The 144,179-nt window shown below is 29.5% G+C and overlaps 2 protein-coding genes across 2 annotated transcripts in view; both read left to right on the top strand.

Annotated features, from left to right (window-relative positions):
• The first annotated feature begins 19,372 nt into the window (after positions 1 to 19,372).
• On the top strand, positions 19,373 to 111,669 carry LOC123290870 (protein still life, isoforms C/SIF type 2). The gene is made up of 18 exons (XM_044871219.1): positions 19,373 to 19,413; positions 24,588 to 24,867; positions 38,520 to 38,651; positions 90,506 to 90,688; positions 93,128 to 93,328; positions 93,414 to 93,650; positions 94,277 to 94,463; positions 96,960 to 97,115; positions 97,337 to 97,465; positions 97,547 to 97,839; positions 99,011 to 99,205; positions 99,270 to 99,378; positions 100,511 to 100,690; positions 101,727 to 102,022; positions 104,415 to 104,730; positions 106,374 to 106,743; positions 106,813 to 106,916; positions 111,407 to 111,669. The coding sequence occupies exons 1-18, from the start codon at positions 19,373 to 19,375 to the stop codon at positions 111,646 to 111,648; spliced, it is 3,651 nt and encodes a 1,216-aa protein (XP_044727154.1). The 3' UTR covers positions 111,649 to 111,669.
• A 28,322-nt stretch (positions 111,670 to 139,991) lies between these two features.
• The window catches only part of LOC123290871, a 7,618-nt gene continuing 3,430 nt past the window's right edge, over positions 139,992 to 144,179 (top strand). The window contains exons 1-2 of the mRNA XM_044871220.1: positions 139,992 to 140,192; positions 143,325 to 143,861. Coding sequence (XP_044727155.1) covers positions 139,992 to 140,192; positions 143,325 to 143,861 — 738 coding nt within the window. The remainder of the gene's footprint in view (positions 140,193 to 143,324; positions 143,862 to 144,179) is intronic.

Consider the following 144,179-nt stretch of genomic DNA (forward strand, 5'->3'; position numbering starts at 1 on the left):
AACAAGCAGTGTTGGGTATGACGTTTTGGGGGATTGTTGACCCATAAAACTCATGCATTTTATAAACTATTACCGATAACCGATTCCACCTACATCATAAATTGAAATCGGATATGGGCACAAAATAAATTAATGTGCGCTAAAAAGTAAAAAAATAACGATAATATAATGTATATATTGTTATTTTTGTAATCGGTGTTAGTCAAGGAAACAACTCTCACATAACAGTTTACTACATTAGCTTGGCTGACACCGACTCCAAAAATAACAATAATTTTATTTACATTATATTAACTTTTTTTTTTAGTTTTTAGTGTACATATATTTATTTATAAAAATTTTTCTATTAAAGTCGGTTAAAAGTTTTTTTTTTTTACTTTGTGATTTTTAGTGAATCTGAAGTACACTCACTAGTTTGTCATTAAAAAAAGAATCATTGAATTCGGTTAGCGTGATATTGAGTTATTCGTCCTCTTGTCGTGCATACTTAATGCAAATTTAAGACTATTATGATTTTCTCATGAATGCCTTAGCCAGAACTGGATCAAAATGGACCACACAGGAAGCACCAGCAAACAAAGACTATATATAGTATGGAAGTATCATCAAAATCGGTTCTCCCAGTCGAAAGTTTTCAGGTAACACACATAAAAAAATACAGTCGAATTGATAACCTCATCCTTTGATAAGTCTTTTAAAAATTAGAAATGTGTGCTGTATTGTATTTTAGTCTTCCCGGCCGTTTTACATCACCGTGAAGACTTTGCAACTCATAAAAGCCGGGCAATCATTTGACAGTAATTCAAATTTTCAACAAAGAGACATAAGAGAAATTTCGATACTTGGATTCGATTAATCTATTTGAATCCAAGCCTTAGTGTCAGTCGGAATATTGATTTTATCACTTGAATATTTATCATTGTAGTTCGAACATTGCCCATTTTCCAAGTCAGCTACATTTTCGTTGGAATTTATTATCAAAGTGGTGTATATAATATAGATGTATATTTATTTATTTATTTTATAGTCATATAAGAATAATATATTATTTTTGTGGTGAAAATGTTGAATTCATCATTTATATTATCCAACCCGTATATTTTTTTTTTACACTTCGAAGAATGTGTAATATGTAAGGTTTTTTTACCGTATTTAAAAAAAAAAATTTGTTCAAATGTTTTTAATTAAAAAATACATATATTTTTTATACACTTACTTAATTAAAATTGAAATATTTTCGATAGATAAGAGAAGCGTGTAGGTATGATTTTTTTTATAATCTCATAAAATATATTTAATACTAGAGTGATACTCACCCGCTTCGCTGGGTTTAAAAGTAAAGATTGCTCTCGCTTATCCCCTTTCTATAACAATCGAAATAATGGTTGGATTGGTAAGGATTGTTTTACACAGGTAAAATATATGTATGGTGTTCTATTTTTTTTAAATGTTTAATAGTAATTATTCATTGAATATATCAGAGAAGATGGCCGTGAAATATTTTATATTGACTATTTTACAGAAATCTGTAATTTATGGTAATGTCAAATTAAATTAATTTTTAAATTTTTTATTAATATATCTTTATAAATTATATCTCATGAGTTATTCTGATATATCAGCTATATTGCTGTACTGTTTCATTAAAAACGATTTGTTAGTTTTAGCGTGAAAGCGTAACAAACGAACAAACAAACAAACAAACATTCTTACTTTCGCATTTATAATATATAGAGATTCAATTTTCGAAAAAAAAATTTTATTGTTTATTACAATGGAAATATCTTTCTAAAATTACAATACAAGGCTCCATTAAGATTTATTGTCAAAAATCTCAGTGTGTCAATTTTTCATTTGAGCATATTAAACATCATTTTTACCAACTCTAAAATGCAGAATATACAGTTTAAAACGCCACTTGAAATATTTTATATGTATTCGGCCTTTGGATTTGAACGCTCACAATATTGTTGCTGATATTTAGGTTTACATTCATACTTTTGCAAAAAAGAACATTAAAATTCGAATATAATCTAAAAATTCAAAAAATTTACTGAGCCCTCTGTTGAAAGTTATTCAGATTATCTGTTTTCAAGATGCAAGCGCTTCAATTATATTCATATTTATATATATTTTTGTTGGTGGATCTGCAAATAATCGTACAATTGATAACTGGGAGTTTCAACTTTTCAACTGGCGATAATAATTCGTACAAATTAAAATCAGAAGAAGACCTGAATTCAGTAGCTAAAATTTCGACTACCAGATGGCAATACTTGTACTTACCATTTTTTAAGGCCAATAAAATATTCAAATCAAAATCAGATAAATACTGGCAACTGGCGGTACGAATTTGTACTATAAAACAGGAACTGAACCGCATTTTTAGTAGTTCCAATTTAGACCACATTATTACTTACCATTTATCAATACTACTAAAAGTTGTAAGCAATTTATGTGAATTTCCACAGTTCGTATATTTTGTCAAGACAATCCTTCGTCTTTGATTTCTCCTCCCAAAGATTTACGAGCGAGAGAAGATTCCGTTCAGACAGAATTTCAAAATCTCACCGGATTTTTTCTTGATCCACCCACTCTTCTCTCTTGATTAGATACCAATACCAAGTATTTTAAGGGGCGTATCAAACCTTATGTCGAGCTCTAAAGCTGAAAACCGAAAGCTAGTTCAAAGCCTGTCTTAATGACAAGGTGAAGAAGGCACTTAACTTATCATCCAAAGACAATAAAAGCTATGACGGATATTTGACGGGCAAATAATACTAAATGCAGCTCAAATATAACAGAGGCTCATAAACCATTAAAAATGCTGAACCAGGGAATAAATGTAGTTCCTTATTATTTTAATTACCACAAATTTCGTTAATTTGATTTTCAGCTCAGAATCTATCCTACTAAGTTTTATTCAATGACAACATTGAATTTACAAGATTCGTTCTTGAAAGGACATTCAACACTGTGGACACTCAAACATACATAGGGGTTTATAAAAACGTGCATACACGGTTCGAGCATATAAATTTTTTTAAAGCTTTTTAGTTAGTATTTATTAATTTTACACAGTGGCGGTCGCAGGCTAACTAGGCTGGATGCCATGGCGGTAAATTTGGTTGACAAAATATTTCATTATTATATATTACTATATACCGAATATGAATTTTAAAAATATTCCAGTAGAGTACCAAGATTACAATTTAAATTTAGTATTAATTTTGACGTATTTTTTTAATTAATTAATAATATAATTTTTTGTTTGTTTACCAAAATGCTATTTGGTCGAAAAAAAAGGAATGCACTTTTAGCCTCTAAAAATCAAGATCTCGGTATTTCGTTACATTATATCGTATCGAAACGGATTTATTCTAATGATTTAGAAAGTGACTATAATGATTTCTATAATGATAATCTAGAATTAAGTCAAAATATACCTATTATTTATCTCTAGCCAATTCTACGGCGTCTTCTTACACGTATTGTAGTATCAAAATCCCATTTTTCACAAAGAAACTTCGCTTTTTCTTTTTCCTCTTTACGGAATTTCGGCTGTTTTAGTCGCTAATGATTCAAGATCATATCTAACATATTATTTTATCAAACAAATCAAGAAAAGAGATAATTTATGTTAGCACATAGCGTAGATGCCATAGGAAAGTGCTGACAGACACAAGTCAAGTCAGCCCTGCTAGTAGAAAAAACGTGCCATTTCTATTATGAAAATATAATTACAGTTTGACTTAGACTATTAGTGTTCCTTTTTTTATTTACGAATTAACATTTATTATATTACACTGGTGCTTTTAACTTTTTTTATTAACTTGCCTGGCAGTAATTGCAGAATTAACATTTTGTGCATTTTTCTTTAAATAATTTTTATACTTTTATTCAAAAAGTTCACAAAAATTAATTATTGACTAAAAAAGAAATTATTGCCAGGCAAGTTAATAAAAACATTTGATTTTCTGATATTTTGTTGATATTTAGTCATACTTTGACCTGAAGGGATTAATTTTGGTCGCTAGCCCCCTCCTTTGTCATCAGCAGTACATCAATTTTCAAGAAGGAACACATATAGACCCGTTTCTATTATTAATACAAATTCGAAAAAAATATGATAAATAGTACATAAAAAAATTTGCCTATAACTGGAGAACGGGTAAAGATACAGAGTCGAGGTTAAGCTTAAAACACGTATTTTCAAATTATCTTCAACTTTCTTACTTTTTGTTATCAGTGAAAATCAATAGTTTTACCAAAAAATCCAAACCCCCCCCCCCTTTTCAAAACTTTTCAAAAAACCTGCCAAAAAAAAATCGTTCCGGGGTAAATTGTTGTGCAACTTTTTGAATTTTTATTTTGGATAATATTAAGAACCCATCCTCCAATGTAATATAGAAACTGACACAACGAAATCTGAGTTCACAATCACACTAATATCGGAAAAAAGCTGATGTAACCATGACAGTAGAGCATCATAAAATTGAAATTTAATTGACAAAAAAAATGTAATTATTATGATTGTAAACTAGAATATGGAATTACAGAGGTTAGTACAGGCGGCAAAAATTGAATAGCCTATTGGCTGCGAATATATAAATCCGCCACTGATTTTACAACATAGATTTATTATTCGTAGTTCCTAACGAATACTTTAAATAAATTTTTAAATCCACAAACAAATATAATCCTTTGCTAATGTAAAAAATTTCACATCACTATAATAAACGGTAACTATGTTGCTTTTTTATTATATATAGGTTTATATTCTTTTATCTATCAAATAATATAGGTAAACAGGAAATCAATCATTTTTAAATTCAATTTGTTTGAAATTTTTTGGCATATTAAAAAAAAACAAATATGCTCTTCTCTCACTAACAAATTGATATAAATGAAAAGAACCCTATGGAACATTTGCCATGTTTATTATAAGTAAAGTATAAATATTTTCAAAGATAATAAACGAGAACTCTAATATATTTCGAACTATATTTCGATTTTGCCCCCATTTCCCAGATTAAATTTTGTATTATATAAATACGTATTTCGACTACCAAGTAGTTATCGTTAGTATGAATTAGTAAATCGTAAATCCTCTTATTGTGAATGTTACTTTTTTGAACTAAATCGAAATACAGTGACCAATAAGTTTGCTTTTTTTAAAATTTCGTTAAAAATGATAAATCGGAGGTCCTCTAACTTAATACAAGCAGCCACTTCAGAGGTAACTGACATGCTTATGCGTGGAAATTTTTTCTGAAGAATAACAGCAATATTTAACCTTGGCTTATAAAACAGTCAGCAAATTCAATGTTTACTTTATTATTTCTAATACAATATATTGATCCGTAAGGAGACTATCCAATTTTCAAAAAATAGTAAACCTCTCTATTCAACTTCCAAAAAAGGGAAACCAAATTACATTGACCCTAACTTACTCAAACTAGTATAACACACCATAAACCATAATATTTAGTGCCTAAGACAGTTTCATTTTCTCACATATGTTTCGTAGTTTTGAATATAATTTAACTTATTTTAGCTTCTATTGAATATTTGTCCGTGAATATTTTAACATGGAACTTTTTGTATGGCATGTTTGTGTAATTTGCTACAACAGGAGAGACTTAAAGTTCAATTCCAATTTAGGAAATTGTTTAAGAACATTAGTGAGTCAAATAAAAAATAAGGCAATGTTCTTATCTTGATACACATAATGCGTTCAGAAAAATATAGTGCACAACAGCTTATCCTAATGGGTTAATTCCAACAGAGAAGAAGGAGAGGAAGGAAAAACACATCATGGCTGGATAACATCATCAAATGGACCAATACTAAATTCAACCACCTCATCCGTACTGTTCATGACAATTGAATGGAACGAAGTGGCCTCCAACGTCCGCTAGGGTCCTCTAGGCGATTCGGAACTCTTGATTGATTCATAAGAACACTGATGCTTTGATTCTCGGTGATTTTTTGTTAAAAAATATGTTTGCAGAATCATATTTAATACGCGAAAAAAGATTTGGGGGACAATTCTCCATAGAGTTTCTATTATCTAAAATATCAAATGATCTGACTTTTTTCAATGCTGTGTTATCTTTACGAGAAACTTGGCTTTTGACTATCCAAGAAAATGTATTCCTTATCATTTCCCCGAATACTTTAAGATATATTTGATAGTATTTTCTTTATTCATGCAGGACCAGTGCTTGCAATGGATGTGTAATAATGCTTATTGCACAAAAAATTTTTGTTGCACTAGTGTGACAATGGACCCGATTTGTTTCCCAGAAAAACATGCAAAAACAACGAGATAATCTGATCCGAGATGCAACATATTGTGTCTCATATACAGTAGAGAGTGGGTAGATTTGCAAAAGTTTAATTTTATAGTTTTTTTTTTTTTTTTTTAATCCAATTATTAATTCTTTATAATCATTTCGTTTATTATTTTTAATATTTTTGTTACTAATGATGGACAGAAAACCTAAATATTCTTAATGGAAAAAAATAGATCACTATAAAAGGAGGGGATGAGACTTTTCTTATCAATAGATTGCCATCATAGTGGATGCTAGAATAATGCATATCCCATTATGTTAATGTGTTTTTTAGATCCTAAGTGTTAATTAAGAGATAGAATAACACTTTAAATTAGAACGTTGATCCTCGCATTAAAACTTATGTTGACTAAAAACGTTAGCTTCCGAAAGAAATGCGACTTAAAAATATGTCATTATTGCATATAATCGAAAGAAAATACGCTTAAAGTTGATCGATAATTGAAGGTCAAAGTCATGGACATTCAAATACATTAACGAAAGTCCATCCAAGAATACAATTCCTTTTCATCAGGCCCCTAACGAGAAAGCCGCATAATGGACTGTTCAGGTTACAATGTAGGAACTTTTCATTGTTATCATGATTCCTATACACGAACAGCTATTGTAAAGTTATATAAAACAAATGAAAATCATAAATACTAATATCGATTTAACACCTCTATTATGGTACTTCTATTTTGTGCATTTGTGTATTTTATACCATAGCACATAGCTGAGCAGGCTTTGACTTTGTTATACTCTTTATTGCTTTTAACAAGAACGGTATGTTCCCAAGTGTTAAAAATCGTTTGAATTTAAGAGTGTTTACCTGTATATATAAGATAAAAATAATTACAACCCTAAATCTATCCTGCTCTTATATCCCTTCTTTGGACGGAGACACTTGGTTTTTTCTTTTCTATGCCATTGCTCATATATTTACTTTCTATTTAAAAGTTTTTTTAAAATTTGTTTTCATTCGTTCCAAGTGAAAATTATCAAAAACTTAAAAATATGGCGTTTTTTGAAATTCGTCCATAAGAGCCAATGTATTTTATATCGATTTTCGATGACTTTTTTCTTAAAAATTTGCACGGACACCTATGTTGAAATTTTAATTTCTTTGAGTAAAAGAAATTTCTTTTGAGTAAAAGAAAAAAAATTCTTTGAGTCTTTTTTTTTAATTTTTAGGAAAAGTCTGCCTATAAAAAAATTTTGAGCCGTTAAATCAAACATTGTTGTCATGCTCAAACATCCTTTGAAACTCCGTTTTTATCAGTTTAAGGTACAGCATGATCAGGGCATCAAGTTGAACCTCCAGTATGAAAATCTGACGCTCTTGAATTACTTTTTTTTCTTCCATTTTGAACCCTTCCGCAGTTTCAATATCTGTTTCGCTCTTTTTTTTTTACATTTTCTAAGGCTTGTAAGTCCTCTCCCCATCGCTTAATTTAAAAATAATTACAGAAGCTTTTTTTCTTAAAATCATCTAAGCAACAAAATCCAATAAACTCCACGCAGCTCAAGTTACTACACATTTAGCATCCTTAGCTCCCCTATTATTACTCTCATTGGAAGATACGTAAACTACCTGCAAAGCAAAATGAGTAAATAGAGTAACCGGGGCCCATCGATACCATAGCAGTAATAAAACATGAAATATGTAAACCACACGATGACTAGGTAGGCATTCATTACAAAATTATTGGTGTACGTTTAGTTATGTTTTATGAGTACTAGGAATTATTTGACCACATGAAATCATAAAATATTATTTTATAATTAATAATAAACAAAATTATCATGAATGCATTTTAAAACTTTATTTATTTATTTGTTTATAAATAATTAAATCTATTGCAGTTATACCTATAGAGTGTTAAAATATGAATTATTTTGAAGCCGATTGTGAAATCTGAAAAGAAAATTAAAAACTTTAGCTAAACTAAAAAGCTAAACCAATACTCATATCTCAAATTCAAATTGTATTTGAATCATTGAGTAAACCTCAAAAGACGTAAACCTGAACATCGTCCTTCGAAATTAAGAAATAAAATTAAAAATCAAATCAAATCGTGCTGACCAAATTACGTGAATATTTAAAAATTATTATTGATTCGAATATCATTAGAAATATCTTCTAAACAAACGAATGGGGCACTTTTTGTTTTGTTTAGAATACACAATATGTTCAGGTGTGTAACTTTGTTATGCTGATCCTTTTGATCTCCACCAGGGCTCATTTTAAACGTGATGAAGTCAACTTGAAGATACACTTCTTCATCTTCCAAGACTCGAGATATAATATACTCCAATAATATGCTCGAAGTGTTATCATGTCAATTGCATATTCCCCATAAGGCTATTTGTAAAAAATTCAATGCCTATCTTGACGCACTGTACGTGCTGTGCTCACCTTTTATAAAAACTGCTATGCTCTTTAAAAGCTATTTATGTGCTAAGTGGGGAAGGTAGAGGGTGTTGGTTGAATCCCAAGAGATAAGATTTAATGAGATAAAATTTACTATTAGAAATATTGTATGTACATCGCGAACTATAGTTTCAGCAGAAGAATTAGCAGGGGGAGGGGGTTCGAGAAACCTAAAGTATGCTTATGTAGGGGAGGGGGTGAAAAATTATAAAAATCACGCTTACGTAATAAACGAATGGCCCCTTACTATATATAAATTATACTACATAGTACGTATAACAAAAAAAGCATCTATTCTCGAAATAGATAATAACCTGACGGACACAATACACTATACAATACTTTTTATAGAGTAATTTTCAGTCGTGCGCCGGAGCTGACACATACTATTTTTTCTCCTCCAATTTGATGTTTTCCTTCCTAAAAGATGAATAAATATGCTCATATACGCATGAAATTATGGACGCTTAATTAAAATTACTTTAAATTTTCAAGAAAAATGATATATACAAATTACGTCAAATTTTGACAGAAATCGATTAAAATGAAAGAGTATATGTTTTTGAATGTATAAGGTTTGTTTCTAAGCTTTAAGAAAAATTGTTTCCGCTTACAAACATTCTCATATATCTTTAGCTTTGTAAAACACAAAGCTAAAGCTATTTGTACTCTAGGCAAACTTTAGCAAACATTTTTCACTACCTTATAGATTTTGCTCTACTTTGCTCTTTCTAGAGCAGTATACAGATTTCCTGGTATATAACCAAGAGCAATTTTTCTATTTAGTGTACTAGAGCAGAATAATCTAGCTAGACCTTCGTATTACTATGTATATACATTGGGACTAGTTTTTACTTTACCACTTCCATGTGAACCAAATCTCGAACCAATTAGATCGAATTTAGCTATAGTTCGTTGCTAGCCTTAAAGATAAATTCATATAACATATAAATTAAACCTAGACTTAGTCAATCTACATTTTCACAATTAATTTTAACATTTTTGTCAATAATGATTTTGTATCACTTTATATTTTAAATGATTTTACATCATCATTATTACTAAACAAAATAAAATTGTTAATATTTACACAACAAGTAAATTATTTAAATTATATTTAATTCATATTTAAATGTAACAAATAAATGACGATGATGATTATTATTATTATTATTAATGTTAATTATTTTACAATTATGTAACCTAGTTTAAATAAATATTTTTTGTTTGCGAGTTTTTTAGATTCTATACAAATCACAAAATTGTTATTATAATTAGAGACAGATTGTTCAAAAAGTTCGAAATTCTCATGAATTTTAAAAATAATATCTGAAAAAAAATTTTCAGGATAAATGTTGAATTGGTACAATCTAATTTTGGCCTTGGATTTGTCTTTAGCTTTGACCATGAAGGTCACTTGAAGGTCAAGTCGAATTTTTAAAATGATTAAGTATTTTGTTCTTGAATAAATTAGTTCTTAGTGAATTTTCCGTGAAATTCCGGAAATATCTTATTGTTAAAAGTATTTTGTTCTTTTGTTAAATGTATTTCAACGCAAAGCTATGAAAACCTTTCAGCAATTTACGCGTTTAATGTTTAATGAATTCATTTCATATTAAATCATGTAAGAATCTCATATTTAAAAATCCACTTGCCCTTGAAATGACTTTCATCGATCAGTACAGTCATTATTTTCTGAAACTGAACTTTTTGAATACTCGGTTGTGAATAAAAATATTATTTTGATTTGTTGATAATGAATTAATTATTTGAATAGGTATTTGCGACAATTTTTTTATTTTGATATAATTAAATATGCATTTTTTTTATATTTCATGTGAAAAAAAAATATAAACCTATGCTGATTTTCCGTAATTAACAGACTCAAATTATTAACTCAAATAAATCAAGTGGTCAATAAGTTTTTTTAGTGCTGCAACGAGCAAACCTTTCACAACTTTTTTTTTTGATGTGAAGCTAAAATTTCTTCTGTGATACAAGGCCAAGGCCGCCTGATCGGAAGTCGAAGTGGTAGAGCCCCCCTTGCACAGGAGTGCTCATCCATTTTAATGTGCTAATGCCTATTCTAAAAGTGCTAATGCCTATTTTAAATTCCGATGACAGCGAGCTGCGTGACCAGATTGAACCCCGCGTCATTGTTCCAGGGATGGTAGTAAAGTTGGTGTTTAGGAAGCGAGCTAAGCGAGGACAAGTAGGTTGAACGATAGCACATGGTGAATTTTTCTTTAAGTGGTTCGTTTCGCCTCCCATGTTAATTATAAAAATATTGATAAGAAGAAAAAATAATCCTTTATTAATAGTTTAAGTCAGTTCGAAAATGTTAACAGTCTTACGAGAAGGTAACACTCTACCAACTTTTCTTAAATTGTACTAAAGGTTATCGATTAGTTTGAGTGAAAAAAAACTGAAAATTAGTTTTTCGAAATATTCAGATCTCTTTTTGCACTTAAATATAGTAAATAAATATAACTTATCGTGAAATTTATTGAGAAATAAGTAAATAATAAACTGAAAAAAAATTACTAGCAGGAAAATTTGTTATTAAGGCAGCAAAATATTTTCTTGCAATACCTAAATTTTTAAGCCATTAATAAGTCAAATACTTATTTTATTGTATAAAGAAGCATTTTTAAATGGATAAGTGATTCAATCAATAAATCATTTAGTGAATTCATTAAACTGATCCTATTATCCTGCTAAACGCTGCGGCCAAAGTTAGGATGTGTTTCGTAAGTAATTCAATTATCAACGTAAGTTATAGACACTAGTAAACAGGCATATGCAGGATATGAAAACAGTTAACATACAGTCAAACCTGGATAAGCGAGAGTTCAAGGGAGCGCAATCTCATTCTCGCTTATAGAGCTTTCTCACTAACCTGAGTTTCTCGCTAATGCAGGTACATGGGTAGCGTTTCTCTCTTATAGAGGTACGCAGCAATAACAAGTCACAGCAAGTACGAATATAGTACAAATGTAATATGATAATATTATGTGCATAATATGCACTACATATATTATGTACACATATATACTGTTGCTTATAGAGGTATATATAAGTAGCAGTCTCACTTACGAAGACCCATGAGAGAAAAACGATTCTCCCTTACAGAGGTTTCTGTTTCTTGCTAATAGAGGTTTTGCGAGCTTAAAATGATGGGTCCTGGCTCTTACTTTCACATATAGAGTTTTCTCACTTATCCAGTTCTCACTTACCCAGGTTTGATTTTACTTCACAATTTTAAGAATTATAATTAATTTATTATTTGTCACTCTTTGAACAAACTACATACCTAATTAAAACCACGAATAACTATAAGTTTATTGTGGTTAAAATAACACCCGTAAGGTGGGTAGATATTTTTCTTTAAGCAAAATCCTTCTAAGTAAGTAAGTTTTCTTAATATACAACAGTATATTTCCAGTTTTGGTAAGAAAATGAAAAAGGCTTCTTTTATAAAAAAAAAAAAAAAAGAAATGAAATGTTTTCTAGATATTAAATAAATATTTAATCACTGAGAATAACAAAGCAAACATTTAATCTATTGAAAATAATTTATTATTAACTTTATTATTGTCTGTCATCTGTATTCATTCAGAACTGTTGTCATCTGCATGTACAGTTTGTAATATATATTATAATAAACAAAATTAATATTTCAACAAAATATTATTTTTTTATTATTTTCTGAATGATGTCAATGCCATTGCTGTTATCTTTTTTCATTTTTAACTGTTAAAAAATTAATCATATTATAGACTAGGAAAAAGTGCTGTACGATCGATACAATTTTTTATACCCAGTATATTTGTAATGTATATCAAGGTATATTAAGTTTAGTCCCAAGTGTGTAACGGTTTAAAATATTAATGCTACGAAAAAAATTTGTTGGTCGCTATTTTGTTACTTGCGAAATTAACAATGTTTTACATACAATGCTTTTGGTTTACCTAGTTTGACATACACTTGCTATTCGGATTTGCGTAACGTAAGTTCTTTAATTTTCTTGGCGTGTACAAGGAAACTAGAATAATCTAAGGTAAAACGTACCCAGGATACTACACCCCGCCCTAAAGTGATATCCTTTTACTCGAAACACTCTCATGTAATTTTGATTGACAACAAAAAGAAAGAAGTTATCAATTGAAAGAAAAAATCTTAATTTTATTAATTCAATGAATAAAATAAAAATATGCAAAAAAAAACCTTTACCTGTATAAATTATCACACGATGTAGCATTTAATATGTATTTTAATGGACTCAATCTAGGTTTAACCCTAGAACTGCTGGATTAATTCAATGTTTTATATATTAATGTTATTTCATGAAGGAAAATGTCGTTTTGTAATTGGGATTTTGAACCAAATGCAAAAATAATTGTGTTATAACCTTCACTTCATATGTCGTCACTTACCCTTCTTTTGTTCACAATTGGGATTTTGAGCCATTTGTTTTTATTTTACAAAAATGTAATAAGTTTTATATCAAAACTGTTTTTATTTTGTATTTTTTCAAGATAATTTTAAAGTTACACGCAGTTTTAAAAAAACTTTTCAAAAGGGAAACGAAAACGCCCGACAAAAAAAATGCTGTGACGTAAGACATCGTTGTGACGCAATAATGTTAATTGAATAATATACACTGTATACAATACAAAAATTGACGAATGCTTATATTATCAATGGTTAATCTAAAACCAAAATTTCTGTTTTACCCCGACGACGCCGAGGGTTATGTGTTTGATCAGTATGAATGTTCCCACCAAACTTCTAAACAACTTAGCATACTTTGACAAATGAGACATCGTTGAAAGCGTCTTGATCGTCCGCTGGTTATAGGCTATGTGCGTTACATTAAATTGACTTGAATATGGTGCCCTCTGGAGGACATAAAGTAATCAACTAAAAACCAATTTTAAGTTAATGATACCGTGATAGGTATCCAATGAAAGGGTATAATGAGTACTTTTCAAATATATACATAAGTTTTTATACTTTATCACAAAATTATAACCTCAAAATAGTGAAATAAAATACAACTCAAAAAACTAAAACCCCGCTTACTACAAAATCACGCACTTAAAAGTATGTAAACAAGAAAATATTTTCATCTGAAATGGTTATCATAAGTAAAATCATTATTACAGTCGGGGGACCTCTTTTTCGTTCCCCCTAATATAATGATTATTTAACTTATCATAACCATTTCAGATGAATATATTTTTTTGTTTTCATACTTTTAAGTACTTGATTTTGTGGACAGTGAGATTTTAGTTTTTGAACTATACTTTATTCTACATAGCATTTAAAGCTTTTTCTTAGGTTAGGTTAGGTTATATTGGCTATCCACGAAGGACATACTTAGGCTATAGAGCCCATTGTGATACCATATATGTATTTTACCACCTCTCTGCTGATAATTTCATTTATCAGCTCTTCAATTTGAAAGGCTTAGTGCTGGTTTGAATGTTGGTTTGAGTACCCTTCAAAAACTCAAAAAGTTCTGCATCGATTCAGCTTAAATTTTTACACGATATACAACCCGGTTAGAGGATGGTTTTTATCTATTTTTACCCTCGACGCAAGTGGGTTATGGAGAGGGAAGTGGGGATGAACAATCAATTATTTTCAAATATACCCAAGTAAGTACAATAAACAATAATTGGCAACTAATCACAAACTACTCCAAACTATGTGCATGAATATATATTTTGAAGAACGATCGTGATTTTTTCGTTGATATTTCTATGACTTAAAGCTTATTAAATGGTTATATAATTTTGATATTCAAAATCAAGTATTAAAATCTGGAACTGTAATCATCAATTAACCATTTTATATGGTAATTTTATATTACTCACCAGCCCTCACATACTAAATAAAATGTGTCAAAATTTTTTACAAATTATTGTTATACGCAAAATTTCATCAACCATGAGGTTTTTTTTTTTAATAAACGATGGATGAATATTCATTGATGAATATGCATAGTATTTTTAAAATAGATGCCAATAACTGTCGAGCTGTCAATGATGTACACTGGAGAATTAATTTTTCATTTTTTTATATTAATTCGTGAAAACAACATGTCATTGAAAATTTGCATTGGAATCGTATTGAAAATGTAAATTCAATCGATTCTTTTCTTTTACTTTTTTTTTCATACTTGATAGATGTGTATCTTACTTGAAGAAATGACTACTATTTAACTTAATAAAATATTTTCAGAATTTATTAGTAAGTAATTTTCTTTAATTGAAACTGAAACCAACATCTATGTACTCTTATTAACCGACTTCAAACAAAAAAGAGGAGGTTATCAATTCGACTGTATTTTTTTATGTGTGTAACTTTCGACTGGGGGAACTGATTGTGATGATTCTTTATCCATCGGAAAGCTGGTGCTTTCCGTGTGGTCCCATTTCATTTTGATCCAGTTTTGACAAAGGCATCCATGAGAAAACCAAAAAAGTCTTAAATTTGCATTAAGTATGCACGACAAGAGGTCGAATGACTCAATATAGTGCCAACCGATTTCGATTAATCTTTTTTTAGTGACAAACTAGTTAGTGTATTGCAGATTCACTAAAAATTACAAAATAAAAAAACTTTTTACAAAAATAAAACCGACTTCATAAAAAAAACTTTTCCAAAACAATTTAATATACACTAAAAAGTAAAAAAATAACGATAATATATAGTAGTTAAAATTATTGTTATTTTTGGAGTCAGCCAAGAAAGCAACTCTGACAGAACAGTTCGCAACATTAGCTTGGCTGACACCGACTCCAAAAAAAAAACAATACTTTTAACTATTATTATATTATCAATATTTCTTTACTTTTTAGTGCATATTAATTTGTTTAGGAAAATTTTTTCTTTTGTATCGGTTTTCTTTATGTTAAGAATTTTTTTTATTTTTTTTTTTTATATTTGAAATTATTTATTGATAATATGCCATGATCCTTATATATTATTTATGTCCATACATTCCTTTTTTTCTCTACCATCCTTATATATTAGTTCCCCAGAATATTTATAAAATATGTTATTCTTATACTAACTTAAGAACTTCAAATTTTTTCCACAACTTTTCTTCGAAATTTGTAGTTGTTTTTAGCCACTGGTAAGGGTCTGCACGGGTTACTGGAGATGAGTCGAGCTAGCTTTTTATTAAATCAGACATGTTACTGTGTCATATCATCAGGTTTTGAATTCAATGTATGAACATTTTTTTTTTGAAGTGAAAACTTCTTTTGACGATTTTAACACTTTTTGGGTGAATAAAAATCATGTAACTCACGTCATCATGGTGTAGATTCACAATTCGGTCCACTACAAAATGTTTTTGAGGATTCGTTATCAAAAAATTATAACCCAAAAAATAAATGGTGGAAACGCGTTTAAATATTAAATAACAATACATATTACTACTCAAATGTATTTATTTGTGCTTCCACCATATATATAACTGTTGCAAACTATTTGAAGAGTATTGAGGTATATTTATTTTATTCAGGCATTGTGAATATTTATTTATTAGACCTATATGCAGCGCAGCGAGTTTCATTGCCAAAAGCTCCAGCCAGGCCAAAGGTCGAAAACCAAGCCAGGCCAGGCCAGTTATTCCAAAGTTTTAAGCTTTCACTTCATCGACAGTCCACATGACAGTTTTTTTTTTTTAAATTTATGTATCTGTTCGTTTTATTTCATCGATTTAAAATTTGAGAAATATTTCAAAAGATTTTCAAGAATAAATTATTATTCAGTTTACACACTGAATTCGTCTGCTCACCGATGATTTAAATCTTCGGCGAGTATAAATACACGCTTAAGGTGTTTGTTTCCCTATTGTAAAACAGTTTTAGTTTATTGCACGGTACATACATATAAACCCAATACATGCTTTGTAGTCAAATAATGTGTTATTTTTAGCTTTACAATACCACGCAACTACAAAAATATATAATATATCGTGTGCAAGTGCTGCTTATAAATTTGATAATATAGATATCTCCCTTCAATCATCATTACTCTACCTATAGTCGTCTCTGTTCATCAAATAATGGATCTTCGATGAAGTCATAATTATGGTATTTAAAAACTACAAGATTATCTAAATATTTTAGATAGTTTTTTATCACACTATCTAGATTTTTTGATATAAAAATATCCAATTGAAAAGGATAATCTATATGATTCAGGATGTATGATTCATCATTTTTTCAGCCAACTTTGAACGATAGAATAATAATAAAAAGCCCGATGATCTAGAGTTTTTTTGTGATTTTTGGAAACTTTGTTAATCAAAAGTATATTTATAAAGTTTTATTAAAATCCCTAGTATTATTCAATCCTTGCATATCTCCTTAAAACAACTAATTACAGAAACTATTTATAGTGTAAATTGGTGCGGTATCATATTACGTATAAACAAGTGAAAACAAACAATTGACTGAGTTAATTGTTGAAATACCATGTATAGACAGTGTTGATGCGCAGTCGTTTGTTTTTTTGACGTCACGTAAATAACAAAAGAGATTCACTTTTAAATAGACACACACACAACTGATATTCCTATATTAAAACATACTATAAAATTTGCACCTAATTAACGCCCTCGTGGGTAAACAGTGATGTTTACAAAAAAATGTTTCACTCAAAAGTTTTTTATTTTTTTATAAGGAACATTTTTTACATTTAAACTTTTGTTCTATCTCTAACGGTTTACAAGATGGGTCCTACGGACCCAAGACCCAATTGACCTATGATGCTCATTTACGAACTTGACCTCACTTTTTACGTCCTGAGTACGCTGTAAAAATTTCAACTCGATATCTTTTTTCGTTTTTGAGTTATCGTGTTCACAGACGGACGGACGGACGGACAACCGGAAATGGATTAATTAGGTGATTCTATGAACACTTATACCAAATTTTTTTTCGTAGCATCAATATTTTTAAGCGTTACAAACTTGGGACGAAACTTAATATACTATGTATATTTCATATATACATGGTATAAAAAGAAGCACATAGGATTATTATAATATGATATAACAAGAAACAAGAATAAAGAATTTGATACTAAACAAACTACGGATGATTTCACATTTGATTAATGATCATCTGATTCATTGTTCGATGATCTGAACATCAACCCATTATATATTATAATATATATAGATAGATAGATATGCTAGATTACAATAATATATTAATATATTGAATGAATATAGTAGTATAGTACATGTATGTACCACCTTGTATGTGTTAATTTGATTGGTTGGCTGGTATATGTAAACACTAAACAGCTTCTTAATATAATTGTGTTAACTTATGCTCTAATTAGTAATTGTTATTAACTAATTATTACAATCAGTATTAAATGTTCAATATTAGAGATAGGTTGATATATGATTACATTTAATTTGTTTAGTACACAAACTGTACATTTATTTAGGATCGTTTTAATCATATTTATGACTACTACACAAAATTTGGAAAACGGTTGACCCTGCAGGTCATCCCTGTAACTTCCCGCTAAGTATTGACTCATAACGTGTAAAAAAATTTATCTATTCTGTCGATGTTCCATGCTTTTGAGCTTCTAGCTCAAAAATTTCATAGACGTTTGATAAAACACTATTTTTTAAATTTTCAAATCGCGATAACTTTAGATTGAATAAACCGATTTTCACGCGGTTGGTGACATTCGACGCAGTTTTTGAAGCTTCATGAAGAATTTTTAAGTTTCAATTGATAGAACAAAAAATTTTGAGGTTATTCCGAAAAAACGCTTTTTTGGGTTTTCTTTCGTCAACGATAAGTCACGAACAAATCAACCGATTTTGACCAGACTGGTGGCGATCGACGTGGTTTTTTGATGTTGAGAGCTGATTAGTTTTTGAAATTAATTGATTCAGCCGTTTAAAAGTTATTCAAAAAAAACCACTTAAAAAAAATTTTTTTTTGCAGTTTTTTTAAGATTTCTCGAAATCTATCGGTTCGATAAATAGGCCTCAAAATCTAAGTTTGGTCAAGCCCTTTCGAATGGCACCAACCGCGATCAAATCGGACAAGCCGTTCAAAAGTTATGAGAGGTTTACATACATAGACCCCCTCGCGGAAGTAGTCAGGGAAGCTTCCTGACACCTTAAAACGTCGAGATCTGATGAAAACTCGATTTTGGCAAAACGGGGTGAAAACAATAACTTCCCTATTTTCTTAGCGGGAAGTTAAAAATTTCCCAAGGCTACCGTAAACCCTGTACCTGTTGTGTACATGAAATTTCGAAGCTGGTGAAAAAAATGGGAAGTATAAACTTAGTATTCGGAGAATATATATTTTAAAAATAGTTTTACTGGAAATAACTTGAGAGTTCTTCCTAATAATTCCTTTAGTGTTAAGAGAACATCTATAAAAGCTGTTATATTCGAATCATGTTTACATGATACACTTATTATTCAAACTAATTTTTTAATGATATTTTTTCGTTAAAATTATTTGTCTAGCCTGTTCTTGCCCTAAGCGGACTGCGAGTTTATTTTTCGCCAGAAACCAACATGATAAGCTTGAAAATGAGGGGTGAATCATGGAATTTGATACAAGAACAAGGAAGGTTTGGATAGAGAAAAACATGCTGGAGAAATGATATATATTATGATCATTTCAAAAGTATCTACCTTTAATAACTTGTTACCTGATTTGATTATTGTTTTAAGTCAAAACGGGAAGATTAAGATATCGAGAAGGAAATTCAAAAACGGTGCCTAGTGAATAAGTTTCACCTCTTTGAAATTTCAAATGTCACTTCCTACTTTGTGATACCTCATTTGAAAGAGCATAAAATTATCTTTTTAAGATAGACTACACAGACGATGGAGTGTATGGATCTTCTGGGTAGTCTATTTTAATTATTGATTTCATTTTTGTCATCATGGTTAAGGAGAGAATTTTATGCGCTTTCAAATTAGGTATCGCAAAGTAGGAGTTGCCATTTGAAAATTCAAAGTTGAGGTGGATGGGGGTGAAAGAAAGAAACCTTAAATTTTCTAGGTACAACTACATCAGGACAAGAGTTATTAAGGATGGATCACTTCCATCTTCTGTGTAGCGTACCTTGAGAACCAATCGATCGATTTCATTTTTTTTATCATGATTAATAGAGATGTTATGCCCTTTCCAATGAGGTATGGGAAAAAAAAAACAAAAAACAGGGGTCCCATTGGAAATTTCTAAGGTGGAGTGGCTAGGTGCGAAGAGGTGAAATTAAAAATTATCTAGGTAATATTTTTAAACTCGGTAACTGAATCTAAATCGACATTTTTTCACTCAAAACAATAATCACATCTTATCAAGAGTTATTGAGGGTGGATACTTTTGAGATGATCACACTGTATAATTATAGATTATTCGACCATTTTCGTAGCTTATAAGATTGGAATTACTAAAAGTTATCTGTATCACAGTAACACTTCCCATAAAGTGCTTGATTACTTTGTTGAATTAAAACCAAAATTGATGATTCAAACGTTAATTTTTATTTGTATTAGGGATATTTGAAGTCAATGAAATGAAATTCATCATCATTGATTATGTTGTGTAGTACATATACCTATATATTAGAAATTACTTTCTTTTTGTGTTATTACGAAGAGATAAATTCTTATTGTATAATAAAGTACCGAATGACATAAAAGTTTACCCTTAGGCAACGATGCAATACAGTTGTAACGCAATTGTAACCCAACTTGTTCGTTACAGTTGTAAGAAATTTCTGTGTCTTCATCCACAGGCAAAAGTTTCCGAGACTTTTTGATTTATTTTATACATGAATCGTACACGCAACTAAAACGGCAAAGTACGATCTATACGGTATTGTCGAATGGCCCATCCTATAGATGTGACGGTTATGCGGCTTAGTAGAGAGTCACATAAGAGTTAGGCGGGTGTCGCTGTATAATCGGGCACATTTTACTGCGATGTACTTCGAAAACTGATCCGACTACTGTAACGTAATCTTGGCCCATATTACGACTTCGAAACGTAATCAGGTGAAGAACGATTCAGTTTTTCAGTTGCGTATATTACTTGCATCTTAATCACAATCCCCATATCAGTTACATCAGTGGAGGAAGAATGGCCAACACAACTTTCATACAACTATTGTAAACGAGTCGGATTCCTGTTGTTTTGCAATTGCATAGCATTTATGGACAGTTGGTCATAGTTGATACCTATCACTTTATTACCTATAGTGATTTAATTAAATTTTTGCATTAATATATACAAAAATATTGTTTAGAAAAACCATTAATATTACCGTATTAGGACGGCGTAGTATTCTCCATTTTTAACCCACGAACTAAAAACAAGGCTGTTATAAGTTCGATCGCTATGTGGGTGTGTGTCTGTCCGCCTGTGGCATCGTAGCGCCTAAACGGATCAACCGATCTTAATTTTTTTGGTTTCGTTTGAAAGTTAATTTAACGGAGAATGTTCTTAACTATTTCAAGTGCTAGTTAAGGGTTACGTACCCGAAAAATTTGTCGAGAGTTTCTTAAATTTTGTAAGTTTTACTTGTATGATAGATTGGTGAGTGGTATTATCTACTAAAATTTCTCTCTTTTACCCCAATCGATTTATTTCAAATCCTTTCAAAATTTTTGCATTATAACTATATTACTAAATGTGTCTCAATATAAAATCATAATTCGAAAGAAATTAATTAAAACATGCAACTTCTCTATTATTTTTTGTCTTTAGCTTCAAAAGCAACTTTGGATGTGAAAATATCAAAAATTATTATGTCTTTATATTTATTATGTCTCATATTAGATACTATTTTGTTCAGAATTATTTTTTTTTTTTAATCTAAACAACTAAAATTAAATTTTTAACTAAACACGTAATCAGAATATTTGAATAAAACAATGTTTATAAGAAAACCTCGCTTTTCTCCAAGTAGTTGATATTTATTCCCGTATAATTTTTCATTTTCTAAAGTGTGATTTCGTTTTCTAAAACTTGATTTCAGAATTTTAGTGAAAGCTTTCAGGGAGTGTTTTTAAGCACATCTTGTAAGTAGATTGTAAATTTACGTAGATTAAAAATTAATTTCAAAAACAAACCGAATGGATTGAGTTTTGATTGATGATTTTGCATTATATTTAATAAATGTATCTTTAATATGAGTGGAACAATAGTACACAACTTATGAACTATCTTGTATATCATCTATCTATCTGCGTTAGTGATCTACCATTCAATTCGAATTTGTTTTTATACCTATTCAGAATTCACAAAGAATAATAATAAGTAAATTTATTTCATTGGTATGCGTCCTTTGTGAATAACGAAAATAATTTTCTCATTTAGTAATTTCTTTATTTCATTTCATAAATAAATTCGTAATTTGCATATTGTTTACGTAGTAAAAAAAAAACTACCACATAGAGTTTTGTATGTCAGTATTTTTCTTTTAAATAACAATTACTACAATTATTATTTAAACCGAGATATCGAGAAATATAAGTTTCACTTAAAGTCTCCCATTCAGCGTCTGAATTGCCTGACGGATCGTGCATGGTTACTATTCGGGCGACACATTCTGATACTGAATAGTATCAACGAGACAATTTAACGAACCAAATAATACAGAACTAACAAGTGAAAACAAACAATTGACTGAGTTAACAGTGTTAGTTACTCTATCACATTATTCATACATACATGTCACACATACATAACTGATATTCCCATATAATACATACTATACAATTTAAGTAAAATACTCACGGGTAAACGGTGATGTTTACGAAAAAATGTTTCAAACAAAAGTTGGTTATTTTTTTTACATTTTAACTTTTGTTCTATCTCTAACGGTTTAAAAGATGGGTCCTACGGACAAGACCCAATTGAAATATGTTGCTCATTTACGAACTCGGTCTTGCTTTTTTCGGCCTGAGTACGCTGTAAAAATTTTAGTTCGATATTTTTTTTCGTTTTTAAGTTATCGAGTTGACAGACGGACGTACAACTGGAAAAGAATTAATTAGGTGATTTTATGAACATCTTTACCAAAATTTTGTTCGTAGCATCAATATTTTTAAGCGTTACAAACTTGGGACTAAACTTAGTATACCCTGCATATTACATATATGCATGGTATAAAATATACAAATGTCTGTCTACAAATAGCACATTAATAGCAACACAAGTGATGATTTTCAATAAAGGTTGTTTTTGAAAAAAGCTTCAAACAAAGAATTGTTTAATTCAACCTGTTTTGACAAACATACAAAAGCATTTACTAGGAAATTTTTTCAAAAAAGTCATACGTAAAAAAATGTTTCTAACAAATTTATGTTTTAATAACAGCAACTTTATAAGTGTTGCTTTTATGAATCGGAGTAAGCTTGTCATTGAGACAGAAAGAATAGGTCGAATATAATGTTTGTAGAATTTGATCACGATAAAACTTATTTCGAGTATTTACCAACTTAAAAAAGCGCCCTATATACGTACATGATCAGAAATATGAGATCATTTAATAAGAAATAGGTCAATTTTTGGGTGCAGGTGGGGTTCGCAATCTTATCCGAAGCTCGAATTTCAAAATGAATGGAAGTTTAATATTTATTTTACGGCTAATATGTAAAAAATGTAAAATAACCAATACTCAAAAAAATTAAAGTTTTATTTTCTAAGTAGCTGCAATTTTATAAAAGCATGGCTTCTCTATGAAACGCCACACGATACATGCATATTCAGCTTATTTACAAAAATATACCTTATAAATTTGTAAATAAATAGATATATAAGATGGAAACATTAATTTCGTAGAGTCTTTTCTAACATTCGGCCATTCACTTGATTCGAAACAAAATTTATACCGTTGAAAAGTTTTTATCAAGTGAAATTTACAAAATTTAAAAAACCCCCGACAAATTTTTCAAGTACGGAACCCTAAGCTCGCACTTGAAACATATCTATGAAGACTCTGCATTAAATTACCGTTTTTTTGAAAGCCTTTTCCAATTTTAACTGATTTTGAACAGCATCGCCAATTTTTTTGTTTTTTCGGGCATGGAATTCTAAACGCGCATTTAAAACCTAGCTGTAAACACTCTCCATTGAATTACCTTTCAGACGAAACCAAAAAAGATAATCTCATCAAAATCAGGCTCATTCGTTTAGGCACGATTCCACAGACAGACAGGCACACACACAGATAGACACACACATTGCAGTCAAACTTATAAACAGCCTTTGTTTTCAGTTCGGAGATTAAAATTGTTATAATAACAATTGTTAAAATTTTGATTGACTTTTCACTCTATTCTATATCTATTTTCAAGATTTAAGTGTTTAATACTTTCATCAAAAAATTATTTAAAATAAATTAATTGAGGAATGGATGATGGGTGAAAATTACGGACTTGTATGAAATCATTAAATCTAAGTTCGTTTAAAGTTCGGTACCCGTTTTCGGGTTTTAAAGGATAAATCTAAAAATTGAATGGACTATCTAAAGTTTAAAATTGAATATTTAATCGTTCTTAATCGCGTTTTCGAAAATTATAAAATAAATAAGTAATAAAGATACCTGTTTCGTTTACCTTCATTTTGACGTTTTATGTATGATTGGTAAAAATCCCATAATTTATTATCCCCAAAATCAAAAAATAAAATGCATACAAATAATACATAAATCATTTTAAAAACTTTATTTGAAAAGAAATGCATACAATTGAAATGAAAAAATATATAAATGTGTCTGTTTTGTTTCAGATTTTTAAGTGTAAAAAAATGGTTGTTACGTAAAAAGCATCAAATTGAATTAGCACGTAAACGTGGTTGGAAAGGATATTGGGTGTGTTTGAAGGGTACTACACTTTTATTTTATCCATGTGATTCACGTGAAGGACGTTCTGTTGAAGCAGCACCAAAACATCTCATTATTGTGGACGGTGCAATTATGCAACCAATACCTGAACATCCAAAACGAGACTACATATTCTGTTTAAGTACAGCCTTTGGTGACGCATACTTATTTCAAGCACCTTGTCAGGTATGTACTATACTTTATCTATATATGCACATATACTATAGATAATATAAAGTTAAAAATACGTGGAACATATACGGCCATATAATTTTACGTCAGTGAACATTGAGACGTAGATTTGTTTGTTCTATCCACATACATATACAGGTGATTATTTAATTCGCAAAATTTTCACATAATTTCCAAACATAAATTTTGCACACTACGCAACATTATACATCGTCATTACAATTATACAAAATTTTCATAAATTTTCACACGATATTAACTTGAAAATATGAACATTTTATAATACTTCTCCCATTAACGCCATTACTTTTTTAGCACCTAAGTCACGTTTTCCGGTAAAGCATGTTACAGCCGTAAATTAAATATAGAGAGAGATTTTTGTGAGCAAGAGCATTTTTCATAAATGAGAACAAAAAGATTTTTCTTGTATTTTATTTAGTCTTCTCTAAAATAATTTCCTCCATCATATACCGAAGATATTATTGATTTCCGAATGTTGTCCTATTTAAACATCGTAGATGTTGAAATTTTCATTTCGCCTTCAAATTTAAAAAAAAAACGAAAGTTGCACTCTGGGAGTGCCGGCAGAAGTGAAAACTTGAATATTAACGTTGTGCATTTTTGATATTTTGGAATGGTTAGGGAATAATTTTGCACGAATTGCTTTAATTATCAGTATAAAAGTACTCTCATTTATGTGGTAGAATACAATATTTATTTATTGGGCTATCGTACACAAACATGACATTTTATATTACATTAAAAAGTTTATCTATTAGAAAAATAAACTTACATCCATAATTTCGACGACTTTTTCCCCATCATTACTACCAGAACCATCATCGCCAATCTCTAAAACTGATACGATCGGTTTATGATAGCTGAAGTAAGAAACGAACAGTTTTGATTCGAACCTATTTAAATGTCTAATAAAGACCGCATCAATAGCAGTTTTGTATTTCGTTGTGCTAACATTGCGATCATTTGACATAGTTAAACCAAATTCATTATTTAAAAATTCAATTAATAGTTTATTTTTATCGTCTGCAAAGTTTATGTTGAAATCTCCACTCAAAATCATTGGCAATTCATAAAAGCTTTTTCCAATTTTTTTTTTTGAAGCAATGCAGATGCGTCATGAGAATAAATGAATAAATTTTCGTACAAGAAGTCTCGTATAGCACGCAATGACTTATCTGGAGAGATGTAAACAGCAACCATAAAAAAAACAAAAACCAAAAAAAAATATATTTTTAATAAAAAGGCAACCGCACACAGTGTTCCCAAGCGGTCACCCATCCAAGTACTGACTGTACCCAATGTTGCTTAACTTCAGTGATCGGACGAGAGCCGGTTCACTGAATGTGACATAGTCTTACGCTTTTTCGATCAGGTCACGTGTCCTGACGCGAGTTTAACATTTTTTACCCATTACAAAAAAGTGTACAACGCCGCTAAAAAGTTTTCACTTCAAAATAAACAAAAAAAAGTCCGTAAACCAACAATTTTACAAAATTCATATTTTATAAATTTAAAAATATTTGGAGGTTCGTCTATTGAATAATTAGGAGAAATGAAATTAATGGCATTCTGTTTCAGTTTCAATTTCCTTTCATCATTGAAGCAAAAGGGTTTTTGTTTGCCATAGACAACTGACCACTTTGGTCATGATCATTTTAGCAAACAAAATTGGAAATAGTCTGTCAAACTATTCAAAAACAGACTATGTTCCAGACTGCTCAATATATATATTTAGATAAATGTTCTGAGGGACTAAACGTGCTTCTTTAGATCTTTTTTTCATAGTTTCTCCAAGTATAGCGATCGTATTGTGCAAAATTATTACTATAAATTATTAGTTTTGCAAGTTACAAATATATTTTTAAAAAGTTAGATATTAGTTTGCATTTTCATGACAGTTTTAGCATTGCACTTTAATGACAGTGATTATTTCCGTTTAAGTAAAAACCTTCTAACTGTAAAAAATAATAGAGTTGCAGACATCTGGCAATCGATAAAGTTATAATTATATAATTATGAAATAGATAAATAAATTTTTTTTTGTATTATTTTGAGACACACAAATTTTATGATTGCAACAAAAAATTTATCTCTTAAAGTTTAATTATTTTTGGACGTCTTTTTTTATACTATAAATATTATTTTGTAGTTGTTAAACTACTATAAAATAAAAACACGAAAAAAATTTAAAAAAAACACGTTCGTTGCATCGCTTAACTTACAAAATAGTAAAACTGAGACGAAATCAAAAGTAAATGTAGCCCGACATCTAAGAAAAATTAATTGAAGTATCAAAAATTTGTAAAGAATATTATATCTATACATATAAAATGCTTTTTGTTGAACTATTGATTGACTGGCTAACTGGCTGACTGACGGATCAACGAACAGCGTAAATCGCTAATCGTAGAGACCTGAAACTTGGAGGGTGTGTTATCCAATCTTTCTTTCTAATTCCATGCCTACTATGACGTAGGCATGGGAATAGAAAGGATTTTCCGACATTCTATCCCTAAGGGGGATACGTCATTCCTTGGTCTAATCTACTTCAAGTTTTGCATAAACATTCATTAATGGAAAACGTGTTTCGTATTTTATGGAAACTCATCGCCTAGCTGTGTTACAAAGGTAGACAGTTATTTTGGGGGAAAATTCTCACATCAAAATTGATATTCGTGAATTTTGAATTAAATTCGTCACCGTTTTAAAAAATTCTTGCACTTGTAGAAAGTTACATATCAACGATTATCACAGGCTAAATTTTATTTTCAAAAAATTAAATCCATAAAACTGTGAACAAAAGGGAGGATAAGTGAGGGCTATAAAACGGTAGTCTTTATTTTTAAAGCGGAAAGTAATACCTACTTATGGTACCTTCTTTAGAGATATAACACTTTACACAGCTTGTAGAAAAGCCTGTAAATCAAAAACTCTACCAAAATGTCAGCAATAACTGCTTTTTTAATATTCAAATTATTATTTACGATGTTTTCTATTCAACATTTGCAAAATAAGAAATTTGTCACTTAGTCAAAAACCAAATGTTATAAACAGGCTCGCGATTTGTGAGACTCCAATTATTAATTTTAATAGTCCCATTATTAATTTAATAGAATGTAAAATATGCTAATCTTTGCTAAAAATATACTAATCTAACCTAATTGACTATGGAAACTTGGAGATGGTTTCTTTCTGGTATTGAATTTGAATCTAAAAGTTTTTGCATTTATAAGAAAATTTTAGATCCTTTCTTGATTATCCTCGATAATCTCTCCCTGAATTACAAGTATTACAAACTATTCAATGTTAGAATTCACCTATAAGTAAGTTTTACATGTTACATAAAAGACTCTCTTACAACGACTAGGTGGTAAAAGAGGAGTTAAGTGTACACATTTATAATTACACATACCATACAGAAAGACAGCAGCTTTTAGCTTGATACTCTCAGATTTAAGTATGCATATACCATACGTATGTAAACCATAAACCCAGTGTAAAAGTATTTTTATAGTGAGAGCTAGGGACTGGGTACTAAACTGCACCATATCCATTCATTATACTTTATTTTAAAAAATAAAAAAATTACATTTACTTTAATTTACAGTACAGGTTATCCCTTAAAAGATTTTCAATAAATCACATAAGGTATTGATAACGGACCATTTTGTTCACTACATCTGGTGACTTAAAATGAAACTAGTTTTAATGTGCAATTTTAAGGAATAAATGTGAGGAATAAATGGAATAATAGCCTTTCTTGTATTATAACTTATATTATATTAGTAATTATCAATTGTAAGCCACATTTTTTCCACGAATGCACTATCAAAATCAACATTTATGATGTTGTTTTTTTCTTCACATTATTATCACAACCATTCCTAATTGCACTTGCTCATAGTATTATTTATGTCTTTCTAAAAAATATTTTCACCATCTTGACATAAAAATGTTCTTTCAGGTACACTTTGTAGTACGTAGACTGCATGAATATACAGAAAGCTTCGACCGTGTGATTGTTTTAAATGCACACCTTTTTAAAATACATTTAAATTTTATTTTAGCACTAATCCAAAACAAACAGACAAAAAAAAAATCATTTACAAATTACCTAGAATAAATTATTTTATATAGTGTATAACTTTTATATTCAGCATTACATAATCTCAGTACTTAAGATTTTAATTAATTTTTTTATTGTTTTTTTTTTTTTTAAAACAAAAGTTTATCTATAATTTTAGTAACATTATTTATATAAACTACAAGTTTATTTATACCCTTGCTTTGTAGTTTACTTCTAAAGTACGTATCTCTTAGTTTTTGTTGATATCAAAGAAAAGTTGTACTTTTTATAAATGTGAATTTGAAGTAAGTTGGTTGTTTTATTACAAATTTTGCAACTAATTCAGTAGAAATATTATAATACTTTTGTAACTGTACTACTTTCTAGTTACAATTAAAATAAAATTTTATTTAATAGTAGGTAGGTAGCATGGATATACCTACAGAAAAATAATAGGGGAGAGATGAGTCAAGTCGAACAAATAACGATCATATTTACTCGAATAATCTTCTATAGTGTCATTTATTGGACAATTTAAATACTAAGTACGAACAACTATTGGGATCTTATGGTAATGACAAGTATTATATTCGGCAGTTATTAAAAGCATTCTCCTTGAATAAAAAAAAGTGCCAGAAGCAGTTAAATAATCAGAGTATATATCTTTTCTAAAGTAAAAATAGTATAAAGTCACGGCTGTAACAAAATGTGAATTGTCCATTCAGTGGCGGACTTAGGCTTGATGTCGCCCTAGATACGGTTTGATATGCAGCCCTTTTTGCTTTATGAGGAAGTGATAAGATCATGAATATCTTTTTTAGAGTTTATTGAAGAAAATCAAGACTTCGTGAATTATAAATTATTCTATAAAACTTTCATTCAAATAAACTTCATATACACGGAGTAATTTTTCTGGATATGACTATTTTAGATAAATGCTGGATGAAAAAGTGTGCGATTTTGAAAACAGTGTAAAAAACTCTAAACTGCATCTCAAAATTTTTTTCAAAAAACGACATAAAAATCTAATTAGAAATGAAGTAAACTGCATTTTTAAATAAAAATAAAAATGTATTAAGTTTGTAGTTTTCATTGTATTCTTGATTGTAATTTGTATTGGAAATTAATAGTTCGTTAGTACCTTTGTCTATCACGATTTTCCTGCTATCTATTAAGTCACAATGAAGCGGTATATGGAAGCCTTGAAAATTGATTTCTTCAGTACTTAATTTTCAGGACCTTTTTTATATAGTTTAAAACAATGCTGTGAAGGGCCCTGCTATCCACACTGGGCGACCCATGTACGTGAAAATATTTTGTTGACCACGATGAAATGAATCACAATTCCAGCAAAAAATCTGCTTAATTTACAAAAGCACAATTTTCGACTACTAAACGCTTTACGGCATTTTTAATGATACCACATAGAATATATACACAATGTCACTAAAATCGCATCAGTTAAAACATTCTAAGGGCACTCGTCTCATATAATGTCATAGTAATAACTCTTAGAATGTTTTAACTTTTCTGATTTTAATGACAAAGAGAATAACATGTATGATGTCACTCTCCTTGTAAATATTTATTAATTAATAGTCAAAAACAACTTGAAAGTGACTGATAGACACAATGATTAGTCTTCCTCGTCAACTTTAAAAATGATTACACTAACTCAAAGATAAATAAATAAATATAGTTTTCCGTAGAGTTTCTTAAAGCAATTTTTAGTCATACAAAAATTTTCAAAAACGTGTCACGTTAATTAGATGTGATTAGACACGTGTGATGCGTAAGTATCAAGATGGTGCAAGCCAAAACATTTGTCGCCATGGCATGCCATGGCAGTCATAGCCGTTTTGATAGCATATATCTGACTCCTGTACTATTATTTGCTTGCCTGACCGCAGTATGTGTGTGTACAAAACTACTATATTCAATCTTCAAATTATCAGCTTTTGTAAATTCAGAGAATTTTTTTTTTCGGCTAGCTCGTATTCCAGTACTAATGTTCAGTTCATTTGCATAAATTTGCACGTTTCAATTGTTTTGTACAAATTGCATAAGCGTAAAAATCTAGCATTGCGTGAAAGGTTAGTAATTAGTTTTTGTTATAGAGATAGTTACCATTGAAGAATTGATTTTCATACGAAATATAAAACAAATAAGCTCCTTGTACCTAAAATTTTGTATTCTTCCACAAGAGAAATAGAATACATTTATTTATAGTGACCTTTAACTTCAGTAACATCAACAAAATAATTCATAATAGACATATACAACGGAATACAAGCATAACAAACTTTTAAAAAAATAAGAAACTTTAAAATTAAATCAAGCAAGCCCAATTGAAAAAAATATATCAGTATTTCCTCAAGAAAAAGTTTTGTAAAGTTTATTTTAGTTTTATTCGTATCATGATATAAAAAAAACATTTCCCCACTTACTTTACAAACATCAAAGAGTTTTCATATACATTTAAAAGACAAAGTTAAAATATAATGGATTTGTAGTACGAAAAATATATTCTTTAACACATTTGTGTTTTTAAATCACTAATGAAATATTTTCCAGTAGATATATTTTTGTTTCTTTGACAGTTAAAATCCCTTATGAATATAATTTAAAAAGAAAGATGTTGATATTTTTTAAGTATAAAATATAAACATCGTATGTCATATTCTTATTCTAAGTGACGCTCTCTACTATCGGAGATGATTTTATGTAAAACATATGCATGGAAGCTGTGCTCCAATAAGATCGGATTAACGCACAAGTTTTTTAACTATGAAAAATAAAAGTAGGACAAATCGTTGAAAGACCATGAGCTTATTCCTTATGAAAGATATTACTGACTTATAAAAGGTAAGAAAACTTTAAATGCATCTTATCCCACATTTAATTTTGAGATTAGCTTCTATGATTGTATGATAAAAATTCCACTATTATTTATTGGTATAGAAGCTGCAACATATCATACCAGAGATATTTAAAATTTTTATTAATTACTTTTTTTAACTTCCCAGAGGAAGTTAATGCAATGGAGCCGGTTTTGAATATCTCCAGTTTTACATATTTCCGCGGTTTCAAGGCCGCAATATCCGAATCAAACCTTTTCAATGTGATGTCTGTGTGTGTGTGTGTGTACGTGTGTGCAAATGTTCGTAAGTTCGTTCGGATTTTTCGCCTCGATTATCTCGCGAACCAGTTATGACATTAACTCGTGGCTGGGCTTATTCGACGCGTAGTCGCGTATTTAAGAACTAAAAGAGTTTTCAGCTGAATTATTTGAGCCTAAAAAACTGAACAAAACTGAAAAGTGTAGAAACAAAAGATAAAGGCTAACAAGAAGAATCTATGAAGGCTAACAAGACCTTTTTTTTAATGTTTTTCCCCCTCTGGGAAGTAAGTCGTGTGGACTACAGGGGTCGAACTCACACGACTTCAGTACCACACCGACTATGTACTGCCAATTTATTTTCAAAGTTATTTAATAGAAGTGCATCAAGTCATATCTTTTATGTGAGATGAATATTTATTTCAAATGTTATTTATTAAAATTTTGTTATAACTTTTATCCAAAGACAACGCTTCTCTGTCTGTTAAGCCAGCTGTACATTTATAATTCGAGTATCTTCGATTTGATTGGATGATTACTCTATTTTTACCAAAATTAGGTCGAAGAGTTTTGGAAGGATCAATATTAGAGAAAATGGGATGCTACGGAAGTTCAAGTGTGAAAAACTAAGGATAGAGGTATTTGTAAGTTTGGAATTTTCCATGAAAGCGGGCTGGCAACAGCTAAAAATTATTCATATGAAAACATAATCATCATATATAGATACTTACTTATGTTCCCGAGAAATAAGTTACATTCAAAAAAAAAAACATATTAACAAATCAACTTTTTTTTCCTTTACTTCCGACTACAGAGAATATTTTTCTGCATTAAATTACAGGAGTTATTTTTTATTTAAATAGGTTCAGGATCACATACCGAGTGTACAATCACATTCCACAAGTTAAAGCTCACAACAATTAATGACATATAATTAGTTTACATAAAGGTAGGTCACTTAATTATCTAACATAAATGTTTTTACCATTTTGTCTAAAGTGCATGGTTATGGAGATATAGCGTAAAACGGTTTTCTTTAAAATCGAGGCACTTCCCCCGCCTATTTTTAAAGGATTTTGTGCATTTACATTCAGTACGTGTTACTGAACCTATTTAAATAGAAAAAGAACTCTTGTAATTTAATGCAAAAAAATATTTTCTGTAATCTGAAGTATTGCTAGTAAAAATTATAAATAATTGCAATTCGTTGCAAATCTTCCATTAAGCATAATATTATGCTTAATTAATTTAGGTATAAACTCTAGAATGTTACAAAAATTAATAATATATTATTCGTATTTTACACACGAGTAGATATAAATGATATCTAAAATAAATTAAAATATTCCTAGGTAATAAATCAAAATTATAATCAAAACAACAGCCAAAAAAACATTAATAATCATCAAAAAGCAATATATCATTAAAATCCATACAATATTTTACAGAATGTACCAAACAACTATTTTTTTTTTGCATTTATTGTACCTTCATTTCTGATTCTATTGTCTGTTCGATAAAAATTGGTATTTCTTTTATTTTAATAAGGGAAAACAAACAATTGACTGAGTAAATTGTTGAAATTCTTCTAATACTCAGGCTACAAAACCGAATACATTACCTTGGTATATTCAAGGCATTTTAGGCTATGATGTTTTGCTCAAAACCACCTTCATCCATTTTCATTGCACCATTCACTCCGTAATGGTGATATATTTTTGAGCAACTCAGCTAGCTTAACATGCGAACGAGTGAGCGTGACGACTTCTAGTAAGCCGTTATCAATTATAGTAAATTCAAAGATCAATAATATTTCCGAAAAAAAGGAAAAGTCATTATAATCGAGACAGGAATATTTCCTCTTATGGCGTTTTTTTTTTAATGTGCCGTACAATAATTTCATTTGGCAGAGGAAATAAATTTCTGGGATTATAAAATTCCACATCCTTAAAGAACCTTATGCAACACTTCTAAATTAATCAAGTTGTCACCCCTCTAAATAAGTTTGTAGGTGAGTTGAGTGTCAAGGAAAGGCCTGTTGGAACTGTCAACTTCCTAGTTGGATTTAAGGTTAGGGAAGTACGCCTTTTGATAGTGTCAACTCCTCAGCCTTTTTTCTCTAGGTGTTCCAAAATGACGAAAAACCAATTTCAACAAAAAGTCAATAATAAGAAGCGTCTAATGACGGAAAAATATTATCTTTATGTCTAAAGACTAAATATTAAATATACGAACAAACTATCCGGTTTCCTTTCGTAACTTTCTCATCGAATTTAATTATTGCTTTAACAGCCGTACTAGGTGGAAGAATAATAACATTCTAGAAACCAATAAATTAAAATAAAAAATGTGTTCTCGCATATTTTCGAAGTTCATAAAAGTTTGTATAAATTATTATAAACACTGCATGTATAAGTAGTTATCCAAAAATGTAAAAATATTTCAGGCAAGAAACGCATGAACATAAGAAAATTAAAAAAAAAAAAACGATCTCACCACCACTAGCGTCCTACATTTATGACATAAACATAGGCAGGAAAATAATCATTCATTTATTCTTTTTGATACAAAGTGTTTGTTAGCATCCCAAAAAACTAAATCGAATATTTGGTGGTCTGTTAAGGTTTAAATATATATATATATATATATATATATATATATATATATATATATATATATATATACACATATATATCGGATAAACAGAAAGTTAGTGTTCTAGTCTTTAAAGGCCAAATCCACCACGCCTTATTTTATTAATAATCACAAGTTGTAAAAAATATACATAACATTTAAGTTTTATAAAAAAACTTTTTTTTCTTGGTGAATTGTACAATTTTATTATTCCGTAGCTACAGTTGTTAACATTCTGGTCTTTTTAGTGCTCTGCACGCATGCTGAAATTTAGGAAATCTTTCAACGGCTGGAATAAAATAAATCGAACAATTTTAATTCAAATATCTTGTATAATATATTACAAACCAAAGTCAAGCTCATTCACTCATTGATTCCAACACATTCAAAGATATGAAAGAAAGATGCGGTTTTTTGCATTCGACGTGGGGCTTCTTTGAAACTTACGGAAAAATTTCCCCAAAATTACGTTTTTCAGTTCTTTACATGCCAGAAAGTGGCATTTTTTCACTCGACGCGATATATTGTCGAATTAACAGAATAATACAAAAATTATAATATCGACATCGACAACCTTCCAAAAATGGAAAAAATAACTCTACAATACACTTTTTCTTCTATGTGTGCTAGAAAGATGCGATTTTTTGCATTTAAAGTATCTGAAAACATTTTGAAATTATTGACAAATATTGGAAAACGTTAAAATTTTTAAAACCCTCCCTCCTCAAAATTGAAAGATCACTCGCTATATTATATTTGTATTTTGATTCGTTTTTTCACCTCATGTAATTTTTATTCTATGACACGGAGTCAAGGCCGAAAGTGTCCCACAAGTTAAGAGGATGCAACTTTTGCAACTTTTGAAAAAGCTATTTTTTGGTTAGTTAATTACAAATCAAACCATTAGCCATAATAAATTAAAAGGGTCCACCATGTGTATATCACAGAATTAAAATATAATTTAAATAATTTTCAAACGATTTTTCTTAGACAGCCATAACGATCATGAACGGAATTCTTAAATCTTATACGATCACTTTACACTTTTGTAAATTTACTATTACAGATGTAACATTTATACATAATGTTAAATTATTGTAATGAACCACGGAAATGGGGTATACCACACATTCCGCATTTAGTGGTTTTAATGGAGAGAAATTTTATAAAACGAACATTGTAAAACAAAACGAATATATATGATTTTTTTTTCATTATTTTTTTCGAATACTTTCAAAGGAAAAATTTATTAGTATTACCGCCAAAAGGATAGACTATATTTTATGTGTTATAACTATAGATAGATATTTGGTAAAAGTAATTTTCTAAAAAAAATATTAAATTATTCGCTTAAAACGTTCTAAAGTTTCAAATTAACATTAATTCAATGATTTAATCTAGTGCAAACATATTTCATCTTATTATATACAAGTGATCAAAATGGAGGTAATATTTCCAATAGGGTTTTTATTCACTAATGTCAAACTAAATAAATAATATTATTCAGTTTTCATTGACATTTCATCATGGAAAAACTTCGCCTCAACAACGTTTATAAATCGTACTATTATATTACGAAAATGGACGCTCAGTGAAAAGTGTTTATCGAGCGCTCAAGCCAATTTATAGTGTACATAATCGTCCTATCGAACGCACTATTCGGCATACCATCGGCAAACTCAAGAATAATTTTACATTATTGAATAATACTCGACCGATTAGACCACGTGTAGCCCGAACTATATAGAATATTGCGGCTATAAATGAGTTTTGCCATTGACCCGGAAAAATATATTCGGCGCCGTTCTCAACAACTTTGCCTATCTTATGGCACTACTTGGACGATTTTACGCAAAGATCTTGATTTGAAAGCGTATAAAATACAGCTAGTCAAAGATTTGAAGCCGGCTGATCTTCCAAAGCGTCATAATTTCAGTGAAACAATGGATTTACTGCGTAGTCGTTTCGGTGAGCAATTTATCTCTTGTCTCGGACCGGTGGCTTTTAATTGTGGGAGTATGTAAAGTCTAAATGTTTTGTGGATAAACCAGCTACTATTGAATCTCGCAACTGATTCCGCAAAATCATCCTTTGAAAAGCATTTATGGCACTCACTATAGTCTTCTTTTAATATTTCCTCTTATTATTTAACTTCTTGTTTCCCTTTAAAATAGTTTTATTAATTTAGGAAAAACTGCGTACAAGAAAATTATATATAATTTTCTAAAAATATCAAAAAACCTCCATTTCATACTTGTATAAGAAAATTTTTAAATAAAAAGATTTAAGATTAATAAAACAAAACCAATGTATTCAAAATCTTACGAGAAACAACGTTTGCATTGGAAAGTTTTATCATAGACTCAGGGGTGTAGCTACCGACGTATCAGCCGTATCAGTAATACGAGGCCCCCGGGCTCCAGAGGCCCCTAACGTGTGCAAGCAAAAATAAGTAAAATGTTATCCACAATGTCAATCTCGTTAATCTCGTGCTTCCCGAAAAAAAAACATGGTTAAAAAACTGCCAAACGTACCTACAGAATTTTCATTCGCAAATGACAAAAGTCAAAAAGACTTCCGGAAAACTGTTGGTTAAATACAGTAGACATCTCAGTTAATCTTTATGAACAATTAATTTCTCTGAAAACATGCTTAAAATCTGAAATTCAAAAAATGTATTCCATTAAGGACCTCATGGAATTATGGCTGATAAAATTCTATAACTTTTCAAGTTTTCCGGAGATAGCTGCATGCTTTCTATTATTGGCCCTTCCAGTTACAACCGCAACAGCTGAAAAATGTTTTTCAAACTTAAAACTGATAAAAAAATACCTAAGTCTTTCGATGGGACAGGAACGGCTATCAGACTTGTTACTATTGTCTATAGAGGCAGAAATTTTAGAAAAACTGAAATTGTCCTCCGCTATAGATGATTTAATAAATCAATTTTCCGAAAAAATGACAAAAAAAGTGTATATTTAATTTGAATTGAGCTCAATGTTTAAGAGGGAGTGATAACTTATAATCAATATATATTTATTTTAATTTACTGCAAGCATTTTTGTTTTCTTTTTGTTTTGTTTCTTATCCTTAATTTGGGCCCCCTAACTAATTTTGATACAGGGCCCTTTCAAGGCGAGCTACGACACTCTATAGACTAGTAACATGCTAACAAAAATTCAATCAGAATATTTAATAATTCTAACCCTTCGATGCGTACATGTTCCTTACTTCACATGCGTACCTGATATGGTACGCAGTTGAAGATAATAATCGTAGTAAATATAGAATTAGAAGAATAAAGGAATTGATTTGAATCAATTGAACGTTTCGTCATATTTATGACTTCCTTAGCAACTTATTACTATGAAGAAGTCTTAAATAAATTACGATACGTTCAATTTATTCAAATTAATTCTTTTATTGTCCTAATTCTATTTTCTACGAATTAATTAGTAATATGAAGTATGGATACGAATATTGAAATATTTATTTATTTTCAGCTGTTAATTTCAATTTTATATATCCATCCTATCAGTTTATAATTTTATAATCTAACGAAATAATCTCTGTATTTTATAATGTTCAATTTTATTCTTACAATTGGAGAAAAAAAAAGTTTTTGCTCTCTTTAGACTTTCCCACGTTATCCTTACCTATGTACCCTTTTTTTAAATCGTTTGCCTAATTTGTAAAAAAATATCCTAAAATATAATATAATAAATTTTATCTATTGTATTTATATCCAAACTTTTCTTGTTTATTATCTGAAATCCAGCATAATTAACGATTATATTTTATTTAAAGGTTGAATTGGAAAATTGGGTGAATAGTATACATAGTGCTTGTGCAGCAGCATTTGCACGACATCGTGGAAAAACTGGAACTTTACATCTATTACAAGAAGAAATTTTCCGACTGGAGAAAGCTATTGAATCTGTAAGTGAATTAAATTTATATTATTACTACTTTTATTGTTTTTATTTATTTTTTTGCTCCTTGTTAATTTTTAATGTTTAAATAATGAAAAGTCTGCCATTTGCTTAGTTTCGAACAAACACTAAAGCAGTCTAATGGTTCATACTTACTCATCAATATACACAGTAAAACATTATCCTTTTTTAATAATAGCCAATTAGTCTACAGAAATGATAACTATTTTTTATGTATACTTACGTTCATGCCTTATTATTATTATTATTATTATTATTATTAATTATTATTAATAAAAAATTACATAATACCTTAAATTATAATCAGTTTCTTACACAAGTTTCTACCTTCTATATTTTATTGATTCTATCTGTGTTTTTGATTGTTTCCTTTCGCAGTTGATGAAAATAACTTTTAATCTATTTCAATTAATATGCATTGTAATGTAAACAAATCCTTTGTACTTTGGATCAAATTTTTTTTTTAAATTTAGTTATGAAAGTAATTTAGTTGCGTAAAGGCGTACCTGCTGGTATGCTTAGGGTAGAGGATTCGATTCACATCGTTACTACAAAAATAAATTTAAATAACTGTGTTTTGCTGGTGTAGTACATGGTATATGCATGGAGCTGATGCACTTAGATTAATTGGGGAACTCAAATTAAATGGGGAGCTTATATAATCAACAAAAAGTGTGGTGTGAGAATGGGCCTTATGGCCTAAGTGTCCCTTGCAGATAACCATTAGCTTAAAAAATTAATTTAAGTCCTAGAATGGAAAATTTTCTTTCTCATAAAAAACAAATATCAAGAAAAAATGCGGTGATCTATTTAAAAAAAAAAAAGATGTCCTCAATCTCAATTATTTCATCCTCTAGAAACCTTAAAACTCTTGCCCGAAACCTTGTAAAAAAACATTTAATCTTGCAAAGTTATTGAAAAAATGACCCTAAGAAATAAAAATGGTGCAATTTAATAATAACTATTTTCACCTATTTTCACTTTAAAGAAATTCCAGCGTGACAGTAGTTTACAGTAGTAAAACCTACTTTTCGATAGAATTTCACCACCAATTTTTTTTTTACAGACTAAGAATAGGTCTTACTATTAAATCTCAAAGTTACAAAACCTATCATCGTTTAATACGCCAGCTAATTATTGCCAAAGTTCGTCTTTTTAACGTAAATTGTTCATTATTGAGAATTAAGACTGAAACTTTGAGATTTAATTTTAAGCCCTATTCTTAGCCTGTGTGAAAAAAAATTGGATAAATTCTGTCGAAAAGCAGGTTTTACAGTCGTCACCACGTTGTAACCCCATTAATAATAACTGCACTTTTATAATAATTTGCATTACTGTCATTTTGGAATTTACCATTATTTGTTGTTATATAGCGGCAATAATGCAATAATACAATTCATTACATACTCTGTCGAAATTCTGAATGTCGTAACCATTGTAGTTTATGAGATATAGCCAGCTAACATGGATTGGTGGACAGCGGAATCTTAGTAAGGAGGTTCCATTGGCTACCTTTTAGATACGAAACCCTAAAAAAGTGACCGGAAATTTACAAATGTCGAAAGATGATATTGACTATCTATAACCGAACACAAAAAAGTGGTTTTCATTTATCGTACTCTTTATTTTTACTTCATAAAAGGTGTATCATCTACATCATCAAATAGTACAGTTAAAGAAGTTACAAATAAAGGAAAATGAAAGCAACCGCTCGCATTTTTCTTAGGCCTCATGGATTGTGTTTTTTAGGTGTCAAATATCATTAGTCACGCATGAGTTAGTGTCGCAAATGTTTCTATTTTGTGAATTCAATGGAAAGGTAAATGTTAAAGTTGATTTACAAAATTAATAATTAGGCAACTTGAATTACATACACGTTATACATGCATAAAAGTTTTCTATTGTTTGACAAACACTTAACATTTACGTCATACAAGTTGCCTAATTACTAATTTTTTTAAGTGAACTTTTACATGGTTGTTTCATTGAATTAAAAATGAAATTGTTTATTAACAAATAGAAACATTTGCACCACTAATTCATGCGTTACTAATGATATTTAGCACCTAAGAAACACAATCCATTGGGTTTAAGCAAAATGCGAGCGGTTTCTTTCATTTTCCTTCATTAGCCGATTTTTGTAACATCTTTTACTGTACTAAAACTCAATTTACAAAAGTCAGTATGTATCTAATTTTGAAAGAACTTTATCATATTAGTCCATATTGTACCTTTATACATGAAATATTCTAAAAATAGCTACTATAATATTATCCTGTGTTGTTTGTCTTTTTATTTTATTTTTTTTTGAAAACAAGAAGTATTACCTATATTTTTTCTCTGAGCCGGTTAAATCTATTAGATTAAATTTAGAAAAATGTTTGTATGTCAACCGTTCTCAAAATGACAAATTGTTTTCTTCTAAGATTATAATAAATAATGCTTCTGAAGGTGTGTTTGTGTGTATATTTTGTTTTCTTTAGAGGTCGTATTTTACTTTTTAAACTAATATTAGTCAGGTTAAGATTTGACAAGTTATGCTTTAAAAAAAGTTGCAAATAACTTACACAAAAGTTTATTATTATATTTGAGTACCTAACGGATTTCTCGCTTAGTATTGTTTTCAGTGCCTTATGGAAGTATATCATTGGCGAGACGGGAAATAGTTTAGTCAAATCAGAAATTTGTCAATGACAATGAACATCTGGGACATTCTTTGCATGCTCCCGTGGTGTGTAATATACTAATTGTACTATCTTAATTTGTTATAAAATTTTCCGTATCTTTAATTGTAAAAAACAACTCAAAAATGCACTGAAAACAATACTATGCGGTAGTTTTGTTTAGCAAAGCTGGACGAAACTTGAAAACGAAACGGACGGGGAGGGGTTCCAGAAAGGAGTTATACCAAACTTAGGACCTTGTCGATATAAACCCTGATACGAAGTTTCATTGCTATTCCCTCAGCCTCTCCCTAGAAAATTCCGTTTTCCAGTATTTGGAAAGGGGTGTGCGCCTTCTCGAATTTTCCCGGATATGTGGCTTATATCAATCCTAGGAACACCTTAAGGTCAAGCCTTGTGCCAAGTTTAATTGAAATCGTTGGAGCCATTTTGGGGAAAAGCCCAAAAAAAAGTTTTACCAAGGGTGTGGACCGTCTCGAATTTTCCTGAATAAGAAGCCTATACCAATCCTAGGAACACCTTAAGGTCTAGCCTTGTGTCAAGTTTAATCGAAATCGTTAGAGCCATTTTTGAGAAAACACCAAAAATCCTGTTTTGGCCTAGAGGGAAATACCCTTAAAAAAAGGCCTAAAGAAAAAATGGAAAAATCGTCTGGAATTATGACCAAACGGAACCTATGTACCTAGTTTGAGAAAAATCGGTTGAATATTGAAGGCTCCAGCTTAGTAACAGACACACCGACATACCGACGGGCGCAACATTTTTTAAAAACCACTTTTTTGGAATCAGGGACCCTCAAAACGCGTATTTCCGTTGAAACCTCGATATCGATTTTTTTTTTCGATCACAATACTTTATTATATTTATAATATAATAAAGTAAAAAACAGAAAGAAAATAAACTTCCTAGAAGAAATTATTTTCCCGGGCTCCTGTATTACAACAGTCTGTATAGTTTTTAATAATAAACTAAAACTTTATAGTCATGAATGTATTGATTGTAAATGTTTACTGGTGATAAATGGCGGTTAACTGATATCCGAACTTAAATTATATATTTATTTGAAAGATGGTGTCACCATTGGACTATGTTTTCAAATTCCCTCTTTAAATTACCAAGTAAAAAAGAAATGTAAACTTAACCGATGAAAATACGGAAACTACCTTATAAATACCCGATACAAACATCCGTTTAAATATCGAATGGAAAATTTCATCAAAATCCCGAGTGCAAAATAATATGTTTTTATGTGATAGCGAAAAACTACTATATCTACCCCTAAATGTTATGAAATGTTATTCCAAGCCATGAACTTCATCTCTATTCAATTATATCCCAATCCATTACTAATTAAAAAAACAAGCACTTTCATTTATAATGTACAGGCTGTCGAAAAACTCACATTCACCTCTTCAGGAGGCATCCATACAATTCTATAATTAAAGTAGTGTATCGTTACCATGGATACACCTCCAATAAAACTCACGCACGGTGCGAATATAGCATTACAAAATTTTACTTAAATTTATTTAAACATTTACAATAGAACTTGAAACAAAAATGAAATCAACAAGTAAAAATAAATACCTTTTCAATTGTTTTGTAAACAAATTAGTAATGAGCTATTTATACGTATTCCAAGATCGACAAGCACTTGATGGTTAAGTTTATTTCAAGTACTTTCAAAGAGAACACTTGATAATTAAACTACCACAAATATAATAGAAGAGAATGATATACAGCAAAATAATTGACATTGAACCCTGACTGATTGACATAATGGGTATATATTATTACCAACCATTAAATTGCAGTCAGGCTAGAGCATACCTCTATAGCAAAACATACTTTTCTTTTAGTTCAGTCGCTCAATCGACCAAAAAAATGAGATTAGCTTTTTTGAGATACACACTCTGTATGGGTTCTTAATGTTATCAAAAACAAAAATTCAAAAAAAGATGCACAAAAATTTTTACCCGACAATGAATCTTTACCCGTTCTCTAGTTATAAGCAATTGAAGTTTCGAAATTGAGAAATGTTTTTCTCGAAAACGACGGGAAGGGGGGTATAATAATAATATGAAAAGAAATTACTTTTATGTACTATTTACAAAATTTTTTTCGAATTTGTAATAGAAAGGGGTCTATATCTCAATTGAGGAGGTAAGAGACCAAAATGAACCCCCTCAGGTCGAAGTATGACTACATATCTACAAAATATCAAAAAATCAAAAATTTTATTTACTTATCTAGCAGAAATTGCAGAATTAACATTTGGGACATTTTTCAAAAATTTGGGAATTTTGAGCTTTTTTATTGGGCAATTTGGGCAAGGACTCTAGATATACTTATACACGATTAGTTCTGGATTTTTTTTTAATATGAAGCCGCAGAATACTATGTGTTTCACTCATTGTTTATGAGACAATAACGTCAATAAACTATTTAATATCTTCAATTAACTAAAAGGTCACTTTTCTCTCCTATTCTACCATGGCAGTGCCTTAAACCGGACCAAAAAAGCGACTTTAGGTCCCGGGAAATCTTTGGCAACCCACTTTGATACGGTTAAAAATCAAAGTTTGACAACCTGACATTGAACAACTTTTTACTCTACAGACAATTTTTATATGTACATAGGTTTTCCAACAGTCTTCTTACTAAATATTACCCTCGATAAAGTTTCATCATTTTTAAACTCACCGTGCAATGGAAAATTTTTCTGAATAATTTTTCCCGGAAAGCGATGTATAACGAAAGCGACCCATATAGATATAGCCTCTGAAATTTATGTTAGTATTAAAATGATTCGCCGAAATATACTCAACCCGTAGACCTAATCTATCGAAATTTCAGAGGTACATCACTAAATATCAAATGAGATAGATGATTGTTGATTATGTACTTACCTATTCTACGACCTTACCATTATTATATACACATTGTTGTTGTCAAGTGCTTAACAATGATTAACAACTCTACTACAATAAGTGCTTACTAATACCTCTTTAAAACGGAAACTTGTTGTTTATAATAAATAATAATACCTCTTTCTAACATTTAACCTCTTTCTTATAGTAGAATATTCTGAATCTAGATAAACCGAGACACTTTAATTGATCTTGTAAAAGACCTTGTCATTCTTATTTCTTATTGATCGTATGCAAGATCAAAGAAATCCATGTTTATCATCTCGTATATATTATTTTGGTTACACAAATAACCAATTGCCTCAGAAAGTGGATTTGAAGACGTCAATTAGTCGTCAGCATTAAAATAAATGTATGAGCAACTTTTCTTCATAAAAAAAACGAATATTTTTTTAAAACATTTTTTCAAAATTCGTTAGCCTTTCAAATATGTCATTAATTTTGCATTTCGGAAAAAAATTTCATTAATATTGCATTCAATCAAAAGAAAACTTGCTAGCTATTCTGCTTTAGCCAAAAGTTGCCAAAGGCAATAGAGGACATTCATCTGTGTTCATGACTTTGACCTGAAATTCTAGTTTCAAGGTCATTGATTTGATAAAGTTATTAACACAGACGAATGTGTAAATTTGATTTTTTGAAAATTTAAAATGGGAAAGTTCCCTTACAATAAAAAAGATTAAAAATGATCAGGTACGTATTTTTCATTTTTTCAAAATTCCACATTCTAAAATAGAAAATGGGGTAGAGCGTTAAAACTGACCACCGTGTAAAATAATATAGTACGAGTATACTTTTATTATGTCTAACATGTTAATAAAAAACAAGTAAAAACAAACAATTGACTGAGTTAATTATTGAAATACCTTGTACACAAAATGTTGAAAATCAGTGCTTGCATTTTTTTTATAAATTAGTACAGTTTAAACAACCAACACAATTATCATTTAGTTTTCCAAATCCTAATTTCGCCTCACGGATAAACAGTGAAGTTTACGAAAAAATGTTTTAAACAAAAGTTGTTGAATTTTTTATAATGAATATTTTTTAATTTTAAACTTCTGTTCTATCGCTAACGGTTTACAAGATGGGTCCCACGGACCACAGACCCAATTGACCTATGTTCCTCATAGCCTCAATTTTTACGTTATGAGCAGGCTATAAAAATTTAAGCTTGATATCGCATTTCGTTTTTGAGTTATCGTATCCACAGACAGACGGACAGACGAGCAGACGGACAGACAACCGAAAATGGACTAATTAAGTGATTTTATGAACGCCTATACCAAAATTTTGTTCGCAGCATCAATATTTTTAGGCGTTACAAACTTGCGACTTAACTTAGTATACCTTGATATATGTTACATATATACAAGGTATAACAACGATCCATAAAATTTAAGGAAAAATTAAGGAGAATAATTTTTTTGTAAAAAACGAGCAAAAAGTAATTTACGAAGACAATTTATCAAGAAAAACAATACTATAAATCAATAAATTATGTTCTATAATTCATTTAATGTTATGTTCATGTTAGAAAAACAGAAAATTTAATTGTTTATGACGAAAAATTTGACATTAAGCAAATGATAAATTAATGTAAGAAAGATAATCTTGTCTTATACCTTCTTGATACTAAAATATATTTTTTACGAAATGTGAAAGTTAGGTGATATTTTTTTTTATCATTATTTATCCTTCTCTCATACTTTTCTTTCTTTCAACTTTCCAAAAAAGCGTAGTAAAGTAGTAATTCTATTTTTATAACTCTGATGAATTTCATGATTTTTTTTTTGGCAAAGTGCCCAATTGTACAAACACAAAAGGAAACCATGTATATATGTACCGTAAATTATAAAAAAAAATGCTATTTGAAAGTTGGTAATACTACTTTTTAGCTTTTTTTAACTACGTTGGCATGATTGTTATAGTGTCGATTTCGTTTGTTTTCTTTCTTATTAAAACATTTATTCAAGAGAATTTTTTTGAAAAAAGCAAAAATGTCAATTTAAAATAAATACACCTTCTATTTATTTACTTAAAATCGATTTAAAAAGAATTGGCACGAAACGGCTCGCTTTTCTGGTTCAAAATTTTCTTTGGCAATTTTTCATCACTTGCTACTTGCAATAAAAACGAGTAGAAATAGTTTAAAAATTGGATAAAATATAAATTAAAAATTAGACTATATACAAGAGAAGAAGCATTGAAAAATAAAACAAATTATAAGGAAGAGTTGTCTTAATCATACCATCACATAAATCTTCTTGAATTTTCACAAAATAATTTATTGTTTCTAGACTGATTATTTTTAGAACATGTCATTTCAAAACTGTGGATAGTTAAATGTGCCACTGAAGCATTGCTTGATTTTATCAGTTTGGAAATATTTATTATGTAATGCATAATTCTATTATCCCTTTTTTTTTAAGAAATACCATGTAAATGACGATATTATATCGCCAACTTCCCTATGCAGTTAAATACTTAAACTAAAATAAATCCAAGAATTCATATTAGAGTTTCTGCTCAAGAAATTTATTCCGGCCGCTAGATAACTAAAAACAAACACGCATATAACGCGTAGATACTAGGTTATACAATAACTCAAAATCTAGTTCAATCGAAGTTTTCGACATCACAAACCAAAATAATAAAGAGGACTTTAAACTCCACAAACAATTATTTGAACTTAAGCTAAAAGGGTCATTCAGACAGCTGGACTACAGACAAAACCAGTAAGACTCACATAACTAAAAAATTAATAAAAAAATAATTTCGGTCATTTAAATTTACTGGGCGTAGTCTAGAAAACTGTACAAAGCTGTAGTGACTATTAAGCCAACATCGATGGATAATGATCGTGTTTTCTCGTTATCGAAAAACATTGTCACTAAAATAAGAAACCGCCTATTAGATAATGCTATTAATGCTCTTGTATTTCTAGATGCTTATTTTATAAGGAACAGCTTTGAATTAAAATTTGATTTCTTTGTTGATTATTTTTTGAAGTTACCTACTGGTAGAATTTTAATTGACTTATACTAAGCTCAAATTAAGAAAATAGTATTGAAAGTTACTTAACTTTTATAAGTTACTTATTTTTTTAAATTTAATTAAAGATTGTTGTACATTTGGGAACTTGTAGGGACGCACCTGCATCCACAATCTTGGTTTCGAAATCCTCAACAAACTAAACGAATAATATATATTGTATTTTATAAATCTCTGTATAAATAAATTCAAAACAAGGAAGCTTTGTAAGCCCTAATTACTCTTAACAATTAACCCTGTAGCTTACAAGGCCCACACCCTAGGGAACACCTTTCCAAATACAGGAAAATGGGATTTTCTAGGGAGAGGCTGAGGGGACAGCAGTGATACTTTATTGTGTCTGTTGCACTTTCTCTTGGTTTTAACTCTCAACCAGTAAATAAATATCGTGCGATAAGGAACATAGTTCCAATTAACAACGCCTGCAGCTGTGTTGTGGCAGGCTTGTCAAATATTCGACTTGTTGGCCTATACCAGTAGTCCATCAATAAGCATCCACCAGTATAGGTAATCGATAGTAGAATGTAAACAAGGAAAGTCCAGTAAAGGATATAGTTTGATTTTACCTAGAAAGGTTATTTCCTTTATATTTGATTAAAATAAGCATAAGTCTATATTAAAATTAAATTTATCAAAAAAATTTTGCATAGATTTCTTTAAATTTAGTGCAATAATAATTTTACCATAAATAAACAGAATTGGTGTGAAAGTTAAATAAAATATTTATTTTGATTTTAGCATAAAGTTATGTATTATTAATAAATTCATAATTTTTCTTTACATAATATAACTCACTGATACCACAGTAAAGGATGGTATGGTTAAATTTATTCGCATAAATTTACAATTTTTTTAACATATTAAAACAAGTAATAAATTTATTTATGAAAAGTGAATTTTGAACTTATTTTTCTACCTTGCATGTACAAAAAGTTTTCTATATTTTACATTTCTATGATATGTCCGCAAAATATTTCAAAATAAATATAAAATAAATAAATATAAACAGGAACAACCACTAATAAAGGAAGTATTCAGTACGTTAGGTTAGATTTACTGTTCATCGATTATTAAAATTTAAAAAGCTTGAATCCAAAACCTTGTTTCCCGGTTGTCCAAATCTTTTTTATTTTTAAGAATTTTTTTTTAATAATAATAAATCCATACTTTAAAAATAAAAATATCTAAAATATTGATTTATTATAAATTTATTATAATTTATTGTTAAATAAAAAATTCAAAATAACCGACTGAGTTAAATCAAAACTGAAAAGAAAGAAACCAGTCCAGTAGTTACAATAGCAACTTTAACTATCCGAGCTCATTCTTTTGAAGATATGAGCCGGTCTAGATATTAACGGGATCCTACCGTTAAAGTTGCTTTGTAAACTACTAGATTTGTTTCTATCTTTTCAGTTTTGACTTGACGCAGTCGGGTTCTTTATTTTTCTAATTATGAATTTTATTTCAGACTTTATAGTGTCCCGGCACTTAAAAAAACCCTCTTTTATACTATATTTAAACGTTTAAAACCCATTCATTATTAAACTTAAACATAAAACTTATATATTTTTGTAATCCCCTTTTTAATTACTTCTATTTTGATACTCTACTCGATAGTTTTAGTTTTGTTTTTTATATTAACGTATTACTGTTTCGTATCAAAAATTCGCCATTTTAGTTTTTTTTTCCAAAAACTTGTCTAAGAACACTTGGGTATTTAAGACGAATATAACATTATCTAAACTGTCGAAATTCAACGAACCGTTTGGGAGAGACATGGTAATAAAGAAATTAACAAATATACATGCATACCTACATGATACACCGGGAAACATAACCACTCCTTGGCAGTCGAGTAAAAAATTATCTTGTGAACTATTATTTGAACAACAGGTACCTCGATTTAAATAAAGTAGTCGCAATATACCGCAAGCGAGAACATGAACCTTGGAATGTTTTTTAAACTAATTTTATAATTGAACAATCCATTGTAGCATTATTATCACAGCAAATGTGATATTTTCTTAAATTACTTTGTATGGAGTTTACTATACAACTATACAAACTTAAATCGTTATTTATACGATTGTTAGAGTGACCTTTCGGCCAGGAGATAAAGAAAATGTTATACAAACCACGTCCAGAATGTTGGATATTCTGTAGGGTGTTATATAAAGCCACTTTGAAAATTCAATACCCTCAGAAACATTTTCTTGACAGTAATTCAACCGACATACAAATTTTTAATCTTCTTACTCCCTTTGTAGGGGCTGTACTGAAGTGTAAAGCGTTAAAACGGTTTACATACTGAATTTCAACTCATTTGAAAAGGGCGCTCCTAAAAGTCTACTTATGATTGGTAAATTAAATCGATATTTGCAAAGTGATCGTGCACGATAATATTTTTACTTATTTTTCAACGGACTTTCCAAACAATATTATTTTAATATTATCAATATCCATATTTCAAAACGAGGTTACAGTGCCATTTTGATACGAACCTTTAACTACACTTGACCTAAATCCATTACTGGGCTAGTCAAGACTCGAAAGCATTGTTTTTTATATTTTTTTATACATATTTTGTTTAACATTATTTAATAAAATTTGGGTCAAGTATTGTTTATTTTAATATCATTCTGTACGTACAACTCTAAAAAAAAAAACACACGAAAACAATAAAATTTTAGTACTGACAAAGATAATTGTTTTTATAATAGCAATTTTAGTTTTTGTTTTTGTTATAGCAATTTTATTTAAAATTATAATACAGGGTGAGTTGTGAGGAATGCACCAAATTCCAGGAATGGAGCTACGAAACTCGTCACAGATTCGTTGAAAGAAATTAATAACAAGTTGTACTATACAAAATGTCCTTTAATAAAATACAGGTGCAATTGAAAATTGACTACTCCCATCGTGAGACAAAGATTTCCATAATACAAAGAAAAGTTTTGCCATGATTTTCCAAGTTAGATCTGTAGAACCTAGTACAAAGGCCAAAAACCCTTAGAGCAAATTTATAGTTTTATAGTTATATATTAATAGTATAGAATATTCTTAAGAAAGTTTAATATTTTATTTTACAAACTTGCTCTAAGGTTGTTTGGCCAAATTTGTATTAGTTTCTTCAATATCTGACTTGGAAGATCCGTTGGCAAAACTTTTTTTTTGAATTATGGAATATTTGCCCTCATGGTGGGAGGAGTCAAGATTTTTAATTGCACCTCTTGCTTCAACGAATTTCAACGCATGTCCGCTTCACGGGTTCTTTACGTATCGGATTTTTTTATACCATATGTAGATATGAAATATATCAAGGTATACCAAGTTAACGCTTAAAAATATTGACGCTACGAACAAAATTTTTGTATAGCTGTTCATAAAATCACCTTATTAATTAGTCCATTTTCGACTGTCTGTCCGTATGTCTGTCAACATGATAACTCAAAACAAAAAATATCAAGCTGAAGTTTTTACAGCGTGCTCAGTAAATAAAAAGTGAGGTCGAATTCGTAAATGAGCAACATAGGTCAAGTGGGGCCTGGGTCTGTAGAACCCATTTCATAAACCGTTAGAGGTAGAACAAAAGTTTACTTAAAAAATGTTCCTTATAAAAAAAAAAACAAATTTTGTTTGAAACATTTTTTCGTAAACATCACTGTTTGCTCGTGAGAGCAATAACTAGGCGCAAATTATGTAGTATGTATTATATGGGAATATCAGTTAAGTGTGTGACATGTATGTATGTATGTATGTTTGGCTATCTTTCTTTACTTATATGACGTAAAAAAATAAAAAGATTGCATAATCAACTCTGTCTTTACATGGTATTTCAACAGTTAACTCGGTCAATTGTTTGTTTTCACTTGTTTTTATCAATTACGCTCTAACTTGAAATTAAATGAGAATCGGAAAACAACATTTGTGTTTTTTACCTTGTTTTCACGTGTAGAAGACACATCTGGAGTTTGGCGCATTTCTCACGATTCACCCTGTAGATTACTATATCCAAACAATTAAAACTAATGCCTTTTAAACTCAATACATCAAATAAATGAAAGAAAATGTTGTGTACATACAGAGAAACCAAATCAAAGAATTAATGATAGGGGTTTTTCAACAATTTAAACGAATGTGACGTCATCCTGAAGAATACTTTCGCCGCTACACAATGAGCTATGTTAATCAAATAAATAAAATTTAAACCAAAGGCAGTTGTGATACTTTATCTATCTGGAGGTAAAGAAGTGAAGTAAAACAAAGAAAAGTCGAGGAGAAAGGGTGATCAACGGAGAAAGTACATATTAAAAGAATAATTATGCGAAAATTTCGCATTGGTCAATTTAAAAAAAAAAAAAAATGTATGTAAACTCTGTGGTATTAAAAATATAATCTGACTATAAACCAAGTAAAACATCCTTAGTCTTATTTCCTTACATGCGATGATTTCACTAATAAGAATATTACTTATGAAAAACATTAAATTAACTAATAACTTTTACTTCGCAATGCTAATTGTATTTTAAATTGTTTTAAATTATTATGCTGATATATGTTCTTTTAATTTTCGCTTTTCGCCATCTCTTTAAAAGTAAAGACGTGTTACGCTCTTAAAAGAAGAGAATAAATTTTACTTTACCATACAGAAAGTATGTTAAAGTATAGTAATCATGCAAAAAATAATTTTGGAATTTCCTCAACATTTCGTTGTTTAAGGACCCCTGATCAAATTTTTCTCTTTTAGAGATAAGATTCAACTGTCTTGAAAAGGGTATATTTAGAGTTTACAAGGAAACCTCATGTTTTGAGGTGTTTGGAGACCATACCGTCTGACATCTTGTTATATAATTCGATACATACAATACAGGTGGACCATTTTAATATATAATGGCTAATACCTCGTTTTATAATTAACCAATCAAAAAATAGCTTTAAAAAAAGTTGCAGAGTTTGAAGAGTTTATGGTGTTCTGATATCAGATTGAACCTAATTCTCCAAGTTTCTTAGTCAATTTAGAACTTAAGGTGATAGAACACATAAAATTAAAAAATCGTTAGCTTTCGGAGGAAATGTTATTAAAAATTATTGCCTTTAAACGAAAGAAAATACGCTTAAAGTTTATCGATAATTGTAGGTTAAAGTCATGAGCAAAGCATTTTTCTGTTACTAGCGTGTTTTCTTTGAAATAAATGCAATAATAACATATTTTTAAGTCAAATTTCCTCTGAAACCTAACGATTATTGAAAAAATGTTTTCAATAAACAGTGTTTGTTTTTTTATGTGGATCAATTTCTAATTTTAAGTTTTCTGCCCCTTTCCTTTTAGGATCTAAATTTACTATTAAAGCAACCCGAAGAAGTAGGTCCAGTCTGATGTAAAAACATGATGAGTCCTATTTTGGGTAAAAACCTAAGAAGGGTAATTAGTTTTGAAAACCTAACGATGACTTACACAGAAGTTTTGTTTGCAACTTCTTTTCACAATCAATTCGCTAGATTTATTCCAGTGATTGTCTTTTCTCATTCATATGACGTTGCCATCCGGTCACTCAAATGTGTAGATCAACCTTAAATCGTTTATTTATTATATACTCGGGTGACGTTGTAATTGTTAATTAACTAATTACTCCACCCATTCCTATTTCGATTGACATGTACGATTAGCAAACTGGCAACAAGAATGTTCATCTACGTAATTTAATAACGTAAATTTTTTACACAGTTATTATGATTGTGTTAAAGTAATTTATTTCTCATTAAAAAAAAACTATAAAAACGTTAATTACAAATTCAGGATAAAAAAGGAAAAACTCATTTAAAAAAGCGAGTTTCATGTTATACCGGATGTTTTCATTAATTATAATTAATTTTACACCATACTATTGAACCAACACCCTATGTTCAAAGCGGGAAAGGTAATTAAGTATTAGTACCCTCCTAAGAAAAATTTACCACAAAGTTGTTTTATGTTGAAAACGAGTATTTAAGTTTTACAGGAATTACAGATTTATCACTTCATTTATTTCAATGTTCAATATTTCATTCAATATTTAAACAGACTGGTGAAGTTTTTGCTAACCCTGCTACATTTTTGATAAAAATTAAATTCATTCGAATTCAAGTTAATATCCCATTTTCTTTCAATCAAAAAATTATTATCTGTCCACATTTCTGTGAGAAAAAATATTACTTAAATTCATTGATCGGATAATATTTCGACGAGGAATTTAGCTCGAAACTTTGCATTTTCTAGAAAAGTATTTTTATATTTCTGCGCAGAAGTTTTACCTCTAAATGAATAATGTTTAACGATGAAAAAAGAGATTTTATAATATCCCCATCGTAGGCTAAAAATTCTTTCAAATAAGCATCACAATATTGAACTACAGTGAGAAGTACGGTTGGCGACGAAACGTTTAGTTTCTTTCATAGCTTACTTGAAAAATATAATGTGATTTTCTTTATTCCACCATAACTTATATCATACGGGGAATGAAGCTGAATATAGGATACAACCTCCGAAATCCAAGTAACTGAATCGATTTTGTTGAAACTTTGGAAATAAGCTCTACTTACCATCTTATTCAAAATCTATATCATGCCGAAGGGCGGTTTTTATCCTAAGGGGGTGAAAACTACACCTTATTGAAAAAATGCAATAAAAAATAATAAAAAGTGTTTTAAGGGCTTTGTGAGAGTGGGGAATGATAAATCATGTTGGAAATGAGTTGTGCCATGATTTATTATTACAAGTATAATTTTCAGAATGTTTCAACACTTAATAATTACCATAAATTACGATAAAAAAAAACGATTTTTCGACATTTTCACAAGATTCAATGCTTAAAACCCATGGAATTTTTTGAAATTTTGTAATTAAGCTCTACAAACCATCCTCTTCAAAGTCTACCCTATGCCGATGTTTTATTTTTTCAATTAATGGAGAAAACTACCCCTTATTAGAAAAATGCAATAAAAACAATTCAAAAGTGTTTCAAAGTGCTTTGCAGGGGCGAAAAAAATAAGTCTGCCTCTGTGAACAATCCTAAATCTCAAGCTTCCTTAAATACACTCTATAGAATATCAGTATAATATACCCTATACCATATCTGCATTGAACCCTATACGATATTTGCATTTAATTCGTTTACAAAAACATTATGCCTAAATCCTCTCTTGTAAAATTGCAATTTATAGTTAACGATATCACCAACTTCAATCTAAATTAAGTCTTTTATACTTTCCTCAAATTACTACACGACCATGATGTGATGTACCTACCTACCTCTATCTATGTACATTAACAAGAAAGTATACGGAATAAACGACTACCTATGTTTACAAAACTAAAATTATCCATGTAATCTTTGACTTTTGCATCACTCCATAGACACAAAAATGTATGTTTAAAATAGTAGATATTAGATATATTCAAACGTAGCTGAGTTTTTTAAGGTCGTTCATAACACATAAAAGTTCTTTATAAAATTTTTTATATTTTATTTTTTTGTTCATTATCTGCAATATAATTGCAATATAATTCAATAAGTTGATTTGTATTACATGTCAAATAACAATAAATGAATTAGAGTCAAATTTTTCTCTACTTTTTACTATGATTTTTTATACCATGCATATATGTAATATGCAAGGTATACTAAGTTTAGTCCCAAGTTTGCAACGCTTAAAAATATTGATGCTATGAATAAAATTTTGGTATAGGTGTTTATAAAATCACCTAATTAGTCCATTTCCTGTCCGTCTGTCTGTTAAATTTTTACAGCGTACTCAGAACGTAAAAAGTGCGGTCGAGTTCGTAAATAAGCAACATTGTTCAATTGGGTCTTGGGTCCGTAGGACTTATCTTGTAAACCATTAGAGATAGAACAAAAGTTTAAATGTACAAAATATATCTTATGAAAAAATAACCAACTTTTGTTTGAAACATTTTTTCGTAAACATCACTGTTTACCCGTGAGGGCGCAAATTAGGCATAAATTGTATAGTATGTATTATATGGGGATATCAGTTATGTATGTGTGACATGTATGTATGGGTAATGTGATAGAGTAATCAACTCAGTCAATTGTTTGTTTTCACTTATTATTTTTTCAATCGAATAATTAAAGGCTCAACTTCTCTTATAAATAAATTTCTTTTAATTGTGATTTAAAAGAAAGAAGTTATTTTTATCAATTTAAAATTGACTGCTGTTTCGATAGCGATTAGTCCAGGCTATTTTGAAAGCTCATAAACACACACTGACTTCTATTTTGTTTAAGCAGTTTTTTTAGACGCAGCAACTATTTTTCGGACAGTGCAATTTTCCATTCTAATATTATATAAATTATCATGCCAATTATATATATATATATATATATATATATATACTAGATGTACCCTTTCACGCTTGGCTGTGGTAAATTATGATTGTATCAAAATAAATGAGAAGATTAAGATTGTTCATCCCCACTTCCCCCTCCTCTAAGTGGGTTATATTTCGTGTAAAAATTTGTGCTAAATCGATGCAGAACTCTTTGAGTTTTTGAAGCGTACACAAACCAACATAACATTTTTATAAACCATGTGTGTTTGTACCATCTAGGCATATACATATCTGTAGTATGACAGAATACATCCGTTTAGTAATGCATCTAAGCGAGAGGTATTATATACATGTATTGAACATTGGTTGGAAGACGCTTGGAGAGTGGGAGTTCTTTAGTCAATTAATAATATTTATAATATTTGTATGCAACAAAACTCCCACTCTCTGCATGCATACAACAGAAGATCTGTCGTATTTTATCTGTAGTCTTACAACACATGTATATAATACCTCTCGCTTAGATGCATTACTAAACGGATGTATTCTGTCATACTACATATATGTATATGCCTAGATGGTACAAACACACATGGTATATGGAAGATAGAAGACATATATATACATATACATCTTTGCATTCAGAATTTAATGAAACTTGGCATAGTTGTCCATTATTATATCATAATTAACCAGTTAAAGTTTTAGGGGCCTTCAGAGAACTGAAAAAAAGATATTTTAAAAATATTTTAACATTGATCCTTATAGGAAATCACAGCCGTTCATATTTTCAGTTCTCTGAACAATTTAACTGGTTAATTATGATATAATAATGGATACTAAGTTTCATTAAATTCTGAATGCAAAGTCTATTACCGATAATACTACCTTAAATAAAATAAAGTTCGAAAACTAAAACCCAGACAACTACAGAATCACACTCTTAAATGAAAACAAAGAAATATTTTCATCTGAAATTGTTATGCTAAGTAAAATCGTATTTCAATCGATGGACCTCTAAGATTAAACAGTTTTCCACAGGACCGAAAAAAGGTCCTCCGACTGTAATTACGGTTTTACATATCATAACAATTTCAGATGAAAATATTTTCTTGTTTTCATACTTTCTGTTTTCGAACTTTATTTTATAATAATATTTTTGATGCACATATATATATATACTAAGATATTAAGTTAAAAAATAATTGGGATTTAAAAGTAAAAGTGTTGCAAAGTATGAGCTATTTCGTTGAAATAAACTAAACATCCGCATAGGTTAATGGCAAGAAATATTTATTTATCAACATAAATACAGAAATAAAATTATATATTGAAATGAATTGTCGCTATGAAAAAAGATTTACATTTAATCCGTATATATAAAGCAGCATTTTAAGGGTTTAAAAGGTACATCAGGTGCTTCTGTTGTTTATATGTGAACAATTAATTACTGTTTTTTATATAGGTACACATTGCTACTAAAATGGTATACACAATTTTAAAATAACTAGGAAAATTCACATGTACTCACCATTTAGATAATTAAGTTTTTACTCTTTTTTGTAGGAACGAACATCTATAAAAAAATAAAACTTGTCACAATAAATTAAAAATTACTTTACTGCTAATATCGGTTGTTTCAAAACTCACTGCATTCAATTGGGTTGTTGAATAAAAAATAATAACCAATTTTTGTATTTTATTTCAATTATTTATCATAAATAATAATTACTTTTGCCAAGAATAAAAGATATATAATACCGTAAAAATGAAAATAATAAAAAAAATTTATTATTATATGTCTTTCGTGAAAAATTCATATCGATTCTCTGTACGGTTTTTGAGAAATTAACTATTAGAGTCAGTGTTTTTACCAAAAAAGGACAAATTTCTCATAAACCGTACAGAGAATCGATATGAATTTTTCAATAAAGACTTATAGAAGGGCGAATTGATAAATAAAATTTTTAATATTTGTTGTCATTTTCATTTCAACTCTTTAAGGTATTTCGATACCGTAAAATTGAAAATGATACCAAAAATTTGAAATTTCATTTATCAATTAATGACCCTTTAATACGTATTTTGTGAAAAATTCATATGGATTCTGTGTAAGGTTTATGAGAAATTAACTATCAGAGTCAGTGTTTTTGTCAAAAAGTTTTTCATTTTTATGCATACTTAGTTCTTAATTTTGGTACTTATGATTAAAAAGCTTAAAACTTTTTATATTAATAAAAGTTTTTTATGTAAATGGTAAGATTTTTAAAAACATTTATTGACAAAAAAACAACATTTATTACTACTTCTTCATATATTTCCATGTAAAAAGGGCTGTTTTCAATAGTTAATTTATCTGTACAGAGAATCGAATCGAAATTTGTATAGACGGCGTATTAAATACTCATTAATTGACACACAAAATTTCATTTTCTTGGTAAATAAAATATACAAAGGAATTCACAGATTAAAAACAATATTTAGGCGTAGTGTATTTTAACATTTTATGTTCGTGACGTAAAATGTTAAAATACGAAAGCCTATGTATTTTTAATAATTAAAATTATTACGTCACACGATGTTTTTCGAAAATAATTTCTTCGCGCGTTTTCGTTTTTCTTTTGATAAGTTTCTTAAAACTGAATTTAACTGAACAAATTTTTATGAAAAAAAATAATTGAAAAGCGGTCTAGGTGCGACCCGAAAGGTCCACACGACTAACTTCCCAGTGGAAAGGATAAAGAAAATCATATGTTTTAATATTTATAATATTTTTTCTAAAAAATTTTTTTTCATTTTTCCGTGAACCCCTCAGCGGAGGGCTTCGCCCCCTGCACCCCCATTACGTTAAAACTATATAAATGACAAGTGATAATAGTGACAATTACACAATTTTTCATTCGGTACAAAAAAGGGCTTGACCGATTTTGCTCAAAACCTAAACAGGTCTAAGTTACATAATTATGCGTTAAATGAAACTGGTCCTATTCGACGTGTAATTGCGTATTTGAGAACGGAAACAGAATTTAATTTCAGCAGAATTAGTTGTGCCGTTTTTTAATGGTAATAAAAAAATCGGAAAAAACTGAATAAACAGAATCTGAAAAGTGGATAAAACACATCATTTATCTATGGAGTTAATGATCGTTCCAGCATAAGCTGCAGTACATGTTCGAAGAATATGTACTGCAGCTATTTTTTTAATGTTTTTCCCCCTCTGGGAAGTTAGTCGTGTGGACTACAGGAGTCGAAATTTCATTTCACATCCAAACTTTCATTCTTATTAATCAAACTGCATTTTCAGATAAATTAATGGCAAAATCGTTCTAACTTAAAAACACTACTATTTTTGCTTGTTTTTCAATCAGTCGGTTCATGCATCACCGTAATTGGAACTATTGAAGAACGTTTTGAATTAGATACGGAAGAAATATTTATATAATCATCAAAAATTAAACAAAATGTAACATCTCTAAATATGTCAAATAAAGTTGCATACGTAAGAAAAGCGCACAAATTATTTTGATTTCTTTTGCAATCATGGCTATTTAAAATTTTGTACTTATAGTTCATACTTTGTATCTTTCAGGCTGCCTCCTGGCCCAGAGGCTGGCGACGCTCCTGTGTCATGTTCTACCAAATTAAAAGATCGACATGGAGTTTACCTCATATACTGTCCTTTCACGTCTTTCTCATGATATATTCAAAATATAGCAAAGTATGCGTCATTAATTTGCACCCTGAGAGTAATCTATGACCACTCTATCATAAAACCTACTCAGTTTTGAGATTTACGTACTTGAGTACTTTTGAATACGAACTACAAGGAAATATTCACAAATGTATATTAAAAACCAATTGTCATTTTCGTTATGCTAGAAAAAATTCAATTCAATTAATTACGGAACCCTAGAGATAAAACGAAATAACTTTATAAAGGATTTAAATTACAAAAGTTTGTTCCTTTGTATGATAAAAGTAATCTTAAGAGTTTTTTTTTTTTAAATTTCATCGTAGACCTCTTCAAATGCTATTGAAACATTTTACCATAATGAAACTTAAAGAAAAAGTTCATTGTATTGTTCAATATATGAACATATTGAATTTTTTTTAAATACATATAAAATAAAATTCGTAATTCGATATTATCGAATTCTCTATTTTCAGACAGACAAAATCAGGTTTTACGATAAGTACACTTCTGGTTTTGTTTTGTTTTATTTTTTATGAAATTGATTTAACCCTCTCATTTATTTTCTTAAAACCATTTTCTAAAAAATAACAACTGCTTTTTAACTTCCCACTATAGAAAGTTATTATAATGGGTCCAATTTTCGAAATCGAAGTTTTCAACATATCTTTACGTTTCATGGTTAGGGCAAGGCATTAACACTAATTTTGAGAAGAAATATGCGTGTGTGTGTGTAAGTTCGTACGAATGTACATACGTACAAACGTACGTCCGTTGACATTTTTTTCGTCGTCGATATAGTGCGAACAAAAAATGATATTGACTTCGTTGAAGTGTTGATCGATAGGTATTAAAGGCAATATGACTTGAAAATAATTTCATAACATTCAGTGGAGCCACTTCAAGTCGGGCGAGCTTTTTCTTAAATTTTGCTCTGATCGATATCGCACGAACAAAAAGTGATACCGATTTCGTTAAGGTGCCGATCGAAGCGTATTAACGGCAATATGATCCGAAAAGAATTACATAACACTCGATCGAGTCGTTTCAAGTGGGTCGACTTTTTATGATTCTGGGAAGTTCTTCGTGTGGACCTCAAGGGCCGCACCAGAGTCTATCGAATTGAAGTGTTCGAGATATGAGATTTTATTGCGAAATCAAAATTTCTTCTATAACAATAGCTATCATTTTAGTAAAGTAGTGATTTGCTCCACCCACTCATTCTAATAAAAAAACATATTGTTTGTAATACCCGCTCTGAAAGTTTATCAGTTTATGTTTCAAAAGTGGCATTGACTTAAATGGCGTAAACATATACTGGAAGTAAATGGTATATTGAAAGTGACCCATTCCCGCCATTTTTCCTAGGAAAAAGGAAACTAAGTACTTTCCCGAACTGCATACATCGCATTTTATACATGAATTTCATCATTTTAAACGAGTCATCCAAAAATGGCCTAAAATTTAAATAGTTACAAGTTTTTGATTTGAGTTGGAAAGCGGGGAGCGGAAGGCGTAGTAATTTGATCTCTAATTTTACCTAGGCCATCGGGATTATTTAATGACCAACTTCTAATAGAATGTTTTACCTCATTAAAAAAATACCATTTTTTATTTAAAACATTTTTTTGGAAATTCAATACTTTTGGAGGGACATATTAAAGACATGCCCTAACTTAATCGAAAACGAAGATCATCCATCTACATCAGGCTTTAATGTCAAGTCTATAATATACTTATTTTCTTTTGGTTAGATTGGATCATGGCTTTCAAAAAAATGTTAGTTTTTTATGAGGAACAACTTTCTTAGAAACGTGTAGGTCAGAATCATTTCGGTTTTTTATTAAAAAACAAACTTCCTTATTAAAAAATGTTCCACAAATTAAATCTCCAAACTATTTAGTTCATTATGTCCCCTTTTGAGCTCAATAATTTTTAGCTAAACCAAATTTTTGTTGTTTAAGATGTTTTGGATGTATCAATTAAATGATATAAATAAGCATATTATGAATTTTGATTTTATGCACGAAATTTCCATCATCGCCTTTGTTCGATTTGATAACTGCACCAGTTTCTCTCAAATCAGATTTTGGTAGTGAACATCAGAAAAAATAATGCGTACAACTCGCTCATTAAATGTCATTACCTGATGGATTGTAAAAATCTTTTGCACGTAACTTCTAAGAAAAAATTCTGTTAATTCTCTTACAATCTGCAAATATGAAATAGCATTAAACGTTGTTGTAAATTAAATAGTACCCGATAACTAGTGGTTTTGCAGTTAGTCAATCAAAAAATAATTCAAACAAAAATTGTAAAGTTTGACAGGGTATGGCACGCCATTTTACTATTTAATGTCCGAAAAAAAATGATCAAAATAATAATACATTATTATTATGTTATCATCATAATAATAATCATTTTCATTATGTACATAATTTTAATTCAATCATTTTTATTATGTACATAATTTTAATTCAATCATTTTTATTATGTACATAATTTTAATACATATTAAATAGTAAAACGGCGTGCCATATATTTCCATTATGTACATAATTTTAATTCAATCATTTTTATTATGTACATAATTTTAATTCTCTATTTCCATTATGTACATAATTTTAATTCAATCATTTTTATTATGTACATAATTTTAATTCTCTATTTCCATTATGTACATAATTTTAATTCAATCATTTTTTATTTAATCTAATTCAAATAAAATTAACTGATTTATTTTTATGTATCATCATAATAATAATACATTTTTATTATGATGATAACATAATAAAAATGTATTATTATTATGTATCATCATAATAATAATACATTAATATTATGATGATACATAATAATAATACATTTTTATTATGTTATCATCATAATTTTAATTCTCATCTCTCTTTTCTCATATTATCTTATATTAATCTCTCTTTTACTAAGATTTATTTTACAAAACATAAAATATAAAATATAAAATTTCTGATTGAAAAAAAAAAAATTAATTAATTTTTTTCTCGATAAAAATTAGCCTATTAAATAGTAAAATGGCGTGCCATAACAGGGGACATCATGTTCAACCATCAGATTGGATCTATTTCTTCGGCTTACTTTAATAGCCAATTTAGATTCCAAACGGTAAGAGATAGAATTATACTTCATGGATAATTGTAGGTCAAAGTTTTTCTTTCGATCAAATGCAATAATGACATAGTTTTAAATCGCATTTCCTCCGAAAGCTGACCATTTTCGATAAAATGGTTTAGATGAAAACTGTTAGTTTTGTTATGAGGATCAGCTTTCTAATTTAAAATTTTATTGTATCTCTTACCGTTTAGAATCTAAATTGATTTTTAAAGAAACCCGAAGAACTAAGTTCAATCTGATGTCATAAAATGATGTCTCACATCAAACTCTACAACTTTTGTTAAAATTATATTTTGATTGGTTAACTATAATGATCCAGCCTGTATACATTTGATACATATCCTAGCGATACTTCGAATAACATCGATACTTTTGAAGTTATGCGGAAAAATTTTAAAAGATACTGGGTATTTAAGCTGTAGTAGCAAACTATATCCGAACATACACTTCTCAATTTGTAAGAAAATGTTTAGTTTTTCCTGGAAAATGTTTCTTTGTGATAAAAATAAATTTTTAACAAAGAACTATGCAAAAAAAAAGTGAATCATGTATTAGGGACTTTTTATAAAATATTCATAAAATCGTAAAAGTAAACATTTTATCTTATAAAAAAGGATTCTCCCTCGTTTTATGTGTACATGTACTCTTAACAAAAGAAAGTTTTTTTTTGCGCTATATTACTTGTTGTGACGCAGTAAGTATGTTTTATATGTACACTACCTTACTTTATATAGTGGCTTCTTCAATTTCAAACACAGTAATCATTTTACACCATTTCACTTACAATTTGATGACACTTTTTTCCAAACATTTTTATGTATGACGCAATAAAAAAAATGTATGTTGAAGGTTCCTTTTAATATCGAACTAGTAAAAACGATTTTATTTTTTGTAGTACTATTCTCTTTTGAAGCATATTTATAAAAAAAAATTTGACTACCGCTCTTGTAAAAATGCGACACCAATTGAATTGAATTATCTTGAAAAGTTAAATGTTTTTTTACTAAATTTTTACAAGCAAATCTAAAAAATATTTTATCAGTCGTACGTAACACTTAAATTACTATGAAAAATAAATAATAAAAAATCAAAACCCGATTGGTTTAAGTAAAATCTAAAAAGAAAGAACCAATACTTTGCATTGCGACTCTAATCGACGGGGCCCATTTTTTGGATGGTTTGAGCCGGATGGTCTAAATTTTTTTGGATGATCTAAATTTAATTGGTCCCGAGTGTCGCTATATAAACTACTGTACTTGTATCTTTCTATTCAGTTTTTATTTAAACCAGTCGGGTTTTTTATTTTCTTAATTATTTAGACTTTTAGGTGTCCGGGTACTGAAAAAAACCCTTATGATAACTATATTAAAACTTTTTATAGCAATTAATTATTCCTAATTAAATTTAAACATATAACTTATAAATATTTTGATACCCAACTCAATAGGTTTGGTTAATTTTTTTGAACGGCCGTATTAATATTACGCTCGAAAAATATTACGCCATATATTTCCATTATGTACATAATTTTAATTCAATCATTTTTATTATGTACATAATTTTAATTCTCTATTTCCATTATGTACATAATTTTAATTCAATCATTTTTATTATGTACATAATTTTAATTCTCTATTTCCATTATGTACATAATTTTAATTCAATCATTTTTTATTTAATCTAATTCAAATAAAATTAACTGATTTATTTTTATGTATCATCATAATAATAATACATTTTTATTATGATGATAACATAATAAAAATGTATTATTATTATGTATCATCATAATAATAATACATTAATATTATGATGATACATAATAATAATACATTTTTATTATGTTATCATCATAATTTTAATTCTCATCTCTCTTTTCTCATATTATCTTATATTAATCTCTCTTTTACTAAGATTTATTTTACAAAACATAAAATATAAAATATAAAATTTCTGATTGAAAAAAAAAAAATTAATTAATTTTTTTCTCGATAAAAATTAGCCTATTAAATAGTAAAATGGCGTGCCATAACAGGGGACATCATGTTCAACCATCAGATTGGATCTATTTCTTCGGCTTACTTTAATAGCCAATTTAGATTCCAAACGGTAAGAGATAGAATTATACTTCATGGATAATTGTAGGTCAAAGTTTTTCTTTCGATCAAATGCAATAATGACATAGTTTTAAATCGCATTTCCTCCGAAAGCTGACCATTTTCGATAAAATGGTTTAGATGAAAACTGTTAGTTTTGTTATGAGGATCAGCTTTCTAATTTAAAATTTTATTGTATCTCTTACCGTTTAGAATCTAAATTGATTTTTAAAGAAACCCGAAGAACTAAGTTCAATCTGATGTCATAAAATGATGTCTCACATCAAACTCTACAACTTTTGTTAAAATTATATTTTGATTGGTTAACTATAATGATCCAGCCTGTATACATTTGATACATATCCTAGCGATACTTCGAATAACATCGATACTTTTGAAGTTATGCGGAAAAATTTTAAAAGATACTGGGTATTTAAGCTGTAGTAGCAAACTATATCCGAACATACACTTCTCAATTTGTAAGAAAATGTTTAGTTTTTCCTGGAAAATGTTTCTTTGTGATAAAAATAAATTTTTAACAAAGAACTATGCAAAAAAAAAGTGAATCATGTATTAGGGACTTTTTATAAAATATTCATAAAATCGTAAAAGTAAACATTTTATCTTATAAAAAAGGATTCTCCCTCGTTTTATGTGTACATGTACTCTTAACAAAAGAAAGTTTTTTTTTGCGCTATATTACTTGTTGTGACGCAGTAAGTATGTTTTATATGTACACTACCTTACTTTATATAGTGGCTTCTTCAATTTCAAACACAGTAATCATTTTACACCATTTCACTTACAATTTGATGACACTTTTTTCCAAACATTTTTATGTATGACGCAATAAAAAAAATGTATGTTGAAGGTTCCTTTTAATATCGAACTAGTAAAAACGATTTTATTTTTTGTAGTACTATTCTCTTTTGAAGCATATTTATAAAAAAAAATTTGACTACCGCTCTTGTAAAAATGCGACACCAATTGAATTGAATTATCTTGAAAAGTTAAATGTTTTTTTACTAAATTTTTACAAGCAAATCTAAAAAATATTTTATCAGTCGTACGTAACACTTAAATTACTATGAAAAATAAATAATAAAAAATCAAAACCCGATTGGTTTAAGTAAAATCTAAAAAGAAAGAACCAATACTTTGCATTGCGACTCTAATCGACGGGGCCCATTTTTTGGATGGTTTGAGCCGGATGGTCTAAATTTTTTTGGATGATCTAAATTTAATTGGTCCCGAGTGTCGCTATATAAACTACTGTACTTGTATCTTTCTATTCAGTTTTTATTTAAACCAGTCGGGTTTTTTATTTTCTTAATTATTTAGACTTTTAGGTGTCCGGGTACTGAAAAAAACCCTTATGATAACTATATTAAAACTTTTTATAGCAATTAATTATTCCTAATTAAATTTAAACATATAACTTATAAATATTTTGATACCCAACTCAATAGGTTTGGTTAATTTTTTTGAACGGCCGTATTAATATTACGCTCGAAAAATACGCCATTTTGTTTTGGTTTTCAAACACCTATCTAAGGACACTTGGGTTTTTAAGACGAATTTAACGATATCTTAATGTAGAAATCCATCGAGGCGTTTGGAAGATATGAGGTATGATCTTTCCATTATTGTTACCAAAAAAACTTTTTGCTCACTAAATCATTGTTGACACAATCAGGGTCGAAAGTGGAGCTAAAATGGCCCTGGGGCAAAATCAAAATTGCGTGCCTTATTCAAAAATAACTAGCTATAATAATATTGTGGAAACGTTAAGTAAAAATTACAGTATCTGTCGAACACAAAATTTTTATTCACATATATTATACTAATTTTTAGAAATAGTCGAACTAACGCAAGAACTAAAACCTCTTTTTCCTAGATTTTAAGTTACTGAATCTATCTTCTCCTATTGTGCTACGCAAAAGTTAAAAAGTTAATCAACGTTAATTTATTGAAAGTCCGCACAGCTAGCTTTCGCAATAGTCAGAAGAACCGTTAGGAAACATCAGAAGTGCTGTGCACACATCCGGATAACTGGTCGTCAAAGACGAATTCTGAATGAAATTCTACCCTTTATAGAGGTCCTTGGTCGGGGGCTCCGGAGCACTGCCCCGATTGCCCTTTAGTGTTTTGGCCCTGGAAACAATGTGTCTCTAAAAATAAGGTCAATGCAGTGAAAACTAAATCATTGACAAAAGTTTTCGAAGTCCAGTTGTTAATATAAATCCACGATTTAAATTCACATATGGAATATATTTAAGGTAGTACTATCGATAATAGACTTTGCAATCAGAATTTAATGAAACTTGGCATAGTTGTCCATTATTATGTCATAATTAACCAGTTAAATTTTTAGGGGCCTTCAGAGAACTGAAAAACAGATATTTTAAAGATATTTTAACATTGATCCTTATGGGAAATCACAGATTTTATTTTATTTCACAAAACTGGACGTTCAGATTTTCAGTTCTCTGAAGGCCCCAAAAAATTTAACTGGTTGATTATGATATAATTATGGACAACTATGCCAAGATTCTGAATGCAAAGTCTATTACCGATAGTACTACCTTAATTTCACTATTTGTATTTTTAGTCATATTTTTCCCCAAAATGTTGATCTATACACTGTAACCAAGGTCAACAATGAAGGGTTAGAATGTGTTATAAATCCGTTTTAAAACCCAAGAACACTGCTTTAGGAGTTTAGGAAATATCCGAATTTTTCGACGTTTTGAAAGGTTTTTTCACATCTCTACAGCTTCTCCAAATTAAGATAGAATTGAAATTTAGTATTTAGATTGATTTAGTCTCAAGGAAGTATCTCCATAGCAGTTCCTAATTGAGCTCGAGAGTTGAAAATTGAGTTACTTTACTTGAGGAAATGCCTCGTGGTAATGTTGACTTACCGGGCGCCCCTTCTCACCCTTTTATGTTAATATTTCATGTGTTCCAAAATATGAAACGATAAAAATCCCATTTCAATAAAAATAAAAAACTAATAATAAGAAGAAACATCTAATAAGAAGAAATTAGCGATGAAGCTCTTCTGGTTACGAGTTTTTTTTTTTTAATAAAAGACTTTTGTAGGTATATATAGGTATATATAATTCGTTATTATACTTTATTTACAAACGTTTCTGCTACGGTGGGGCAAAGATGATTACTGTGTGTCAACTCTCGTAATAATAACACAGTTACACAAATGTATTCTCTGTTACCTTAAACTCTATTAAACTTCTACAATCATTATTTCCGTTATTTCTCTTATCATTGATAATATCTACTTTCTTTATACTGTTAGAACATTTTCAATTTTCTTAATAGTAATCGTTTTTACTTTCAACCGTAATAATATGTATACTTTTATTTTCTTAAAAATTCGAATAAAAGAAGCCTCAATGCTAATAAAAAACATTGGATACAACAAGTGTACAGAAATGTTCTTTTTCTTTTTTTAAATCGTGTTATATATTCGCTATTAAACGCACATCGAAAAAAGGTTTGACAAAAATTTTCAAACTTCTAGCACGGTTTTACGAGATGCCCAAACAAATTTGTGAAGATAAAAACCTCCATCCATAACTAACACCTCACTATTAGTATAAAATATCAACTAGAAGCAATTATATTACATAACAAATTTAAAAAGTAATTAATATAGTGTTTCAAAATGTTTCACAACTGATTTTTCGACCGATATTTCGCATGTTATCGATCAATTAATCAAGCGCGCAATATCCGCACATATTCAGTCAATTATTTAAGAAAATTTTAAGCACAGAAACGTTTATAAAAAAGCACGCGTATATGAGCTATTGGAATTTAAAGAAACATGGCTTTTGGTCGATAAAAGCGATTTTTGCCCAAACTTTTCAATATTTTTCAAATTTGCAAAAACGATCTTCTTGGGCATATTAAGGACAAATTTTTCACTAAGGGTCGTTTAAATATATATTTTTTTCAAAGAGATATGGGCGTTTCAAAAAAATGCAATTTTTAACAGTTTTTTTTCAATAAATGTTTTATTTTATAATTTTTTGACATCTGACTGGGCTAGATCGATTCGAAATTAAAAGGTACGCATGTTTTATTAAAAAAACTGTTTTCATGCAACTTTGGCAGCCATTTTGAATGTCATCCCGTAATTTAAAAGTGTAAAAAAAAATGCATTGAATTCTACGGAAAATTTACAACTTTTTACATGTATTGGTTTGCTGTATCTCGGTTACTAAAATTTAACATTGTGCTCAAAATAGATAGACTAGACTATATATGACAATATGAAGCTAATGAATATTAGCTGTTTGATAGAGCTTAAAGCTGGGTGGATCAGAGATCTCTAAAGATATCTCTAGATCTAATTTTCTAAACGTTCCCACAACATACAATACCATGTACACAAACAAGTCTTTGATTGCATTTTCAAACTTTTAGTATAAATATATATTTTTTGCATAAATTTTGTTATCATTCGAAGGAGATATTTACTTTTGAGATTTTGGCTACATTGTTTTAAGTTGATTGAAATTAGTATACTCTATGTATTTCAATATTCCGTAAATGTTTGCTTGAAATGAGAATGCCTTTTGTTAAAGGCTATTACATTATGTACCAAACTATATCATTTTATCACATACCTACCTATCTACATAGTAGGTACTTTGAAATAACAATACCTACATAAAGTGTCAAGTTATAATATAATTATGTAATGCATAGAGTATTTCATTACATAATGTTCGTATATATACGTCACTATACTATGTATATAATGTATACTGGGTGTTCCAAACCACCCGTCCAGGCTGATTATTCTGAATAGTTTTTAAAAAAAATTGAAACGAAAAAACACGTATCAAATATTTTTTGAAACTCTATCTAACCATACCAAAAACACCCTCCACCCTCAACCCCTGTTAGGGGTAGGGGTGTAACTTGAAAAAATCAAATGGAAACCCCTATTTTTTTCTGCAGATTTGGATTCTTCAGAAGAAAAGACAAACATTTTGTCTAAGAAATTTTTCCCGATTTTCGGTAGATCGCGCTACAATCGACAAAAATCGTTCTTTTAGATTTGGCATAAGAATTGCGCCGTTCAATGACAAAAATCAAAACGAAAAAGTAAAAAAAAATAAAAACACAAGCACACAGAACCAAAACAAAAACAAAACAAAAGCAACACAAAAGTTAGAAATTCAACGAAAATAAAAGAGAAGCGAAAATGTCGAATTGCGGTAATTGAGGTAAACCACTAGACAATTGGGAGGATACTAAATAAAGCTCTTAGAAAGAATTAGATATGAATCATTTTAGATTTAATTTTTTTTCAGACTTTCCAAAATAAAAAAAAACATTTTTACAAAAATAATTTTTCTAAATCATAATAAAATATGAAAAACAAAACAGAATAGTCTTTTCTTCAAAAAAACAAAAACAAAATTGAAAATAACTATTCTCGACTCAAAAAACTTTTCTCGCCTTCACTTGAACTGCAATTCTAATGCCAAATCTAAAAGAACGATTTTTGTCGATTGTAGCGTGATCTACCGAAAATCGGGAAAAATTTCTTTGACAAAATGTTTGTATTTTCTTCTGAAGAATTCAAATCTGCAGAAAAAAATAGGGGTTACCATTTGATTTTTTCAAGTTACACCCCCTACCCCTAACAGGGGTTGAGGGTGGAGGGTGTTTTTGGTATGGTTAGATAGAGTTTCAACAAATATTTGATACGTGTTTTTTCGTTTCAATTTTTTTTGAAAATTATTCAGAATAATCAGCCTGGACGGGTGGTTTGGAACACCCAGTATATACGTCACTATACTATGTATATAATGTATATAATACATCCATCCCTGTACGAAGCCAATAAATAATGACATAGTAAAACCAATTACAATGACGTCTCGTACCGACTGTTAATGTTATAGTCGCCATATCCAATATTATTTTTAACTAAATATTAATAAGGTCAGTAGAAATGATTCCATAATGGTGTTTATTAGTCGTTCTGAGTTGTTCCAGCGGGAGACTTACATTACCAATTTATTATTGATAACACATATATTGCTTTAGGGGACATTTAGGAGTACCTACAGTGATAAAGATTTTACATTGAAATACAATTTATTTGGATTCATTTTTAACATGAGATTACTAAAAGAAGACATTAATAGTGTACTTTCGGTAGTGAAAAATAAACTATGAAATTTGATACAAATTTATATTTCTTGAACTATATTCCATATGAATGCTTTTAGTTTTTTCTGGGCCCATATGAACTGTACAGTGAATTACCATATTAATTGCCTACTAATTCTGAAGGATGTTTTTAGTTATGTATGTTTAACATTAACAATGTTATGCTAAATTAAACTTAGTAGGCAAGAACGCTACTGGATGATTACAGTTTTATTTAAATGTATAAAGGGTTCACTATTTTTTAAGGTACAGTAAAAGGGTATTCTATCATATTTGAAAAAGTACTTCAAAATGTTGATTTTCCTAATAGGAAGCCAAAAAAAATATATATTTCGGGAAAATAGACACGTTTTCTTGCCATAAAATTAAATTAAATTTTAAACCTTGTTTATTCTCTAAACCTTGTAATATTGATAGAAAAACAGTCGTGTATGTAATTATTATATATATAAATAAATTTAATGGTAACATAGCCTACAATTAGTATGGAAGCCATCAACAAATTAGTAATTAATGCATATTATTTTGCCTATATGATGTCACATCATGGCGGCTTGTGTTTTAGGCCACGTGATATACGGATTAAAAATTACGACTTTTAATCTTAATATAAAAAAACAATAATGTGCTTTTATGACTCAAAATCAAAATATTTAAGTATATTTAAATATACTCTCATGCGAGCTAAGTCAGGTGTTTTTGTTTAAAAAAATATTGCTAAATTGGCGATCGTTTTTTTTGATGATCACATTTCTTGTTAATCAATCAAACATAAAACCACAAAGGCAAGTGAAAAAAAATTTAACTACCGGGTCAAATATCCGGTAGCCGGATATCCGGCTCTCCGACATCGTACCTTGCCGAATATCCGGTATTCGGTATCAAACCACTTTCCGTTTCATCTCTAATAATTATACGTAAAATATACGTAATATATGAGATATTATACCAGTTCATTGAGCAATAATTTCACCAATTCTGAAATAAATTATTTTCAAATAATATTAAAACAGCTTTTTTTGTATTAAATGTATTAAATAATTATAATTTGATGACATATTGTTAAAGAACATACATAATACATAAATAAATTATGTGGTAGCTGTAATGAAAAAATTAATTGCCTTCATCCACTTTATTACCAAGAAAACAAAAGCAAAGTAAACGAAAGAAAATATGGGTTAACAGATTAACCTTGATTTAATCTCCGATTTTTGTTATCGATTAGTTTTATTACATAGAAAATAAAATATATAATTAACTGTGTAAATTATGGTAAAAGCTTTTTTAGTGCTGTTATTTTGTTAATGTGCTGTCACCCATTACAAACATTTGATGTAGATATGTAGTATTAATTCATATATAGTAGGGAATGGCGTACGAATATGGACAATGCTGTAAAGGACTTTATTAGTACTTTTTCTTAAAGAACCAAAGCAGTAAGGAATGAAGATTTTTGCCATATTGAAATGGTATTGAATCACCTACACCACCTTGAACACTGGGGGAGTGGGTTGTTATATTTTTAAAAAACTCTAACGATTGTAAACAATTCAAACCACGGACTGCAATGGCAGTTGACGAACCCAACGAACTTTTAAAGATCCTAATACAGGGACGGTGATCCAATGGCACGCGACATAATATTTTGGACAACTCACCGGTACCGGAGTTTTGAGTTAATAGAATTTAGTATTATTATTTTCCCAATACAGTCAAAATTATTTGACGGAACCTATAGACTCATTAAACAATTCTTTAGAATAAATGTCACGTTGATACATAAACGTTCGCCTACGTTGTCCATTATATCCCGAAAGATAATAAATTGATTCAAATGAATTATGCAACTAGGTAAATTTTTCTAAATTCAGTTTAAAGTTTGTATTATTTAGAATCAGAAAAAGGAAATTAATTTTTTTATTTTTGCGATTTCTAGAAAACGGCTTAATTAATCGCGATATTAGGTATTTTTATGAATAGTGTATCACACCTAAATGTTCAAAAGCACAAAATTTATATCATTTTCAAAAATCTTTAATTGCCGCATTTTGTTCGACTTATAGATAATTATGGTAAATTTTATTTTCTAACTAAAAAAAAATTCTGAATATCAATCGGTAAGAGATTTTCAAACCTCATCGCGAGAGCAAATTTGGCGAATGGAGCCACGAATGTGATACAACTACCGTACGGGGTTGAGTGCTGTAATTGACACAAAAACTTGAGTTGTTGGTATGAAAATAATATACTGTGTAACAAATTTCAAATATTATTGTTTTGAAATTCAACTTAATTTTAAACAATCTTTTTTTTATTTGTTTTACCACTTATAGATATTATAATATAACAAAACAGTGATGTGATTGAAACAACCCCATGAGCAATTTTATTACATTTATTTTTTTTAAAATTAGATTTCATCGAGTCGGCTATCAACAAACGACCTATAGATGACTACTGATTTTATTGTCTTGAGTCCACTGCTGTACCAATTGCTACCGAAAGTTGTTTTATATATACCTAGAAAAATATTTTATTTATTATAAAAATGATCAATATGATTATTTCAAACTCTCTGTAAATTAGTAACAACAATCTTCATATAGACTAGACATAACAGGTATGTGTTCGTAGCAACCAAATTACACGATTACATATTCTAACTAAGTACAATTTTATTTTTCATCAATGAAATGCATGACTATAAATAAACTAAAATCAATCTCTTTCATAGAAATAATGATTTTGTTTATTTAACTTCAGCGATTTTGTATCAATGAATTCATATTTTAGGTACTGTAGGTTACCCACAGTAGGTACTTGTTCCAATCATAAGGAAAATGTTTGAAAGTATTTTTACTTTATTTCAATATGAAAGGACCAACTTCCGGATGAAGTTGTCATTATTTTAATTTCTTTTAGTGTACGTACATATTTGCTTATTATTAATATTTTAATTTTATTGATTTTGATCTAAGACTTCTCGAAATAAAAAATGTTTAAAGCAATACTCGATTTCATGGAATTTGCAATCGTAAAACTTCTTAGAACGTGATGCTCTATATCTTTTTAATATTCAAATGCGATCATAATGGAACACTTTGTATATTCGTAAATATCTACATTTTTTAACTTAAGAGAATAGAAAATAAGAGAACAGAAAGTTATCGAAGACACACTGAAAAAATTAATTTAATCACCGAGGAATGTGCACTAATACAGGGAACAAAATTTAATTTATGTATGAAAATTATCTCTGTTATAGCACTGTTATGTGTAATGGTATACGAAGTGTGTTCCATGGTACCTAGAAGTGCTCTCTTCAACATTAAGTATTTACAGTCCACTTCAGGGCAGAGCGTCATAAAATTTATGTCCTCATCTTCCTCTCTGAGTGCCTTGTAACAGCTTGAACTGGTACTTTTAATTACTCGGGCCGAAAGATATATTTATTTTCCTACCTTTACGATTCTTAACTAAGCAAAGTAAACTATAACAAGGGAGAAAATAGTTAAAATCACTTATTTATGGTATATCATTTAGCTTGATCCAAGGTACATCTCGGTGAGTCTTTTCAAACTTTACCTTTTCAACATTTGATTTTATATTTAAACTGAAATATGACATAACAAAATACCCACCATCAATTAATTAATTAATGATTTGGTAATGTAATTTAGACCCCCAAAAACAAGAGTCAACTTCTAAATAAATGAATATTAAGTAAATTTAATAAACATTAAAATTAAAAACCGCTATTTCTACTTTACTTGAACCAATATAAAAAAATAATCATTTAGTAAACAAACTTTGTCTTCAATAATTGCAGTCTTTGTACCAGCAATATCTGTCGAGTAATTAAATATTATTATCTAATTACCGTCAAATTTTTAAGTCAATCGGAGCTATAGGAAAGTTTCAAGAGTTTTCACCCTCGTATACTAGACTATAATCATAAATCAAGGTACATTGTACTCTTTGTATTAAATCTTACCGTAGTCTATGATAATTTGATTATATTAGATTTACTATGAACATGTGGCGGAGAAAAGGTAAATGAAGAAAGAAGAAAAACCATATTTAGCATAAAAATAATTAGTATCTGTCGACTGGATTAAAAATGCAATGCAGTGGGTAGGTAATGCTTTCCCGCAGCATATTTAAAATTTAGAATGAAATTTTATTAACATACACCATACTAGAAATAAATTTTCAGCTCAATTTGTATAAAATACATAATTATTCAAATTAATATAAATAAAGCATTTATAAATATGCACATAATATATGTTTTAAAACTAACATTGCATATATTTTACCTTTATTTAAAGTTACGTTTAGACGAAGAAACGAAACACTAAAAATGGTCAAAGTTCGAAAAATTTGAACAGTAAGTCGGATTTGAATGCGATATTCGGCATTCATTAGAGCGTCATGAAATTTTGTGACCTAATTTTTTTTTAAGAAATTAAAAATTTGCAATTAGCATAATAAATAAATATGCATTTTAAATTGACTGTAAATAATAAATTCACAATTCGGTTAATAGTGATGAAAGTGATTTCAAACTTGTTACATGGGGGTTTTTCGGGTCGCTGAACAGTAACAGTGAAAGTACCTGGAATCTAGAATGAACGGTGTCCTCTTCATGATTAGCGGTATCCCCTGTCGCGATATTATTGTTCAGCGACCTCAAAAACCCCCGTGTAAGTTTGGAATCATTGTCATCACAATTAACCGAATTGTGAATTAAGTATTTGCGGTCAATTTAAAATGAAATTATAAAATGCATATTAATTATGCTACTTGCAAATTTGTAATTTCTTATAAATCAAATTAGGTCACAAAATTTCCTGACGCTCTAACGAATCGAATGCCGAAAACCGTAAACAAATTCGACTTACTACTCAAATTTTTCGAACTTTATCGCATCCTTTCTTCGACTAGTTACTGTGTACTGTGTACTGTGAACTGCTACCTGTTGTAGTGAACGAATACAAAGGTATATAATAAATTCTGTAGTTTTAATCTTGAAACAGTTATTAATGCTCTATAGAGCATTTAAATATAATAGCTAAACAAATTAGAATAAAACCACTTTTTATAAACATAGCAGCTCCCTTATTTAGAGTAGACAGGTGGGTAAGGTTTTCATGTTTTTATTATTTTAACTAAAAATTAACCATAATAAATTATTTATTATTTTCCACCCGGGGACCGAAATACCGAAATATTATAATGCACTTAACCATCTATACTTTTGAAAAAATTATCTTTTTCATCTTTTATTGAAACAATTGATTACAATCAAATATTAAGGATGATCGACCGCTACACCAATTTTAAATAAAAAGGTTGATTTTTTTAATAACAATTTTTTTAAGACAAAAAATTTTTTAACGAGTAGTTTTCGAGCTGGGGCAACCAAAGTTACACATATTATATTATAGTTATAGTAATAGATAGGAAAGTGGAAATCTATGAAAGTTTTTCAAACCACGCTTTTTTCAAACTTTCGGTTGAAATAATGAGAAATATTATCCCTAAATTTTATATAAAGTTTAGAAGTGTGGCAAAATTTTAAAAATTATTTTACAAAAAATTTGTGTAGACCACTCGAAAGCGTATTTATTTATTTATTTATTTATTTTATTTATTTATTTTTTTTTTTTAAATGAGCTATGAAAATTCCTATACGAGTTTTTTGATCCAACATATTCGCTTTCTAAGCAAAATGAACACTTCTGGATTTGAAATATGTGTATCTTTTAAAATTAATTAAATCTGCTAAATTCAACATGTATGAATTATTTATAAAATTTGTTCCGTATTTTACTTAAGTTAAACAACTAATAATTTTGTTTGTAGTACGTCTTTTGTGAACCTAAAAATTTAATGAATTGTGCATTGGATTGGGCCGACCCTTTTATTAGTTCCCCGAGGAGGACCTAACCAACAGTTCGTCACTGTATACAACTCTGTAAAGCTCTAGCTACCGAGGATTGAGTGGCAGATGATGACCGAACGGCAAGTGACCGAAGTACATAAAAAGGGTAAAAATTACAATTTATAATTTATTATGCGTTGTTTAAAAAATCCCAAAAGTGAGAGGTTGATAGTTAAGAAGTGGCAATGGATCTGCGCTGTGACTTAAAACCCAAAATATCAAAAATCCATTGAAAATTTCCCCGAAAATCAACGAAAATGACTGCTATTTTAGGCACCTTAAATTTTAGAAGAAAATTTTTATTTTTAATTTATCCTACCCGTCTTTTCTTTTTTTGTGCCCGTACTACTAGTAAGATCTGGCTACGTGCCTGCAATTGTATTTATCCATATTTTGATTTTACCATAAAATGTCTGACAGTACTCATATGTTCTAAGCACATGTTATTTTGTACAAAATTAATTAAATTAAACTAAACTTCATTACCATACATCTGATAGCAACTGAGCGTGATATAACTATGAAATATGTCTTGTATGCCAGATAACATCCAAGCATATACGTGTCTTTGTAACTAACAGTAGATAAATTTTTTAAATAACAACATATTTACACACATTAATTACATAACATACATAACAATATTCATTTCATACGTAATTCATAGATGTATTAAAATGAAAATATCTGTATTAAGGTAGTACCTACACGAAAGTGATATTTCAAGAATTTCTCAAAACTCAGAATATAAAATATTTAATTCATAATACACATGCTGTTAAAATTAGAAGATGATTTACCATGCCATACATGAGATATTAGCAATTAAAAGTGACGCAATTTGTACGTGTACATGGGAGAAGCGTATAAAAATACACAAATTTACAAATATTATATTTATTTATCAATGAATGACGTTCACCATCTCTATGAAAAACTAATATAATGTAGAATACTATATTTAGAAAATATATAAAAAAAAATAAAAATTATTTACCATATAGTTTCGATAAAAAACTTAAATAAATAACTCGTTTTAGCGATCTTTTTTTGTGGAGAGGATATAGAAACTAATGGTAAACGTATATATCATAGTGTGTGTCTGTATACGTATAGGAGATAAATTAGTGTGTAACTACAGTCTTGTGAAAATAATATATGGTATATGTATAATAGTCATAGCACAGTTAATGCACTGAATGATAGTATTAGTCCAAAACTTTTTGACTGGACTGTCGCGGAGGAACTACCTTAAATCGACTTGTATTACATCTTTTAATACGAAAAACTACCTCATTAGGTATTTCTGTATACAATATATAGTTGGGGAAAATTCAAACATTTCACTAAATTAATAATATCGTAACACATATTGTAATAACATTTGTGAACAAGTACCTACAGTCCATGTATGTATGTATATGTGTAATTACATTTTAAACTAAAACTAAAACGAAAACTACCAACTTTCAAAATAATAAAATAAACTATGCGAGAGTAACTACAACTAGTTTTTATTGCAAAATAATATAATAATTACATTTATACATGTTTTAGAGACTGAACGTGTAGACATTAGTATAGAATCCCGATTTTCTAACAACAACAACGCACAGTTTATGAATAAAATTTACGCTATGCTACAAAAAAAAATATTGAAAGCACTTTTAGAGTAACCTGTATACGTTGTAGGTCTTGATGAGTACATCATGAAAATGTGTTTCAAAATTGTCGAATACTCTTATTGTGTATTACACTTATTGTGGAAAACCGTTTTTCGTGTACTCCGCGCACTTAAACATTTGTAACTACGTCAATTTTAAACTTTGATATTCAATTGCTTTCCGGTTTAACGGATAACTCGAAACATTGAGTTTCGAGCTTTCATAAAATATTTATTTATCTATACTTTCTACAAAAAAATTAAGACATTATATAAATGTTATCTAAGATTTACCTATTTTTTTCATGTTTTTTACAGTTTGACGTCTTTATTATTTCACAAATCCTCAAGAACAATTTATAATTAATATACTTTCTTACAAATATTATTAATGTACATTCTATCTTGATTTGTCGAGTAAAAAATGCTACGGGTTATCAAAATCGGTAGAAAAATGTTCATGTTACAACGCTTTTTGTAAACAAGAAAATTTGATTTTCATCATAATTGACTGCAAAATATGAATCTTCCTGCCATCTATTGGCAACGAAATAAAGTACATTGCCGGGACATTCAAATAGGTATTTGTGTAGAGATATTTTAAATGGATAGATATTTTAAACTGATATTAGTGATAAAATTCGTGCTTTTTTAACTAAAAACATATCGAGTAAAGCTGGCTCATCCATATCTAAAATCTTAAAATTGGAATCTTATAGCTTAAGAAAGCTTTTTTAACTTTCGATGGAGGAATTTATGAAATACATCCTTTTAAAAATCACTAAAAATTTTAAGTAAAGTTGTTCATTATATTTTTTCCAGTAGTAGCTATCTGTATATTAAAATACGACATGTACAATATTTTCTGGGTGGTTAAAATTGAATGTGTTTTTTACCGATTTTCGTCAATATTAAAGCATTTCATTCAAAATAAAAACTTAAACAAAAAATCAAGAAAATGTAAGCGAGTATTTGATAATTTTAATAAACTTTTTTAATAAATAATACTTGAAGTCGATATAAAACAATAAAAGTTCGATTATATTTGTGTTATGTTATATGTTAAAACCGCACAACTTTTACTGCGAGTTACTGAAATAAATTTATATCATATTTTTTTCATATTTCTAGTTATTACCTGCTTTTTGAAAAAACAACGCAGTGTCTACCACAAAAGTTATGTAACTCAATATTTTTTTAACGTGCATTTCTACACATTTTTTCTACTTGCGATTTATACAGGGCTAAAAATTGCTTAAAGTACTTTCAGTGATTTTATAATGTACGGTTGTCTCTATACAAATTGTCTCGTCCTGATTTGTGAAACACCTTATCTTTTTTAGTCGAATAGTTAAAAAAATTTTATAACTTTTATTTCTATTATAATAAAATATTGTTGTTCCATAGTCTTAAATTAACTGTCATTCAAAAAAATCACACACATATATATATATATTATTTATTAGCAGTAACACGCTCGCTTCGCTGGACGATCTCACTTATCCCCCCAAATTTTTATTTTTATTTTGCTTTTAAAATCTAATAACAGCTATTTTTATAAATTGTGCGATATCCTGATGTATCAGCCATATTATTGTAAGGTTTCATTAAAATCCATTCAGTAGTTTTTGAAATAGTCCAGCGAATCAGAGGGAAGGGGTAACTTCCAGCGTGTGAGTAATATAGCCTATAGCTTCGATACATTGGCTATCCAAATAATCGAATTTTTTCAATTTTTTCCGAAGTTTAGCACGTTCTTTCAAACAAATAAACTCTTAACTTTATAATATTAGTTAAGAATTAAGGTTACGTATTTATTATTCTATTGTTATACCATTTAGAACGTCAGAATTTTATGATCTACCAGCCTACCAGCCAGAATTTTATATTCGCCGCCACACTTCGATGTAGGTCTTTATGGTCCGTGAAAATAGATGAGAAGAACCTAGTAAATTTTATGAAATTTGATAAACCCCCCGATAAAAGGGTTCACAAACAGCTGAACGGATTTTCATGTAATTTATAGTCTTTTAATGAACACAACATGCCCTTTTATTTCGTACTAGACTTGGGTATATTTGAAAATTTTCGAATCATGTATACCCACTTTTACTTCTCTCCCCATATCCCCTTGCGTCGGAATAACAGTTTTGGAATTTGAAAAACAGTTTTGGAAAATATTCGATTGTTCATTAATAAGAAGAATATGCGGATCCATGATAGGACAAAAAAATTTAGTAGAATCGTAACTTAACGTAGTTCTGAATCAATTATTCAATTATATTTGATTTTTTTTTAAATCTTTGATACTGCTAGCGTGATACCCACCCGCTTATTTCATGAAAGTACACTCTATTTTTATTTCGAAAATTTACAGCACTTTGGCTGCACAGTGTTATATAAATATACAGAGTCTTAAAAGCTTATTCATTCATTTTAACAGTTGCATAATGCTATCGCAGTCTGTTGACACAGTGTGCGACCTATACGACAATACTCGCTATTTTACCTCTTATCGAAATAATTTTTTGAAATCACCTAAATGATTCTCTATTCGGTTTAAATTTTCTCTAAAAAAGCGTCTCTTATTTATATACACAAAACATTTTATTAGTGCAAAAGCAAATGACTGAAAAATTGAATGAAAATTGGAAAAAGGTTAGGAAATTGCTAAAGGTCAGGAAATAACCCCCTTTTAAAGAACTACTGTCGTTGATGACGAATATGTGTGCAAATTCTTTGCCATATATTCATTACGCTCTATTTTTGTCTTAACAGACATAACTGATATTGCAAATATCTACAATTATTTATTATCAAGAATATGCACGTACAAACAATATTGACATAGTTTAATGAACATTTCCAATAATGGAATCAATACTTACGAGTTTGTATTGATGATACCTTGTTTAAATATATTCATATTTACTGCTTTACTACGATACAATAAGCGCTTGATCGTAGTTACAATTTTATTCAGGTCGAATCGGTTTTTTTTTACCCGACTGCACGACGCAAATGAGTAGTCTATTCATGTGTGTTCCTATGTGGCAAACTAAATTTTGGATTATTCTTACATTAATCGATTGACCACCAGAGGTCATGTGAAAAACAAGAAAGTCGACAAACTATGTTAAGTGGGGTATCATTGAATAGATATTAAATAGAAAAATCGATTGACGTCAGAATCATTGAAATCGGTACACATGTTCGGTCACTAAAGCGCCACAAAGGACAAAACATACATATACATAATTTGACTACTGACTGGAAGGTCGCGGGTTCGAATCCAGGCAGCGGCAGTGGGAACAAATTATAATTAATGGGGGTGCCGATTTGATCACATTGTCGTCGCTTGGATAAGAAAGAAGTAACCGATTCCACCCACATCATAAAATGTAATTGTATATATGTAGTTAAATAAATAAAGATTAACAAATAATGATGTGATGTGGGTGGCCTCTGTTAAAGCATATGTCAGAGAAACGGAGGTTAAACTCCATTATTATTATTATACACATAAAATGAAAGTCGACGAACTATGATAAGTGGGGTATCATTGAATAGGTATTTAAAATTTCTACGTAAAAGTGTAAGATAAAAAAATAAACTAAAAAATAGAAAAACCCGCCTGCCTGTTAAAGTTACTATGTGAACTGACACCGGTACAGTGGAGAGGCTATCCACTTTGACATTTTGTTTAAAGGACTAAGAAGAGTAATGTCATACACTAGCTGAAAAAAACAAACTAAATCTCAAACTAAAGTTGCAACTGATACGATTCTGACCATTTTATTTTTTACACGGTTTTCTAGAATAAAACTGGTCAAAATATGATCATTTTAAGTGTTGATTTTGGAAGAAAAATGCTTTTTAGGGAAAAATATGCCATATAATACTCACGCTATGGCTTAATAAATTATAAAACTTGGTGAACATACTAAGGCTAACAAAACTAACCGTGCAGACATGACATGATCAAGCAATGATAACGCAATGAGCATTTGTTACAAATGTTCATTAGTTTTAGGGCACAGCACCCACCGATCAGCCAGTGGCAAAGCTATCGTAGGACTAGACAGTGCAGTGCACCAGGACCCCGAAGCTCAGAAGGCCCCTCAGCTTTGAAAAGAAAGTAGAACCAAGCGTCTCTGATAAGCACTTGCTATTTTTTAACGTTATTTCTTACTATAAAACATGTATGAAACAAGTTTAAGCACAACGGTATATCTATAATAACTCTCAACTTTATCGAAAGGTAAATAATGTTTTTCTAAACATTAAACACGTAGGGATTCAATTTTCATTAAACACATGGGGATTCTACCCCTCATAAAGACGACGTATAGACTTATCCTACAAGAAAGTTCAAAACTTCAAGTTACTGGGCCAATCTGTTAACATAAGTTCAAGCTACGTAGGAAAAAGGTCTTGTAGCCAAGAATCAAAATCGGCTACAATAAATAACTAGTTCCATTTTTCTTTTAAATTATTCATCGTTTGACCTGGATGGCGTTCTCAGAAAATAAAAGAAAACACATTTTTTTCATTTCAAACACCCGGATTTTTTTTATATTGCAATGCGTTTTTGAAAATGTTGGAAACTTCTTAAAATTTAGCCTGTATAAAAATTGTATAAACAAGAATACCAATTTTAAAAATTATTATGATTATACCATACATTGGCTGCAATATTATTATCATTATAAAACAAAAACTTTTGATTAACTTCAAAAAAACAATTTGCGATTTAAATCTAGAATTACTTAATAAAATAAAATTTGTATAATATATTTAAATGGATGAAATTTACTCGATGCGATGCGATGGTGTGTAAATTTATTGAGTAATATATTATCTATGCACAAAAAAAACTTGTGAATCATTAAATTTATTACTTATATTTTACGTTTAATTTGAAATAAATGTTTTTTGTATTTGTTTATGTGATTTATGAATTTAAACATTTTAACTATTTTAATCCACCAAAGATTATTTTGTGAAGTTTAATCGAAAAATAACAATTTCAAATACGCCACGAAAATCTGCATGAATATCAAATCACATTAACTTGACAATATAAGTAAAATTCAATATTGAATACTTACTATTATTTAGTCTGGGAGATAGAGTGTAAAAAAGCTGTGTCAAGCTTTTGATACCTCTCATACGTATTGTTTTAGCTCTCGTTTTTCAATAAGACTTCTGGAGACGCTTTTTCAATGTGGTTGTATCACGAACGGCAAGTTTCCTCTACTTGCGTCTATGAATGATCCTCTACTTGCGTCTATGAATTTAGTGATCCAATTATGTGATCGAAATTTGTTACAAAGTGGCTGATAGTTCCCTCTTTGGTGTTCGCGATACATCCATATCGAAAATACTCTTCGAAATCAATTAAGTTTCGAGGGTTTATATCTCTGCCCTCTCCCCTCCATTGGAGCTACGAGAACGAGGCTTAGTGAAATATAGCAGATATGACGAAATCTTTAGATTGGTATTAGAACTTCGACGAAGCTTTCTCGTACGGATTTTTCCCGAGTATGTTTCAAATCAATAGCACTCTAAGTTTTCATTTCAAGACCAATAAAAAATAAAAACTAACGTCTATGTGTTGAATCATCAAAAGTAAGAGTTGAATCATGAACTTGTTACAAAATATTAAAAATATTTTAATGCCCGTTCTTATTTGTACTCTTATACAGGGCGTTCTGTTATTAACTGCAGATCGTTGGCCTACAGAATAAGCTCATAAAGACGAACAAAAAAGCTCTTTACCAAATTTCGATCTGAGGCCAGATTCGGGAGATGTGCCAATGCGAAAATAGAAAGATTTATGAATTCACAAACCTATCAAATTCATTAAATTAGTAGGTGTCACTTAGAGGAGACTATCATAAAACAATAATTGATTTAATTGGGTAGTGAATACTAAAAAAAATATTTTGTTGTTATTATTCATAAAGAAAACAAAAATATAAATCACCAATAGCCAGTTAGATGTGGGAGGTATCAAATTATACATTAATATAGGTACGGGGCAGGGGGGAATTAATTGTGTTATACAGAACACAAAATCTTAAACATTTTATCACTTTACAACTTCAACACACAACATACATACTTTGGTTTGTCTCGGTGTATGTGTATCTCAGCATATATTTATCAAAACGGACAATTGTCCGTCTTGCCAAATATATGCCTAACGTATGTGATATGCGCACAATTAGTTGCGTACAACACTTAATTTACCAAGAAACGTAGTGTAGGTTTTAATGGGTTAGTTTTTATTATAAAAAAAGTAGCCAAATAGAGTTTTTTTTGTAATAATTTTGCATTTAGAGACGCCTTCCACTATGATAAAACACATCCTCTCTTTAAGTAGTGTCTTATTGGTTTCATTCAAAATGTTATTGAACTGTGATTCGCTAAAGATATATTAATTTATTTTGTTAATTATCTCGCAAAGTAGGCCTCATATCCAAAAGTGGAAAATAACTTTTTCCTTCGTCTTTATGAGCTTATTCTGCAGGATAACGATCTGCAGTTAATAACAGAACGCCCTGTATAACTTTTGTCTGTCTGTATGTTTGCTTCACTTTTGCACAAAACTAAAGGACCGATTTTGATGAAATTTAATTTGTTTCATAGTTTATTATCCTTAAAACCCCATTTTCTTACAATTTTTAGATATTATAAACCATAATTTTATACGTGTACATACTCAAGTAATATCTACACCAGAAGTAGGAGGGCAACTGCTAGTTACTACATAAAATTAGTTATTACATACCTATAAATATATTATAAACGTGAAAGTAAGGTTGTTTGTTTGTTTGTTTGTTTATTTGTTATCCTTTCACGCAAAAACTACTGATTGTATGTGAACAAAACTGTACAATAATACAGCTCATACATCAGAATATCACAGGGGGTATAATTTATAAAATATATTTAAAAAAATAAAAATAATAAATAAAACTTAGTCTATGAGATGTCACTGCGCCATCTATGAGCATTATTTTGAACCATATTTTACAGATCTCTGTAAAAATGGTGAACAAGGTACAATTCCTGGCCATCTACTCTGATACTCTCAATGGATCAAGACTTGAATCTCTACCCCCATTTCCATTATTATAGAAGGGGGATAAGCGAGAGCATAAGAGGGGAAACTATAACACGGAGGTCTTTACTTTTATGCCTAACGAGGCGAGCGGGTATCACCCTAGTAATCTTAATAAAACGTTAATAAAAAACAATCATAAATGACTAATTTAAACTATGGATATAAATCTAAATAACGTGTTATTTTTACCATCCACAATCTGTGTGCAATCAAAAAAATAACTCAACATATAATATCTTTATCTATTAATAAAATTATATTATGTAGTAGATATTACGTAATGGAAGAAGAAAACTTGAAAAACATCTATATATCATAAGTATTATAACATATAAGTACTTTTATTCGCATTTCGCCCGGATGTTGCACAGACAATTTTCTATCCGTTTATGTTTATCTTGATCAAATAAAATAAATTTGTCTATAAACTTTATTAATATATTTTAACATAATAATATTATTAGATACTATTAATTGATACAATAAGTTGCCCCTTATGTATTTTGTTATCAAAAGGTTAAAAGTTTCATACACACATGGTGATTTTTATTATTATAACACTTTAAGAGGGAGCATATCAAACAAAATTGTTTGTTCAGATGCAACTTCTTAAAATTAGTTTTCAGAACAAGTCTCGAACATAAGCTAACCTTCTCATCAAATTCCAATCCCAAACAATACTTATCATCCAGAGCGGGTAATTTTTAATCATTAACTCATAAACGGTTTTCGATTAATCCACTTACTCTATCTAGTTATTAAAAATATCCTAATCTAGCATCTCGAAACTAACATCAGCAATTTTAAGATACTTTCGTAGAGTTTCATAAGAATAACATAATTTACAAAAACAAGTGCTGCAATTAAAAATATTTTCTAATGTTTGTTACTTTTTTGTTTCTAAAGAATCAAAATTATATTGTTTTCTTCATAATTTTCAATTTCAGAAAAGTAGTCATCAATCAGATTTATCAATCACAACCTCGTATCAGATTTGTCAATAAAAAAAGTAGCATTTTGAACTAACAAAAATTTACATTAATAGGGAATATTCATGAAATTTAAATTTGTTTCAAATGTTTTTCTTCCGTAACTTTAATGACTGGACATTTCAACTAAACTAAAGATATGAAAAGTGAGCTCGAGTTCGTAAGAGAGCAACATTGGTTAATTGGGTCTTAGGTTCGTAGGACCCATCTTTTACATCGCCGGAGGTAGAGTAAAAGTTTAAAAGCAAAAAATGTTTCTTATAAAAAAATAAACAACTTTTGTTTGAAAACATTTCTTCGTAAACATCACTGTTTACCTGGGGGGGAAGGGCGAATATTAGGTTAGAAACACAAACCGTTACCAACAGAAACTCACGGAAAAAATTTTAACTTTAGACACAATCGAAGCGTGTATTTTGACATAAGTGGGTTTGAGGATAAAACGCAAACAAGTCTAATGACACCAAAATCATCAAATTTTAATAAATAGAACGCAAGACATGGGCTAAAACGCAAAAAAGAAGTTATTTTCCAAGATGACGGCGAAAGGGTGAATTTCGCGAATACGCAAAATTACATTTAAAGTCTCCATCAACCCTCTATCGAATGAATTAATAAAAAAAATCTAGTGTCACAAACTTTTGGGTCAGTCCGTAACTGCACTGGATTCTTAACTAAATGTATTAAGCATATTTAAGGCTTTGGCATTTTGGCTTACAGATAAGACATCATGTTCACATAAATGTTTGTACCAATTTCAAATCAGAGCAACCGAAAAATAATATTTAATAAATAGAAAATATTATGGTATAGGTATACTTAAAGAAATAGGTTTACTCTACATAAAAATAAGATAGAATTTCAAATTCATTTAATAAAGTATTTACATAATTTTCCACATCACAAGAGAGAACTAGGAAACCTTTTCCTTTACCACAATGATTTAAATTATTTATAAACGTTATAATATTATCATATGCCATCATCGTATAATATATAATCTGATAAAACTGTTCACAAATCGTAAAAGGGTCATTCTAATATAAAGTGTTATTTATTTGTGCTTACATATTTTCATGCTTAGTTTATATTATTCGAGTAACACGGTCAAGCTAATCAGCTCCTATGCTGGGTGCACCAGTTTAATCGTTTATGGCTAGTAGCTTGTTTTGTTAGTTAACCAATCCAAAAATAACTTTAACAAAAGTTATAGAGTTTGATTGGAGGACATCATAGTTGACCATATTCACTGATGATTACGTTTTGTCTGCTGAGCTTTAAATATGATAGTAGATAATACCCCATAGTTTCTCTGTAAGGATCCGCGAATATCTGTTTGGAATATTCCCCCGCCCCAAGGGATGTTTGAAAAACTGCCTTTAAGTAGTGGTGCTGGAAAGTGGTCTCTTTGATAATTCATTAGATGTAATACTCAACAGTCATCCAGCAAAGTTTAAGCTCAGCAAGTGTCCCCAATCCGGAGTTATGCTGAAAAAAACCGAAAAATTCTAATGTATTATCGCACAAACAAACTGTTTTAACGTACTTCTTGGATGAAACCTTACAAGACGACTTGGGGCATTACCTACTATCATATTTAAGGCTCAGCATACCGTAACCATGACCATCAGTAAATCAATCACATGTCCAGTTCTCTATCATGTTCTGGCATCAGATTGAACCTAGTTCTTCGGGTTGCTTTAATTGGCAATTTAGATCCTGCAAGGTAGGAGATAGAATAACACTTTCAATTAGAAATTTGATGATCATTAAAAAGCTAACATTTTTTATTTAATATATTTTTTCGAAAATCGTTAATTTTCGGAGGAAATGCGACTTAAAATTATGCCATTAATGCATTTAATCGAAAGAAAATACGCTTAAAGTTTATCGATAATTGTAGGTCAAAGTCGTGAACACTGGCGAATTTTCTGGGCTAGCTTGTTTTCTTTCGATTAAATTCAAATAAAAAATGTTTCTAATTTAAAGTGTTATTCTGTTATCTGTTAACATTTAGGATCTAAATTAACCATTAAAGCAACCCGAAGAACTAGGTCCAATCTGATGTCAGCACATGATATCGCCGATCCAACTCTGCAACTTTAGTTATTTTTTTATTGGTTAACTACGAAACGAGCTATTAGCCATTATAGATTAAAATAACCCATCCTGTATACTTTTGTATACTTTATGTAGCCACTTAACTAGACCAACGGTTTAGGTTCATGAGTCAAGTAGACGTGCTTTTTCTAGCTCATTTACTTGACCATTATAAACTAAGCTTTAAGTTTAATATAGTACGATATTAATATAAATTCATTTCCTAAGCTGGGAAAGTATTATACCTAAAGCAATTAATTAATCAGTGAAACAAATAAACGCATACAAATTGTTTATGAAGGGCATCAGATTTTATACATAAAGCAAACAAATATTTATTTTGTATAACTTTTACAAGGGTTTCCATAATTGTATACCATCTAGAAATGATCCAAAGATCTAATAAAATAAAGTTCAAAAACTAAAACCCCGACGATTACAGAATCGCGCTCTTAAAAGTATGAAAACAAGAATATATGTTCATCTGAAATTGTTATGATAAGTAAAATCGTCATTACAGTCGGAGGACCTCTAAGATTAAAAAATTTTTAAAACAGGACAGAATAAAGGTCCTCCGACTGTAATGTCGATTTTACTTATCGTAACAATTTCAGATGTACATATATTATTGTTTTGATAATCGTCGGGGTTTTAGTTTTTGAACTTTATTTTATTTAAACTATTTTGGGGTTATAATTTCGTGAGAAAGTATGACATCAACTACAACTATCATTAAATCGAAATTTGTTTTTCGATCATAACTTTATGTCCTCTAGTGGGCGCCATATTAAATTTAATGTGACGTCACATAGCCTATAACCACTGGGCAATTAAGCAATTTAAAGATACCTCATTTGTCAAATTATGATTAGTAGTTTAGAAGGTACGAGTGGGCAGATGAACATACACACTTACCGGTCAAACATATAACCCTTGCCATAGTACAGTCTGGGTAAAAAGAGGGAAGTTTCACTTCGTATAAATGTTAATTTTAATATTCTAGGTATAAGTAATCTAACTTTGTTTTTTCGCAACTAAAAAGTTTGGAAAATATATGTGAGCAAAATTTGCAATTGCGCGAGCTAATTTTGGCATCGATATTGAGACAAAAGTTAATAGCACACTTAAATTTTTGTGTTAAATTTAATACCTATTCAATCCCTGGAACGAAAACATCTATTCACTCAATTTAAATTAAATCCTACAAAATTAAAAAGTATCTTCGTTTACTTCAACATACCTCTAGGGATTTTTGACCTCAATTCGCTCGAAAACTGCTTATTTTCAGACCCATTAGCGTCACTTTTATTCAGTTCAGAACTATTTTACAAAGCTGTACCGTATTTGGCAAAAATGCACTTCAAGGATTCTGATGGAATTCCAGGATAAGCATCTTATCTTTATCTATCGTGCAAAATGTATTCACGATTACCTATAATTCAAAAAGGATTTTACCCACCCTACGAAAGATGTAAAATTATATTATACATAAATTTATTGTTTTTAACTGATGAAAGACAGTTAATGTTCACAAAAAACATCTGTATGTTTCTGATTCTGTTTTTGCTTCTGTAAAATAAAACGTTCCTAATTTATTTATGATTTTACAAATATAATATACGATTTTACTATCGTAAATGTACGTTAATTTATGAAGATTTATTTACTTAATAAACGAAAATAATTATATATTGTGCAGTATACATTCGTTATTAACATAAACTTTATTTAGTAGAAAATATATTGGCAAGGTTAAATTTTGTTATTTTTAAGTTTTTATTTAATAACTTATTTAAAATAAGATAAATATTTCAGATAGTTTCATTTTCCTAATATATTTTTCTTTGTTACAGGATCATAAGTTGAAGCATATGGCTGATTTACAACAAAGTGTAGTTTCTGATCCTGACACAAAACAACAGTTAACAAGTCAAATTATTCAATGGGAAGAAAATTTAGAACGTTTACATTGTGAACAATTTAGATTACGATGTTATATGGCAAGTCTACAAAGCGGCGAACTACCAAATCCTAAAGTAATTAATCATTTTAATTAACATACTACTTATATATTTACAATCAAGATTGTTACATTCAAATGTAACTTATTTAAATACTCGATTTCATTTAGATAACAAAATTAATCATTAATCGTTACTCGTTAATTAAATAAATTTAATAAAAGGAAAAAACCACCCTTTTTCCCAGCAGTGCTATAAATACACAGGTGTATTCGCTCCGTGCGTGAGTTTCGTTTCCATGGTAACGATACACTACTTTAATTATAGAATTTTATGGATGCATATATAATTGTATGGATTGCATTTAAGACTTACATTTAAAATTTAATATTCTTGTCTCACAAATTTAAATAAATAATTATGATAATTTACATTTGAAAAATAATATTTGTTCAATTTGATTTCTTATTTTCACAATTTTTAATGCATTAAGTTTAATTAATTCGTGTTTTTCAATAATTTTAATTTGACATTTCTATTACATAAACATGTAAAGAATTGCAAATTAGTCATAACAGCCCCCTTTAACTCCAGAATTGTTCACTTAAAGCGCTGGCATCGATTTTATTGTCCCTACCATGACTACGCACACAACGAATAATCTAGGAGATAATCCTGATATCAAATTGGCCATATTACCCATAAAAATGTAAAACTAGACTTGATACCATGGCAAAATTTGAAAGTGGAATTAAAATTGATTAAAAAACGAAGTAGTTATTGCATTCAAAGGTTGCCCATCTCCTTTTAGCAAAATAAAGTTTTATATGTAATCTCTACATCACTAGTGCGTATCTTCCTCTAATATAATAAGGAATTTTAAGCGTACGTTATATCTTGCATACTAGTAAAGGAAAATCAACTTAACTTTTCTGCACGCCCAAGGAGAACATACCTGAACTGTTTAAAAAAATTTAGTCCGATCCCCTATTACGAAACTGTACTTTTTTAACTTGTTGAACTGCTTCTTATAGATATTACTAACTAATTTAAAAACCTCAATCGCGTCAATTTTTCTTGCATAACTATAAATTGAAACATCGAAATTTCGAGGAACTTAGTAGAATAATAGGAGGGATGTGGAATAATAAAGGGAACCTCGTAGTCTTGAAAATTAAAAGCTGATCATATCCCAAAAAAATAACGGTATCTGATTAGTTTGTGAAGATAAAAAGAGCAAACATTCTCGAAGTAGCCTAAAGAAAAAGAAAATATTTCAATGACAAAAAGGAAAAACTTGTTTCAAAGACAAAATAGGTAAATTGACAATTTTCCAGATCTTAAGGTTTTCTTGTCAGTTAGTATCATCTTTACTAAGCTCTTCAATTAATAGAATTTCCGGTTTTGGGCTTTTGTAAATGAGTATTTTAAGAAAGTTTGATGTGATAGACAGAAATGGATATTAGTTTTGGATTCAGAATCCTATTATAATCAAGTAATTTACTACAAATATCCTCTCATGCAACTGAAAAAAATTTTTTTTTGCAGACCTGTATTTTTAATGAATGTAATAAGTTTATTGTCAACATTGTCAATTTTTACAAAAGAAATGATTATATTTCACCTTAAATCTATGGTACCTACTTAGCCTAACTAACCTGTCTACCTAGTCTATAATCTAATATTGAGTTGCTACAAAGAACAGCAAAGCAATATTAAGTAAATGATATTAAACTGAAAAAAAAAAAAACACAAGTTCAGTAGTTACATAGAAACTTTAACAGGCGGGACCTTTTGAAAAACTAGACCTGTTCAAATCTTCCCTGGCAATGGGTCCCGATTCTTAAAGTTTCTATGTAAATTACTGAACATGTTTTTTACTGTTTGGGTTGAATAAAGTTTAAGATAATAGGTAGAGGGTTTGATTGAAATCAGTTTCTTTATTTTTTAACTATCTTTATATAATTTTCTGGAACAAGAAAAAAAGATAAACGATGTGAACAAGTTTTTAGGAAAAGAGACCCCAAAAGATACAACAAAAGGTCCACAGCTATAGAGTCTTGAATCTCTGACCACCTCCCCACAAAATAAGCTATAAAAATTCCCGTACAATCCTTTTGGAACAAGACATTTACTTTCCAAGCCAAATTGACACTTTTGAAATAATATAAATCTCTCACTTTTCGTTTTTATAACATGCCGAAAAACATAATTTCGACGTTTTTTCACCTGGCCGCCATTTTATAAAATAGGCGTTATCTAAAATCGAACCATGTTCGTTAGAAAACTTGTACTTTCTAGTTTTGGAATGTATTGCTCAAAAATTTCATTCACTCCCGACGCTTTGTACTGATACTTGAAATTTTATTATAAAGGGCAACGTCTTTTAGTCTCCCCATTAGTGTGGCTATAACTCTAAACCCGCTCATCTGACTTATGTAATTCTTAGTCTCTTCACAGAAATTTATTATAAACAAAAACAACTATTAATTGATACAATTTTTTTTCTTACAGTCGCTATTAACGCATGTTTCGCGAGCTACAAAAAATACGTTAAATAAATTAGGCGTATTCACTGTATCATCATTCCACGCATTCATTTGTGCAAGAAGTCCATCGTTATTAAATAATTTATTAGCTGGTCGTGGTGCTACAAAACGAAGACCTCCAATGCTTTCTAGATCGAATAGTGGATCAAGTAGAAGATCGCTTCAGGTATACAATACTACTTATAAATATTACAAATAATATCAAAAAAATTTTTAATGATGGTTGTTTATTTATTTTTCATTTAATTTAGATGTCTCGTGATGAACCAGATAAAGCAAATTCTTCAACAGTGAAAGTTGCAATGCCTGATGGTGCAACAACACAAATAATATTACGAGATTCTATGAGTGTTGAAGAATTTTTAGCAAGTGCATGCGCACGTAAAAATTTGAATCCTGCAGAACATTTTATTCGTGTGAAAAAACGGCGTGATATGGAGGATCATAATTATTTTGTACCACATCGAAGTGATCTTATTGAAACTTATGTAAGTTGAATTTATTAAATTTTTCAATATACCTACCCTAGTGTATTATCATTTTTAACACTCAGTAGCGGATGAACATTAGTCGGAGTAGGAAACTGCTTAGGGGCCCCGCCTTAGCTAGGGGCTCTGGATGATTTACGAAGAGTAAAAAGAATAAGGGAGAAATGACATTTTTATGAGTATGAGAAGGCCTGCACACTAGATAGCATCAAGGTGATTTACGAAACCTACGGTGCCGTCTGACTTTCGCATCGTCTGGAGAAATGCTTTGTCTAGGGGCCCCAGCATGGGTTATCCGGCACAGACTACATCGACACAAAAAGAACTAAATCATTGTGTAAAAATACTTAAGGACGTTGAAATTTAAGGAAAATGAGTTTATGAAAATATTTGAAATTTGCATTTCACATTTTGAGGGTGGATTCTGTTAGAACTTCGAAAAATTAGACTAAAATTACGATTAAAATTTTTCGATATATACCATAGTTTTTGAAGGATTGATACCTAAAGATTTAGAGAAAATCATTTGGAAGAAATATTATAAAACTAGAATCGTGAAGCAAAATCTGTCAATCATCTCTTAAAATATTTTAATATTTTTATTTATAAATAATTTTTTTTTTTAGTTACATACACATGAAGTTGTTGAAGTTTGTGCCAAAATTTTATACCAAGTAGAAGTACAAAGAACTACATTAGAACAAATGTGGGGCTTTAGTGTAGAAGCCGAATTAACTGAGAATGCTGATAGACAAGATGAATTATGCTGTTATGTTAGTCGTGTTGAAGATAAAAGTGTTGCAATGCAAAACGGTACGTATCATTGTTTATCTCTTGGAAAGGAGAATAATTATATTCTATTATTTAAAAATTAAAGGATAAAAAATATAGGAGAATTTTGGAAACAATTTTGTTATACTAATAACATATTGCTGCATTTTTCTGAATTAATATTTAGGTAATTTGTTAATGCTCAAATTAATCGTAATTAACAGACACACATAAAAATACAAAAAAAAAGAAATTGAATTGCCTATAAGTCAGCGCACGTACCATATTATTATACCATGTATATATGAAATATATCAAGGTATATTAAGTTTAGTATTAAGTTTGTAACGCTTAAAAATATTGATGCTATGAACAAAATGTTGGAATAGGTGTTCATTAAATCGCATAAATAGTCCATCTGCGGTTGTCTGTCCGTTCTTGACATGATAACTCAAAAACGAAAAGAGATATCAAGCTGAAATTTTTAATTGCGTGCTCAGGAGGTAAAAAGTGAGGTTGAGCTTGTAAATGAGCAATATTGGTTAATTGGGTCCAGGATCCGTAAGATCCATCTTGTAAGCCGTTAGAGATAGAACAAATGTAAAAAATGTTCCTTATAAAAACAAACAAGTTTTGTTTGAAACATTTTTTCCTAAACAACACTGTTTACCCGCGAAAGCAAAAATTATGTTGGAAACATTTTATAGTCACTACACAGTCGTGGTATATATATACACGACTATTATTTACTTACATGACCCAAAAAAACAAACGATTGCGTAACCAACACTGACTATACATGGTATTTCAACAATAAATTCACTCAATTGTTTGTTTTCACTTGTTACTAATAAAAACAGTATTTGCACGTACAGTGTTCTTCTTGTTGATAAAAATTCTTCTTGTTATTCCATACTTGTTCAGTCGGCTATGGAAATAAGGCAAAGCTAAAGATGCCAAGTCATATTAAATGAAAACAAAAGAAATGAAGTATCTAAAGTTGACTACAAAGTTATCATCAGTATTTATATCTATAACAGGCATGGGCGAGTTATTTTAAGTTGAAGTCACCATTGTTATAACTTTATTGTGTGCCATAAACTTTATTGTGTGTCTCTTTATCCATGTCCGCATTACTCCTAGAGGAGGAAGCGAGACGGGTATACAACTCGTCTACCTATCTCAGTTCCTCTAATAGTAATGAGATAGGTAGAAAAAAATGTTGTCTCTCTGTCTTACTCGTAGTTATAGTTGCCAATGGTTAGGTTGTCACTGTCTTACTCGTATTTTAGGTACAAAAGTCTGACGGACTTCTCTAGGCAACGTTTGCCCATGCCGGCTATAATATATAATATACAGGGTTTTTAGGAAAGCACGTCCATGGGACGTTTTTAAAAGGAGTAGCCACATTTACCTACACAATGTCAAAGAAGCTGAAACAATATTTTTATTGGATGCATTTAAATACACTTTTTTATTTGGTGGTAGATTATCTTATGCTATGAGATTTTTCCATGTTTCATTAAATAAAAATAAATGATCTTTGACAATTCCTTTAAGAAAATATAATTTTTGATTACAATTGTAATGAAACTACAAAATGAGATCTAATTTACACTTACAAATATACCAGATGTCCCATTTTATACAAACATTTTAGTTATTTTTTCGTCGTTTGGTGTAGGAAGTTCCACGGAGGCTGGAGATCATTTGTATTGCGGTTACATTCTTAAAATAGCAATTGAAGATCCCCCTTACATAAGAGTCTACTTATTTCTTTAAAACAAATAATTATTAACTAAAGAATTTGCCAAATGAAAAATACAGACTATTTTTTCTCTCAATAACATATTTTCCAGAAAAATAACCAATTTAATTCAATTTTTGTCGGTTTGAATACTTTCAAAGTGCAATAGTTCTACTAAATAATATAAACAATTGAGCAAAAATCAAATAACCTTTTTTTCGAAGTTCCGATAGTTTTAAAATATTTAACCGAAAACTAAAAGAAGGAATGAATCTCTCTATAAAAAGGAAACAAGAAATAGGAAGTCTAGATTAATCCAGTTTTCCAATACCAAACTCTGTTTTATTTTAAGATGACGAACTCAATTTTTACCTGATAGCAGTTAAAAAAGACTATCCCTTTTTTCTTTTGTTGGGTTAATTTTAATTTTTGTAGAACAAATTTAGTTATTATGTAATTATTTAAATTATCCTTAATTTTTTGTATAATTCGGTTATTGAAAAAATAATAATTGTTTGTTTTTTGACAAAGATGGAAAGATCGCCTTTAAATTTTATAACAAAACTGTTTTTTTTTTCATAATAATTTTAAAGTTACAGACAGTTTTAAAAGAACTTTTAAAATTATTATGAAAATAAATAAAAAATAACATTTGTTACAAAATTTAATGGCGATCTTTCCATTGTTGTCGAAAAAAAATTAATTTCAACAATCGAATTTAAGTATAACAATATTGCACATATTTTTCTGTCACTTCTTCTGCCGTCTATATTAGTTGATTAATATTTTAGGTATTATTAAAGGTGACGAAATTATGGTGATAAATGGTGCTATAGTATCCGATTTAGATATGATGTACCTCGAAAGTGTATTACAAGAGGAACTTGCACTTTGTATGATGATGCGGTCTTCACGTACAGAGCCTCCTGATTTAGGACCAACTGCAGGTAAAAAATTTATACAATTTACAGACGAATATTCTTCAATGACTTTTATTATTCCTTTCTGATGAAAAATCATATCTACTGTCAAACAACTTTCAGCTATTTATCTTCTTCTACGTCTTTAATATAAAATATACTAAATTAATAAATTTTATAATGTTTGGAATTTGTTTTTGTTTGTTTACATTTAGAAAATGGATTTATTCCTAGTCACTACTTTCCAGGAACTGGAGTGTTACATTCTGCAACCGACGATATTATTGAAAGTTTAGTGTGTCCTCCACCTCCCTCAGATCCGCCTATAATCAGTGATGAAATGATTAGTGGCCTTATTGTTCCTGCACCCGGATGGAGTAATTAAATTTTTATTTTTAATTTATATTAATTTAATCATACATTATTGGTATTAAAAATAATTGTTTATTTATTTATAGACTTAGAAACATCTTCAGCAACAACTGGAAATGTTCATACGTCTTCCACATCTGATGGGACAAAAGTAACATCGAGAACAAATTCATTTGAAATAGAAAATTTATTAAAAACTGCTGAACAAGTTACTGGTTTTTGTCGATCGCCAGGTGAAACACGTAAATCGAGTCCAACAGGTTCGGTTGCAAGTAACACATCTCAAGCTCTCTTAACGCCAAGTCGACAATTATCAGATGCAGAAAAATTACGAAAAGTTATTTTAGAGTTAGTTGAAACAGAAAGAGCGTATGTTAAGGTAAAGTTTTAACACTGAAAAAATATTCCATTAAATACTACTAGCAGAAAATTCAAAATTATATTTGTGCAAACTACCTAGTCCCAGGCATATGTTAAATTTATACACAGAAATATTGATTGCTCCAAAAATTCAAAAAGAGTCAACAAAATATAATTTAGTTATTTCCGCAGTCATCCATCTACATCTTATTTCAAATCGATAAGAGCTGGTGAACTGAAGTTTTATTATTGTTCTAAAATTACAATATAACTTCTAGTACATGAATTAGTAAAATCAAGCCATTCGCTTCTCTCAAATATCTATTTTAAAACCATAGTTAACGTTCAGTTGTTTGAATTCTATGATGACAAACATTTATGTTACAAAAAATGGTCACATTTTTTTTCCGATCAATTTTTTTATGATTTTATACAAACCAGAATTGTACATAACTTTCTCGCCCTTAATCAGATATGTTTGAATATCTTTGAATATCTTATCTTTCTTAGAATTTGCACCTCTTTTTACATAAATTGATTCATTAAATTTTTTCAATTATTCTTCTGATTCAATTATTTTTTATCTCTTTTACACACAAATATTCTAGAAAGAGAGAAAGCGAGATTTTCTATATAAAATAACATCAATTTATTTTTTACCCTCTCTAATTATGAATTTTTGCACAATAATATACAGGGTATTCCAGGAGTGACGGACGCACTCTAGCATTGTCTTACTCTTTCCGACACCCCTTTCCCCACTTTCTTGTCGCTATAGCGCACTTCTGATTGGCTGCCTATTTTAATTAATAGCTAATTATCCGTGCATCGGATCAAAAAATAAAAGAGATAGTTTTATTTTCTACCTGATGCACCAACGGCGTCCATTACTTCCGGGAGTTCTGGGAACCTTGTATATGAAGTTTTTGGCAAATAATAAAACCGACTCCATTTTTTTTCTCATTTTTTTGAAGTATGTTAATGAAATGTAAATAGATCCACTTCTGAACAAAAATTACCTACAAAACAAAAAAAGAATCATCATAATTAGTTCATAATCCTCCTTTTTTTGAAGTCGATTAAAAATGGGAAATGCAATGGCATTGGAAAAAAACTTACCCACTTTTTTATTTTAAATAAACGATTATTTCATTTCATTATTAAAATAAATATTTTATTTTTATTTTTAGCATTTAAACAGTTTGTTAGAAAATTATCTAGAACCATTAAAGAAAGAAACATTTTTATCAAATGCTGAAATAAATGCATTATTTGGTAATATACAAGAAATTGTTGCGTTCCAACGACAGTTTTTACAAAATTTAGAAGAAGCATTAGATTTAGAGCCTGATTTTCATAAATTTGAACACTCAAGTCAATTTAAGGTACTGAAATAAAAATATTCATAATTTTACATTTTTAATATAAAACATAATTTTTATTTTGTAGAATGTATTGTTTTCGGTTGGAAGTGCATTTTTGTACTACGTTAATCATTTCAAGTTATATAGCTCATTTTGTGCGAGTCATAGTAAAGCACAAAAAGTTTTACATCCTAGTAAGTACATTTTATAATAAACTAGTAATTAATTAATATTTAAGGTAGTATATCAAATCGAGAGTCACAGTTAACTACTATTTAAAAAAAATTATTTAAAAGATCATATCGTATAAGAGATATAATTAATTGAAATTATGCAAACTTACACGGGCTCTTATGAGTGTGTCTGTTCTATAACATCGGAAATTTATGGTTTGGGAAAAATTGGCACAGTTTATCTCAACAAAAAAAACTTTTCAATAGATAAAACTATGTCTCTGACGTAAACTGAAAACATTTCTAAACGATTTACCAAATTTTAAAACGCTTTTCGCGCACAAATTTTAATTGTTAATAATTCCTTAGATTATATATAACACGTTTATGAATAATTTATAATATTTTATAAGTTTTTATACCCTGTAAAAATGAAATATATACCAAGGTATACTAATTTTAGTCCCAAATTTGTAACGCTTAAAAAAAATTGCTGATACGAACAAAATTTTGGTATAGGTGTTTTGGTATAAAATCACTTAATTAGTCCATTTCCGCTTTTCGGTCCATCTGTCCGTCCGCGAACACGATAGCTCAAAAATGAAAAGAGATATCAAGATAACAGAACGTATAAAGTGAGTTTGAGTTCGTAAATGAGCCACAACAACGTTAGTGATCAATTGGGTCTTGGGATAGAACAAAAGTTTAAATGTTAAAATGTGCTCCAAATCTATAAAAGAGGAAGTTGAAAATTTGGTAGTTTTAACTAGTGGTCTTGTGAAGCTTTCTAGAAAAACGAAAAAAAATTGCTGATCACTTGAATTTGGCAGTTAAATGTTAGTCAATGCAGTTTTAAAAAATGTTTGTTGTATGATTTTTAATTATTATTTATACGTGTTAAATATGATCAATAAATTATTATTATTATTATTATTATTTTTTTTTGTGTTGTAAAAAATAATTCGAAAATAATTTTGAATATTGACGATTTGAATAAACTCCCGAGTTTCCTCTCTCGATACTGTTATACTACCTTAATAAAGAAAATTAAAAATTTGACTGGGAATATTGTACCAAAAACGCTTATGTATTTTTCCAATTGTTTCTATATACAATATAAAATTAAAAATTAACTTTTTTCTGTAATTTTTAGATGAAGGTAATCAAGCTTTACAAGAATTTTTAGCGGCTCGGAATCCACGACAACAACATTCTTTTACTTTAGAATCGTATCTTATAAAACCAATACAAAGAATATTAAAATATCCATTGTTACTGCAACAATTAAGAAATTTAACAGATCAATCAACTGACGAACATCAACATTTAGTTGGTATGTAAAAGAGATATCATAGTCAAGTGCTTTCAGATGTATAATAGGTTCATAAAATATTACTAAAGGGGGAGGGGGGCGGTTTTATACATACGACGATAAAAATAAAGTGAAATTTTTCTTTTATATTAAGAGTTTTTCACTTAAAATATGATCCTGCAGAAATAATGAATGCTGAAAAAGCTAGTTCTGTTATTTTAAATAGGTTAATAAATAGTAATTCTAGAAAAAAAAATCCGGAGTCTTGTAAGAATACGACGCCAAATGTTAAACCTAACAGTGAAAAATATTAACCTGTCCGGTTTTTAAGGGCGATTATAAGGAGAAAAATAGGAGTTTTCATGATAAGATACTTAGGAAAAAATCAGAGGGTGGTACTAAAGAAACGGAAAAAATGAGATTAGCTGAAGTCAAATCCAATGAAAACTTTATGAAATACGGTTTTATCGATTTTCGCCATTTTTTTCTCAGTTTGTATGATTTGCAGAAAATCCATTTGAAATACCTAAGTTTTGAAAAATATAAACCCATTCGGTTTTTAGGACCGATTATTAAGAGAAAAATAGTAGTTTTTAAGAAAAGATACTAATGAAAAATGGGAGGATAGGAAGTACATAATCGCAAAAATTGAAAAAACAATTTATTAAAAAGAAAAAAAGACGGAAAAAGTATTTTAATGAAAAAAAAAATAAACCAAAAAAAGGCTTTGTAGTGCAAGTTTTTCGTCATTTTTTCTCGCCTTGTATGATTTGCAGGAAATCCGTTCGGGGCTCAAAGCAGCTTTTAATGGTATCTTTTTGTAAAGAAATTGCCGTCGCAAAATAATATAAAGTTTCCGCACAATTTACAAAAATGCAAAAATAGGTGCTTCGGATAAACCGTGTGCGATCGATAACAAAGAATTTTACGACAATTTAAAAAAAAAACATTTTCTTCGTTATGAATTTTCTACAACCTATGCATAATTATTAATCTCGTAAATGCATTATGAAATCGTGAAACCGCATAATAAATGTATTTGTTTACTTGTTTACAGAGGCCTTAAAGGGTATGGAAAAGGTAGCAGAACATATAAATGAAATGCAACGAATACATGAAGAATATGGTGCAATATTCGATCATTTATATCGACAACATCAAAAATCATGTAAACAACCAATTGATTTAAGTCCTGGTGAATTATTATATTATGGTGGTGTTGAATGGTTGAATATATCAGACTTTTTAGGCAAAATTAAAAAAGGATTAGAATTACATGCAATGTGTTTTGTATTTAAATCGGCTGTTGTATTTCTATGTAAAGAACGACTTCGACAAAAGAAGAAACTTATGGTCAGTATTTTGTTTTATTTTATAAACAAATTTCGAATCTGTACGTTGCCTTAAATTTATTTTTTAAAACGTATTTCAGTAAAACCTCGCTGATAACTCGCTAAAATTAATTAAATATAGCCATGAACACTTTTCGATAGACAAGCAAACATAGGCGTGTTTAGCATTCAATAAAATTTCATTAAAAAAAATGTCTCGTCTGGATATCAGATGGGTGAAGGTCGACTTTATACAATCTCTTAAACTATTACTGGAAATGAAACTTACGAAATTAAATTAATTTACTTGATTATTAACGTCATTTATATATAATTGAAGTATTTCTATATCAAAAAAAGGAAAATGATCCAAAAAATTTGAAATTTTATTAATTAATTAATCATCTTTTTATACGTCTTTTGTGAACCATTCATATCGATTCTCTAAACGGTTTAGAAGAAATTAACTATCAAAGTCAGTGTTTTATCAAAAGTTTTTTATTTAATGCACAGTTCTTAATTTTTTTATGATTTGAAAGCTTAAAACTCAGGTTAGGTTAGGTTAGAGTGGCTATCCTGGGGTGGGATACATCATGGGGTCCGTTGTGAAACCGAACTAAGGGTTGGTCCATCTCCGGTCACTATTCCATGAACCATTTTGTGCTGTTTAAGAACAGCAGGAGTGCTTTGACTTAAACGGACTTTAGGTCAGAGAGCTCGTCAAAGACAGGCTGGGCCAAATAAGCCCATCTCCTCATGGCAAGAACTAGTGACAAGATAGTGACAGCTCCTGCAATAGTCGCGATACACTGTCCGGACCAGGCGTTCTAAAAAAAAAAAAAAACTAAAGGAATATTGAGAAAAGTTTTTAAGTTTTTTATGTAAATGGTAAAACATTTCTAAAAGCACATATTGGCTGTTATTTAATTAATTTACGGTGTTTTATAATTAATTTACCGTAAACCGTTCAAAGAATCGACTTGAATTTTATACAAAAGGCGTATTGATATGAGGCAACTTCTGCACAATATTACGTCAAATATGTAATTTGTATTGCATAAAAAATCACAAAATGGGAATAGATATGAAATTTGATTATTATTTGATTTTTAGTTTTTTTGAAATTTTAAGAATGTTTTTTGCATACAGTCTCTGGCGTAGCTCGCCTTGGAGGGGCCCCGTATCAAAATTATTTGGGGGGCCCAAATGAAGAGTGAAGATTTCTCACAAAAGAAACAATTTGCTTGCAATAAATTAAAATAAATATTTATTGATTATAAGTTTTCACTCCCTCCTAGAAATTGAGCTAGCCAAGCAATTCAAATTAAATATACACTTTTCTTGCCTTTTTTCGGCAAATTGATTCATTGAATCATGTATAGCTGAAGGCGATTGCAGTTTTTCTAAAATGCTTACGAAATTAATGAATGGCCTCTTAAGTGACATTGTGGATAACATTTTACTAATTTTTGCTTGTATACGTAAGGGGCCTCTGTAGCTCGGGGGCCCCGTATCATTGATACGGCTGATACGGCGGTAACTACGCCCCTGCGGGCGGGATAGAGTAATATATTTTTATTTTTAATATGAATTATGATGTCTTTACGAAGAAACTACTGAACTTAAAAAACAAAAAAATGCCAGGCTATTAGGAATTCAAATAGATCAATTGTACCAAATTACATAACGATTGCATTTTTTTCACGGGATAAAGAATTAAAAACCAAAAAATTGTTTTTTTGCGTTTTACTCGAAAATATTGAAGTTATGTTAAAAAATGATAAAAATAAAAGTTCTAGATTTTTTTACTGCCTAGAACTTTTATATTTAACTGTTTTTGATAGGACGAATATTTACGCCATAAAACGCAAAAAACCGTTTGTTATCCCTTTGAACTCACACCCCTCTTTACCGGCAATCATTCAGCTGTTGGATTTTTTACCCAACATTTGTGATCCCTTTTTCGACCTTCGACCTTTTCCCGATGAGTTTGCCCTGTAACGAATTTTTTCTTTCAAAAAAAGTAGTACGCTTACACTATAAATAAAAACCAAATATTTAAAATCTTTAATTGTAATGATATTTTGTAAGATATTGACCTAAACGATATAAAATATATCTTATATTTTGCGAGAAGCGCCATTATTTTTCAACTCAACATACAAGCAAGAATATCATGACATATTTTTTCAAATGTTCCAAATAGAAGCCTTATTGCCGCAAAAACTTATAATTGTAGCAAATGGGTTGAAATTTGGTGTTAATGTCTCAAAGTTAATTGCTAAAATATATTTTTTATTGAAGTTAAAGAGTTAAATGTAAAAATTTTGGTTAATTCATTTTAATTGAGGAATTTTTACCTTTTTAGATAAAATCTCATGATTTAATTTAATTTTGAGTATTTATTATTTCAGGGTGTAACAAGTAAATTAAATTCAAATGAAGTAGAAATTATTAGATACCAAGTACTAATTCCTGTAACTGAAGTACAAGTACGAGCATCGTCAGCTAAAGATATGGATTCACATTTCCTATGGGAGTTAATACACTTACGAAGTCAAGTTATGAGACGTTCAGAAAAAGTATACATTTTATCAAATAGCACCGCTGACTTCCGAAACGCATTCCTTAAAACAATCCGACAAATTATTAGAGAATCGGTTAGAAATATGTCAATTCCAGCGAATAAATTAGGAACAGGATCCAGTATTTTACTCCATTCGCACAAAGGTATGATATTGATTAAGGTTATACGAACATTACCGTCATATGCAAAATTCACAGCTCATCAAGTACCCTTACTTTAAAGATAAAATCTCATAACAAAAAATTGTGTGTGTGTTAGCTTCGACGCACGACTGGAATTTACTCCTTAAGCGTTGTATAGTGCGCTGTTGTATCAGTTTCAAACAATAGATGTTTTGTCTGTTACACATACTATGTAGTATTATTGTAGTACCCGAAGACATACGATGTATACTCACTGTCAGAAAAAATGCCACAGTTAAAACATTCTAAGCGTACTCATCATATGTTATGTTATAATAGTAACACTTAGAATGTTTTAAAACGAGCATTTTTTCTGACATTGAGTATACGTTGACTGAGTTGAATCTGTTTCGGGGGGATAACACCTACACTGTGTGCTGCGTCCGTCAGGTCATTGTCAGGTTTGAACAATAAATGCTTTGCATGTTATACGTATACGCACGCATAACTAAAGAGTGAAAGATTCGATAACTAAATTTCGACTCCTAATATTTTGTTCATACTGGACGCCTTATATGAAAATCTATTCTTAAGGAGTAAACTCCAATAAAAAACAATTGAAAATTTACAACGAGTATACTACTGCTATATTAAAAAGATTTCTCTGCCAACCTTTTATTTTTTATAAACAATGTAAACTTTTGGTAAATTTAGAGTTTAACCCGAAAAGCGGGTTGGCTAATCCCACACATTGACAAGCGAGCTTGTCGAGCCCGCTCGGTAAACCCGGATGCCTGACTAATATGTATAAAAAGTTATACTCATTCAGGATAAGTACTGTCTTTCTACGCTGTTTTCCGTGCAACTCGCACTATTTTTCTAAAATGTTAAAGATGGCAATCAAATCACTTTGATGACCCTATTCTTATATAATATCCTTTTTATAGAGAATTTAACATTTTATAGAGAATTTAACATTAACTCGGTTTTCTGAAGTAGTTTTGGAAATATTTGCAATCAACGTTTTTCTGAGCAGAAAAAATCCAAAATTTTTAAGTTGGTCACGTGCTAGAGAAGAGAAACTTTTTTATTGGGTTTATTCTACTTATCAAAGTCTATATGCCACTAAAACCTATTTTGAAAAAAAAAGACAAATTCATGTCATCAAGTAGGGCAACGTTTTATTTTAACTTTTCTTTAAAGACATCCAACAATCTTAAAAGTTCTGAAAGATTGATTTAATTTATTTTGTTAACACGATACGCGAGTGAAACGTGGATCAGAATTTGGAGTCTAAAGCCTCTATATAATTAAGTCTGGCCAAATAATGTGCGTCATGCTTTTAGTCGAGCGACTGAAAGAAGCAACATAGCTGACTTGTACATGCGTATAGTAACCGCCATTAATTTCAACATAAGTTTCACATAACACGTAAGAGACAAGGACTTATGTGGAACTTAGTGATGATCCATGCATTACTGCTTATATTTTAAACTACCCAAAAAGGTGTAAACATTATTTTAAAATATAGAAAATAATAAAATGAAAGTAAACACTTTACTAAATGACTTGCAAATATGAATATGAGAATGAAATATGAATTATCATCTTTCATTCTCATATTTCTTTAATTAAATGCTTATAATATGTTATTGTTTATCTAGATAACATGAATAGTCAAACGTTAGAAAGGCCCAGCTCTAATAAACCACCAGTAATAATGCAAGGGTCGCACACGTTAGGGAAACCAAAGAAATCAAAGAATACTCAACGTCTATCAGCTGGAAATATTGATTATGATAACGTTAGTCAAGAGAATGAAGATGGTCCTCCAACTACTGGATTTAGATCTCGAAGTAAAACAGTAGGAGATGCGGCAGATCCACCACCTAAACGACCTACGACAATTATGGATAATGAAAAATGTGATCCAGGCACAAAGTCTGAGGGTGAAGAAGATTCTCAAGCAGGACCGACGATAGTTAGTAAAACAAAAGCTCAACTTGGACGTACACCTAATCATTTAACACTTAGGTACTGATACTTTTTTATCAAGTCATTATTGATATATTTCTAATATAGTCCAATTTATACCAATTTTAGTACAACATCGACATTATCTGCTGGTAGCACTGGTTCGCAAGCACGATTAATACAATCATCACATCATCCTGAACATTATCATCCTATGCCTGTTAAGGATTTAGGTAAGGATAGTTCATCACCACCATCCAATAACCATCAAATTGAAAATAACAGTCCACAAGATCAAACTACAATAAGCAACATTCAAATAAAAGCTGATGTACATGCATCAAATATAGTAGATCAAATAGATAGTAGTAGTTCACCAAAAAAATATCAAACTAGATCTAAGTCTGATGATTTAACTGATCAATCAAAAATTGTTCAGGGTAAATCACCAAAAAAATCATATTCCTTAAATGATGCGAATGAAAAATTACCAAAACGTACGAATTCCTTAAGTGATAATAATGAAAAGTCGCCAAAGAAAACTTCACCTAAAAAAATTACAGAACGTGATAAATCTCCAAATAACATATCGCGAGATAAATCCCCAAGTAATGTTACCAGAGATAAATCTCCAAATGGCATTCTTAGAGATAAATCTCCTAATGGTATTCTTAGAGATAGATCTCCGAATAACGGTACTAAAGATAAATCTCCATGCAATACTCCCAGAGATAAATCACCAAATAACATAACTAGAGATAAATCTCCAAGTAACATTTCTAGAGATAAATCTCCAAATAACGGTACTAGAGATAAATCTCCAAATAATAATACTAGAGATAAATCTCCAAATAATACTACTAGAGATAAGTCCCCAAACAATATTAAAAGAGAAAAATCTCCCAAACGTATGGATAGTAAAGAAAAACTTTTAATAAATAATATTTCTCGAGAAAAATCTCCAAAAAGATCTGAAAATGGTATCACACGTGAAAAGTCCCCCAAAAGAAGTGAAAACGGTATAACTCGAGAAAAATCTCCTAAACGAAATGAAAACGGTATAACACGTGAAAAATCTCCAAAACGAAATAATTCCAACGAACACAAAAAAGAACGATCACCTAACCGTAGCCAAGAAAGTAACAGATCTAATATTTATCTACTACCAACCGATAATAGTTTTGATAGATCCTCACCTAAACGTTCCCCCAAAAAAATACGAGATCGATCCAATAGCAATAATCGTAGTGAAGAAGTAATTGTTATCAAACATCGTCGAAGTTCTCGATCTGAATCTCATTCAGTTAGTCCTAATGTATCACGTAAATCTAGTTTAACGTCAAGTTCACGAAAAAATAGCGAAGAAGAGAATCCTAAGAAAACGTATCATATATCTCGTAAAAATAGTGATCCATATCCTACAAAGTCAATCATTAAAAATAAAATATCATCACGTAATAATTCCACAGAATCGCGTAGTGGTAAAAGCTCACCAAAAATAATAAAATTATCATCACTTAAAAGTAATTCGTACGATGCAAAAATTTTAAGTCCATCAAATCAACCACAAATAACATTCGAACAACATGCAGCAAAAGAAATGTTAAAAAGTCCAAAAAGTAGTTTAAAAGTATCCAGATCGTTAAGTATTGAAAACCCTACCTGTATGCAATGTTACCTGAGTAGTAAACATGAAGGAAAAGGATAACATTTAGTTACGCCGTCCTCATCACCAAAATTAATGACGATGAGTCTTGACGGTTATGGCGAAGAAATATTTAGAGCACGAGATCGTGCTGACGATAAATGTTGTTGTGATGAAATTCGTTGTTAAAAATAATTACCTTTTGTTTCCCAATTCGATCACATTTTAATAATTTAAAATTGTTATTCAATTTATTATTTTTAAGAATTCATTTTGTGTCTTGTATTTATTGTTTATAAAAGTTTATTATAAATATTTTGAACTCTTTAACTACAGGGTTCTCCAAAAGAATGCTTTAGATATTTTTTAGGTTATATCCTAGATGCTTTGTTCTAATCTATTTGATTAAACGATCATTTTTATATGATTGAAATCCAATAAATATATCCTAATATTTTTGATTTTTCTTAAAATTCCATATTGCTTTTAGTGATTGGCATGGTATATGTTAGTTACAACCTTTGTATACGAATTTTTATAGATAAAATATTCTAATGTCAAATTGCTTTTGGAAAACCCTATTTAAACAACTGGATATAAAAATCACTTTTTATTCATTTCCGCATTCGTATTTACAAAAATGCACGTAATGTAATTTGATTGGGCTCAACCATGTCCAAGGAATACTATAATTAAATTTCAGTAAAAATTGTGCACTTGGAATTGTCTGACCAATTTACAGTATTATTGTGTCACAAAAAGTGCACATTTTAGTATATATCTATGTCAATTCGTTAGAGTACCGTACAGAGTGATACGAAAAAAGTTGAGGGCCGCGAACGATATCAATGCACAGTCACTGAAATATAGAGAGACTGGAACGCTCTCTAGCCTCCTGGCAACGAGGAGACCGAGAAAGAAAATGACGGGTATATAAGCCTTTTTCTTACAACAGTCTGGTTTGAAAGTGACTGACTATAAAGTTGTATGATTGTACAGATATGTGACAGAAGAGTTAGAAAAAACACGTATACCCGGCCGAATCATGATGCATCGTCCTCGCTTACCGCTCATTGGGCGCTATAGGCTACGATTTACTACGATTTCGAAATTAATTTATAGAATTGCAACGAAAAGAAGAGAAGGTAGAAAAGAAAAGAGATGATATAATTTACTGGCCTTTTGAATATAGATGAGAAACGTATCGTCTAATAACAGCTAGAAAGTGACTAATTGTTAGCGAATAGCTAGCTAATTTTGATTCTAATCGATAAATTATTTTCAAAGGTACGGCTAAATTGTTTTTAAAAAAATCAGGTAAATTTCAAGAATAAGTTTTAAATGGGTTTGTCTTCAATTGTAATTGTTTGGCCGTAAAACACCGTTTTATAACTCTCATCATAATAACACACGCTGCTTTTTCAACGGAATTCACAAAAAACTGGGTGCTAGCTATGTCGATATACTGTTTTTTGGGATTTCTTCATAGAAAATTAGTTTTTTCAGATCTTTAAACCCCTCTTCGTCACGCTGAATCTCCTCTAATAAATATAACGCCATAATTTCTAAACAGACCCTTTTCTAACCCCCATATGTAGATAATTTTAAAAAACGAAGATGTAAGAAAAGAAATTAAAATAAAACTTACAATGAACTTTGAACGTCACATGGTACCCCCACCTCCCGTCTATCACCTTTCGTCACACTAAGCTAAGCAAAAGCAATACCGTTCCCACTGTCTGTTTGGGTAACATATTTTATGATTGCCCTATTTGATTAGTATAACTAAAAAAAAAGTTAATGTATACAATAGAAGCCTTGCAGATAAAAATTTCCTGCAGATAAAAATTTCAATTATACTAAATTTCCTAAAAATATGGAAAACGCCAAAGAATTATTGATTTTAATCAAAATTAACCCGTTATTGTTCAGTTTGTGAACGTCTCCTCACCTAGTAGGTAAAGTTTAATCTATCCGATAACTTTGCTTGTTTGAACGTGTATAACAAGTACATGGCTGGAATCAAACCCATGATCTTTGACTTTTGGGATAAATATCTTACCTTCCACGATTTATGAATTAAGCAACAAACATATTTATGAAATGTTTTATTTCATAAATATCTGCTATAGATATTAATTACAGTGTTTTTAAACTATGGGCATACATTGTTTTTATTGTTCATCTATTCAATTGTTATAACAGTTGCCTTGCATGTTATCTTATGATATTTTCGACAGAACAAAACACAACGCGTGTTGTGTAGACGAATATTCCCGATTTATACCGATGCTCAAATTTGTAATAGACGATTGCGCATCGTGTCCTACAAAGTATTAAAAAATTTGAACATCGGTATAAATCGGGAATATTCGTCATCACAAAGCGTGTTGTGTTTTGTTCTCTCGAAAACATTATAAGTGTAATTTGTTATTTCTTGACATCAATTGTTGATATGAAGTGGTTCTTAATGATATTTTTGTGAATATGTACGAATATTTATTCTACACACATTAATATTAAAAATTATTCAAACATATTACTAAAAGATCACAGAAGGATAATATTATAACAATCTCTTGATGACTTAACGCAAAGTTGTGGGCTATGGCCAACTTCACTAGCAACCTGACGGATAGACATAAGTTTCGACAAATTTAAATATATAACTTTCATAATCCGGCATGAAGCTCCCAACCAAATTAGATAACGTACATTTTGATAATAATTTATATCGAGTTGTTGTAACCTCAATTTAATAATTCAATAAAGAAATAAAATTTACAAACTAGATATTGAACAATGAAATAAAAATATGTAGTTTGTATGAATTTAGTGTCGTAGATTTCAATAGTTTCAATGTCTTTTGGATTTCTGCACATAAATTGTGACCCATAATCTAATATTTTATATATAGTTGGAAATAATTAATGAAAATGGAAAAAAAAATACTATATAAAAAATACTTAAAAATTTAATAATTTTTCCAACCATATATAAAAATTAGTAGCACAAAATTTTATTCCTAAAATTAATTAAAAATAATATGATTTAATTAAAATTTGAAAATTGTTATAGGGTCACCAGTGTGGAAACCAAGGGACAATGTGCTGATACCCGCAGTAGACAATATGCAAACGTCATCTTCGTCGGTACCGACCTCTGCGGCGATGATGACTACTTCCACGAGCACCTTTAAACGGCCCGACGACGCCGACGGTAAAGGTGGCTCGCATACGTTACCTGGTCGCCATAAGGCCTCCGGTAGTAACTTAACAGGGTCGAGAAAGTCCTTAGTCGATTGTAGCAAAGCCGATTAAACTACACAATATAATTGATTTTATATGAAAAATATTATAAATATAGAAAAAAAACTTATTTAAAAAGAACACAAACACATACACACACACATAAATATTCCATTTTCTAGTTCCTATTAATTGAAAAAAAAAAATTTAACGACCAAATTGGCATTTTATATCACCATAAACCAGTTTTCTCTTGCAACAAACAGTGTAATATTAATAAAAAACCATTTTTTCATTTGTATAAAATTTGCACACTTCGGCTAAGGTATATTATAATAAATATAATTCTATTATAGTTAAAACATAATCTAATTATTAAAAAAATGAAAAAAAAATCTTAAAAATCAATTACGACTGAAAATTATTAAAAAGCCCCAAATCAAAAAAAAAAAAAAAATTATAAAAAAAAAATACAAAAAATAATCAGTGCAAATGAATAGAAACTAAAGAACAAAACCAATGCACTTATTATTAATCAATTACGTAAACATACGTGGATTTATTAAAGAAAAGTATTATTAAGAATTATTAATTTAATATTACATGAAAGTTTTTAAATGAAACACAATCACTTCGATATGCTCAGTTGTTATTTAAGCTGTAATGACTATTTATTAAATAAACAAACTATATATAATTTAAAAAAAAATACATAAACGGCTGAGTACTGTAGGAATTATTTAAAAAATTATTTAGTGAAATTGTATTTAAAAAAAATAAAAATAAAAAATAAAAAAATGCACATTTTTGAATCATATTTATTAACAAATTTTTAACAAAGACATTTACATAATATGTATTCCTCTTTGTTTTTGTTACATTTTCAAACATTTTATATAGAATAAATACAGTCTTTATTGCTAATTTATATTTTATCGTCATTTTTACGATTTTTCGATTAATCTGTAGTATTTTTGTTTACAGTGTGTAACATTTTATCAATTTGAATGTACAAGTTTCTTTAGATTATTGACACAATGCAACCCTGTAAGAGAAAGCTCTAAAGTACGTTTAAATTTATAGAAAAACCTGCTGCAGTCATTTGCAACATTGAATAATTCGAAATAGTTCCCCGGTTATTTGAAATAAAATTTCATTCCACCCCTATACAGATCAATATTTATTTCATAAAAAAGTAATTCGATTATAATGTATAGTCAGTCATCCGTGGCATTTGTATCCGAAAAAAGTTTTTAAATCAAGCATTATTGCGATAATGATGACTATTGCAACACAGCTGGCTTACAACTACATTTTTGGAATCCCTGGTCACCGATATGTGACTGACTTGCTAGAGCCTCTCTCAAAGAAATTGGATTTCGCATTATTTTGTATCTAGCACTGCAACTCTTGCCGTGAAATCCAGTTTTTAATGAAACCACACTTAGTTACAATTTTTGTTACTGCACTGTGAAAAACACCAACAATTTTGTTGCTTGTCGCCGCCATATTAACAGTATGTGGTTTTCAACGCCAGATGGCAGAAAGTGGAACTAAATTTAAATAACTAGGCTAGGCAAGTAGTTAAAGGTTATCCCTGCAACTCTTGCCGAGAAATCTAGATTTTAATGGAACCACACTTAGTTACAATTTTTGTTACTGCACTCTTAACGCAGTTAAACTGTGAAAAACATCAACATACTTGTTGCTTGCCGCCGCCATATTGACAGTGTGTGGTTTTCAGCGCCAAAATTAAATAACTAGGCTAGGCAAGTAGTAAAAGGTTATCGGATCAAGTCAATTGCCCGGTAGTTTGATTGAATGGCTATATATCCTCCAGACCGCTAATTAAACGGTGCGGTTTAGTAAAAAGGATAGGATGTTAATTGAACGGCTAATTAAGCTCTATTCAAAAAGTCATTCATTTTCTGTTCATAAAAAAGCAATTTTCATATAAAAGTAAAGTAACTTTTTTAGGCAGTGGAAGTTCAAAATAAAAAATGAAATAAATAAATTGATTTACAATTTCGCTATTTATTTTGATGTCTTTTGTCCAGTCCGTATGATCCAAACAATTTGATAATTATTCACAAAGATCAAAACAAAGCACAAAAAACAAATTAAATTATGGGATTACATATGCTTTTCATTATTTTCCCCATAGATGATTTTAAATTGTTTTAAGGAAACGTACATTAAATATGGAACAGACTTTTACCTAAAATATAATTAAATATTTATTCAATTTGTTTTAACAGATATGAATAAAACTTTTTGTATCTTTTCAAATTTTCTCATTCATATAAGAAATTTTTATATAGGTAAAAACTGAAAATATTATCATAAAAACGATTTAATTCGGCTAAAAGAAATTTTACTAAGAGTTTAAATTGTAATGAAATCGTGAAAGTTTTGTAAAAACTTACAAATAATTATAAATAAACAAATTATTAAATATGGCACAAAAGTATTCTATAACAATAAATTAGATATTTATTATACTCAATCGATATTTCCAAATTCTAAAAGCCGTTGAAGTAGAGATAATAAATAGAGATTCCTTTTTTGAAATAAAAGTATCAGTGCAAAAAACTCCAAATTAAAAATATATAAAAAAATTAAAAAATTTTATTAAAAAATTATAATTGAATCAATCCCCTTTTATTTGAAAATTATACTATTAATTGCCGAAAAAAACGCATCATAAATTCAATCAAATAAATTACGTTGACTGAGAGTTGATTACAATAAAATTATAAAAAATTGAATATACAATTGAAAAACGAATCCAGAATATGCCGGACATAAAAACAGACATGTATGATTTGGACATCATAACTATTTTACAGATTTGGTAGCTTATTTAAAAGAACGCTGATTCGATAGCAACAAATGTGAATTTAAAGTAAATGCTAGTCAGCTTCGTTGCTAAAGATAAAACCTTGCGTGTATGTACACAAAAAAAGGATTTAAATATGACTTAAATAAGGAAGACACCTTGAGGTATAAATTTAACAAAAAATTTATTTTTCTATTTTTCCGACCGACACTTTTTCTGTAGTTTTTTTATTTTTAAATATTAATTACTTTTATCAACGAATGTTTGGTCTTGTGGTTAGGGTGCCCGCTCTTCATGAAGAAGGCCGTCAGGGCAAAACCCAACTACAAAATTATTAAATAAAATTTTATTACCAATACTTCATTGCGTCCTAAGTTATTGTAATTTGCCATATTTTTGTTTATCTATGTTTCAAATTTCATAATGAAAAGCAACTATCATTAAACAAAAACTTTAGTTTTTCGATAATTCCCAAATTTGTATGTTACTTAAATCTGAACCACAATTACTTAATTTTATATTTTTTTTAATAAAAATGGATTTATTAAAATAGTCGAACCATTTTTAATTCAATGACTCATTTTTTTATTCAAAAAAAGTCTTTTTAGAAAATCCATTGAGATTTCGTATTGCATATTAAATACTTCCATAGGAGTATACCCTTCTGGGTATCACAAGGGAATAAATGAATAATTTATTGTTTTTGAATACATTTTTATCCTTTACAAAATTGTTGCCAATTTTCTTGAAAACTAAAATCAGTTACTACAAAGAAACTGTATAAATCCAGAATATTCAATTATTTAAAAAAAAAAAAAGTTTTGTTACATGCTGTGAAATAAAAATCTAATCAAAATACATGTTTTAAAAAAAAATCTAGTTATAAATGAAACAATTTGTTAATGAATTTTTTACTAGCAATTAATTTGAATATCAAATAAATCATAAATTTTACGTGATAAATCGAATACAAAGAAAGTAATTTATAAAAGCAACGTAAAACATTTGTTTTTGTATTATTGACATCAAAGACTGAAGTGATTCAAACTTATGTCGAAATATAAAAGAAATAAAAAATATAAAGACTGTGTTTATATCTAATTAATTTAGTTTCGATCTGTTTTATGTTGTTAACTTTGTTTTTTTCTAATAAAATTTATACATACTTATTAAAAAAAAAGTAATGATATTAGAAAATGAAGAAAAGAAATTGTAGTTAAATGATAAAATATTAATTTTTATTTCACGAATTAAAAATATATTATCAATAGCTTAAATAATATTCATTTATAGTACTTCAATATTGTCTAATCGCTTATATGAGATAGTTATAAGTGATTGTGACATCATACAGTTGGACCATTTTCCCAACATAAAAAGAATATAATTTAAGTTATTTGTAACATATTTTTATCGTAATGTTAATACTGTTCAAATTTTATATTTCAGTGAAAATTTACCCTTGATTTATATAAGATTATGAAAATGAATTTTCAATTATCGTTATTTAGATAGATAAGCATATGCAGGCACATGATTACGATAAGTTGATCCTCGTGACTAGCTGTTCTATCGGTTCAGTTACACTCAACGTGGATTCAGACCTCAAAAAAGGTGATGGACACGGCACAGCCATCCGAAAATCAGCCAAATGGAAAAAAACGAATATTCTTTTGTGCTGAAACTGATTTATTCATACATAGCATATTTTTCCCATTTTCGTACATTGAAAAGGCGCTATATTAATGATTACTAAAATCTTTCTTTCTTTCACTGGCGCTATAAAATTATAAGGCTACTTTAAAAAAAGGAATGTAGATTGTGTGTATCTGTTTGGGAGGATCCGCCACTGGTAACACTTCGATTAACCATTAGGCAGAATAGCCTAGGAACTACCTAGAACTACCTAGGAACGCCACACAGGCATAAAATAAATTGAAAATGTTTCATAGAGAGAAAATTTGAATCCTCAATGATTTGATTTTGATGTATCCAAAAAAGTTAGAAATGTTAGTATTTAAATGTACTTGATAAAACTCCTTTCTTCGTTTATTGTTTTTTGGCATTTAACAAGAATAAAGTTAAAATTAAAACAATCGCGTTTAATTTTATTCACATCCCTTTATCAACTCGAAAAAAACTGATCTTGGAACGGCTGAAAAGGTGTCCCGAGAATTGAATTGAACCTCGCTCTAAAGATAAACATTATCTGATCGAAAATACGTAAACACGATCATATTATGTTTATTTATAACATTAGCAGAGGTTGAGGTAGGCCTTGCGTATAGTTCGAATGCCGTACCTGGAAGTCTTATAAAAAGGCACTGAAAACTCAAACAAAATTTTAATTTTTTAATTTTTTCATTGACAATTAAGACGCCAATTTGTCTAGACAACGCTCTAATGAGCAAAATTCCGAATAAGGCATTGTATTGGTGTGAAGCGAGGGTCTGCGATGAAATCCTTCACCTCAACCCTCTTTTTTAAAATTGCTAGAACTGCCTCTAAAAGCAGGTTTCGCTTTTAATTATAAGTTCCCTTATAGCTAAGCTTAAATGTGATTTTTCACTTATGCTATTCACTTTTAAGACCCATAGTTTTTCGAAAACAAAATCGAAACTGTAAATTACAATGGTGTTCCTTTTAAAGATTGGGCAATATTCATTAAGCTTCGAAAGCGAATCCCTGAAATAAAGTCGTAATCTGTTTGGCGTTTTTGCCCGCTATTTGTGCGAAGAAAAATTAAAAATATTTTGGCTTTTTAATTTTTTTGAAATGCACAGATAAAGAAAATAAGAAACGAATATTTCGCGATGTAATTCTAATATATCGCACTTAAAAGTCGAATCTGAAAATTTAGCAAGTTTCATGCATTCTTCTGAAATTAACCGTTAATGTTATTTTTCAGTTAAAGACCTGTTCTATTAGGTCTAACATTTATTGCAATAATAAATGGTCTAAGCTCAAGCGGATGATGCTACGCAAAGAAAAATATTTTTTTATGCGGAACAAATGTCCGAAAACGCTCTCGTCGAAAACTACATACACTGTCTCTGATTTATACCTCTATTTACAACAAACTGCACAATTTCTAATGAAGGCACAATTTTATATAGTTCAAAATTTTAAACTTCTTTCATCAACACAAATTTATGTTTCATGGTATGCAAAACGCCTATACGCCCTATGCAGTATACTGCAGTTTCGAAGAGAGCATTTTTCGTCACATATTCTTCATACAAAAAGTTACTTGTACTGTATACAAGTTTTTATTATCCAACAAGAAGAATTCCACACAAAAAATTTCCTCAAATCATAAAAAATTTGGGTAAAAAATCTTGTGGAAATCGTTCATTAACAAGCCGAACTTTGTAAAGTGTGTTGCTGTTGCAAGCTGTAGCGCATATTAGATTTACTCGCGGCGTTTCCTTTGAAGATCAGCTATGAAGTAACATAAAACCAAAACCATTAACATAATTAATATCGCGGATATTGATGATATGTAAGCTTCGTTTTTTCAATCTATCTGCGATATCAGAGCCATGTAAATCCGAATGTGCTTAGCCACATAATTAATATCGTGGATATTGATAATTCGTGAGCTTTGGTTTTCAATCAATGCGGTTAAACTAAGCAACTCATCCGATTTAAAAGGACTTCGATACTTTACGTGTCTTCGATACTGAATCAGATCTATCTGCGATATTAGTTCTATATAATTCCGCGAGTGCTTAGCCTAAAATATTGTTAACTGGCATTTGCAACTCACCAACTGGTGATATTAATTCGTACTAAATTAAAATCTGAAGAAGACCCGAATTCAGTAGTTACAATTTCCAGATGGCAATACTTGTACCCATTTTTTAAGGCCAATAAAAATATTCAAATTCAAATCCCGCCAACTGGCGATAAAAATTTGTAGGTACTATTAAACAGGAAATGGACAATTTTTTCAGTAGTTCCAACTTTGGCCACCTGATTGCTTACCACTTTTCAGTATCTATTGAAAAACTGATAGTAAAATAGTTCATTCAATGAACCTAGAAACTAGGTATCCATTCCAAAGTAAAGAGGTATAATTTTCAATTTCCCGTATCTGTCATAACTATATTTGAAAATTCATTTACATTTCAGTTACACGCAGTTTATCTTTTTCAATTTTGAAAAGGTATTACCTCTAGTTTTCGCAAGTTTCTTTATTTAATGCAAATAAAAATAGTTAAAATAATTTAATCACATTTTACTATTAACAGTATTTTACTATTTTATCAATAATTATTATTAAAAAGAGATACAATTTTAATTACAAAAATTCCTCATCAAAAACAAATTATACGAAAATTATTGAAATATTACTTAAAAAATTTAATTAAAACAAACTGAATTTAAGATTTATATTTAAAAACAAACAAAAGTATTAACACCAGTGTTAATTATTAATTAATTAATTAATTAGCTCAAAAAATATAGTGTCATCGTTATCAAAATATTTTTAAATTTTATGTAAAAGTCTACTAGTAAACAATATTTTGTACAGTTAAAAAAACAATAATACTAATAATTGTGTCAAAAACCCAAAAAACTACAAAAATAAAAAAAAATAAAATAAATAAATACAAATGTATCCCCCAATAAAATACAATATTTGTTTCTTATTCAAAATTGAAAAATACAAATTATGTGTAATTTTCGATTTTGAAAAATTATTCATTTATAAAAATTTTTTTACTGCACGAATTTATTATCTAAGATATGAAAAAACGAGTAATAATTTTCTTAGAATAAATAAAATAATTACGATGATAAACAAGAACAACAAAAAAACCCAATAAATTTTCTTGTAGCAAATTTTTTTGTTTTACAGTTTTTAAATCCACCTACTTCAATAAATTAAGACTTTTAAGACCAAGAGACAATGAAAAATAGGAAAAAAATTTGACTGAAATGCATCTTTAAGAATTCAACCTTTAAGAAATGAATCGTCTAAAGAAGAATTGAAATATATGAAAATGCAATTAATCATTGAAATGTTTAAGTGCAGTTCCAAACGCTTGTACCTTGTTTAATTGAGTTAGGAAATCGTCCCTAATTCTTATTTGTCTTAAAATATTTTACATGTTATTATTTTCATTTGAAAATCGATTTCATTATCTACTAGTAACACTAAGCGAAACACCAAGTTCTGTACACAATTATAGTTTGATTGTTCTTAATATTTTTTTTAAAGAATATTTAGAACTGCAAAAAAAAAGGATTTGGAACTACACAAATCAGAAGTAGAACTGGACAATTTGTGTGGAATTGCACGTAAAAAAAATCTACAGGAAACTTCCAACGCAACGGTAGTAACAGCGATTAGATACTTATACCTACCTTCAAAATTTGAAATTAACGAGGTATTAATATGCGATTTCATATTCTCCTTTGACCATTGAAAATATACTTTTCAGTAGAATTTTTATTAGTTATTGTACATTTTCTCCTGGTCAAATAAATATGAAACGCAAATCATACAGTTTATGATGATTTACGTTTTATAAAACAAAAATAATCGTACCCTTAACCTACTACCTTTTTGATTTTATTTAAAAAGAAAAAAATAGAAATTAACATTACAAAAAATTGAAAATATGATATTGTTATATACATTATTAAAATATATACTTACATATAGACTCGGAATTAAATTATTAATTACTTTTCGCTCGCTTTGATTTATTCTGAAATATAAAAAAATAAACGTATTTGAACCGCGACCACATTACACGGATGTTTCAAGTTTTTTTGTCCCAAGGATGTTGTGAAATCACCACTCAGAGTTCGGCATAGCACAAAATAATATCTCTATAGCACGAAATTAGTTTAATCTCGTATAGTAAGTTATTAATCGTTATTGTGGCGCTGTAGTCAAAATATCACCACGGGGAGTGTGCAAACAAAACAAAAATATGTCTGCTCTGATTGTTGCAATAAGAGATTTTTCCCTTACTAAGTCGTTTCCAGCGAGTGTACAGCGCAATTACCATATGCGGAGCGGAAACTACTTTTTTAACGCGTTCAAACTTCTTCTTTTATAATACCTATTTATGAATGTTCACAAAATAATGCAAACTAATTGCCCAGGCTTCTACGGGTTCCGTAAACAAAGTTTTGATAAAAAAAAAACATACTTTTAAAAATTATAAAAAAAAATCCATTTCCACCATTTGTACCCTTTTACAGCTAAGCATCTTCAAAAATTGTAGGTACCGTACAGCATGTAAGAAAAGTTTGGTGAAGCTTTCAAAAATGGTTTACTAAAAATGGCTGAATTTTAGTACGTTTGCTTTTTTGAACGTCTAAGGCGTAAGCTTTGTTTTCGGGTAAATGTGGGGTATATGACTTTTTTTTATCAGATTAAGAACGCCTAAGTTGGTGTTGAATGCAAGCGCACGAAAAACTGGCAGATTTTCTGCGTCTATAGACACTATTTTGTGAAAAGCTTTCTATTTTCAATCGACTATTCTTATATCAATTTGTTATTTTTAACCGAAATGAATTTGTTTATTATGCACTCTTAATTTGGTTCAATTAAATGTTTTTGGTCAGGGCCGGAAGTAGAGTTAAAAGAGTTAAAGGGGCCCCGGGACAAGACAAATTCGGGTCACTATTTCTCTATTGAGTTTGTCAAATCAATTTTTCCCAATTTTGGTAAAAAAAAACAAGGCATTATTATTTCTAATGTCATATTTGACATTTCTTTTGGTTATATTTGGCATTTGCCTAGCTTAAAGGAAAATATTTTATGGGATCTGCCAATATTAAAAGAATATCTATTAAACATGCAATTAGAAGTGCAATCAAGCTTATTGTTTAAATAATTTGAATGCTTGCTATTTAGCTATTTCCTAAAATATTATGTATGAAAAATAATGCAGAAATATTGGCCACGATTGGTTTTACAATCTTTCAAAGGATGGTCGAAATTTTGTCATTTTTCATTATCTGTGTAAACTCAAGTCTTTAGGTAAAATTTTTTGTGAACCGCGAAAACTGGTTGATTTGCTCTTTCACACTAACCTTCATAACCAAGATGTTTTGTGTAAAGCAAACACCTTTTAGGCGATTCCTCTTTGGCATTTTACTATCTGAGCCAGAATGGTAGAGCCAGTTAATCAGGGCTCACGCAAAATAAAAAAGGTAACACTGTTGAGTGACGTTTACTTTTCTGAGCTCGTATTGCACTTTACTCTACCATTCAGCATCATGCAAGCTTGGTTTAATACTTCTGTCAAAGTGATTTTGGGGACACACCATAAATCTTCCCTTCTTGTAGTTGAAGCATTACCAAAGCCATTGTTGCTAAATGAGTAAGGTTTATTCAGATCTGCAATAAAGAAGCAATCTTATTTAACTTCAGAGACAAAAATTTTTATTTTTTTTATTATAATAAAGTTTGACACTCGTCTAAAGCGACAAAAAAGAACTTTGAAACATCCGTTTCACGTTTAAAATTAACAACTCAAGGGGTGTATATTTATATAGAAATATTTGACTGATAATAAGCTACCACCGTGTATTTCATATTAGATTAAAAAAAATATTTCAAAACCAAATCAAGCACGACTAATTTTGTTATAATTATCGAAAAATTGTTGAATATTTTATAATTTAAATGTTTTTTAATTAAATGTCGTTTATAAAAAAAAAAGTAAAGTTTTTTCAAATTGATTAATGTGAAAATAATTCAATCGGTTCTTCTAATTTTTGTTAAATTGGTCTCAATACGTATTTTACTAGTAACAATCAATAAACATAATAATGTATCAATATAACTAATATATTATTGATTAATTATAAATTGATCAATCAATGTAACATAATTTATGTGTCTTTTTTTACATAATTGAGAATATAGTTCAAAAACAAAATCAATTCATAATATTTATGTATTGTCTTTATTTATTTATTGTATGATTTTAATTAATAAATTTATTAATATTATTAATAACATTTGTTATTGATTAATGACCGTATTGTACTGATTATGAATTATTACTATTGTATATATAACTTATTAAAAAAAAAAAATATTAAAAATACTAAAAAATCAAAACGAATCTGTATGTATGTGTGTAACGAACAATTAAACATGATTAAATAAACAAATACCGAATTCAATATTGTTGCGTTGTTTTATCTTAATTCATGAACTCCCTTTCAGAACTTGGCCGAGTCAAGTCAGATCAAACGGAAACAGGAGGTAAAAGTGATTTCTAATTTTTTAGAAGTCTCGAAAATCAACAAGTAACGATTGAACATAGTACCTCTAGTCTGCAGGTCAACAAGCTCAAAGTGGTGAAATATAGAAATAATAGACGTAAAAATGCGTGTGATAGTTCGTTTAATTCGGAATGATGTCTACAAAAATGTATCAGTAGCATTTTTCAGCACATAAGAACTTGCAAAAGTTATAAACAATTGAATATGAAAAAAAGGGTATTTCTTTTTACACCAATATTTCCTAAAATATTATTAAAAAAAGATTCTTAAAGAGGAGGAAATTATCAATAAAAAACTTCTATTATTTGTAATCTTAAATTAACGCTGAATATAGGCCCTTTTGCGTCATTTTTAGATTATTGTAATATCGTCAAAAACGAGTATCTCCAGTGCACGATTCAGGGGGGCGAGTTGGGCAACCGGGAGCTTCAAATCCTTAAAATATGATATACAGTATAGTCACGTTAATCGTGACTCGATAAGATCAGGTCTATTCCGAAAACTGGGATTGTATGGAAAAATTCATTATAATTTATAAATAAAATAAAACACTGATAAAACACCATTGGAATTACATATAATACATAATCCCTGAATACAGGGAGTCTTTTTTAATTTATTTTTTCGTATCAAAATTGTATTATTGTTTCTGCGAAATCTATAGTCACCTTTCGACAAAAATTTTCCGATAAATCCAATAAAAATAGTTTGCTTTTCTATAAAGACCATTTTAGTTCAAACTAAAAGAACAAACGCACAAAAAGCTAGTTTTTGCCATCAATTACTGTCTAAACTATTCTGTTTACAAAACAATGTTTCAAACAAAAAATGAATTTGTTTTCGTATTTATAAAGAACAACTTTATAATTTGAAGAGTTTATCCAATGTTTGTCAGTTATGAATCAGAGAGAGGTTTTAATTGAACTAGAAAAGTTATATCGAATTCGTATGATGTACCTCTTTAAAACTAATATTTTTCGTTTGTAGCATTTTCCTCATTATGTCAACTTAAAAAAGCATCCTGTATATGGTAAGAGTGTTAAGGGCGGCAAACATTATTATTGGCTGGAGCGGCTAAATATAGCTATATTGGGCCCTGAGTATCTCACACTAAATAATTTTCTAAGTATTAAATATTAATTTAAAAAATCTGAAAAAATTGTCGTGTAATTTATTTATTTATTTATTACTTGTCGTGTAATTTATTTATTTATTTATTACATCACTACAATTTCTTTGGCTGCGCCTTTCCACTCTTCATTATGACTATGAAATTCAACCTGTTGGTAACTTTGGAAAGAAAGTTAGCCTGCGAAATCGTGTTGATCGAAATTGTCTTGGAAAAGACCAACTTTGTTGAGGAGTGCATCAAAGAAAGCCGATATCGTTCATCTGCTTGTTGCTTTGGCAGCTTATTTCAACAGGATAACCATCAAAAACCACTATTACATTGCTCTCAAATTGCTTTTGGTCGTAATCTTCGATATATTGTCATTTTACCATAAATGTGACTGCATCTGACTTAGTTCAAGCAACTCTGTAACGAGAACCCACCATCAATGACATTGCATTTTCAAGTACCAAAGTTTACAGTTTTTTACATTCGAGAAACTTTGTCTAACTATGATCGGCTGTATTCGTTTTACACACCAAATTTTAAAAAATTTAATTTTCTGCAACTCTGTTATGATCTATAGTACACAAAATGTGCTTAAATAACGAGATATAATCGAAAAACTGAAAAAAAAACCCGAAAATTTTGAGGTTTTTGGCCCTCCACTAAGTTAGCATGGGACTCTCGAGGTCGAAACCATCACAGACTACCCTCAGATAACCGGTACAAAGTTTATTAACTTTGGAATACTTTCCAGGTAAAAATTCAGCTAGATTATTAACTCAAAAATGACTGAATTATCAAGATGAGAAGTTTATAGTGTGTTCATGTAGGCATGTTATAGATTTTGTGTTTGTAAATCAACATTGCTGATTCAGCAAAAGCGAACAATTGGGCTTTCTTTTAAACTGTAAAGATAAAAGATGATACAAAAAATAAAACTTGGTTTAATTTAAATTGAAGAAACTAAAAAATTAAGAATATTTATTAATTTTTGTACAGTTTTGTTATATTGTACAATTTTTCATTTGGATATTTTTATCTAATATTTATTGTTCTTTGTAGAACAATAAGATCAAATTCTCCACTTAAATCCATTATAACTTTCAAAAAACATCTGTATTCATATTTTTAGAACATCGTGTATTATGGTATTTTTAATATTTTTATGGAAAATCTTAATGGTTATAGTCTAAACATTTATTTTGTTATTTATTTTTGTATAACAAATATGTATGTGCATACAGACGTTGAGTGCTAACAACTCTTTCATACCGGGTGTTACAAAATCTGAAAACAATGGAATAAACCGTCAACTTTGTCAATTTAAGGTAGTACGAACGCCAAGGCAAGTTTAGACTTGTAGTTAAAATTATTTGCACCTTATTTTCAACTTTGATGATGAATTTTCTTATAACGTCATGAATGCAGACGAAAAATAAGAAAAAAAATTTCGATATCTGCCTTGGTTTTCCAAATATCGAAAGCTAAATAATTAAATAAAATTTTCGATATTTTGAAAATTACTCCAGATATAGAAAAATGTATTCTTAATTTTCGTCTTATATTGTCAAGTTATAACATAATTCACCATCAAAATTGAAAATATATTATACCATGTATATATGGAATATACATAGTATATTAAGTTTCGTCCCAAGTTTGTAACGCTTAAAAATATTGATGCTACGAACAAAATTTTGGTATAGGTGTTCATAGAATCACCTAATTAATCCATTTCCGGTTGTCCGTCCGTCCGTCCGTCTGTCTGTGGACACGATAACTCAAAAACGAAAAAAGATATCGAGCTGAAATTTTTACAGCGTACTCAGGACGAAAAAAGTAAGGTCAAGTTCGTAAATGAGCATCAAAGGTCAATTGGGTCTTGGGTCCGTAAACCCCATCTTGTAAACCGTTAGAGATAGAACAAAAGTTTAAATGTAAAAATAAAAAACTTTTGTTTGAAACATTTTTTTGTAAACATCACTGTTTACCCACGAGGGCGTTAATTAGGTGCAAATTTTATAGTATGTATTAATATAGGGAATATCAGTTGTGTGTGTGTTTATTTAAAAGTGAATATCTTTTGTTATTTACGTGACGTCAAAAAAACAAACGACTGCGCATCAACACTGTCTATACATGGTATTTCAACAATTAACTCAGTCAATTGTTTGTTTTCACTTGTTTTTTTTTTAAATTTGTGTCCCCGCTACCGTGCTCATACATCCTTAATTAGTCGGGCAGAAAGGAATTTTTTTGTTTTCAATAATTTATTAAGGTTTTAATTTTAAGTTAAATAGTTTGGATGATGGAAACCATAGCATCCATCTATCGTTTTCCCATAAGGCCAATGTTAAATATGCCTACTTTTGAAGTCATTTATTTATAAATAATCAGACAATCCCTCCTCCCTAAAATTTTCAGAATTGATTTAGACTTAATACAACTTCATATAAAAAAAATCAAGGCTTTTAACCAAAAATTCCCTGGCGCTCGTACATCCTTAAAAACGTGAAGTACGTGCTTAGTATTTTTAATTAAAATTTTAAGTAAATAAAAAGCATAAATTGTTTCCTTTCAAGATTTTTTAAGTTGCCAAATTATTTTTCACTCTTCCATAAATTTTAAAAGTAATGACAAACAAATTTATGATTACTGCGTTAGGTATCTAACGTAAATTAATTAGAAACGTTTTGAATAAACTTACTTATTTTGGTATGGATAATATGATCGATAAATATAGTTGTAGCTCTCATGTAAGATTCCATAAGGTAAATGTACATTATTACGGGGTAATACGTTATTCCGGGAGTTTTTTATTTTAATAAAAAATAAGAAACACTAAATAAATTTTTAATTTTAAACAATAACACTGCCTCTAAAACTAAAATATGAACAATAAATAATCGACTTCTGAACGCACCATTTCAAAGAAATACCCGTGCTGATCGAAAAACTAAGCGATTGGTTAACATCCGGCTCCATTAGAAATATTTTGTCTGTGTACGTAAGATTATAGTGATATATCGTTAAATTTTTAGTTTTCTGGTAAGTTTATTTATATTTAAATATGTAAAAATATTGATTGGAATTAATAAATAAATGGTTTTAAAGGTTTTTTCAAATTATTTTAATTAATTGTTTTCTTTAAATTATCGTTCTTTGATTCCCGTAATTACATTCTTAAATCAGTAATAGTGAACCATATTACTACTATCGTAATCAGGGAAAATAAGAAGTATTTATTTTCATTCTTGTTTTAAATTGGTGTTAAAATTATTAAAACATTTTATACCATAATAGAAGCAGTAAATACCATAGGTTGTCGTGAGGTAATAACGGGAGATGTTTTTATCATTGTCTTATTAATTATAAAATACTTCTTTTTAATGATAGCTATTAAATATGTTTTTAACTCCCGATATAGGGAGCAGAGTTTTAGCTTATGTATGTAATTGTAGAATAGAAAATTGAAACTTAACTTAAATTAAGTAGTTTTCAATGATTATTTATGTTAAAATAATTTTTACTATTATTAAAAGAATCAGAAAATAATAGTTTCCATTAATTTAATGGTAATTTGATTTTGATGATTTTGTAATTGGCAATTATGGAGGAGGAGGGAGTTTTCTGGGCAAGTAATTGAGGAAATAGAAAATAACAAAATGTTTATGGTCAAAACTGGCTTCTTCTTCAACAGGAGAGTGAATTGACAATGGCTTGATAAAGAGGATATTTTGAATTACGATGTTGACGATATTATAAAAAAAAATATTAATCCTCCCATTCCAGTAACCAAGAGAGATATTTTTTCAATTCCTGATTTAAACTAAATCATTTTAAATTTTATATAAAAATACTCAATAAACTTAATAACGTTAAACAAAAGAATTATTTTTTATTTACCAATGTTAAGTTTGTGTCCCGGAACTATGTACTTCCATTTCCGGAATTAGATACAAAGCCAAATTTTATCACGGAATTAGAGACAAACTTGAAGTACAGAAAATTAACGTTTAACCCTACAAATGAAAGAGGCACTACAAAAGAAAAAATTATCAAAAATAATAGGGATTATTCATGTATTTTTTTTATATTTTTAATTCATTGTTTACACCGCTATAACATAATAAAAAATATAAATACTGTTTTAAAATACTGCAAATAAGTATAAAAAAAATATTTAAAATAGATAATTTTGAGATATTTAAACGCAGTCCTTTTGGTGCTCTCTGTTGATGACATATTAATATGTGAGCTGTCAGTTGGTGACAGTTCAATGTACTATTTACTACAGGTGTAATACCCACGGATTTAGTAATTGTTGTAAATATCCATGGCAATACCATACAAAATATAAGTAATTAATACCATACAGTACGTCAACATGTCTGACAAGTCACATACTATGACGTCACGTCCTTTTTAGAAATTTGAATTTCTCTAACTGAATTTGTACTTTTATTAATTAATTTTAAGTAATTAAAAAAATATTAGATAATTACCAAAATAATGATTGAGTTCAAATTTCCAGCCAATAAAGTTACGGAAAAAATATATTTGAACCAAATTTAAATTTCATGAATATTCCCTATTGTCAATAAATCATTTAGTACGACAAAGCAATTTTCATAGTGGAAATATTTATTTCAATAATCAGCTTTAAAGTGCGCTACACCCAAACATCCCGTAAAATAGTACTTAATTTAACTTAGTTTTCTTCTACCCCAAGCTATAGTGCCGACTGTAATATCACAATTTCTTTAAAAATATTGAACTATAATTTTTTCATTTTACAAAACAAAGTGTTTTCTAAAGTAATTTAATCGTTTCTAGATTCTTTGTACACGGGGTACCCACATAAATTATAATGCAATAAAATAATAATAATTATTGAAAATGTAATTACATATTAGTCATCAGCCAAATTCAAAGTTTATTTTGTATATTGAAGCAATGCGATGAGTGTGTGTGAAAAGTCTGAAAAAAAAGTAGTGAGTAAAGTGCTCTTATCAATAACAAATACACTGATAACAACAAAAAGTGTTAAGATTATTATTAATAAAACAACACCTTTCAGTTTGTTTTATAAATGTTTAATTAAAAATAGTTACAGTGCATATTTTATAAAAATAATAACAATAAATGTATACTTAATTACGGTTATTATTGTATGAATGAATATTAATTAATAATATATTAACGGTTTTATTACTTTATGACAAATTTATTTATTCACTATTTATTATAGTGACGAATTTATTAAAAAATTTGTTATCAGTGATTGACGTATTGAACATATTTATTGGTGATTGCGATCATGAATTATGAATAAGCTATCGACGAAGCAAGTTTTAATAAAAATTTTTTAGGTAATATTTTTACGTTTTTACCATAAATAAACTATTTATATATATTATAACGATGTTTGAAAAAGAATTATTGATTGTATTATTAATTTTGAAATCAATGTAAGAAAAGCAGGCTAGAACGTTAATTATTTCAAATGACTGACTTATATCAAATGTTTAGTCTAAAATTTAACGTCTCACGAGTGATAGGCACATTTTTATACCATGAATATATGTATGTAATATGCAAGGTATACTAAGTTTAGTGCCAAGTTTATAACGCTTTAAAATATTGATGTTATGAAAAAAATTTTGGTATAGGGGTTCCTAAAATCATTAATTAGTCCATTTCCGGTTGTCTGTCCGTCTGTCTGCCAACACGATAACTCAAAAACCAAAAGAGATATCAAGATAAAATTTTTACAGCGTACTCAGGACGTAAAAAGTGAGGTCGAGTTTGTAAATGAGCAACATAGGTCAATCTTGTAAACCGTTAGAGATAGAACAAAACTTTACCAACTTTTGTTTGAAACATTTTTTCGTAAACTTCACTGTTTACCCGTGAGGGCGCAAATTAGGCGAAAATTGTATAATATATATTATATGGGAATATCAGTTAGGAATGTGTGACAAAGTTTATTACCTCAATTTTGGAATCGTTCATTCAAATTTTAAGAGGTTTGTTCTTATAATTATTTCGAGTAAAACACAAATAAAAATCGAAACCTTTTTATTCAAAAAAATTGTGGGAGTGTTGCTCTCATGGTCTATCCCTGCATGTGGAGGGATACACATATAAAATTGTACCTACATATAGTAAGCATTAAATTAAAAAGCAACTTCAGTGATTAAATTAATTACAGTGTATAATGTTATAATTTGTTTAATATTAATTAATTTTACTTTGTGGCGTAAGAAAACAAACAAACTTCATGCTTCAATTTTAAAGATGTCCTACTTTCTTCGTCTATCAGTGATTACTTAAATAAATAACAATATTTATTTAACCAATGTTATTATTGTATTATTTATGTTCTTACAAAATAATTACTTAATCGTTTATGCATTAGTATAAATATAACAGCTAACACGTAGTTAATAGATATCGAATTTGATCTGGGTATATTTATGAGAAAATAAAATTATTTTGCAAAACATCATGCAAAATGTTTTGCAAAATAATTTTATAAATTATTTATAAATATATCCAGATTAATATCAATTCTTCCTTAAAAAAATGTTAACCCCTCCTTTAAAAACGAAAAGACAAAAAATTTTGTCTGGGAAATGCTGTACGAGATTCTGAAACTGAAGAGGTAGAATGTTGAAAATAAATATGTGACTTCGGGTTGAATATAGCCTTAGTTCATACCAACCCCAATAAATTTAATAATGGGGTGGAAAAAACTTTCTCAATAAAACAATGCCCCCTCTTAAGCCCCATTAATACGTGATGGGTGACTGTGGTTTATCTGCTAAATAATATCAGTACTATATCGTTTACAGCTGTTATGTATATTAATTACAAATTTTGGAGGAAATAAAATTTGTAAAAATTGAAAAAAGTTTCTGCTTCTTACCAAATGAGCTCCCTAATGATCGCACAAACGTTACTTATTCCTGGCAGATATTTCCCCATTTCCCCCCAAACGCCCGAAAAATTGTAACATGGTTTGATTTATATAAGTCGGGGATAGGGAACTTATTTGGGAAGAAGCAGAAACTTTTTTAAATTTTTACTCATTTTATTTCCCTTTTCCCTCTATCTCGAAAATGGCCGCTCTGCCATTATATTTCCCATGAAAGAAAATGCTCTACATCGACTGCTTACCACGCTGCAGATAGTTAGTGTTCATGAATTTTTTTACATGCCATATCCTAGAATATTTGGTGCATTTAATCTTGAAATGGTGATCTTTTAGTGCGTTAAATCTTGAAAGAACAATGTATCCGGTGTAAAGAATTCAGTGCCTTTTCGCAACAAACGCCAGAAACGATCAATTATTTAATTTATCAGTAGACATGCTAATACGTTGAGACCGGCTGAGTCGTATCAAGGCCGAAAAAGATGATTCGCTGTTGTACTGCTGTTTCAGTTAAGTTTTTTCCATTCCTTGACGCACCTTATACAGCTCAGCTCTGTCAGTACCACAGGCTTGATTTTTTTTCTCCTATGGCCATTACAAATTCTCAATTTTACATTTTTCACACTAATTTTGTCTTTGTATTCTCTGGCAATTTCTGGGGTGGAAAAAACTTTCTCAATAAAACAATGCCCCCTCTTAAGCCCCATTAATACGTGATGGGTGACTGTGGTTTATCTGCTAAATAATATCAGTACTATATCGTTTACAGCTGTTATGTATATTAATTACAAATTTTGGAGGAAATAAAATTTGTAAAAATTGAAAAAAGTTTCTGCTTCTTACCAAATGAGCTCCCTAATGATCGCACAAACGTTACTTATTCCTGGCAGATATTTCCCCATTTCCCCCCAAACGCCCGAAAAATTGTAACATGGTTTGATTTATATAAGTCGGGGATAGGGAACTTATTTGGGAAGAAGCAGAAACTTTTTTAAATTTTTACTCATTTTATTTCCCTTTTCCCTCTATCTCGAAAATGGCCGCTCTGCCATTATATTTCCCATGAAAGAAAATGCTCTACATCGACTGCTTACCACGCTGCAGATAGTTAGTGTTCATGAATTTTTTTACATGCCATATCCTAGAATATTTGGTGCATTTAATCTTGAAATGGTGATCTTTTAGTGCGTTAAATCTTGAAAGAACAATGTATCCGGTGTAAAGAATTCAGTGCCTTTTCGCAACAAACGCCAGAAACGATCAATTATTTAATTTATCAGTAGACATGCTAATACGTTGAGACCGGCTGAGTCGTATCAAGGCCGAAAAAGATGATTCGCTGTTGTACTGCTGTTTCAGTTAAGTTTTTTCCATTCCTTGACGCACCTTATACAGCTCAGCTCTGTCAGTACCACAGGCTTGATTTTTTTTCTCCTATGGCCATTACAAATTCTCAATTTTACATTTTTCACACTAATTTTGTCTTTGTATTCTCTGGCAATTATCAGCTCTATTTTATTTGGCAATTCAATGCCCAACTCGGCCAAAGGCTGCAACTTTTCCAAATCCATCTGATCTATTGTATCGGTAGCTATGAGAATACATCATTTTTGACAAAACGATTTGGCATTTAAATAATAAAAAAAACCATCATATGGTAAAATTCAGATTTTAGGCTAATGGCAGATTCACTTCGTTCTACCATTGTCGATTGACGTCGATTTCAAATTCGACGACTTGAAGTGAGTTCCGATTCTTTAGACTGAAATTTCTTCAAATGATTTACCGCTTGAGATAAGTGCGATCGAATCTTTGTATCCAGTCTTTCAACCTTGCAATGCTTTTGTTACTGGTTCAATGGTTTGTAATAAATCCTTCGCAAAAATTAATGCGAATACAAATCCTAATGAAACCATTACTTGGAAAATTTACTACAATTTCTGTGTACCCCCTTCACCAAACATAATTAGTGCGGTACTGAATTCATTGTGCTTAATACCTCTTTTAGATAAAGCTATATCATAAATTAAGACCTGCCATTAACGTCTATATACATGAAGGTTATAAAGAAGGAGAACGATCGCTACGTGTTAAAGAATTAGCGCGTCTGTCCCTGAAAATTTGTTGAATTTATAGTTCATTTTTCAGCCACCGGCCGCGCTGTCATCATTAAGTAGTATCTGCGAAGTTAGCTGTTTATGAGTACAAGTAGATGAAGTTAGTTGCATAATGTACAAAGTGATATATCATTTCAAATTAGCGCACAACAGCCCGCTTTTATTGATACAACTTAGCGATCGCAGCGCCTTACTTATTTTATCCATATTTCGGGGACAATATTTTCTATAGCGATGGTTCTCCTTCTTTATAATCTTCATGTCTATATACATGTATAGACGGTGTTTGTATATAGAGGATATGTAACACGTAACATCAGATTCTTTTTACAAGTTTACAACAATAATTAGGTATAATTAGCTTCCTCAATTTATGGTATAGAAATCATAAAATAATACGATATTTAAAATGTTTGAACTACATAAATTTTAATGAGTATATTACGTACATTATAATTTATGTTATGACTAAAGTATGTTAATTTTTATAAAAATAGACTTGTTAAAAAATGTGTTTAATGAAAATATTATTATTACCCTCTTGATTTACTAAAACCAACATAAAACAGATGGACACGTAGATTTAAATTAATTGAACTGAACTGATTTTATTCAAAATTATTTAACCCCTATCAGTTAATGAGGGTATTTTTACCCTTATTGTATCAAGAGCCCACACTAACGTAAATTTATGCTAACTTTTATGCAAAGTGGTGGTCTGGTGACCGGGGTGTTGCCAACCAATGAGTCAGAGGGGGGGGGGGGCAACATAAAAGGTACAAAATATGAATTATAAGTAAAAAAATTTTAAAGGTCCTGATTGCCAAAAAAGATAAAAAAATTTTGGCGCTTTACTACTGCATGTAATTTCATTTGACACGCTTATAGAGATGATACATTTTACTGAAAGGAAGCTTACATTTTTTAAGAAATATTTTCTAGTAGGTATCTTATGTAAAACGTCCTTCAATAGTCGTGAAATTTCACTCATATTTATTAATACATTCACTCTAACTCTTAGGTCGCGAACTTTTATTGTTGCATTGGGGTATATTATAATAATAATAATAATGGGGTTTAGCATCCACTTTTCAGATATCCATCTATAACAGAGGCCACCCACATTATTATTTTTATGCCAATCATCAATTTACCGTGCCATTCATTTATAATTATAATTGACCAGTCTGCCGCTGCGTGGTTTTGAACCAGCAACCTCTCAGTTTAGTAAAGTCGATTGCGATTTAACTCACACGGTCACTGAGCCGATTTAGGTATATATGAAGAGTGCAATATTTTCTTTCATATAATCAGTCAATAAAAATGGCTGGGCAACGTTTATCAAATAGACTAGCACATTATTAATTGATATTTTAACAAGTCATTCGAGTCAAGAAGGAAAAAAACGCCAAAATGGTAGTGTTTTAAAATTATTCCTATTTTACCATTAATTTACCTGGAAATGCAGTTTGATTAATGAAAATGAATGTTTGAATGTGAAATGAAATTTTGAATTCCGCATAATTCTACTTTTTTAAAGCAAGAGAGTGGACGAATCTCTAGAAAAGGGAATTTACCCCTATCTGCCCCGTCCCTTAGCGACATCCATGTATATGATGTTTTATTTATAGTATTTTTTTAAATCATTTAAAATCAAGTTTCGTCAGGTATCACAATGTGCTTTATAGCCTAAAGTTGCCACGACGACACCGCTGCTACAATCTGCTCTAACCTTAGAGCATAAACAAAAAATGTTAAAGCATCCTATCTTGGCCTAAATGTAATATTTCAGTTTTGTTCTGAAGTTGAAATTTCTGATAAATTTTTTTAAAAGATAAAGATCTACAGGTGCATTAAAGAATTAATACAAATTACAAACGTTTCAGTTTTGTTCTGAAGTTGAAATTTCTGATTAGTTTTTTTAAAAGATAAAGATCTACAGGTGCATTAAAGAATTAATCAAAATTACAAAGGTTTCAAACTTGCCACAAAAAAGTGTTTAAAACAGAATTTCTTTCGCCACCAAAATATATAAAAACGAAAGACAGGAATGGTTATAAAAACAGCTTTTTATTATTATTCATTATTTTTATTTAAACAAACAGAACGAACAGAAACGAAAAAATTACAGGGAAGCCGAGACTCGAACCCGCACTTTAATGCACCTGAACTGTACTTATCTTTTAAAAAAATTAATCAGAAATTTCAACATCAACAACAAAACTGAAATATTACATTTGGGCCAAGATAGACGAATATTATTAATCTTTTCATATCAAGTGACTTGACCCTTGCCCCTCCCCCACATTTTCTTACTTCACTTCCAATAACTCCAAGTACGCCTCCGATCTGATGGTAAGAGAAACAGTAGGAAGCAACGGGTGAACACTAGTAAATTTTCTAAATAAAAGATAAAATAGAAAATAAGGATAATAAAATTTTGAGGTCACTGAATTTAAATCTGAAATTTGGAAATGTGCAAAACCAATAGTAGACTAGAAAGTGAGGTAAAAGGAGAGAAGATTTAACATTTCTTGTAAACAAAAATTGCGTACCTAAGCCCGACTGCCCGTTACTCGCATCAGTATCAAAAAATATGCTTCCAAATTCAAATTTTATTAATAGTGAATAATCTACTAAAAGTAAATTTGATGTGCTTCGTTTTACACGCTGATTCTACTGAATTGTATTTTTGATCGTGTGTGTATTTCAAATATTTTTATGTAATAAAAACTTATAGTTATAGCCTTCAACATAAAATTGGAAAAATGATGTTCAATACATCGCCAATCGATCAATTTCATCCTACAGTTTTATACAATATCACCGGAATCACACTTAATACATACTCAATATAAAGTAGCCATATAACAATTAGTCAATTGTATGTTTTTTTTTTATTTATTAATAGTGACTTTCAATTAATTGTTATAACCCAAGAGTTTTTTTATTTTTATTTTATAATAATAATTTAAATCATAAGTTTTAATTAAAAGAATTATAAATAATGTGTATATGTGGTCTTTTATAAAATAGAATGAAAATAATATATTACAGTAGAGTTCTATTTAAAACCTTGTGATCATAGAAATAGACAAGTGGGGTGTTTGTACGGAGGTCTCTCTATATGGAATTTATGGACCTGACCAATAACTTTCATAATAAGTTTAATTGTGGTGATCATTCTGACACGATTGTAAGAATCTAATTATTTGTCTGTTAGTTTTTAATTAATTCTTTTAATTAACATAATCTGTTCAATTATAAAACTGTCGTCTGTCTGTCTGTGTGTTTGTTTGATTATTACGTAAGAACTACGGAACCGATTTGGATGCATTTATTGTAGTTTAAAAGCTTATGGTTGGACTCAGATATTGGTACAAGGTCTTTCAAGAAAAGATGCTAGTTAAAATTGAAAAAAAACGCAATATTTTTGTGAACAGCTTATAATTTTATTTTAATCCAAAGAATAAACTCTAGGTAAGTAAACGGAAAACAATATCTGCCAAATATCCGGAGTGATTTTTGTTTCATATGACCATTCTTTCGGTGAAATTGTTCATTACATTTTCGCATAATTGCGGCTGTATCTCGCCAATTACGCCAGTAAAATCTTACAATAAAAACAGCTAAAATCACAAAACGCTATACATCGCTACATTTTTTATATATTATTTGGACCCCTTAGGGAAGTGTGAAACCACGTTTTTCAAGCAAAAAAAAGTTGTACTTCCTGCATAATACGCGAAAAACTGAAAAATGTTCGGACTTTTTTCAGTTTTTGCAGTTCAATTCAAAAAGTAAGTTTTCAAACAACTTTTGTTTAAAAAAATTTTTCTTAAACATCATTGTTTTCTCGTCCATGGGCAAATTAGGTCAAAACTTTGGCCTCCATTTTCTCCAAAAATTTGAAAGACGGAGGGATGAAAATTTGTAGGTAGCTTCATCTGGTGAGCCTTATGAAAAATTATTGAAAAAGTCCAAAATAGTTTTCTAGCAAATACTTCGAAAAATTTTCAAATTTTCGACACCTAGTACAAACGGAGCCGAGAAGCGATATAATGCTGCTTTTTTGGTGTGTTATTTGTATCCCTTAGAGGAGTGTGAAACTACGTTTCGAAAGCAAAAAAAAGTACCAAAAAAGCAGCTTTATATCGCTACTCAGCCCCATTTGTACCAGGTGTCGAAAATTTTGAAAATTTTCGAAGTATTTGCTAGAAAACTTTTTTGAATTTTTTTTCAATAAGTTTTCATAAGGCTCGGTGAAGCTACCTACAAATTGTCATCCCTTCATCTTTTATATTTATGGAGAAAATGGACACCAAAGTTTTGTCCTAATTTGCCCCTGGACGAGAAAACAATGAGTTGTACAGGTAAAATATTCTCTATACATTTATCCCTATCGAATTTGAACATTTGATATGCGATTATAACATTGAAAAGCCTACAAGTTTCTATTATGTAGTCTCTTACAGGCTACCTCTTCTCTGAGAATCCATTATCTGCTCCAACTATTTATTGCTTTGATTCAAGGCACGTGGCATGTTGACCTGTAACAAAGGATAAAATAGTTGTAACATTAAATACCTTTGTTCATTGATCACTGATACATGACGCTATTTTGATACAAGGTACATAAACAGTGCATCTTTTCAAACTAACTCTATCGTATGTGGTGCAAATCACAGTATTTTATCTTTTATTGAATTTAAGAGAATGCACATGAAGTTTTAATTAAAATAAAGCAAAATAATATATTATTTATTTACAATTTATTTATTTATTAACGAATTTCATTGCAGTTGTTGAACCCTCTCGCACTGTTATCTGAGATACAAGTGTCTGTTGTAAAATTAAAAAACTATGTAGGTAATAGACGCATATATAATAATTATTTTTCCCACGGAATTTAACAGTGTTTAATTTTATTATTTTATTGTTAACTAACCATGTGAACTATCAGCTTCACTGGGCAACTTCAATTTTAAATACAAAAATTATTGTGTTATAATCTTCACTTCATATGCCGTCACTTATCCTCCTTTTGTTCACAATTTCGTCGATTTTATGTTTTTTATGATGCGAAACCCAAATTTTTTTGAAAACAGCCCATTTTACTCGGAGATGATGAAGCTTTCTATACGTGAAATAATTTTACAAATCGGTCAATTACCTAATACCTACACCTATATCTTGAAAGCTGTGGCATTGTTCATGTCCTTTGTTCTTTCACCATTCTAACTGAACACCTTATTTTGCGTTATTGCGTTAACTTGAGCTTCGCATTTTCACTCCGTTATTCTCTGTATTTCTACTATATTTTTATTTTCTGGGCCGTACGCTTTTTTTGGCAACATCATAACCTAAGAACTTTCATCCCCTATTTTTACCTTCTTTAGGGTAAAACTTTTACAAACTTTGAATGCCGTATTTATTATTATCTAATCAAAAGCCAAAAAAATAAGTTTGAAGCTTCTAGCCTTAAAAATCACGTGATTTCCATACAAACTTGCATCCCCTATTTCAACTCCTTACAGCCTTTTTTTCGCATTAAATAATAAAACTTTATACTTACAATCGTGCTAGCTTCATGCTGCTATTGCTTAAAACATATTTTTATGTGCATAACATTAAAATATAGACTCATGCCTTTAATATAAAAAAAATAAACCTCCAATCTACGGACGTTTCAAACCAAGCGCTGCGCGCCGACCTTATGCAATATCATTTTTGTTTACAATTTTAACCATATATCCGGTTCTACTGGTCCCATCAAGGCGAATAAAAAAGAAATATTTGTTTTTTCATGTAGATTAAAATGGTATTATTGTTTACTAATATTTTCAATAGTTTAGAAGCTATGGCCGTATAAACAATTAATTTATTTTTAACAAATTTCCCTCTGCTCTGAGTCAACTCCTTCACTCCCTGTTCGGTGGGATTCGTAAATGCATACGAAACCCACTCAGCGCCTAGACTACATTGAAAATAACTAAAAAACACTGTTAATGATTCCACACAAAACTTCTATCCCCGTTTTGCATCTTCCTTCGAATTATTTTTTTGGTCTTAGCTTATGGCTTTGGGATCATATTTTGACTTTTATTCAATAATTTTTTTGCGTAAATGAACGGAATGGTCTAGTGGCTAGGAACGGAATGGTCTTATTCCGGTATGGTCTAGTCGCTAGGATACCTGGCTCTTTTCCAGGAGGCTCGAGTTCGATTCCCGGTACCGGAACCATTATGTATGAGGTTGCTCATACATTTAAGTACTGGAATATGGAGAAGAAATAACAACAACCATTTGACGTCTTTAAATCCACTTTCTGAGGGTAATTGCTTGTTTCGTGTAACCAAAGTAATATGTACGAGATGGTAACCATGGATCTCATTGATCTTGCATACGATCAATAAGAAATAAGAATCACCAGCCCGTTACAGATTCGTTAGTAAATATATATTTCGTTCGTTTAAAATGATGTATACTGTTTTTTTCCTAAAAATTATCGACAAATTATCTTTGTTGAGTTTTTTCATACTATAATTACGAACTTGTAAAAAATTTCAAGGCACTTGTTTGGTAAAATTTTCGATGGTTTAGGAGCTATGGCCGTGTAACAATTAATATGTTTATAACAAATTTCAAAATACACTCCTAAATGCATTCGAAACCCACTCGTCGCCTACACTATTGTGGGAAATCATAAATTCCAAATTAGCGACTAGACTAGGATCACACGAACTGTTACGTATTACATGACTCCACTGTAATAATAAGTTTCATATGTAATACCGTAATACTACTCAACATACATCATAGTTACTTATACAATGATTGCAAACTCCAACACTCAATTTATACAACACTACAATGATAGATTCTTATTGAATAGTTTGCATTATTCTCTTAATTGATCTAAATGCGATGTAATTATTCAATTGTTAAATGTTATTGTCATGCATCAAAATCATCACACACATTATATTAAACCATAACCAAATTAGTATGATAAAAAATTTATATTAAATTGTTGAAAAAAATTAAAAATGTAACTTGCTATTTTATATTGTTGCAGAGTGAAATCATCTTAAAAATTAATTTTTACAACAATCATTAAATAAATTATATTGAATTGAAAAGATGGCAGTACATTTTGAAAAATTAAAAAATATTATTACACCAAAAACTAAATTAAATATAAGTAATGTGTTTTTAAGTCCAGAAGTGGGATTCAAAATAATACATAATTGTGTTACCAAAGAATTAAGAGTGACAATTATAGGTGCTAGACATTTACCAAGTTTATATGGTTTAAATAGTGTCCATGGATATGTTATTAAGGTATGTAAACATATTAATCAGATTATTAGTCTAAGAGCTGGTAAACAATTTGGGGTACGTTCTTGGAGCACTACGGAAAATTTTTTAATTGTCCTTGAAGGACCCCTTAATAAGATGATACCAACTCTTGAACTTTATTTAAGAGAAATTTCTTTATTAAAAAAAATGTTTTTGAGGCATTTTGAAATGTTTATATCCTTAAGTTAGATATTTAAGGAATTAAAAATCGAAAAGCTAGGCAAATCAATCGAGTTTAAATGTTAACCAGACTTGTTGCAAAATGATTTATTAAACAAATGCAAAAAATGTCCTTGAGCCACTTTGGGATTTTTTGAGAGTAGGTATAATAGAAACTTAAAGACCAATAATCCCAAAAAGCCAGACTTTTTGATGGAGCTTCTCACCTGCCAAACGATGGAGAAAGTGGGGGTGAACAGCACTATGCATAAGCTCGCTCAAGATTACTACGACACAAATTGCCCTGGTAAGAACAGGTGGCTACAGCGCTCCATGCGTGGCTCTCAAATGTAATTTCGGAGCTAAATATAGTATATTATACTACAAGGGCAGAAAGTATGAAATTCCTACATATGATGCCCGAGACATCATATCGTAAATAAAAAAAAATAATATTTTCTCTCATAATAATAATAATAATAATAATAATAATAGTAAAATTAAATAAATAATAACAAATTTCTTTTCGAAATGTCTCACAATAACAGATTATACTTCCATCAAATCGACACATTGATATTAGAATAGGAGTTATTGGGTAGCATAAAATCTTTTCAATGTCAATCTTATAATCCATAGACAAATCTAACATTCGTCCAGATCACGTTGCATCAATTCAGTTACTTTATTACCACTACTAACAGCTTTTTTGCCAATCTCAACAGAAAAATTCAAAACTCTGACTATATAGGTTCCTCAAACCTTTCAGCAGAATCAGCACATTCCGAAAAAAAATTTTCACATATTTTAGCATCAAATTGTTTATTTATAAATTTTTTCGTTAAAATTGCCCACTTCTTTTGTGTTTTTCAAGTAAATATAACTACTACTTTCAACTAATTTATCATCACTCATTGTGAATAATAAACAATTAAAATAAGCAAATAATATGAGATTTTTATTTAGTTATCATGGAGCACGCATGGGCTCTGTACTCACGTGACCTCGCAGTAACCTTGAGCGAGAGGTACAACCCACATATGCTCTCTCTCTCTCTCTCTCTCCTTCCCCCCCCCTCTCCCTTCCTCCCTCCTTCTTCCTTTCTCTCCTTCTCTCTCACATCAAGCTATACATAAGTGCTGTTCACCCCTACTTTCTCCATCATCTGGTAGATGAAAAGTCCACCAAAAAATAGTCTGGCTATTTGGATTATTTGTAAGAGACGAATATGAAACCGTTTTTAAAATAATTAATGAGCATCTGTGAGCTTTTGGGGTCGCCAAATTCGAATCTGTCGCTAAATTTTCATCCTCATTTGGAGGCATAAAAGTCGAATTTCCGAAAAATGGAGTAGGGAAGAGTCACAAAATAATTTAAGGACCTTTTTCTAATTCCTTAAATTAATAATAATTTAAGGATAATTTTCGTAATTGCTGAACAAATTCAGATTTTAAATAACTAAATCGGTTCATTATGACCCTGATTTTGCATTTGTTTCCTGCACTATATGCAAAAAGTTGATTAATTTATTGTCCTCATTAAATATTTGAGTGCCACCAAATAGTATGTTCACTTCTACTTATACAAAAATCTTTCAATCACTTCTTCATCACACAAAAGACTAAAAATTTAATTAGTATTTCCTAGCTTTTGGATGACCCTGTTTACTTAACAAAGCATTTCTCAACTTAAGTTTCACTAAAACAATTGTAGAATACAAGTCATTTTCGTATTTATGATAATTAGCATACGCCCAGTCATGTTATTAGGTTCATTAGGTTCCATGTTCTAAACTAGTTATTTACATGATATAAATGTTTTAATAAAACGCAAATATTTGTTAATTAACCCTGCCTCCCCAAACCGAAAATTGACGAATGAACTTCATGTCCGGACTTCACATCATTAGTTTGTCTTGTAGCGAATTTCCTCCAAAAAATAGGTTATATACAGTGTGTTCAATTAAGTCGGCAAGCATTATATAGAAAACTTTTAAAGTCCTACATATCCTAGAATTCAATATAAATTAATTAGATGTCAAATTTTTCCATTCGAATGCAAGATTTGTCGAAAAATGTAAATTTTGCCTTTGGTGTACCTACCTTTATTTTTTACAACTTCAACAAGATGCTAATTGAAAACTGAGCGATTAAATGATTATGCTCAGTAAAATTTTTGATAAAAATTAAAAGTTAACACTTAGACGAATAAGATGCGTTGGGTCGGCGTGGATTTAATTGGTCGAAAATATTTCAAATGAATTATATACTATTACATGTTCATAATTTTTTACCTTCATCGTGGTTTTTAATCAATCTTAATTAATTTTGTGTGAAATATTTTATTTATTCAGAAAAAATCCGGCCGATTAATGATTTTAAGCGGGAAAAATCCGGCATACCTATTTGAATGGTATATACCATGAATCGATTTTCGTTATCAGGGAAATCATGAATCGGATTTCCTTTTCGAGGATGATAAAGTTTAAATTCATTTTACGCGTTTTAATGTCCGATTCAAAAATATCTTGGCATGCGTGCTTTCAAACTGCCAGAAATATCGTAAAAATGCAGGTTTGAGTTGGTAGCCCGGTAGGATATGCCTATTGTTTATATTTACCTCGAATAAAATTTTACAATCAATCCAATAAAAGTTGTTAGTTTTTCTAAAAAGACCATTTTTGTTCAAATTGAATGAAGAAATAAAGAACATCTTTCTAATTTAAAGTGTTCGTCTAATGTTTGTCAATTATGAGTCAGAGTGAGTTGTTAAATAAGCTCGAAAAACTTAGTTCGAATTCAATACCCGTATAAGGTGTGTGTGCCTTTTAAACTAATATTTTTTCTTTGAAGTATTTTCCTCGATTAAACTTATTTTTCGAGTTTAAAGTATATGTTAAGTTAAAAAAGACATCATACAATATAATTAATTATTTCTATTTTGCTTGCATTTTAGGTAAAAATTTTCCCTGGAAAAATGAAATACGAAACACAAATGCGGAAAGAATCATGGCCAGTGTACAACGAAGAATTTCTATTCCATTTAGATTCAGCTAGTGTGAATGCTGACGAACAAATTAGTGGTAAATTTTTGGTACTAACAGCATATGCAATTTTAGAAAATCAAGATTCATCAAAAGATACCAAAGATCAAAGTGTTGAAATAAAAAATGATACATTTAAACGAAAATATCAACGAAAAATTTCAAAATTATTAGAATATAATAAGACTGATAACTCATCAACAGTGCAGCAGCCGTCAAAAAACGGTAATCAACCATCAAAACGTTTAGATAATAAAGCGAAACAAATTGATAATCCAATGACATTTGAAAAACGACGTACTATTGGCAGCGTCACTTATTCAATTCAATTTAATCAATTCGACAAACAATCAAATTTTTCAAGAACAACCGGAGAAATTTGGAAAAATTTACAAGATTTAAATTCTTCACCGGGCGGTGCTTCACCAGAGGGACTCAAAACACTAAATGTATTTAATTTTTTTATAAGATAAGGGTATATAAGTTATATATTTTCGCTCGTCTGCTTTTTCGTCTAGCATTATATTTTCTGGAAGTATATGCATATAAGCAAATTATAATAGAAAGAAGTTTTTTGAAAAATATTTATTTAAGAAAGCCACCGCTCACCAGACATGCGTTAAAATAATATGGCATCGGTATGGCACTGAAAACACTTTTGTTCTAAAATACATGTTTATGCGATGGAATAATATACGTTCAAAATGGTAACGGAAATCGATAGTGGTGAAATCTAAGCAAAAAGTGTCATTTAAGTATATTTGGAA

The sequence above is a fragment of the Chrysoperla carnea genome, chromosome 1, assembly GCF_905475395.1.
Source record: "Chrysoperla carnea chromosome 1, inChrCarn1.1, whole genome shotgun sequence".
Lineage (NCBI taxonomy): Eukaryota > Metazoa > Arthropoda > Insecta > Neuroptera > Chrysopidae > Chrysoperla > Chrysoperla carnea.

Coding starts and splice junctions, on each gene's coding strand:
- LOC123290870 (XM_044871219.1), top strand. CDS start 19,373: ATGAGGGGTGAATCATGGAATTTGATACAAGAACAAGGAAG. Junction 38,652..90,505: donor TGGAGAAAGCTATTGAATCT/GTAAGTGAATTA, acceptor TCTTTGTTACAG/GATCATAAGTTGAAGCATAT. Junction 104,731..106,373: donor TTTACTCCATTCGCACAAAG/GTATGATATTGA, acceptor TTGTTTATCTAG/ATAACATGAATAGTCAAACG.